General features: G+C 46.1%; 1 protein-coding gene and 3 pseudogenes across 1 annotated transcript; 1 reads left to right on the top strand and 3 right to left on the bottom strand.

Annotated features, from left to right (window-relative positions):
* Window positions 1-31,932: 31,932 nt before the first annotated feature.
* LOC134971216 (microsomal glutathione S-transferase 2-like) lies at window positions 31,933-143,725 on the bottom strand. Its single transcript, XM_063946494.1, has 7 exons — window positions 143,620-143,725; window positions 124,270-124,359; window positions 93,926-94,136; window positions 77,284-77,383; window positions 45,743-45,813; window positions 43,121-43,202; window positions 31,933-32,238 (listed from the first exon to the last, which is right to left on the bottom strand). Exons 1-7 carry the CDS (start codon window positions 143,689-143,691, stop codon window positions 32,106-32,108), a joined length of 759 nt encoding a protein of 252 aa, XP_063802564.1. The 5' UTR covers window positions 143,692-143,725; the 3' UTR covers window positions 31,933-32,105.
* LOC134946987 (5S ribosomal RNA) lies at window positions 50,516-50,634 on the bottom strand (annotated as a pseudogene).
* Window positions 53,728-53,846, top strand: LOC134948971 (5S ribosomal RNA; annotated as a pseudogene).
* Window positions 62,354-62,472, bottom strand: LOC134946410 (5S ribosomal RNA; annotated as a pseudogene).
* Window positions 143,726-144,179: the final 454 nt, after the last annotated feature.

The raw sequence follows: 144,179 nt of genomic DNA, 5'->3' as shown, positions 1-144,179 counted from the left end.
CAGATTAGTATTCTTTTTTATGATTTTTCTTATTTCTTTTGCATGACTATTATATTGAGTGATGAAATTGAGAGATCTGGGTTCATCCTTTTTAGCCACTCTCTTCTTTTTTGTAGTTAGTAATAAGTCCCTATCTATCTTATCTACTTCTATTAATGCTTGTTGTAATAGATCATGGGGATAACCTTGTTCCTCAAAGGAATTCAACATCTTATCCGCCTGTTGTCTGAACTTAACATTCGACGAGCAATTCCTTTTCAGCCTCACCAGTTGACTTTTGGGAATATTATTTTTCCACCCCTACGTTAAGCCAGTGGACCAAAATAGATACTTGCATTATGAGAGCTCACATTTAGAGGGGTGGAAAAATAATATTCCCAAAAGTCAACTGGTGAGGCTGAAAAGGAATTGCTCGTCGAATGTTAAGTTCAGACAACAGGCGGATAAGATGTTGAATTCCTTTGAGGAACAAGGTTATCCCCATGATCTATTACAACAAGCATTAATAGAAGTAGATAAGATAGATAGGGACTTATTACTAACTACAAAAAAGAAGAGAGTGGCTAAAAAGGATGAACCCAGATCTCTCAATTTCATCACTCAATATAATAGTCATGCAAAAGAAATAAGAAAAATCATAAAAAAGAATACTAATCTGCTATGCTTGGATGAGCTATTAAAAGAACAGGTGAACCCTTTGGGACAAGTTACCTTTAGAAAATCTGAGAACTTGAAATCAAAGTTAGTACATAGCCATTTCAATAACTCAGTAATATCCCATGGTTCGGCAGAAACATGGCTTCCGCCAAAACCAGCTGGGTTTCATAAATGTGGAAGAATCGCATGTACTACATGCATGTGCACTTCCAGAAAAAATGTTGAATTCAGCTCTTTCTCTACGAAGGAAACTTATCTAATAAAGAAATTTCTCAATTGCAATTCCACCTACGTGATCTATTTAATCACATGTGGTTGTGGAAAACAATACGTGGGACGCACAACGCGCACTCTCCACGTAAGATTCTCTGAACATAGGAGAAATATCCTAAAAGGTCTTAGGACACACCCCCTCTCACTCCATATATCCCATTGCCAAAAACAAGATCTAAAAAAGGTGTCAATAACAGCAATAGAACAAGTAGGAATAACTAAACGTGGAGGAGATAGATTTAATCTACTATGCAAAAGAGAAGCATATTGGATCTTTGTTCTAGGAACTCTAATACCGGGCGGCCTGAATGATACGGTTGAACTGAACAATATCTAATATAAATGAGACTATCCATCTATAGAATATATCCATCAGTTCATAAATAGGATCATTGGTATCAAAATAAATAAATTAAAATTACTATTACAATAGATATTTAAACAATTATGACTATAGTATTAATTATAAACTAAAATTATAAACAAAATAACAGTAGTATGAACAATAATAAAAAGAAATAATAACAAATAGGGGGGTACATGCATACGTGTGTATATGACGTCGCACGCATTGGCATGCTTGTATGTGTGTATATATATGTATGCATGTTCTGCATTATGCATAAGGTGCGGGTGATATGCGGTCCACCATATAAATTGATAACCTTTCGGGTGTATCAGTGTATGGAAATAGTTATCGTCACTTCTAGATGATGTGATTTCTCTCCATGATACATGGTCCCTTTGATCTGTCTAATACATTCTTTCCGATTATTTTCTAACCTTTCTCTATATATATCAATAGTTCTATATATTCGACTCAAGCTAATAACTCCCTATGTCTGTTAATAACTAGGACATTTATGTTATTGCCTTTGGGCAGTGCTAATTGGCTCATTATGCCGATAATTCCCTGTTGATTGCCATATATCCTCTCCCTCCAATACGATTATATACGTATCATTTTAGCACATTTGGATCCAACGGGCTAATGAATAATTATTCCTCTATGTGTGAAACATCTGAGCGGTGGATTTAATAAATAAATAAATAATGGTATATGTTTATTTTAATTAAATAACAAATATTCTTTTTATTTTATTAAGTTATCAAAATACTGACAAGTAGATGTCTGGTAATATTTATTTAGCGTGTGCACTAGTTATTTTTACTATGTTATTATTTAAAAATATATATATTTTTAAAATCTTTTTAATTTATTATACATATACATACGTTTATATGCTTATAAATATAACTTCTAACTCCGTATAAGCGAATTATGTTAGGTTTGAGGAGAAATCCAGCGAACTAGTATCTGTATCCCTTGGTAACTAAGTAGCAGATATTCGAAGCACTCTAATAGTATTAAAACTGTTTCCGTATTTGAGACGGGAGATACGGACAAATGATTAGTGATGCTCATTAACATATGTGAGCCTACTGACGTATGCGCTTCATCTATCTTTTCGGAAACGAGGTTTGGAATACACCTATAATGCGTATGACGTCCTTATGAGTGGGAGACTGTCCGCTATTTAAACGCTGCACGGAGAGACGGTGATATATTTCTCTGAGGAAGCCGCTGAACAAGTGACAGGCGGAGAAACGCGTAAGAGCCATTCACCTTACCCGGTACCGGTTATTAAGCCTGCTTAAGCCTACTTCACCTGCTCTAAATTGGACCCTTGTTTGGACACTCCGGATAAGACCCATATAAACGGCCATTTATGCACCAGGAGTCGGGAGATACCAATACATCGGATCACAAGGGTTAAATTCTAACCTCTAAGGCAGGTTGTATGCAGTAGCTGCACGGGCATTTTCATTGATTTCTGATCTCAATTTTATAAATATTAATCCATCACTGCTCATTTTGAACTACGGAATCCACTGCTAAATCTGTCTCAGTGGATATTGTTAAAACTACTAACAGCTGCTACTAATTGACTGACTAATACCAAGTTATCTTATTACTGCTGGAAGAGACTGTCAGGCTAGAGTGATTACACTCATGAGAGATGATGAACTATTTATGGTTTAAATTATCATTAATTCTCTTCTAGATTGCACAGTATTAATTATGCTGATTATTTTATACTTGCAGGATTAATCGGTACCTAGGATTATGGTATTTATATGTATAAATTGCTTTTAAACTGTTATAATAAAAGTACACATATGCTTTAGATTAGCGCTGTTATTTCTGTTTGTTTGGTTGTTCTAGTTAGAGGGTAGTGTACTTCCCCCTTTTTAACAGCTGCTATCTAAACCAAGAGTGTTCTTTTTCAGTAATTCATGCACACACTATCTATTTAGCAATTAGCGCCAAGCTGTTGTTTGGTTGTGGTTCTTCATTTTAAGTACTTTTTTGCTTTGGCTGCTTATTGCTAATATAGATTATGTCACCGCTCAGATGTCTTTCAGATAGACTAGAACGTAAGAACCAATACTTAAAAGGAAAAATTTGTATGGATATGGAGGAGAATGTAGAGGATACTACAGATATGCATAGAATATTTAATAAATTGGAAAATCTATGCATCGCTGAGACAAGACACTGGTGGGATCAGATTACCCTCCAGAAATATCTGGACGATGGTCTGATCCCTAGAGGATTAAGAATCTTAAAAACTTCAGCATTTAAGGACGATAAAAAGTTCACTGATGATTGGACTAATGCGCTTGACACCTGCTCAAGAAATTTGATGAAATTACTTATTATTTATAGAGGAGAACAGGTGTCTAAACTACAGGAGGAGATAGAGAAGACACATGCATTATTAAAAGGTTTTGAAGATAATGTGGAATATAAGGAGAGAGATGCTAAAGTTAATCTTAAGATCGAAGAATCAGAGCAAGAGATAATCTCACGTAAGGAACATAAATTGGACAGAGATCAAAGGGACTATGAGAGGGGAGAAATCTATAGCTATAACAGAACACGTACAAATAGTAATAGATTTAACAGCCCCAGAACACCATCTAATAGTGGGAATAAGAAAAATGTACGATTCCAAGATCAGGACCAAAGAAGTCCCAATAGGAGGGACTATATAAACAAATCCCCCTACTCAATGGATAAATATAGGAAAAGGACGGTTAATTATAACCATTACGGTCAAAGTTCAAATGGCTACCTACACCAAAATAAATATTCCACATTCAGAAAACAACAGTCACCTAATTATGAAAAAAATAGAGGTGGGAAAAGAGATAGAGCAACTAGATATCAATTAGAATCAGATGATCTTGAATCTCCAACTTCCAATCAATCTTTTTTAGATCAGCGCCGTACAAACAGGTGGCACAAGGATACCCCGAGGGGTCAACAACAAAAAAGAGGAAGAACAAGAGACGAAGAGGAGCCAGAGGAGGGAGGAGAGTTAAAAACAAAAAATCTTTGTATAAGATAGGTGATGGGAAAGGTATTTTTAATCTCTCTTCAAAACAACTTACAAATGATGAAATTAAACTGTTAGAGAAAGGCCTTAACTTCGCCCCAGTAAATAAACCAAACTTATTTAAACTGTTTGTTGATCTCAATCGCTATACACGAACTCTCTGTCGCAAGAGATACTTTGCGTTAAAAACCTTAAAACAAAAGAAAATCGAGGGACTAGCAGTTATCCTAGATAAAGATGATCAAAGTGCCATTGAGATGTTAGAATCTCTGGCAGATGAATCCGCTGATGGATTAAAAATAGATCCAATCCCGGTTAAAATCTATGATCAAAATAGATTCAGAAATAAATCCGATTTTTACCCTCTACAGTTTAAAGGACCCTACATAGAGAGTTTCTATAAAGTGACACTGAATAACTTCAAAACCATGTGCGATAAAGCAGATGGTAAATATCTCAGGGACAATCTGACTAGTAGAGAGAGGAAAGCGATTGGATGTCTCTATGCAGACAGGGAAATAGTGATCAAACAGGCGGATAAGGGCGGTGGAGTTGTCATTCTGGACACCGTGGACTACATAAAAGAGTCATTGAGACAGCTCAATGATGAAAAATTCTACAGGAGGATGGATGGCAACCCCACCGCCCTGTTCCAAAAGAAACTTAAACATCTGTTGGACGATGGAGTACAGTCAGAGGCTATCTCAAAGGAAACCATGCACTTTTTGTATTGTAGTCACCCGGTCACTCCCACTTTTTATTATTTACCGAAAATTCACAAATCACTTTCTGCACCACCTGGGAGACCTATTATTTCGGGAGTGGGTTCACTTACCAATAACCTTTCTTTTTTTGTTGATTATCACTTACAAGGATATGTGGAAAAGTTAAAATCACATATCAGTGACACTAAGAGTTTTCTGAATCTGGTGAACGACGTCGTATGGAAACCAGGATCATTCCTGGTCACATACGACGTAGAGTCACTTTATTCTAATATCCCTCACGCATTAGGTATTAAAGCCATTGAATATTATTTGGATAAGGACACACAAATAGAAAGAAATCTTATTGATTTTATTCTTGAATCGATTCGATTCATCCTCACCCACAATTATTTCACTTTTGATTCTATTTATTATTTACAGACACGGGGGACTGCCATGGGGACCAGGTTCGCCCCGAGTTTCGCAAACCTATACATGGGGCTCCTTGAGGAGCAACTTGTGTGGGGCAGCGAGCTCGGGGAGAACCTGGCTCTCTATGGTAGGTATATAGATGATTTATTTATGATTTGGACCGGGGATGTATCCACATTACACACTTTCACTGAAAATCTTAATAATAATTTATTTGGTCTTAGATTCACATGTTCATTTAGTCTAACCACTATTAATTTTTTAGACATCACTCTGACTGTGCAAAATAACAAACTAGCTACACATACGTACGTTAAGCCAGTGGACCAAAATAGATACTTGCATTATGAGAGCTCACATTTAGAGGGGTGGAAAAATAATATTCCCAAAAGTCAACTGGTGAGGCTGAAAAGGAATTGCTCGTCGAATGTTAAGTTCAGACAACAGGCGGATAAGATGTTGAATTCCTTTGAGGAACAAGGTTATCCCCATGATCTATTACAACAAGCATTAATAGAAGTAGATAAGATAGATAGGGACTTATTACTAACTACAAAAAAGAAGAGAGTGGCTAAAAAGGATGAACCCAGATCTCTCAATTTCATCACTCAATATAATAGTCATGCAAAAGAAATAAGAAAAATCATAAAAAAGAATACTAATCTGCTATGCTTGGATGAGCTATTAAAAGAACAGGTGAACCCTTTGGGACAAGTTACCTTTAGAAAATCTGAGAACTTGAAATCAAAGTTAGTACATAGCCATTTCAATAACTCAGTAATATCCCATGGTTCGGCAGAAACATGGCTTCCGCCAAAACCAGCTGGGTTTCATAAATGTGGAAGAATCGCATGTACTACATGCATGTGCACTTCCAGAAAAAATGTTGAATTCAGCTCTTTCTCTACGAAGGAAACTTATCTAATAAAGAAATTTCTCAATTGCAATTCCACCTACGTGATCTATTTAATCACATGTGGTTGTGGAAAACAATACGTGGGACGCACAACGCGCACTCTCCACGTAAGATTCTCTGAACATAGGAGAAATATCCTAAAAGGTCTTAGGACACACCCCCTCTCACTCCATATATCCCATTGCCAAAAACAAGATCTAAAAAAGGTGTCAATAACAGCAATAGAACAAGTAGGAATAACTAAACGTGGAGGAGATAGATTTAATCTACTATGCAAAAGAGAAGCATATTGGATCTTTGTTCTAGGAACTCTAATACCGGGCGGCCTGAATGATACGGTTGAACTGAACAATATCTAATATAAATGAGACTATCCATCTATAGAATATATCCATCAGTTCATAAATAGGATCATTGGTATCAAAATAAATAAATTAAAATTACTATTACAATAGATATTTAAACAATTATGACTATAGTATTAATTATAAACTAAAATTATAAACAAAATAACAGTAGTATGAACAATAATAAAAAGAAATAATAACAAATAGGGGGGTACATGCATACGTGTGTATATGACGTCGCACGCATTGGCATGCTTGTATGTGTGTATATATATGTATGCATGTTCTGCATTATGCATAAGGTGCGGGTGATATGCGGTCCACCATATAAATTGATAACCTTTCGGGTGTATCAGTGTATGGAAATAGTTATCGTCACTTCTAGATGATGTGATTTCTCTCCATGATACATGGTCCCTTTGATCTGTCTAATACATTCTTTCCGATTATTTTCTAACCTTTCTCTATATATATCAATAGTTCTATATATTCGACTCAAGCTAATAACTCCCTATGTCTGTTAATAACTAGGACATTTATGTTATTGCCTTTGGGCAGTGCTAATTGGCTCATTATGCCGATAATTCCCTGTTGATTGCCATATATCCTCTCCCTCCAATACGATTATATACGTATCATTTTAGCACATTTGGATCCAACGGGCTAATGAATAATTATTCCTCTATGTGTGAAACATCTGAGCGGTGGATTTAATAAATAAATAAATAATGGTATATGTTTATTTTAATTAAATAACAAATATTCTTTTTATTTTATTAAGTTATCAAAATACTGACAAGTAGATGTCTGGTAATATTTATTTAGCGTGTGCACTAGTTATTTTTACTATGTTATTATTTAAAAATATATATATTTTTAAAATCTTTTTAATTTATTATACATATACATACGTTTATATGCTTATAAATATAACTTCTAACTCCGTATAAGCGAATTATGTTAGGTTTGAGGAGAAATCCAGCGAACTAGTATCTGTATCCCTTGGTAACTAAGTAGCAGATATTCGAAGCACTCTAATAGTATTAAAACTGTTTCCGTATTTGAGACGGGAGATACGGACAAATGATTAGTGATGCTCATTAACATATGTGAGCCTACTGACGTATGCGCTTCATCTATCTTTTCGGAAACGAGGTTTGGAATACACCTATAATGCGTATGACGTCCTTATGAGTGGGAGACTGTCCGCTATTTAAACGCTGCACGGAGAGACGGTGATATATTTCTCTGAGGAAGCCGCTGAACAAGTGACAGGCGGAGAAACGCGTAAGAGCCATTCACCTTACCCGGTACCGGTTATTAAGCCTGCTTAAGCCTACTTAACCTGCTCTAAATTGGACCCTTGTTTGGACACTCCGGATAAGACCCATATAAACGGCCATTTATGCACCAGGAGTCGGGAGATACCAATACATCGGATCACAAGGGTTAAATTCTAACCTCTAAGGCAGGTTGTATGCAGTAGCTGCACGGGCATTTTCATTGATTTCTGATCTCAATTTTATAAATATTAATCCATCACTGCTCATTTTGAACTACGGAATCCACTGCTAAATCTGTCTCAGTGGATATTGTTAAAACTACTAACAGCTGCTACTAATTGACTGACTAATACCAAGTTATCTTATTACTGCTGGAAGAGACTGTCAGGCTAGAGTGATTACACTCATGAGAGATGATGAACTATTTATGGTTTAAATTATCATTAATTCTCTTCTAGATTGCACAGTATTAATTATGCTGATTATTTTATACTTGCAGGATTAATCGGTACCTAGGATTATGGTATTTATATGTATAAATTGCTTTTAAACTGTTATAATAAAAGTACACATATGCTTTAGATTAGCGCTGTTATTTCTGTTTGTTTGGTTGTTCTAGTTAGAGGGTAGTGTACTTCCCCCTTTTTAACAGCTGCTATCTAAACCAAGAGTGTTCTTTTTCAGTAATTCATGCACACACTATCTATTTAGCAATTAGCGCCAAGCTGTTGTTTGGTTGTGGTTTTTCAAAACCTGTGTTTCAGTCTCTTTATGAGCTATCCGAGATGAAATATGGGATATCATACCCCTAAGAGAATCCACCCATGTTCGTATTCAGAAGGCTGAGACAGTATATTACAGTCCTGAGTACAAGGAATAGACTCTTCTGGAGAAGATACACACTCTGCAGCACAGGATACAGAGTTCTTAGACATGTTTATGTGAGCTATACAAACACACACACACACACACACACACACACACACACACACACACACACACACACACACGCACACACACACAGGAAAATGTCAGACACAGTTTCCCCCAGAGTACCTACAGAGAGAGGAAAAAAAATGCAGGTGCACTATCTCAACCTGTAATAACCAGAGGCATTTGGCATAATCCTGGCCAGGGCTATGAGCTTACCCACCGCACCAAGGTAGCCTCTCATTGGGTAAGTCCCTCACACTAACTACAGGGGTTCAGGTCCGGGGAGCAGGACACCACAAAGCCACCCAGCCAGACAACCCCAGGGCACCGCAAGAGTGATACAAGTAAAGAATTAGATAGGTACAGGGGCGGATTGGGAACAAAAAGTGGCCCTGGAAAAATTTGTACTAGTGGCCCCACATGGGCAGCACCAGAGGTGTAAGGTCTAGCCATGGGCCATGGCAGCAGCACCCTCCCCCCAAGACTTTCCAGATAGTGGGCTTGTCCAGCATCAAGGGGGAAGTTAAAAAGAAATAAAATTAAATATTATGAGCACATTATATGATACATCTTCAGAATTTAGGAAACTATATCATTCTTTAGAAAGATATATTTTCTTGCTTATTACACCAACTGTATCCCAATCACTATTCACTCAATCTTATATGTCAGCCAAGCAGGCAGACAGAGCATACACTAGATCATCTGCAATCACAGGCTAACTGGCAAAGCCATTTTCATATATGCAAATTATTTAACATCTTATTCATTATGTCTATAAAAAGGACCACATGTCCTCAAACAAAACAGGCCCCACGGGTGCATCGGCCCACCGGGAATCTTCCCTGTGGACCCTATGGCCAATCCGCCTCTGGATAGGTATGAGCAGCTACTACTGCATGTGTGAATAATGTGAAGAGTGAAAAATAAGATTTTAAACCTACCGGTAAATCTTTTTCTCGTAGTCCGTAGAGGATGCTGGGGATTCCGTAAGGACCATGGGGATAGACGGGCTCCGCAGGAGACATGGGCACTTTAAGAAAGACTTTAGGTCTGGGTGTGCACTGGCTCCTCCCTCTATGCCCCTCCTCCAGACCTCAGTTAGAGAAACTGTGCCCAGAGGAGACGGACAGTACGAGGAAAGGATTTTTGTTAATCCAAGGGCAAGATTCGTACCAGCCACACCAATCACACCGTATAACTTGTGATATACTAACCAGTTAACAGTATGACAACAACATAGCATCAGTCCAAGACCGATGAAAACTATAACATAACCCATATGTAAGCAAAACTATATACAAGTCTTGCAGAATTAGCCCAGCATCCTTACGGACTACGAGAAAAAGATTTACCGGTAGGTTTAAAATCTTATTTTCTCTTTTGTCCTAGAGGATGCTGGGGACTCCGTAAGGACCATGGGGATTATACCAAAGCTCCCAAACGGGCGGGAGAGTGCGGATGACTCTGCAGCACCGATTGAGCAAACAGGAGGTCCTCCTCAACCAGGGTCTCAAACTTCTAGAACTTTGCAAAGATGTTTGAACCCGACCAAGTAGCAGCTCGGCACAGCTGTAGTGCAGAGACCACTCGGGCAGCCGCCCAAGACGACCCCACCTTCCAAGTGGAATGGGCCTTGATTTTGGTAACGGCAATCCTGCCGTAGAATGTGCCTGCTGAATCGTGTTACAGATCCAGCGAGCAATAGTCTGCTTTGAAGCAGGGCACCAACCTTGTTGGCTGCATACAGGACAAACAGTGCTTCTGTTTTTCTGACTCTAGCCGTTCTGGCCACGTAAATTTTCAAAGCCCTGACCACCGCAAGGGACTCGTAATCCTCCAAGTCACGTGTAGCCACAGGCACCACAATAGGTTGGTTCATATGAAAAGATGACCCCCACCTTAGGCAAGAATTGAGAACGAGTCCGCAATTCCGCCCTATCCATATGGAAAAACCAGATAGGGGCTTTTATGAGACAAAGCCGCCAATTCCGACACTCGCCTAGCCGAAGCCAAGGCTAATAACATGACCACCTTTCAAGTGAGATATTTTAACTCCACCGTTTTAAGTGGTTCAAACCAATGCGACTTAAGGAAACTCAACACCACGTTAAGGTCCCAAGGCTGAATATGCAGCACTCCCTTCACAAAAGCCTGTACTTCTTGGAGAGAAGCCAATTTTTTTTGAAAGAAAAATGGATAAGGCCGAAATCTGAACCTTAATGGAGCCTAATTTTAGGCCCAAATTCACTCCAGTTTGTAGGAAGTGAAGGAAACGGCCCAGATGGAATTCTTCCGTAGGAGCATTCCTGGCCTCCCAAGAAACATATTTTCGCCATATACGGTGATAATGTTTAGAAGTCACGTCCTTCCTAGCCTTTATCAGCGTAGGAATGACCTCATCCGAAATGCCTTCTCCGCTAGGATCCGGCGTTCGACCGCCATGCCGTCAAACGCATCCGCGGCAAGTCTTGGAACAGACAGGGCCCCTGTTGGAACAGGTCCTGTCCTAGAGGAAGAGGCCACGGATCTTCTGTGAGCATTTCCTGCAGATCCGGATACCAGGTCCTTCGTGGCCAATCTGGAACAATGAGAATTGTTCTCACTCCTCTCTTTCTTATTATTTTCAACACCTTGGGTATGAGAGGAAGAGGAGGAAATACATAGACCCACGGTGTCCCTAGGGCGTCTACAGCTACCGCCTGAGGCTCTTTTGATCTGGTGCAATACCTCTGTAGCTTTTTGTTGAGGCAGGATGCCCTCATGTCTATCTGGGGTAATCCCCACTGACTTGCAATCTGTGCGAAGACTTCCGGATGAAGTCCCCACTCTCCTGGATGCAGGTCGTGTCTGCTGAGGAAGTCTACTTCCCAGTTGTCCACTCCCGGAGAAGAATTCTGGTGGCTTCCGCCATTGCCACTCTGCTCCATGTGCCGCCTTGGCGGTTTACATGAGCCACTGCGGTGATGTTGTCTGACTGGATCAGAATTGGTTGGTCGCGCAGTAATGTCTCCGCTTGACGTAGGGCGCTCAGTTCCAGGATGTTGATGTGAAGACAAGTCTCTTGACTTGACCAAAGACCTTGGAAGTTTCTTCCCTGTGTTACTGCTCCCCAACCTCTGAGGCTCGCGTCCGTGGTCACCAGGATCCAGTCCTGAATGTCGAACCTGCAGCCTTCTAGAAGGTGAGCACCCTGCAGCCACCACAGGAGAGATACCCTGGCCCTGGGGAACAGGGAGATCAACTGATGAATCTGTAGATGTGACCCGGACCACTTGTCCAGCCGGTCCCACTGGAAAGTCCTCGCATTGAGTCTGCCGAAGGGAATGGCCTCGTATGATGCCACCATCTTTACCAAGACTCGAGTGCAGTGATGCACTGACACCTGTTTTGGTTTCAATAGGTTCCTGACTAGAGTCATGAGTTCCTGAGCTTTTTCTATCGGAAGATAAACTTTTTTCTGGTCTGTATCCAGAATCATGCCCAAGAAAGTCAGACGAGTCGTCGGAACCAACTGCGACTTTGGGATATTGAGAATCCAGCCGTGTCGCTGTAACACATTCAGTGAAAGTGATACGCTGCTCAGCAACTTCTCCCGTGATCTCGCTTTTATGAGGAGATCGTCCAAGTACGGGATAATTGTGACACCCTGCTTGCGCAGGAGCACCATCATTTCCGCCATTACCCTGGTGAAAATCCTCGGGGCCGTGGAAAGCCCAAACGGCAACGTCTGAAACTGGCAATGACAATCCTGTACCGCAAATCTCAGGTACGCCTGATGAGGAGGATATATGGGGACATGCAGGTATGCATCCTTTATGTCCAGAGATACCAAAAAATCTCCCCCTTCTAGGCTGGCGATGACCGCCCTGAGTGATTCCATCTTGAACTTGTACCGTTTTAAGTAAAGGTTCTGGGGTTTTAAATTTAAAATGGTCTGACCAAACCGTTCGGTTTCGGAACCACAAACAGAGTTGAGTAGTACCCCTGCCCTCTTTGAAGCAGGGGAACCCCTACCACCACTTGTTGCAGACACAATTTTTGAATCGCATGTAACACTATCTCCCTTTCCAGGGGTTGTTTAAAAATGTTAAAAAGTATACATAGAGGAGCTCCATTTAAATGCAATCCCAATAACTTTGTTTTTATGCATATATTTTCTCCTGTATAATTTATTCAATACTGCCTGATGCGGATCCTATACTCTGCAAAGTTGTAACATAGAAGTCTAAATGTAACAAGCTCATGTTGCATATTTAGCTGCTGCTAAATAAAGGCTTATCGTTCATTGAATAAGAGAAAGGGACAAAGTATAGTTGACTAAAGACCTAGCAGAGATATACAAATTATTGCTAAACGGAGGGACCCCTTTAGTATAAGGGATCTGAAGGGAAGCGGATGAACTTATTCTATATGGAGCTCCTCTATGTATACTTTTTAACATTTAATCAATTTGTGATAATAATGATGTGCTAAGTCAGGGCCGAAACTAGGGGGGGGCTAGGGGGGCAGGCGACCTGGGCGCCAGATTGGAGGGGGCGCCGAGACCCCCTAACACCCGCCGCGGCACTTACTTTTAAACCCCCTTCTCCCGAGTGCCCAGCTCGGGGGGCGGGGTTTCGCGGAATGACGCGATTGCGTCGTGACGTCACGGCGCAAACGCGTCATTCCACGAAACCCCGCCGGAGGAGGGAGAAGGGGGAGCCCGGAGCCGCGCAGACGAGGAGGGAGAGGCGGCTGAAGAGCGTCGAGAACCGCTTCAAATGTAAGTCAGCCCCTCTCCCTTCCTCTCTCTCTCCCTCCACCACCTGCCGCAATGTGTAAAATGGGGACCTGTGCCTGCCGCTATGTGTAAAATGGGGACCTGTGCCTGCCGCTATGTGTAAAATGGGGACCTGTGCCTGCCGCTATGTGTAAAATGGGGACACTTGCCAGCGTACTGTGTAAAATGGGGACCTGTGCCTGCCGCTATGTGTAAAATGGGGACACTTGCCAGCGTACTGTGTAAAATGGGGACCTGTGCCTGCCGCAATGTGTAAAATGGGGACACTTGCCAGCGTACTGTGTAAAATGGGGACCTGTGCCTGCCGCAATGTGTAAAATGGGGACACTTGCCAGCGTACTGTGTAAAATGGGGACCTGTGCCTGCCGCTATGTGTAAAATGGGGACACTTGCCAGCGTACTGTGTAAAATGGGGACCTGTGCCTGCCGCAATGTGTAAAATGGGGACCTGTGCCTGCCGCAATGTGTAAAATGGGGACACTTGCCAGCGTACTGTGTAAAATGGGGACCTGTGCCTGCCGCTATGTGTAAAATGGGGACACTTGCCAGCGTACTGTGTAAAATGGGGACCTGTGCCTGCCGCAATGTGTAAAATGGGGACACTTGCCAGCGTACTGTGTAAAATGGGGACCTGTGCCTGCCGCTATGTGTAAAATGGGGACACTTGCCAGCGTACTGTGTAAAATGGGGACCTGTGCCTGCCGCAATGTGTAAAATGGGGACCTGTGCCTGCCGCAATGTGTAAAATGGGGACACTTGCCAGCGTACTGTGTAAAATGGGGACCTGTGCCTGCCGCTATGTGTAAAATGGGGACACTTGCCAGCGTACTGTGTAAAATGGGGACCTGTGCCTGCCGCAATGTGTAAAATGGGGACACTTTTTCCTGCCGCAATGTGTAAAATGGGGACACTTTTTCCTGCCGCAACGTGTAAAATGGGGACACCTGTCTGCCGCAATGTGTAAAATGGGGAATGGGGACACTTGCCTGTCGTACTGTGTAAAATGGGGACACTTTTTCCTGGATATGAAATTTATGTTAGAAAAGGCAGTTTTTCAGGTAAAAAAGTTCTGAAAGAGATATATATATATATATATATATATATAATATTTTTATTCATTTATTTTTTATTTTTTTTATTTTATTTTATTATTTTTATTTATTTATTGTAAAATATTTTATTTATTTTTTGCGGGGGGGGGGGGGGGGGGGAGGGGGGGTGTCAAATGACTACCTTGCCCCGGGTGACAAAAATCCTAGTTTCGGCCCTGGCTAAGTACAATCACTTTTAGTCTTGGTCATTATCTTGCATGTATGTTGTTATTTTTCACACAGCTTATGCTGTTAATTGTTAACACAGGTGTTCTGGGGTTCTCCGTGACGCCGCGGCCGGCGCGTATCCGTGACGTCATCTCTGATAGACTGAGGGACGGCGGGCGCCATGGAGGACCTCAGACAGGTATAAAGATATGTGTTGTTAATGTCTTTTTTATGTCCTGAAGAAAATGTTCACCTGAATAACATTGAAACGTTAACCACACAACGCTTGTGTCTTCTTTCATTCCCTGACCGGGAGCCGTGAGTGCCGCTGACTAGGGATGTGCACTTGAAATTTTTCGGGTTTTGTGTTTTGGTTTTCCGCGGCCGTGTTTTGGGTTCGACCGCGTTTTGGCAAAACCTCACCGAATTTTTTTTGTCGGATTCGGGTGTGTTTTGAATTCGGGTGTTTTTTTCAAAAAACCCTAAAAAACATCTTAAATCATAGAATTTGGGGGTCATTTTGATCCCAAAGTATTATTAACCTCAAAAACCATAATTTCCACTCATTTTCAGTCTATTCTGAATACCTCACACCTCACAATATTATTTTTAGTCCTAAAATTTGCACCGAGGTCGCTGGATGACTAAGCTAAGCGACCCTAGTGGCCGACACAAACACCTGGCCCATCTAGGAGTGGCACTGCAGTGTCACGCAGGATGGCCCTTCCAAAAAACACTCCCCAAACAGCACATGACGCAAAGAAGAAAAAAAGAGGCGCAATGAGGTAGCTGTGTGAGTAAGCTAAGCGACCCTAGTGGCCGACACAAACACCTGGCCCATCTAGGAGTGGCACTGCAGTGTCACGCAGGATGGCCCTTCCAAAAAACACTCCCCAAACAGCACATGACGCAAAGAAGAAAAAAAGAGGCGCAATGAGGTAGCTGTGTGAGTAAGATAAGCGACCCTAGTGGCCGACACAAACACCTGGCCCATCTAGGAGTGGCACTGCAGTGTCACGCAGGATGGCCCTTCCAAAAAACACTCCCCAAACAGCACATGACGCAAAGAAGAAAAAAAGAGGCGCAATGAGGTAGCTGTGTGAGTAAGCTAAGCGACCCTAGTGGCCGACACAAACACCTGGCCCATCTAGGAGTGGCACTGCAGTGTCACGCAGGATGGCCCTTCCAAAAAACACTCCCCAAACAGCACATGACGCAAATAAAAATGAAAGAAAAAAGAGGTGCAAGATGGAATTGTCCTTGGGCCCTCCCACCCACCCTTATGTTGTATAAACAGGACATGCACACTTTAACCAACCCATCATTTCAGTGACAGGGTCTGCCACACGACTGTGACTGAAATGACGGGTTGGTTTGGACCCCCACCGAAAAAGAAGCAATTAATCTCTCCTTGCACAAACTGGCTCTACAGAGGCAAGATGTCCACCTCATCATCATCCTCCGATATATCACCGTGTACATCCCCCTCCTCACAGATTATCAATTCGTCCCCACTGGAATCCACCATCTCAGCTCCCTGTGTACTTTGTGGAGGCAATTGCTGCTGGTCAATGTCTCCACGGAGGAATTGATTATAATTCATTTTAATGAACATCATCTTCTCCACATTTTCTGGAAGTAACCTCGTACGCAGATTGCTGACAAGGTGAGCGGCGGCACTAAACACTCTTTCGGAGTACACACTTGTGGGAGGGCAACTTAGGTAGAATAAAGCCAGTTTGTGCAAGGGCCTCCAAATTGCCTCTTTTTCCTGCCAGTATAAGTACGGACTGTCTGACGTGCCTACTTGGATGCGGTCACTCATATAATCCTCCACCATTCTTTCAATGGTGAGAGAATCATATGCAGTGACAGTAGACGACATGTCCGTAATCGTTGTCAGGTCCTTCAGTCCGGACCAGATGTCAGCATCAGCAGTCGCTCCAGACTGCCCTGCATCACCGCCAGCGGGTGGGCTCGGAATTCTGAGCCTTTTCCTCGCACCCCCAGTTGCGGGAGAATGTGAAGGAGGAGATGTTGACAGGTCGCGTTCCGCTTGACTTGACAATTTTGTCACCAGCAGGTCTCTGAACCCCAGCAGACTTGTGTCTGCCGGAAAGAGAGATCCAAGGTAGGTTTTAAATCTAGGATCGAGCACGGTGGCCAAAATGTAGTGCTCTGATTTCAACAGATTGACCACCCGTGAATCCTTGTTAAGCGAATTAAGGGCTCCATCCACAAGTCCCACATGCCTAGCGGAATCGCTCCCTTTTAGCTCCTCCTTCAATGCCTCCAGCTTCTTCTGCAAAAGCCTGATGAGGGGAATGACCTGACTCAGGCTGGCAGTGTCTGAACTGACTTCACGTGTGGCAAGTTCAAAAGGTTGCAGAACCTTGCACAACGTTGAAATCATTCTCCACTGCGCTTGAGACAGGTACATTCCACCTCCTATATCGTGCTCAATTGTATAGGCTTGAATGGCCTTTTGCTGCTCCTCCAACCTCTGAAGCATATAGAGGGTTGAATTCCACCTCGTTACCACTTCTTGCTTCAGATGATGGCAGGGCAGGTTCAGGCGTTTTTGGTGGTGCTCCAGTCTTCTGTACGTGGTGCCTGTACGCCGAAAGTGTCCCGCAATTCTTCTGGCCACCGACAGCATCTCTTGCACGCCCCTGTCGTTTTTTAAAAAATTCTGCACCACCAAATTCAAGGTATGTGCAAAACATGGGACGTGCTGGAATTTGCCCATATTTAATGCACACACAATATTGCTGGCGTTGTCCGATGCCACAAATCCACAGGAGAGTCCAATTGGGGTAAGCCATTCCGCGATGATCTTCCTCAGTTGCCGTAAGAGGTTTTCAGCTGTGTGCGTATTCTGGAAACCGGTGATACAAAGCGTAGCCTGCCTAGGAAAGAGTTGGCGTTTGCGAGATGCTGCTACTGGTGCCGCCGCTGCTGTTCTTGCGGCGGGAGTCCATACATCTACCCAGTGGGCTGTCACAGTCATATAGTCCTGACCCTGCCCTGCTCCACTTGTCCACATGTCCGTGGTTAAGTGGACATTGGGTACAACTGCATTTTTTAGGACACTGGTGAGTCTTTTTCTGACGTCCGTGTACATTCTCGGTATCGCCTGCCTAGAGAAGTGGAACCTAGATGGTATTTGGTAACGGGGGCACACTGCCTCAAGAAATTGTCTAGTTCCCTGTGAACTAACGGCGGATACCGGACGCACGTCTAACACCAACATAGTTGTCAAGGCCTCAGTTATCCGCTTTGCAACAGGATGACTGCTGTGATATTTCATCTTCCTCGCAAAGGACTGTTGGACAGTCAATTGCTTGGTGGAAGTAGTAAAAGTGGGCTTATGACTTCCCCTCTGGGATGACCATCGACTCCCAGCAGCAACAGCAGCGCCAGCAGCAGTAGGCGTTACACACAAGGATGCATCGGAGGAATCCCAGGCAGGAGAGGACTCGTCAGAATTGCCAGTGACATGGCATGCAGGACTATTGGCATTCCTGGGGAAGGAGGAAATTGACACTGAGGGAGTTGGTGGGGTGGTTTGCGTGAGCTTGGTTACAAGAGGAAGGGATTTACTGGTCAGTGGACTGCTCCTGCTGTCGCCCAAAGTTTTTGAACTTGTCACTGACTTATTATGAATGCGCTGCAGGTGACGTATAAGGGAGGATGTTCCGAGGTGGTTAACGTCCTTACCCCTACTTATTACAGCTTGACAAAGGCAACACACGGCTTGACAAATGTTGTCCGCATTTCTGGTGAAATACTTCCACACCGAAGAGCTGATTTTTTTGGTATTTTCACCAGGCATGTCAACGGCCCTATTCCTCCCACGGACAACAGGTGTCTCCCCGGGTGCCTGACTTAAACAAACCACCTCACCATCAGAATCCTCCTTGTCAATTTCCTCCCCAGCGCCAGCAACACCCATATCCTCCTCATCCTGGTGTACTTCAACACTGACATCTTCAATCTGACTATCAGGAACTGGACTGCGGGTGCTCCTTCCAGCACTTGCAGGGGGCGTGCAAATGGTGGAAGGCGCATGCTCTTCACGTCCAGTGTTGGGAAGGTCAGGCATCGCAACCGACACAATTGGACTCTCCTTGTGGATTTGGGATTTCGAAGAACGCACAGTTCTTTGCGGTGCTTTTGCCAGCTTGAGTCTTTTCAGTTTTCTAGCGAGAGGCTGAGTGCTTCCATCCTCATGTGAAGCTGAACCACTAGCCATGAACATAGGCCAGGGCCTCAGCCGTTCCTTGCAACTCCGTGTGGTAAATGGCATATTGGCAAGTTTACGCTTCTCCGACGACAATTTTATTTTAGATTTTGGAGTCCTTTTTTTACTGATATTTGGTGTTTTGGATTTTACATGCTCTGTACTATGACACTGGGCATCGGCCTTGGCAGACGACGTTGCTGGCATTTCATCGTCTCGGCCATGACTAGTGGCAGCAGCTTCAGCACGAGGTGGAAGTGGATCTTGATCTTTCCCTAATTTTGGAACCTCAACATTTTTGTTCTCCATATTTTAATAGGCACAACTAAAAGGCACCTCAGGTAAACAATGGAGATGGATGGATACTAGTATACTTATGGATGGACGAGCGACTGCCGACACAGAGGTAGCTACAGCCGTGGACTACCGTACTGTGTCTGCTGCTAATATAGACTGGATGATAAGGAGATGAAATCAATATATATTATATCACACTAGTACTGCAGCCGGACAGGTAGATATATTTATTATGTAATGACTGATGACGGACCTGCTGGACACTGTCAGCTCAGCAGCACCGCAGACTGCTACAGTAAGCTACTATAGTAGTATGTATAAAGAAGAAAGAAAAAAAAAACCACGGGTAGGTGGTATACAATTATGGATGAACGAGCGACTGCCGACACAGAGGTAGCTACAGCCGTGGACTACCGTACTGTGTCTGCTGCTAATATAGACTGGATGATAATGAGATGAAATCAATATATATATAAATAATATCACTAGTACTGCAGCCGGACAGGTATATATATTTATTATGTAATGACTGATGACGGACCTGCTGGACACTGTCAGCTCAGCAGCACCGCAGACTGCTACAGTAAGCTACTATAGTAGTATGTATAAAGAAGAAAGAAAAAAAAAAAACCACGGGTAGGTGGTATACAATTATGGATGGACGAGCGACTGCCGACACAGAGGTAGCTACAGCCGTGGACTACCGTACTGTGTCTGCTGCTAATATAGACTGGATGATAATGAGATGAAATCAATATATATTATTTCTCTAACGTCCTAAGTGGATGCTGGGGACTCCGTAAGGACCATGGGGAATAGCGGCTCCGCAGGAGACTGGGCACATCTAAAGAAAGCTTTAGGACTATCTGGTGTGCACTGGCTCCTCCCCCTATGACCCTCCTCCAAGCCTCAGTTAGATCTCTGTGCCCGAACGAGAAGGGTGCACACTAGGGGCTCTCCTGAGCTTCTTAGTGAAAGTTTTAGATTAGGTTTTTTATTTTCAGTGAGACCTGCTGGCAACAGGCTCACTGCATCGAGGGACTAAGGGGAGAAGAAGCGAACTCACCTGCGTGCAGAGTGGATTGGGCTTCTTAGGCTACTGGACATTAGCTCCAGAGGGACGATCACAGGCCCAGCTTGGATGGGTCCCAGAGCCGCGCCGCCGGCCCCCTTACAGAGCCAGAAGGCAGAAGAGGTCCGGAAAATCGGCGGCAGAAGACGTCCTGTCTTCAACAAGGTAGCGCACAGCACTGCAGCTGTGCGCCATTGCTCTCAGCACACTTCACACTTCGGTCACTGAGGGTGCAGGGCGCTGGGGGGGGGGCGCCCTGAGACGCAATAAAAACACCTTGGATGGCAGAAAAAATGCATCACATATAGCTCCTGGGCTGTATGGATGCATTTAACCCCTGCCAGAATCCATAAAAAAGCAGGAGAAAAGTCCGCGAAAAAGGGGCGGAGCCTATCTCCTCAGCACACTGGCACCATTTTCCCTCACAGCTCCGTTGGAGGGAAGCTCCCTGTCTCTCCCCTGCAGTCACTACACTACAGAAAGGGTTAAAAAAAGAGAGGGGGGCACTAATTAGGCGCAGTATTAACTATACAGCAGCTATAAGGGGAAAAACACTTATATAGGGTTATCCCTGTATATATATAGTGCTCTGGTGTGTGCTGGCAAACTCTCCCTCTGTCTCCCCAAAGGGCTAGTGGGGTCCTGTCCTCTATCAGAGCATTCCCTGTGTGTGTGCTGTATGTCGGTACTTTTGTGTCGACATGTATGAGGAGAAAAATGATGTGGAGACGGAGCAGATTGCCTGTAATAGTGATGTCACCCCCTAGGGGGTCGACACCTGAGTGGATGAACTGTTGGAAGGAATTACGTGACAGTGTCAGCTCTGTATAAAAGACAGTGGTTGACATGAGACAGCCGGCTACTCAGCTTGTGCCTGTCCAGACGTCTCATAGGCCGTCAGGGGCTCTAAAGCGCCCGTTACCTCAGATGGCAGATATAGACGCCGACACGGATACTGACTCCATTGTCGACGGTGAAGAGACGAATGTGACTTCCAGTAGGGCCACACGTTACATGATTGAGGCAATGAAAAATGTTTTACACATTTCTGATAATACGAGTACCACCAAAAAAGGGGTATTATGTTCGTGAGGAAAAACTACCTGTAGTTTTCCTGAATCTGAGAAATTAAATGAGGTGTGTGATGATGCGTGGGTTTCCCCCGATAACAACGGATAATTTCTAAAATGTTATTGGCATTATATCCTTTCCCGCCAGAGGTTAGGGTGCGTTGGGAAACACCCCCTAGGGGGGATAAAGCGCTCACACGCTTGTAAGGGCTCTACCTTCGCCTGAGATGGCCGCCCTTAAGGATCCTGCTGATAGAAAGCAGGAGGGTATCCTAAAAGGTATTTACACACATACTGGTGTTATACTGCGACCAGCAATCGCCTCAGCCTGGATGTGCAGTGCTGGGTTGGCGTGGTCGGATTCCCTGACTGAAAATATTGATACCCTAGATAGGGACAGTATATTTTTGCCTATAGAGCATTTAAAAGATGCATTTTTATATATGCGTGATGCACAGCGGAATATTTGCCGACTGGCATCAAGTCTAAGCGCGTTGTCCATTTCTACCAGTAGAGGGTTATGGACACGTCAGTGGTCAGGTGATGCGTATTCCAAACGGCATTTGGAAGTATTGCTTTATTAAGGGAGGAGTTATTTGGGGTCGGTCTTTCAGACCTGGTGGCCACGGCAACAGCTGGGAATTCCACGTTTGTACCCCAGGTCACCTCTCAACATGAGAAGACGCCGTATTATCAGGCGCAGTCTTTTCGTGGACAAGCGGGCAAAAGGTTCCTCATTTCTGCCCCGTGACAGAGGGAGAGGAAAAAGGCTGCAGAAATCAGCCAGTTCCCAGGAACAGAAACCCTCTCCCGCCTCTGCCAAGCCCTCAGTATACGCTGGGGCTTTACAAGCAGAATCAGGCACGGTGGGGGGCCCGTCTCAATGAATTTCAGCGCGCAGTGGGCTCACTCGCAAGTAGACCCCTGGATCCTTCAGGTGATATCTCAGGGGTACAAATTAGAATTCGAGACGTCTCCCCCTCGCCGTTTCCTAAAGTCGGCTTTACCGATGTCTCCTTCTGACAGGGAGACAGTTTTGGAAGCCATTCACAAGCTGTATTCCCAGCAGGTGATAATCAAGATACCCCTCCTGCAACAGGGAACGGGGTATTATTCCACACTGTTGTGGTACCGAAGCCGGACGGCTCGGTGAGACCGATTCTAAATCTAAAATCTTTGAACACTTACGTACAGAGGTTCAAATTCAAGATTGAGTCACTCAGAGCAGTGATTGCGAACCTGGAAGAAGGGGACTACATGTTGTCTCGGGACATCAAGGATGCTTACCTTCATGTCAAAATTTACCCTTCTCACCAAGGGTACCTCAGGTTTATGGTACAGAACTGTCACTATCAGTTCAGACGCTGCCGTATGGAACACGGCACCCCGGGTCTTTACCAAGGTAATGGCCGAAATGATGATATTCCTTCGAAGGAAGTGAATTTTAGTTATCCCTTCCTTGGACAATTCCCTGATAAGGGTAAGATCCAGGGAACAGTTGGAGGTCGGTGTAGCACTATCTCAGGTAGTGTTGCGGCAGCACGATTGGATTCTCAATATTCCAAAATCGCACCTGGTTCCGACGACGTGTCTTCTGTTCCTAGGGATGATCCTGGACACAGTCCAGAAAAAGGTGTTTCTCCCGGAGGAGAAAGCCAGGGAGTTATCCGAGCTAGTCAGGAACCTCCTAAAACCGAGCCAAGTCTCAGTGCATCAATGCACAAGGGTTCTGGGTAAAATGGTGGCTTCCTACGAAGCAATCCCATTCGGCAGATTCCACGCAAGAACTTTCCAGTGGGACCTGCTGGACAAATGGTCCGGATCGCATCTTCAGATGCATCAGCGGATAACCCTGTCACCGAGGACAAGGGTGTCCCTCCTGTGGTGGTTGCAGAGTGCTCATCTTCTAGAGGGCCGCAGATTAGGCATTCAGGACTGGGTCCTGGTGACCACGGATGCCAGCCTGCGAGGCTGGGGAGCAGTCACACAGGGAAGGAATATCCAGGGCTTATGGTCAAGCCTGGAGACATCACTTCACATAAATATCCTGAAGCTAAGGGACATTTACAATGCTCTAAGCTTAGCAAGACCTCTGCTTCAAGGTCAGCCGGTGTTGATCCAGTCGGACAACATCACGGCAGTCACCCACGTAAACAGACAGGGTGGCACAAGAAGCAGGAGGGCAATGGCAGAAGCTGCAAGGATTCTTCGCTGGGCGGAAAATCATGTGATAGCACTGTCAGCAGTATTCATTCCGGGAGTGGACAACTGGGAAGCAGACTTCCTCAGCACGACCTCCACCCGGGAGAGTGGGGACTTCACCCAGAAGTCTTCCACATGATTAAAAACTCGACAGGTATTGCGCCAGGTCCAGGGACCCTCAGGCAATAAGCTGTAGACGCTCTGGTAACACCGTGGGTGTACCAGTCAGGGTATGTGTTCCCTCCTCTGCCTCTCATACCCAAGGTACTGAGATTGATAAGATGGAGAGGAGTAAGCACTATATTCGTGGTTCCGGATTGGCCAAGAAGGACTTGGTAACCGGAACTTCAAGAGATGCTCACGGAGGATCCGTGGCCTCTACCTCTAAGAAGGGACCTGCTCCAGCAAGGACCCTGTCTGTTCCAAGACTTACCGCGGCTGCGTTTGACGGCATGGCGGTTGAACGCCGGATCCTGAAGGAAAAAAGGCATTCCGGATGAAGTCATCCCTATCCTGATCAAAGCCAGGAAGGATGTAACCGCAAAAACATTATCACCGCAATTGGCGAAAATATGTTGCGTGGTGCGAGGCCAGTAAGGCCCGACGGAGGAAATTCAACTGGGTCGATTCCTACATTTCCTGCAAACAGGAGTGTCTATGGGCCTGAAATTGGGGTCCATTAAGGTTCAAATTTCGGCCCTGTCAATTTTCTTCCAAAAAGAACTAGCCTCAGTCCCTGAAGTTCAGACGTTTGTAAAAGGGGTACTGCATATACAGCCTCCTTTTGTGCCTCCAGTGGCACTTTGGGATCTCAATGTAGTTTTGGGTTCCAAAAGTCACATTGGTTTGAACCACTTAAATCTGTGGAGTTAAAATATCTCACATGGAAAGTGGTCATGCTGTTGGCCCTGGCCTGGGCCAGGCGTGTGTCAGAATTGGCGGCTTTATCCTGAAAAAGCCCTTATCTGATTTTCCATTCGGACAGGGCGGAATTGAGGACTCGTCCTCAGTTTCTCCCCAAGGTGGTTTCAGCGTCTCACCTGAACCAACCTATTGGTGGTGCCTGCGGCTACTAGGGACTTGGAGGCCTCCAAGTTGCTAGACGTTGTCAGTGCCCTAAAAATATATGTTTCCAGGACGGCTGGAGTCAGGAAATCTGACTCGCTGTTTATCCTGTGTGCACCCAACAAGCTGGGTGCTCCTGCTTCTAAGCAGACTATTGCTCGTTGGATTTGTAGTACAATTCAGCTTGCACATTCTGTGGCAGGCCTGCCACAGCCAAAAATCTGTAAATGCCCACTCCACAAGGAAGGTGGGCTCATCTTGGGCGGCTGCCCGAGGGGTCTCGGCTTTACAACTTTGCCGAGCAGCTACTTGGTCAGGAGCAAATACGTTTGTAAAATTCTACAAAATTGATATCCTGGCTGAGGAGGACCTGGAGTTCTCTCATTTGGTGCTGCAGAGTCATCCGCACTCTCCCGCCCGTTTGGGAGCTTTGGTATAATCCCCATGGTCCTTACGGAGTCCCCAGCATCCACTTAGGACGTTAGAGAAAATAAGAATTTACTTACCGATAATTCTATTTCTCATAGTCCGTAGTGGATGCCAAGTGCGGATGGTCTGCAATACTTGTACATAGTTATTGTTACAAAAATCGGGTTATTATTGTTGTGAGCCATCTTTCAGAGGCTCCTCTGTTATCATGCTGTTAACTGGGTTCAGATCACAGGTTATACGGTGTGATTGGTGTGGCTGGTATGAGTCTTACCCGGGATTCAAAATCCTTCCTTATTGTGTACGCTCGTCCGGGCACAGTATCCTAACTGAGGCTTGGAGGAGGGTCATAGTGCACACCAGATAGTCCTAAAGCTTTCTTTAGATGTGCCCAGTCTCCTGCGGAGCCGCTATTCCCCATGGTCCTTACGGAGTCCCCAGCATCCACTACGGACTATGAGAAATAGAATTATCGGTAAGTAAATTCTTATTATCACACTAGTACTGCAGCCGGACAGGTAGATATATTTATTATGTAATGACTGATGACGGACCTGCTGGACACTGTCAGCTCAGCAGCACCACAGACTGCTACAGTAAGCTACTATAGTAGTATGTATAAAGAAGAAAGAAAAAAAAAAAAAACACGGGTAGGTGGTATACAATTATGGATGGACGAGCGACTGCCGACACAGAGGTAGCTACAGCCGTGGACTACCGTACTGTGTCTGCTGCTAATATAGACTGGATGATAATGAGATGAAATCAATATATATATATATATATATAATATCACTAGTACTGCAGCCGGACAGGTATATATATTTATTATGTAATGACTGATGACGGACCTGCTGGACACTGTCAGCTCAGCAGCACCGCAGACTGCTACAGTAAGCTACTATAGTAATATGTATAAAGAAGAAAAAAAAAAACCACGGGTAGGTGGTATACAATTATGGATGGACGAGCGACTGCCGACACAGAGGTAGCTACAGCCGTGGACTACCGTACTGTGTCTGCTGCTAATATAGACTGGATGATAATGAGATGAAATCAATATATATTATATCACACTAGTACTGCAGCCGGACAGGTAGATATATTTATTATGTAATGACTGATGACGGACCTGCTGGACACTGTCAGCTCAGCAGCACCGCAGACTGCTACAGTAAGCTACTATAGTAGTATGTATAAAGAAGAAAGAAAAAAAAAAACCACGGGTAGGTGGTATACAATTATGGATGGACGAGCGACTGCCGACACAGAGGTAGCTACAGCCGTGGACTACTGTACTGTGTCTGCTGCTAATATAGACTGGATGATAAGGAGATGAAATCAATATATATATATATATAATATCACTAGTACTGCAGCCGGACAGGTATATATATTTATTATGTAATGACTGATGACGGACCTGCTGGACACTGTCAGCTCAGCAGCACCGCAGACTGCTATAGTAAGCTACTATAGTAGTATGTATAAAGAAGAAAGAAAAAAAAAACCACGGGTAGGTGGTATACAATTATGGATGGACGAGCGACTGCCGACACAGAGGTAGCTACAGCCGTGGACTACCGTACTGTGTCTGCTGCTAATATAGACTGGATGATAATGAGATGAAATCAATATATATTATATCACACTAGTACTGCAGCCGGACAGGTAGATATATTTATTATGTAATGACTGATGACGGACCTGCTGGACACTGTCAGCTCAGCAGCACCGCAGACTGCTACAGTAAGCTACTATAGTAGTATGTATAAAGAAGAAAAAAAAAAAACCACGGGTAGGTGGTATACAATTATGGATGGACGAGCGACTGCCGACACAGAGGTAGCTACAGCCGTGGACTACCGTACTGTGTCTGCTGCTAATATAGACTGGATGATAAGGAGATGAAATCAATATATATATATATATAATATCACTAGTACTGCAGCCGGACAGGTATATATATTTATTATGTAATGACTGATGACGGACCTGCTGGACACTGTCAGCTCAGCAGCACCGCAGACTGCTACAGTAAGCTACTATAGTAGTATGTATAAAGAAGAAAGAAAAAAAAAAAACACGGGTAGGTGGTATACAATTATGGATGGACGAGCGACTGCCGACACAGAGGTAGCTACAGCCGTGGACTACCGTACTGTGTCTGCTGCTAATATAGACTGGATGATAATGAGATGAAATCAATATATATTATATCACACTAGTACTGCAGCCGGACAGGTAGATATATTTATTATGTAATGACTGATGACGGACCTGCTGGACACTGTCAGCTCAGCAGCACCGCAGACTGCTACAGTAAGCTACTATAGTAGTATGTATAAAGAAGAAAGAAAAAAAAAACCACGGGTAGGTGGTATACAATTATGGATGGACGAGCGACTGCCGACACAGAGGTAGCTACAGCCGTGGACTACCGTACTGTGTCTGCTGCTAATATAAACTGGATGATAAGGAGATGAAATCAATATATATATATATATATATATATATATATATATATATAATATCACTAGTACTGCAGCCGGACAGGTATATATATTTATTATGTAATGACTGATGACGGACCTGCTGGACACTGTCAGCTCAGCAGCACCGCAGACTGCTACAGTAAGCTACTATAGTAGTATGTATAAAGAAGAAAGAAAAAAAAAACCACGGGTAGGTGGTATACAATTATGGATGGACGAGCGACTGCCGACACAGAGGTAGCTACAGCCGTGGACTACCGTACTGTGTCTGCTGCTAATATAGACTGGATGATAATGAGATGAAATCAATATATATATATATAATATCACTAGTACTGCAGCCGGACAGGTATATATATTTATTATGTAATGACTGATGACGGACCTGCTGGACACAGTCAGCTCAGCAGCACCGCAGACTGCTACAGTAAGCTACTATAGTAGTATGTATAAAGAAGAAAGAAAAGAAAAAAAACCACGGGTAGGTGGTATACAATATTATATATATATTATATACAATTATATATATATATATATATATATATTAAACTGGTGGTGACTGGTGGTCAGGTCACTGGTCACACTATCAGCAACTTGCAAGTAGTACTCCTAAGCAGACAATCACAATATATATTATACTGGTGGTCAGTGTGGTCACAATGGCAGTGTGGCACTCTGGCAGCAAAAGTGTGCACTGTACGTTATATGTACTCCTGAGTCCTGCTCTCAGACTCTAACTGCTCCCCACTGTCAGTGTCTCCCCCACAAGTCAGATAATATACAGTCACACTATCTATCACTTCAGCAAGTAACTAGTACTCCTCCTAATGCTCCCCAAAATTACTACTGTGTCTCTCTCTACTGTCTCACTCTCTTCTCTATAAACGGAGAGGACGCCAGCCACGTCCTCTCCCTATGAATCTCAATGCACGTGTGAAAATGGCGGCGACGCGCGGCTCCTTATATAGAATCCGAGTCTCGCGATAGAATCCGAGCCTCGCGAGAATCCGACAGCGGGATGATGACGTTCGGGCGCGCTCGGGTTAACCGAGCAAGGCGGGAAGATCCGAGTCGCTCGGTCCCGTGTAAAAAAACATGAAGTTCGGGCGGGTTCGGATTCCGAGGAACCGAACCCGCTCATCCCTACCGCTGACCACTATATATATTTATGGACATCCATTTCATGGATAGTACCGGGAAGGTATCAGCTTTGTTTATCTGTCTATGATTGAATGGAGTGCTGCTGATCTCTACATTGTATATATATTGTATACATTTGTATACATTTTGGATTTGGCTGTTACTTGTGTCTCTTTCCTGGTGGCTGCAGGTTCAAATTTAACAGACCCTGCATACAAACTGAAAAGAGTCTGCAATCAGGTTCATTAACTAGCTGAATACCCTTAAAGGTGTATGCGTTTATGCTTGGTTTTACCATCCTACAACCATTCTGGGTGAATTCTCCATCTCTATTAAAAGTTGGTCCTATATATATATGGACTATGGATGTTTTATATCCATGAAGGCCTTTGTTCCTTTTTTTGTGATACCATACAGAAACCCCTGATGAAGTCGTTCTGACAAAACGCGTTGGGTCGATTCATTTACGGTCTCTTATCTAGTTCATCAGTACACCCTACAGAATATACACCTATAAGGGTGAGGGTGTTCTTTAAAGGCTTGAACAGAAAACCTATTGACTGTATCTGGATGTATTTCTTTTAAGAATGTTTATATGAATGTATGGAACCTTTTATTTGTAAAAAAATGTTCATATGAATTTATGGAATTCTATATGTTTTAAAAAAAAAAAAACAAATTGGTATCATATCTAATTTAGGCCATTCTGGACGTCTTTTTTTGTTCGGGTGTGTTCTCTGGTGTGAGGGTATACTTGCAGGTGATACCAGTTATAAGAATCCACACCGTGGAAGAACAGCTACTGCAAATACTAAAATCTGAGTGTTTTAAAGTTATACCAAGCGCAATTGGTTATTGTTTTGTTTATATACTAGGGACAATAACATGGTATCCTTATCTAGGGTTTCAATCTCCGCTGATAAGATATCTGTCTACGCTGCTACAGCGCTATAAACCCATGCCGACACAATCGCCGGTCTGAGTAGTGTACCAGAATGTGTGTAAATGGACATCAAAGTACTTTTACTGAATGTTATCTGCAGGATCCCTGAGGATAGCTGTAAAGTCAGCGCTACCTTTTTGGGTAAACGTGTCAATGAATTGTACACCCTAGGGGAAGATTCCCATCGTATCCTGGCCCCATTAGGGAAAGAATACTCCCTGAGAATTCCTTTTTGGGAAGCTGCAGCTTCTTGTCTGGAGATTCCCGCTCTTTTTCTTCATGAGAGGAGGGAAATTTACCTCAGCTTTCTTCCCCTTAAACATGTGTACCCTCGTGTCAGGGACAGAGGAGTCATCAGTGATAAGCAAAACATCTTTTATTACAATAACCATATATTGAATACTTTTATGCCAGTTTGGCTGTACTTTGCATTATCGTAGTCGACACAGGAGTCAGACTCCGTGTCGATATCAGTGTCTATGATTTTGGATAGTGAGCGTTGTGAGACTCTGAAAATCTCTGACATAGGGACAGACATGGGTAGATTCCCTGTTTGTTCTCTAATCTTTTGTGTAACAATTCATCTTAGCCCTTAATTTCACATATCCAATCAGGCGTCGGCGTTGTCGACGGCAACACCACACACACACACACACACACACACATTTGCTCCATCTCCTCCATAGGAGAGCCTTTTACCTCAGACATGTCGACACACACGTACCGACACACCACACACTCAGGGAATGCTCTTCTGAAGACAGTTCCCCCACAAGGCCCTTTGGAGAGACAGAGAGAGAGTATGCCAGCACACACCCCAGCGCAATATGACCCAGGAAAAATACAGCAATTTAATGTTTACCCCGTAGCGCTGTTATTATTATCTGCGCCGAATTATGTGCCCCCCCTCTTCTTTAAAATCCTCTCTTCTACCGTGGTATAAGCAGGGGAGAATCCGGGGAGCATCCTCTCAGCGGTGCTGTGGAGAAAAACATGGCGCTGGTGAGTGCTGAGGGAGAAGCCCCGCCCCCTCGGCGGCGGGCTTCAGTCCCGCTAAAAGTGTAAAATTGGCGGGGGCTCATGCATATATACAGTGTCCAGCTGTATATATGCTCTCTTTTGCCAAATAAGAGGTTTATATTGCTGCCCAGGGCGCCCCCTTCCCTGCACCCTTACAGTGACCGGAGTATGTGAGGTGTATGGGAGCAATGGCGCACAGCTGCCGTGCTGTGCGTTACCTCAGTGAAGCTCACGAAGTCTTCTGCCGCCATTTGAAGCCTTCTTTCTTCTCATACTAATCCGGCTTCTTTCTTCTGGCTCTGTGAGGAGGACGGCAGCGCGGCTCTGGGACGAACGTCCAGGGCGAACCTGTGTTCCGACTCCCTCTGGAACTAATGGTGTCCAGTAGCCTAAGAAGCAGAGCCTATCATTTAAGTAGGTCTGCTTCTCTCCCCTCAGTCCCTCGATGCAGGGAGTCTGTTGCCAGCAGTGCTCAATGAAAATAAAAAACCTAACAAATACACTTTCTTAGCAGGAAACTCAGGAGAGCTCCCTGCAGTGCACCCATCTGCCTCTGGGCACAGTCTCAAACTGAGGTCTGGAGGAGGGGCATAGAGGGAGGAGCCAGAGCACACCCAGAGTCAAGTTCTTTCTTAAAGTGCCCATGTCTCCTGTGGAGCCCGTCTATTCTCCATGGTCCTTACGGAGTCCCAGCATCCTCTAGGACGTTAGAGAAAACTGCTTTATCACTTCTTCATCCCTTCTCCAGGCTTAATACATCTGCCCCATTGTACTTACACTATCAGCTGCACAAAAGAGAATCGTGCATGGAGATTGTATTTAAATAATTGAAATTATGGTTTTGTGATTCCATATTACATTTAAATAAAATCATCATTGATCGGACTGGCCACTGTTTCACCAGAATGCTCTGCCAGGCAAGTGATTAACAGGTCTGTAGTAAATGGAGGTCTGGGAACAGCTGTTATTTATTTATTTATTTATTTATTTATTTAATTACTTGATTTACTTAATGCAGAATAATTCAATGTATACAACATGTATATTTTAAGATACAGATTACAGATTCATTTTAGGACAAGTACAAAGCAAAGAGAAAAAAAAAAGATTCTACACGTAAAGTGATTGCCTGACTCTAGAACATGTGATCAACTTTTTTTAAAAAGTTCACATCCAGGTATCTCTTAAGAAGGGCGTTCGTAATCCCAACTGCTGTCAATCCGAGTAACAGGAACAATGAGACCAAACTGAGGTAAAATCCAGGGATCCTGAAGAGAAGAGAAAACGTGTACATTACAGGATGTATCTGATATAAGTGAATGAAACACAGCCTCATTTACCAGAACATTCCAGTTTTAACTGAAGTTCTTAACATAGAGGGACTGACAAGTGAGTATTGTGCCAGTTTGTGTAGTGTACTTTGTCGTACTGTGCATACTCAGAAAGTATATGTATGCAATATGCATATGTGTCTATGCGGATCCAGGAGTGTCACCAGCCTTGGTGATGCCCAGTGCGGCTAAAATACTCCATGCGCACGCCAAACCCACGGGGGCATGACTTAGCAAAAAGGGGTATGGCCTTACAGCAAAATCACCTTTTTCGTCACTCCGGAAGCTCTGGAGATGCTGGGCTGCTACCAGAGAATGTCTCGTCTGCATTGCTGGCCCCTAGACTGTGACAAGAGCTGAGTGCTGCACATAATTACAGTGCAGCACCCGGCTCCAGTCACTGAGGAGGAGCCAGCATATTGGTGTCACCCCCCAGCAGGTGACACACGGAAGCGGCCCGCACCCCCGTAGTGATCCCACTTTGTGGACTGCATAAATTTAGCATTTCTATAATCGGATAAGAAGAAGAGTTCTCACATAAACAAATGCGGCTCATGCATATATACAGTATGCTCGTGAGGAGGTGCATTGTTTGCACACTGATGATGATGACTTGTATTACTGTGTTCCAGACAAATACACTGGTGTATATACCAGACATGTACACTGGCATATACACCAGACTGACACATACACTTGTATATACACCAGACACATAGGGTGGTATTCAATTGTTTTGCGCGCCCGATCTCCTGTCTAGTGACGGGAGATCACGGGCGCAATTTCATGTTTTTTTTTCACACTGCTCACGCCCATCAAGGTCAGGTTTAGCTAAACCCGACCAAAGTGTTGGGTGCGATCACGAAAAGTGCCGTGTGGGCTCCCAAACGGGTCACTTTTCGCATATTTCAGCTCCCCACCCCCAGAGGGTGTGAGCTGAAATGCAGACACCGGCAGACACTGCACCCAAACAGAGCTTCATTTGAATAGCTCCGTTTGGGCGTCATCTAGTGGCTGCCAGCGTGATAACATTTTAATTCTGCCCATACACTGATAGATATATATATATATATATATATATATATATACACACACACACACTGAATATATAACAGACACATACACTGGTATACACACTGGACACATACACTGGTATACACACTGGACACATACACTGGGCATTCCAGGAAGTGACTAGGTGTAATGATTTTGGTATTAGTGCTCCATACCTCCCAACATCGGTACCCAGGGAAGAGGGACTCCCTGCCCAAAAAGGGTGCATGGCCTATAGAAAGGGGCACAGCTTCACGGGCATGCCGAGATCGCGAGCCGCGCCTCCCATTTTCATAACTGTGGGGGCATGGCCAGCGCTCTGTGAGCTGCTGGCATTCCCCCAGTCCCTGGCTCCTGTGAATAGATGCTGTGCATATGTGTCTGTACTAATCCTCTACCTCTGTGGTGGAATAAGGAGATGGCAGGAAATGAAACAGTGCACAGGAATTCCCTCCTAATCAGTATTGAATTAAAGTATGTGAAGAAAATAAGAATTTACTTACCGATAATTCTATTTCTCGTAGTCCCTAGTGGATGCTGGGGACTCCGTCAGGACCATGGGGAATAGCGGCTCCGCAGGAGACAGGGCACAAAAATAAAGCTTTAGGATTAGGTGGTGTGTACTGGCTCCTCCCCCTATGACCCTCCTCCAAGCCTCAGTTAGGATACTGTGCCCGGACGAGCGTACACAATAAGGAAGGATATTGAATCCCGGGTAAGACTCATACCAGCCACACCACTCACACCGTATAACTTGTGATCTGAACCCAGTTAACAGTATGACAAACGTAGGAGCCTCTGAACAGACGGCTCACAACAATAACAACCCGAATTTGTTTGTAACAATAACTATGTACAAGTATTGCAGACAATCCGCACTTGGGATGGGCGCCCAGCATCCACTACGGACTACGAGAAATAGAATTATCGGTAAGTAAATTCTTATTTTCTCTAACGTCCTAAGTGGATGCTGGGGACTCCGTCAGGACCATGGGGATTATACCAAAGCTCCCAAACGGGCGGGAGAGTGCGGATGACTCTGCAGCACCGAATGAGAGAACTCAAGGTCCTCCTCAGCCAGGGTATCAAATTTGTAGAATTTTGCAAACGTGTTTGCCCCTGACCAAGTAGCAGCTCGGCAGAGTTGTAATGCCGAGACCCCCCGGGCAGCCGCCCAGGATGAGCCCACTTTCCTTGTGGAATGGGCCTTGACAGATTTAGGTTGTGGCAAGCCTGCCACAGAATGTGCAAGTTGAATTGTGCTACAAATCCAACGAGCAATCGTCTGCTTAGAAGCAGGAGCACCCATCTTGTTGGGTGCATACAATATAAACAGTGAGTCAGACTTTCTGACTCCCGCCGTTCTTGAAATATATATTTTCAATGCCCGGACCACGTCCAACAACTTGGAATCCTCCAAATCGTTAGTAGCCGCAGGCACCACAATAGGCTGGTTCAGGTGAAACGCTGACACCACCTTAGGCAGAAAATGAGGACGCGTCCGCAGTTCTGCCCTGTCCGTATGGAAAATCAGATATGGGCTCTTATATGATAAAGCCGCCAATTCTGATACTCTCCTGGCTGAAGCCAGGGCCAGTAGCATGGTTACTTTCCATGTAAGATACTTCAACTCCACCGATTTGAGCGGCTCAAACCAATGGGATTTGAGAAAATCCAAGACTACATTAAGATCCCACGGTGCCACTGGGGGCACAACCGGGGGCTGTATATGTAGTACTCCTTTTACAAAAGTCTGGACTTCAGGAACTGAAGCCAATTCTTTCTGGAAGAAAATCGACAGGGCCGAAATTTGAACCTTAATGGACCCCAATTTGAGGCCCATAGACAATCCTGTTTGCAGAAAATGTAGGAATCGACCAAGTTGAAATTCCTCCGTGGGGGCCTTCCTGGCCTCACACCACGCAACATATTTCCTCCAAATGCGGTGATAATGTTGTGCAGTCACCTCCTTCCTGGCTTTTACCAGTGTAGGAATGACCTCTTCCGGAATGCCTTTTTCCCTTAGAATTCGGCGTTCAACCGTCATGCCGTCAAACGCAGCCGCGGTAAGTCTTGGAATAGACACGGTCCCTGCTGAAGCAGGTCCCGTCTTAGAGGTAGAGGCCACGGATCCTCCGTGAGCATCTCTTGAAGTTCCGGGAACCAAGTTCTTCTTGGCCAATCCGGAGCCACTAGTATCGTTCTTACTCCCTTTTGCCGTATAATTCTCAGTACTTTTGGTATGAGAGGCAGAGGAGGGAACACATACACTGACTGGAACACCCACGGTGTTACCAGAGCGTCCACAGCTATTGCCTGAGGGTCTCTTGACCTGGCGCAATACCTGTCCAGTTTTTTGTTGAGGCGGGACGCCATCATATCCACCATTGGTTTTTCCCAACGGTTCACAATCATGTGGAAGACTTCTGGATGAAGTCCCCACTCTCCCGGGTGTAGATCGTGTCTGCTGAGGAAGTCTGCTTCCCAGTTGTCCACTCCCGGAATTAATACTGCTGACAGTGCTATCACATGATCTTCCGCCCAGCGAAGAATCCTTGCAGCTTCTGCCATTGCTGTCCTGCTTCTTGTGCCGCCCTGTCTGTTTACGTGGGCGACTGCCGTGATGTTGTCCGACTGGATCAACACCGGCTGACCCTGAAGCAGGGGTTTTGCCAGACTTAGAGCATTGTAAATCGCTCTTAGCTCCAGTATATTTATGTGAAGAGACATCTCCAGGCTTGACCATACTCCCTGGAAGTTTCTTCCCTGTGTGACCGCTCCCCAGCCTCTCAGACTGGCATCCGTGGTCACCAGGACCCAGTCCTGTATGCCGAATCTGCGGCCCTCTAACAGATGAGCACTCTGCAACCACCACAGAAGAGACACCCTTGTCCGTGGCGATAAGGTTATCCGCTGATGCATCTGCAGATGTGATCCGGACCATTTGTCCAGCAGATCCCACTGAAAAGTTCGTGCGTGGAATCTGCCGAATGGAATCGCTTCGTAAGAAGCCACCATCTTTCCCAGGACTCTTGTGCATTGATGCACAGACACTTTCCCTGGTTTTAGGAGGTTCCTGACAAGTTCGGATAACTCCCTGGCTTTCTCCTCCGGAAGAAACACCTTTTTCTGAACCGTGTCCAGAATCATTCCCAGGAACAGCAGACGTGTCGTCGGGGTCAACTGAGATTTTGGAAAATTCAGAATCCACCCGTGTTGTTGCAGCACTAGTCGGGTTAGTGCTACTCCGTCCTCCAGCTGTTCTCTGGACCTTGCCCTTATCAGGAGATCGTCCAAGTAAGGGATAATTAATACGCCTCTTCTTCGCAGAAGAATCATCATTTCGGCCATTACCTTGGTAAAGACCCGAGGTGCCGTGGACAATCCAAACGGCAGCGTCTGAAACTGATAATGACAGTTTTGCACCACGAACCTGAGGTACCCTTGATGTGAAGGGCAAATTGGGACATGCAGGTAAGCATCCTTTATGTCCAGGGACACCATAAAGTCCCCTTCTTCCAGATTCGCTATCACTGCTCTGAGTGACTCCATCTTGAACTTGAATTTTTGTATGTACAGGTTCAAAGATTTCAGATTTAGAAAAGGTCTTACCGAGCCGTCCGGCTTCGGTACCACAATATAGCGTGGAGTAATACCCCTTTCCCTGTTGTAGGAGGGGTACCTTGACTATCACCTGCTGAGAAAACAGCTTGTGAATGGCTTCCAATACCGTCGCCCTGTCTGAGGGAGACGTTGGCAAAGCAGACTTTAGGAACCTGCGAGGGGGAGACTTCTCGAATTCCAACCTGTAACCCTGAGATACTACCTGCAGGATCCAGGGGTCCACCTGTGAGCAAGCCCACTGTGCGCTGAAATTCTTGAGTCGACCCCCCACCGCTCCTGAGTCCGCTTGTAAGGCCCCAGCGTCATGCTGAGGGCTTTGCAGAACCCTGAGAGGGCTTCTGTTCCTGGGCAGGGGCTGCTTGCTGCCCTCTCTTACCCCTTCCTCTGCCCCGAGGCAGATATGACTGTCCTTTTGTCCGCTTGTTCTTATAGGACCGAAAGGACTGCGGCTGAAAAGACGGTGTCTTTTTCTGTTGGGAGGGGGTCTGAGGTAAAAAGGTGGATTTTCCGGCAGTTGCCGTGGCCACCAGATCCGATAGACCGACGCCAAATAATTCCTCCCCTTTATACGGCAATACTTCCATATGTCGTTTGGAATCCGCATCACCTGACCACTGTCGCGTCCATAAACTCCTTCTGGCAGATATGGACATCGCATTTACTCTCGATGCCAGAGTGCAAATATCTCTCTGAGCATCTCGCATATAAAGGAAAGCATCCTTTAATTGCTCTATAGTCAATAAAATACTGTCCCTATCCAAGGTATCAATATTTTCAGTCAGGGAATCCAACCAGACGACCCCAGCACTGCACATCCAGGCTGAGGCGATGGCTGGTCGCAGTATAACACCAGTATGTGTGTATATACTTTTTAGGGTAGTTTCCAGTCTCCTATCAGCTGGATCCCTGAGGGCGGCCGTATCAGGAGACGGTAACGCCACTTGTTTTGATAAGCGTGTGAGCGCCTTATCCACCCTAGGGGGTGTTTCCCAGCGCGCCCTAACCTCTGGCGGGAAAGGGTATAATGCTAATAACTTTTTTGAAATTAGCACTTTTCTATCTGGGTTAACCCACGCTTCATCACATACATCATTTAATTCCTCTGATTCAGGAAAAACTACAGGTAGTTTTTTCACCCCCCACATAATACCCCTTTTTGTGGTACTTGCAGTATCAGAGATATGCAAAGCCTCCTTCATTGCCGTGATCATATAACGTGTGGCCCTACTTGAAAATACGTTTGTTTCATCACCGTCGACACTAGATTCAGTGTCTGTGTCTGGGTCTGTGTCGACCGACTGAGGTAAAGGGTGCTTTACAGCCCCTGACGGTGTCTGAGACGCCTGGGCAGGTACTAACTGGTTTGCCGGCCGTCTCATGTCGTCAACTGATTTTTGTAATGTGCTGACATTATCACGTAATTCCATAAACAAAGCCATCCATTCCGGTGTCGACTCCCTGGGGGGTGACATCACCATTATCGGCAATTGCTCTGCCTCCACACCAACATCGTCCTCATACATGTCGACACACACGTACCGACACACAGCAGACACACAGGGAATGCTCTTATCGAGGACAGGACCCCACTAGCCCTTTGGGGAGACAGAGGGAGAGTTTGCCAGCACACACCCAAGCGCTATAATATATATGGGAACAACCTTATATAAGTGTTGTTCCTTATAGCAGCTTAAATATATCAAAATATCGCCAAAAAATGCCCCCCCTCTCTGTTTTACCCTGTTTCTGTAGTGCAGTGCAGGGGAGAGTCCTGGGAGCCTTCCTCACAGCGGAGCTGAGCAGGAAAATGGCGCTGTGTGCTGAGGAGAATAAGCCCCGCCCCCTATTTCGGCGGGCTTTTCTCCCGGAGTTTTAGATATCTGGCATGGGTTAAATACATACATATAGCCTCAATGGCTATATGTGATGTATTCTTTTGCCATAAAGGTATTAAATATTGCTGCCCAGGGCGTCCCCAGCAGCGCCCTGCACCCTCCGTGACCGCTTGGTGTGAAGTGTGTGACAACAATGGCGCACAGCTGCAGTGCTGTGCGCTACCTTCATGAAGACTGAAGAGCCTTCTGCCGCCTGTTTCCGGACCTTCAATCTTCAGCATCTGTAAGGGGGGTCGGCGGCGCGGCTCCGGGACGAACCCCAGGGTGAGACCTGTGTTCCGACTCCCTCTGGAGCTAATGGTGTCCAGTAGCCTAAGAATCCAATCCATCCTGCACGCAAGTGAGTTGAAATTCTCTCCCCTAAGTCCCTCGATGCAGTGAGCCTGTTGCCAGCAGGACTCACTGAAAATAAAAAACCTAAAAACTTTTTCTAAGCAGCTCTTTAGGAGAGCCACCTAGATTGCACCCTGCTCGGACGAGCACAAAAACCTAACTGAGGCTTGGAGGAGGGTCATAGGGGGAGGAGCCAGTACACACCACCTAATCCTAAAGCTTTATTTTTGTGCCCTGTCTCCTGCGGAGCCGCTATTCCCCATGGTCCTGACGGAGTCCCCAGCATCCACTTAGGACGTTAGAGAAATTAGCTTATCAGTCCTACACACCACCTGTCGGGGTATCACAATTGCACTATAGTCCAATGAGACAAGAATGCAAGATCTTAATATAGCCGCACCTCCACAGCAAGTGTCCTTGTATATTGGGGGTCATCCTGAGTTGATCGTAGCTGTGCTAAATTTAACACAGCTACGATCATGAACTCAGACATGCGTGGGGACGCCCAGCACAGGGCTAGGCTGCCCCGCATGTCAGGCCCCCCCACCCTCACCTGCAGAAGTGCAAAGGCATCACACAGCGGCGATGCATTTGGCGTGCTGGCCGGGAGCTACTCATCGCTCCCCGGCCCGCAGCAGCTGCGTGTGACGTCACGCAGCTGCTGCGGGCCACTCCCCGCACGGTCCGGCCATGCCTGCGTTGGCCGGACCGCGCCCACGAAACGGCGGCCAAACGCCGCCGTTTCGCCCCTCCCGCCCATCAACCACCTCTGCCTGTCAATCAGGCAGAGGCGATCGTTGCGCAACGACGGGCGGCCATGCGCCGGCGCACTGCGACACCAGCGCATGCGCGGTTCTGACCCGATTGCTACGCTGCGAAAAACTGCAGCGTGCGATCGGGTCGGAATGACCCCCATTATTTCAAAATGTTATCTTAGAACAGGAGTCATAGATAGTATAGTGCAAAGGTTCTCAAACTCGGTCCTTGGGGGCCCACACAGTGCATGTTTTGCAGGTCTCCTCGCAGAATCGCAAGTGAAATAATTAGCTCCACCTGTGGACCTTTTAAAATGTGTCAGTGAGTAATTAATACACCTGTGCACCTGCTGGGTTACCTGCAAAACATGCACTGTGTGGGCTCCCGAGGACCGAGTTTGAGAACCTCTGGTATAGTGGAAGATGGAACAATTGCACAGCGTCTATACACCGTTGCTCAGTACTAAGCAGAGCAGCCAGTGAGTGACAGAAGCCTCCCAATTCCCCTTCCCCCACACACACCTCTGGGCACTGCTGTCCGTGTGTGGGTCAGCGGGACAGTCCCCCAAAAATGAGACTGTCCCGCGAAAATCGGGACAGTTGGGAGGTATGGTGCTATACCACATGTGTGTGGCTCAAACATACATTGACCAGAGTTGGGGAAACTGCTTGTACTTTCCCTAGTACTTTGGGGCCTCATAGTGAATCTTCCAGTCTCTTTTATGAAGCGAGCAAACATGAAGGCTAAGATTGGTTGTCTAAGTGACCCAGAAGCAAAAGTGGCGCAAGTGATTTTACAGATGTGTCCTCAAACATCTGTCCTCTTTTGCGCCATATGGCACCAGACACCTGATGTGACATAGACACTCTGCCGCAGGTAGCCATTCTCATCCTTTAGTATTTTTTCCAAAATCTTGCTTCACTGGCTGTTATCCAATTGCTGGCGGTAATTTACCGTACAGCAAAAACAGCCATTTTAGACCGATAGACAGTATTATCAGGCTTTCCGTACAAAGACCACTGTGTCTTTGTACGGATAGTCTGATAATACTATCGGACTAAAATGCAGCTATAGCGTACATCTCTGACCAGGCCCTTCATTCCCTAATAGTGTACTAAATATCTAGGATTACTATTTTTGTTGCATATGAATTGGTGGTAGTAAGTGGCAGTATAACATGCATATTGTAATAGAAAGTTGCATGGCCTGGCTAAGTCGCAAAGTCCCTGGCACTCCAAATAGGGTTATGTGTAACAATTTGAGGATAGGTGTATGTGGACAAATCTGTATCATTAGATAACTATAGGGATGATGTATAATGCAGTTAAAAGAGTGGCCTATAGTGGACCAGTGAAAAAGTTGCCCATATCAACAAACCAGCATCTGCCTATCATTTTTTACAATCATAAATCCTTCCTCAAAGCTGATTGGTTGCTACGGGTAACTTCTAACTGGTCCATTTTTCACTGTTAATACATCAACCAATTATATGCAATAAAATATGTGCTCAATATGAAATATGTTGTTTTCAACACTACAATGGGCTCCTGTAACTAGAATTATTGATTGGCGAGTAGATCCTATTTTGACATGACATCACATAACATGCTCAGGTTACAGCTGACATGGCACTGACATGACATCACATAACAAGCTCAGGTTACAGCTGACATGGCACTGACATGACATCACATAACATGCTCAGGTTACAGCTGACATGGCACTGACATGACATCACATAACATGCTCAGGTTACAGCTGACATGGCATTGACATCACATAACATGCTCAGGTTACAGCTGACATGGCACTGACATGACATCTCATAACAAGCTCAGGTTACAGCTGACATGGCATTGACATGACATCACATAACATGCTCAGGTTACAGCTGACATGGCATTGACATGACATCACATAACATGCTCAGGTTACAGCTGACATGGCATTGACATCACATAACATGCTCAGGTTATAGCTGACATGACATCACATAACAAGCTCAGGTTACAGCTGACATGGCACTGACATGACATGACATGACATCACATAACATGCTCAGGTTACAGCTGACATGGCATTGACATCACATAACATGCTCAGGTTACAGCTGACATGGCACTGACATGACATCTCATAACAAGCTCAGGTTACAGCTGACATGGCATTGACATCACATAACATGCTCAGGTTACAGCTGACATGGCACTGACATGACATCACATAACATGCTCAGGTTACAGCTGACATGGCACTGACATCACATAACATGCTCAGGTTATAGCTGACATGACATCACATAACAAGCTCAGGTTACAGCTGACATGGCACTGACATGACATGACATCACATAACATGCTCAGGTTACAGCTGACATGGCATTGACATCACATAACATGCTCAGGTTACAGCTGACATGGCACTGACATGACATCTCATAACAAGCTCAGGTTACAGCTGACATGGCATTGACATCACATAACATGCTCAGGTTACAGCTGACATGGCACTGACATGACATCACATAACATGCTCAGGTTACAGCTGACATGACATCACATAACAAGCTCAGGTTACAGCTGACATGGCACTGACATGACATCACATAACATGCTCAGGTTACAGCTGACATGGCATTGACATCACATAACATGCTCAGGTTACAGCTGACATGGCACTGACATGACATCACATAACATGCTCAGGTTACAGCTGACATGGCATTGACATCACATAACATGCTCAGGTTACAGCTGACATGGCACTGACATGACATCACATGACAAGCTCAGGTTACAGCTGACATGGCATTGACATCACATAACATGCTCAGGTTACAGCTGACATGGCACTGACATGACATCACATAACATGCTCCGGTTACAGCTGACATGGCACTGACATGACATCTCATAACATGCTCAGTTTACAGCTGACATGGCACTGACATGACATCACATAACATGCTCAGGTTACAGCTGACATGGCACTGACATGACATCACATAACATGCTCAGGTTATAGCTGACATGACATCACATAACATGCTCAGGTTACAGCTGACATGGCATTGACATGACATCACATAACATGCTCAGGTTACAGCTGACATGGCATTGCTGATATTTTTTCCATTTTAAACAAGGAGCAATACTTACCTGCCCTGAGCAGACTCCACATAGCCCTTAAAATAGATGTGACGTGCAAATATATATAGTAACCCAAAAGCAGCAGCCACTTCTGTAAAAAAAGAAGAAAAACAGAGATAAAAGAAGCCCTGTTTTATAATGAAACACCCTGTCCCCATGGGGTCTATTCATTACTAATCGCATACTCAATGCAATCTGGGCATTATATTAGCGCCCAAATTGCATTGCAGTATGCAATTACACTGCACAAATGTATTCCAGAGAACTGCTGGGACAGGGGCTCGAAAGAAGCACGTTACTGCGATTTGCTCGGAGTGGTCACGGGACTCATGCGCATGCTCTGACCTCGGCGGACATTAGCGGGAATGGTTCTGAGGAATCCTCTGTCAGCTAAATTTGCCATCTGTAGCCCATGGGCTACAGCGGACTAACACCATCTTCAGGTGACATTAGCTTTGGGGGCCAAGACTTTATAAATCTGACAGCATTGCATCCCCCATAGAAACCCACAGTGGTTGCGTCTGCTGTCATCAATATCGGAGATATCTGCTGCAGTCCTCTGTGCTACATGCTGGTGATACTAAATATTTTTGGTTTCCCCCCAAAAACTGATGTTTTCGGGTAATAAGCTGCAAAGATTTAACGATAAATGGGCCCCTATGTCTCCTATGTTTTTGTCTGTTGTCACAGAGGGTACATAATGGAGTCCATGCAGAATAGTGGGGCAGATGTATTAACCTGGAGAAGGTATAAGGAAGTGATAAACCAGTGATATGCGCAAGGTGATAAAGGCACCAGCCAATCAGCTCCAATATGCAAATGAACAGTTAGGATCTTATTGGCTGGTACTTTTATCATCTTGCACATATCACTGGTTTATCACTTCCTTATGCCTTCTCCAGGTTAATACATCTGCCCCGGTGTTTGTAGCCAGGTACATTGTAAGAGCAGGTCACTGGTACAGTGACAGACTCTAATTGTAAAGATGCAGAAATCACCTGTTTTAAAGAGATGACATTACTTCTTTTTAGTAACAAACAAGTGCAGAAAAACTACTTCATTATGGGGCACACAATTAAATACAGTTTAACATTTGAAACTTATTGTATGTAATAGTGTGACCCATAGTGAAGTGCCCTATAGTGAAGTACTCTTTCTGCCCTTTTTTCCTGCCCCGCAATTGGTCTGAACATGCCTCTGTTGTTCGCACCGTGCCACCCAAAGCCGCAACGCCACCCCCAAAATGCTGCAACACCGCCTCCTGCCGTGACTTAGATTGTGATCGTAATCTAAGTCCTCACGCATGTGCGCAGCATGGTGCACACATGCGCAGAAGTGCTGAAATTGACAAATAAAGATTTCCGCACTTCTACTTCCATGCTGAACTAGGCCCTTATATAAATGTGTCCACTTCCAGTGCTGGAACCATCTTCCCTCCTTTCTCTCGTCCTGTCAAAATGGAACCAGTTTGAACATATGGAGGAAACTACAGTTTAATTAAATGAGACTAATATTCATGTATTAACAGTTTCTTATATAGCGCAGCATATTCCGTTGTGCTTTACAAATGGAAACAATGATAAAACAAAACTGGGTAATAACAAACAGTGATAGAGGTAGGAATGCCCTGCGTGCAAGCTTACAATCTATTATGAAATAGGCATGGATACACAAGGATAGGTGCTATTTATTGCATATTTGTCCACCAGATTGCAGAGACTCTTGGTGGGCTGCATGATATGGTAACACAGCAATGTTGGTCTGGGGTCAGGAGGATGGGAAAGTGAAGAAAGAGAAAATATGTGGAGGATATGTGTGAACTGTACAGATGGGATGTAACTGGATAGGAAAGCTTATGAAGGTTGAGTGAGCAGTTCTGGAATGTGATAAGCTAGCCTGAAGAGGTGAGTATTCAGGGAACATTTGAAGGTATGGAGGCTAGAGGAGAGTCTTATTGTGCGTGGTAGGGAATTCCACAGAGTGGGTGCTGTCCGAAAACAGTCCTGCAATCGTGAATGGGAGCAAGTAATGAGTATGGATGAGAGATGTAGATCTTGTGAAGAGCGGAGAGGTCGGGATGGGAGATATTTTGAGATGAGGAAAGAGATGTACATTGTTGTAGTTTGGTTAATGGCCTTATGTGTGAGTAAAAGTATTTTATATTGAATGCGGTAGAATACAGGTAACCAATGGAGGGACTGACAGAGCAGATCTGCAGCCGATGAACGTCTAGCGAGAAAGATTAGCCTCGCAGCTGCATTCAGAATGGATTGTAGTGCAGCGAGTCTTTTTTTGGTAAGACCAGTAAGATATTCTACTCAACCATGTGTAAGGATCTCTGTACAAACACATCTATTGATGACCATAACCCTGATTATTTTAACCATTGTCTTGTTATTATTATTATTATTGACCTGCCAGTAATGCTGCCAATTCCAGATGGGCGCCACAGTAATATTTAATTATACACAGTTATGCAGACTTGTGATTTCAAAACTAGCAAATGTTTGGATATATACTGTAAGTGCGCTACGTCCCAGAAGCAGCACTTTCATTTGTTTGCAGACAAAATATCATAAATAAGTTAGAGATAATGGGAAGATTTATCCCCTGATAAAAATGTCACATTACCTTCATAAAAGAATAAGCCAGCCATCCACAGTACAACCAGGAATACTGGATAGAACTCTACACAGTTCTGTCTAGAAGGGCAGAGAGAAAAGTTGAGATTAGTTTAGATGTTTAGTCTGTGTAAATAATCTGAGTTATACAATGATAAACAACTTTTACTGAAACCATGATAGGAACTCATTCTGTCTTTTATATGAAATATCCTACTTTAAGACTTAGAGCTACTATCAGCGTTGGCCCCTACCTCAGTGTTCTGGGTGGGCTGAGGGGGCTCTGTTGGTCTGCAAATGCTCCCATGCGTGGGATGGCAATCCCACACATGCACACAAATTAATAAGCAGGCTTCTAGGGATTGCATCAGCTGCATTCCTTAAAAGCTAGTTAGGGTTGTTACCATTGGAAGTGCCCTCTCCGCTAATGCAGTCCGCACTGGCAGATGTTGTGGGAGAAAACACCTCCCCTTGGGGCAGCCTGTCCATCATGTGATCAGCAGGGAGCACTTCCAATGGGAAGCCATTGGCACAGGCTGTCACTGGGGTGGTGTACTTAACTTGTGCGGGTGGGGGAGGGGAAACCGTAAGTAAAGGGTTGGGGAGAACCCCTACATAAAATTCAGCACTGGGGCTACTACTGACAATGAAAATATACGAAAGAATAGAAATACAGTGCATCCGGAAAGTATTCACAGCGCTTCACTTTTTCCACATTTTGTTATGTTACAGCCTAATTCCAAAATGGAATAATTTAATTTGCTAATTTATTAAAAATAAAAAAAATAAGGAATCACATGTACATAAGTATTCACAGCCTTTGCCATGAAGCTCAAAATTGAGCTCAGTTGCATCCTGTTTCCACTGATCATCCTTGAGATGTTCCTACAGCTTAATTGGAGTCCACCTGTGGTAAATTCAGTTGATTGGACATGATTTGGAAAGGCACACACCTGTCTATATAAGGTCCCACACTTGACAGTGCATGTTTGAGCATGAACCAAGCATGAAGTCAAAAGAATTGTCTGTAGACCTCTGAGACAGGATTGTCTCGAGGCACAAATCTGGGGAAGGGTACAGAAAAATATCTGCTGCTTTGAATGTCCCAATGAGCACAGTGGCCTACTGTACATCATCCGTAAATGGAAGACGTTCAGAACAAACAGGACTCTTTCTAGAGCTGGCCATCCATCTAAACTGGACAATCAGGGGAGAAGGGCCCTAGTTAGGGAGGTGACCAAGAACTCGATGGTCACTCTGTCAGAGCTACAGCATTCCTCTGTGGAGAGAGTAGAACCGTCCAGAAGAACAACCATCTCTGCAGCAATCCACTAATCAGGCCTGTATGATAGAGTGACTAGACGCAGGGCCGGCGCCACCATTAGGCAGCTTTAGGCAGCTGCCTATGGGCGGCAACATTTGAAGGGCGGCGCTGAGTGCAGCAAAAAAAAAAAAGGAAGTGACTGCTCTGTGCTCGCCACCGCTCACCCAGTGTCAGATCTGGCGGATCAAAACCACGTATAGAGCTGTTCCCATCTTCCCCTCTTGTGTCGCTCACTCCCCCCACAACCTCCCGACCTGATTAGTATGTAGCAGATGATCTGCTCCCTCCGCCGGCGCCGGGTCCACAAACCAGGTAAGGAGGCAACAAAGCTGCCGGAGCCTGTGGAGGAGGCGGGGGGCGGGACCTTAACCCGATGTGGAGAGGGCTTCCCCAACCACTGGTGGATCCCCTTGCCATTTATGATACTTTTCTTTAACTGGCAGCACGGGTAAAGTGACTCTCGTGGTTGCTTCACCGGGAGCTCGGGCTGTGTGTCTCTCACTCTTCCCCCCCCCCCGCCTGTCCCCACCTCGCAACTCATCCTGCCGAGAGGTGAGTAGCAGCGTAGGAACGTGCAGGCGCCGCGCCATACATTGCTCCCTGGCAGCGTCCTGCATCTGCTCTCCCTGGCCTGCACCTGTTTGCTCCGTGCAGACGGGGTTGAGCCACCTCCTCCTACACAGTGACTGCCGTGTGGGACACTATCCCGACATTTTGCCCCTCCCACCGGTGCTGTGGACACGTATGGGGACTTCTATGTGGTTGGGGAGTGAGGTAGGGTTCTGTGCAACATTACAGAAGTGTGAGTTACAGCCCCAGTGTCACACAGCATCACACTACCCTGTGTTTTTATATATATATATATATATATATATATATACATAGAAACAGTCCACTGGTGTAGGATAACCAAATACTTCCCCCAGGCAGGAACCAGGCGGCACTCCACGGATTTTTGAAAATAGCAGCTTATTTATTTAAAGTGCAAAACAGTGCATCATAGTGAGCATAATTCCATCCCGACGTTTCAACGCCCGTAGGCGTTTTTTTCAAGGTGCTCAGAACAGGTGTAAAAACACAAAACGTGCCAATGGGAAGCCATTGGCACGTTTTGTGTTTTTACACCTGTTCTGAGCACCTTGAAAAAAACGCCTACGGGCGTTGAAACGTCGGGATGGAATTATGCTCACTATGATGCACTGTTTTGCACTTTAAATAAATAAGCTGCTATTTTCAAAAATCCGTGGAGTGCCGCCTGGTTCCTGCCTGGGGGAAGTATTTGGTTATCCTACACCAGTGGACTGTTTCTATGTATGCATTCATGGGATGGCACCCCGGTGGCTGATATATGAGTGAGTGCCTGCTACACCCTTCTTGTTATATATATATATATATATATATATATATATATATATATATATATATATTGCAATAGGGGAAGGCTTGTCGGCGCTTAACCGCGATACCGAATTATACTAGAATGTAGACCAGAGTGTTATGAATGATTGAAAAGTTCTCCTTATTCAGACACTCCCTTAGATATATTTGGGCGTCAGCTATACCTTAAAGAGAGAAGCGTTGGTAAAGTGCTTCATGGCCCTAATTCCGAGTTGTTCGCTCGCAAGGCGATTTTAGCAGAGTTACACATGCTAAGCCGCCGCCTACTGGGAGTGAATCTTAGCTTCTTAAAATTGCGAACGATGTATTCGCAATATTGCGATTACAAACTACTTAGCAGTTTCTGAGTAGCTTCAACCTTACTCGGCATCTGCGATCAGTTCAGTGCTTGTCGTTCCTGGTTTGACGTCACAAACACACCCAGCGTTCGCCCAGACACTCCTCCGTTTCTCCAGCCACTCCCGCGTTTTTTCCGGAAACGGTAGCGTTTTTATCCACACGCCCATAAAACGCCGTGTTTCCGCCCAGTAACACCCATTTCCTGTCAATCACACTACGATCGCCGGAGCGAAGAAAAAGCCGTGAGTAAAAATACTATCTTCATAGCAAAATTACTTGGCGCAGTCGCAGTGCGAACATTGCGCATGCGTACTAAGCAGAAAAACGCTGCGATGCGAAGAAAAATACCGAGCGAACGACTCGGAATGAGGGCCCATGTACAGTGTAAAAGTAAAAGGGAATAAGGTGATTTTCAGCGACCAATGGTGTCTTATAATTTGGAGGAGACTCAGTAAAAAATTTTTTTTATAAAAATAGTAAAAATTTAATAGACTGTAATTAGCACCAACATAAAAGTAAATAAAAATAAATAAAAGCAATGGCCCTAAGACAAGGAGCCAGCAATTAAATGAGAAATCAATGGAACTAATTAAAAGATGTAAAAAAATGCATACAATTAATAGTTCAAGCTAATAAAAGACAGGAGAATGAATTCCTAACAGTATAAAATTGGAAGTAAGATCAACATAAAAATAGTATGAAAAAGGTTCTTAGCTTTTTTGAGAGGATATATATCGTAACACCCAACGCGTTTCGTCCTCTCTGGACTTCACCAAGGGGTGGCATATGACTGGGACAGATCATCTATATATACCTAAGTAAATGAGGAAGTGATTGCTACATCACTTCCTGTCAATTAACAAATGTCAAATTAGTCAATGTGTTTATACACATCAAAAACGAAGCTGTAATAGCCTTGCAGCATGGTATCCCCATGCCGTGCAAAACCGCTTTTGAATGGAGTCATTATTGTGTTTAAAAAGTCAGTTTCAACACTTTTAGACTTATGATCCTGGACTTCCTGTCCGGATCGTGGGTGACGTCACGTCCGCCCCACTTCCGGCGTCCGGCAGTCCTCATTGCGCATGCGCCGACCGCGGGTTAGATGGTGTTGGTATCGTACGTCTGCCGTGCATATATTCTCCCATCAGAGGCAGGGAAGAGTTCGTACAGCGGCGGCCATGTTCTTGAAGCATGTTCATCTCAAGCAACTGTTTGTGTGATCATGTCATCGCGGCGGCCATCTTTGTTGTGACTTTTCATATTGAAATATGCTCATTAGACCGAGAAAAAAGAAAGAAATATGATTTTAAGACTACTGTGAATGCAAATATTAATATTACATTCCACTGGTGCCCCTGATTACAGGAGTGTTTGCATAGCATATATATATATAATGGATGTATATCCACTACTTGATATCACCGCATTGGGCACAGGGATAGTAAATAATTATAGTATTTATAATGGAGGAGATTGGGTTAAGAGACTTAAAGGTGTTAGTTTTTTGCAGTGTTGAAATCTGTATACAAAAACTGCATGGAAGCGGTGAGTGAAGACATTCATATACAGGAGTGAATCAGCGGCAGACAGATTTCTAGGTGTGTTAGAAAGACAATCAGGTGTTAGCCTGGTTGTTAGAATAGATCAGCTTCTTTTTTAGGTACCCACATTCCACGTAAGGAAGTTAGTACAATATCCTCATAGCCCTTGCACACAAAGTTATTACAGCACCCAGTATTCCATGATGGTTCCCCATCTATGTACTAACTGGGCCCAGCACTGCTTGGCTTCCAAGATCGAACGGAGTTGGGCATCTCCAGTGCGGTATGGCTGTATAATTGGCATGGTTTTTTGGAGGTATCATAATGTGATTACGTGGTTTGGGAGGTAGCCCAAATAGAAATAGAAGCAGAGAGAGGACAGGTTAATATAATAGGAACAGGATGTAGTCAGCTTACGTTACAGAAAGGGGGCTATTTCATAGCCCTCGTTGAAGCCATCAGGATGCAGGGTATTGAGTTTAAAAATCCAGTACATTTCCCTTTTTGATAAGAGGTTAGAGAGGTCTCCGCCTCTCTCGCCCAGTGAGACTAGTTCAATGCCCTTGAAGGTTAGATCGTCCGGGTCCGAGTTGTGACAAGCATGGAAATGTTTCGATACTGCGTGTGTCAGTACTTTGTTTTTAATGTTCCTTATATGTTCCTGAATGCGGATTTTCAAAGGTCTTTTCGTTTTACCTATGTACTTCATCCCACATGAGCACTCCAGCATGTATATCACTGACACCGTATTACAGTTAATGAACTGCTTGATCTTATAGTCTTTCTCTCCGTTTGTTTTCTTAAAAGTTTTTCTTATGGGGTGTACGTAGCGGCATACATTGCAGCGGCCGCATTTATAGCATCCGACGCATTTGGGCATGCTTGATCTTACTTCCGGGTTCCTTAACATGCTTGGTGCCACCAGATCTTTAAGGTTTTGCGATTTCCTAAATACCACAAGAGGGTCTTTTGGGAGATAGTCTTTCAAAATCGGATCCATCAGGAGAATGTTCCAGTGTTTTTTTAAGGTTTTCTTAATAATGTTCTCATGTCTACTAAACGTAGTGACAAACCTCACTGTATCATCTCTTTTTTCCTTGGATTTATATTTCAAAAGTTGTTTCCTCTCCAAATTCTTGGCCTTCAGGTTGGCTTCTTCCAAAAGGTGGTTCGGATATCCTTTTTCTTTGAATCTTTCGGTGTATACCTGCAGTTGTTGGTCTCGGTCCTCAGTATCCTTACAGTTCCGAGCAATTCTGTTGAACTGGGAGAAGGGGATATTATTCTTCCATTGTTGACTGTGATTGCTTCGGTAGTGTACGTAGCTGTTCATATCCACTTCCTTAATGTAGTTCTTGGTGATCACTTCATTACCTGTATGTGTCAGAACCAAGTCGAGGAATTCTATCTTCTCTGTGCTTTCCTTTGCAGTAAAATGAAGATTCATGGAATTATTGGATAAGTACGTGAAGAATTCTTTAAAACTTGCACCGTCACCATCCCACACAAGCAAAATGTCATCTATATAACGTTTATAAAATGCAATATTTTGTTGGAATGGATGATCCTTAAAAATGTACTCATTTTCCCAATTTCCCATAAAAAGATTAGCGAAATTGGGCGCAAAAATTGTGCCCGTGGCGGTGCCGCAGATTTGTAAAAAAATAGGTGTCTAAAAATTTAAAATAGTTACGTTTCAAAATAAAATTCATTAGTTCACATAAAAATATCCTGTGCTCCTCTGTGATCTCTGCATCTTTACTCAGGAATCCATTACAGGCCTCTACACCCTTGTCGTGTTCTATGCAGGTGTAGAGCAACTGAACGTCTATGGTGATCCATCTATAAGTGTCTTTCCATTCAAATGAGTCCATCAGGTTCAGGACGGATGTAGTGTCTTTTAAATAAGCTGGCAGGTTCAACACATGTTTCCTCAGAAATACATCCACGTATTCGGATAGGTGTGACGTCAGTGAATCTATCCCGGCCACAATGGGTCTTCCTGGGGGATTCGTCATAGATTTATGCACCTTGGGTAAGAAGTAAAAAAATAAGATTTTACTCACCGGTAAATCTATTTCTCGTAGTCCGTAGTGGATGCTGGGAACTCCGAAAGGACCATGGGGAATAGCGGCTCCGCAGGAGACTGGGCACAACTAAAAGAAAGCTTTTAGACTACCTGGTGTGCACTGGCTCCTCCCACTATGACCCTCCTCCAAGCCTCAGTTAGGATACTGTGCCCGGAAGAGCTGACACAATAAGGAAGGATTTTGAATCCTGGGTAAGACTCATACCAGCCACACCAATCACACCGTATAACTCGTGATACCATATCCAGTTAACAGTATGAAACATAACTGAGCCTCTCAACAGATGGCTCATAACAATAACCCTTTAGTTAACAATAACTATGTACAAGTATTGCAGACAATCCGCACTTGGGATGGGCGCCCAGCATCCACTACGGACTACGAGAAATAGATTTACCGGTGAGTAAAATCTTATTTTCTCTAACGTCCTAGTGGATGCTGGGAACTCCGAAAGGACCATGGGGATTATACCAAAGCTCCCAAACGGGTGGGAGAGTGCGGATGACTCTGCAGCACCGAATGAGAGAACTCAAGGTCCTCCTCAGCCAGGGTATCAAATTTGTAGAATTTAGCAAACGTGTTTGCCCCTGACCAAGTTGCAGCTCGGCAAAGTTGTAAAGCCGAGACCCCTCGGGCAGCCGCCCAAGATGAGCCCACTTTCCTCGTGGAATGGGCTTTTACTGATTTAGGATGCGGCAATCCAGCCGCAGAATGCTCCAGCTGAATTGTCCTACAAATTCAGCGAGCAATAGTCTGCTTAGAAGCAGGAGCACCTATTTTGTTGGGTGCCTACAGGATAAAAAGCGACATCTTTACTTTCTGGGCCTAACCTTCTCAGTGGCTGTTCATCACAATGCTAACAGCCCTACCGTGTGATTTAATTGGTGTTTTGCCTGCACATAGGAACACTTGATACAAGTGAGCACCTACCCCTGTCTGTTTACCTTAGCAAGTGATTTGTATTGAAGGTAGCCTGTCAGAATATTGAATTTTTACACACTCCAAGCAGAATATATATATATATATTTTTTCAGTCTAACACAGTATTCAAACTGCTAGAGTGTGCCGCTAATATATAATCAGATGACAGTGCCTGCATAAAGACTTGGGCATATATCTGTTTCAGTTCTACCTTTGATCCTGTGTAATCTATTTTTTCCTATATCTGCAGACTCTCATCTATGATCCACAGGTTAATCCTGTGCCTAACGTAGACAGCAGATCTGCCACTTGCCTCTTCCTCTCTTTAAATCTTTACTAGGTGCACTCTCATTGGTGAGTCGACCAATACGTGTCCAACAATTACTACCATACCCCACCGATAGAGCCCGATCTCGTCCGATCTTGGAAGCAAAACGGTGGTGGGCTGGGTCAGTATCTGCGAGGGGGACCCCCAGAGAATACCTGGTGTTGTAATTTGTGACTCATCTCGACCGTAAACCAACAGCAGGATCACCACATTCTTTCTTTACCCTTTTTTTCCAATTGGTCTTTCTCCCCCCTTTCCTTCCCCTTCTCTTATCCCTTTCCTCCCCTTCCTCCACCTTCCCCCGCAATTCAACCTTGTTTTCCGTGGCTAGATTTCCTCCATATCCAGGATATTCCTAAAGCCCGTTATATACAATCACAAAGCATTACACACAGACACCTCCCCATGCATATGTAACTTACTAAGATTCATATGTGTGATACCGGTCCGATCATTTTTGACCCATTGAGGTCCTATTAAAACAAGCTTTGCTTGTGCTGGTTGGAGAGGATTTGGGTGTAGAACCCTAGTGTCTACACCTCCCTACAAGTCTATAAGGATAGACTAACCAGAACATTTCCAATTTTAACAAAAAATTATTTTTTCATTGTATAACCCTATACCTACATTGGTATTCTTCTGTTTCAACAATTAACTGTGGTGGAACATGAGAGTGTGGATTTATCTTAAAATGATTACCTAATAAAAGTTAAGCTTTAATAATTAGCTATATAACTACATAAAAACAAGAGTGCACCCACACAAGAGTCTTCTGCAATTCCTTTTTTCTCCAGGATAAAAAGCGAGTCAGTTTTCCCGACTCCAGCCGTCCTGGAAATATAAATTTTTAAGGCCCTGACTACGTCCAGTAACTTGGAATCTTCCAAGTCCCTAGTAGCCGCAGGCACTACAATAGGTTGGTTCAAGTGAAAAGCTGATACCACCTTAGGGAGAAACTGGGGACGAGTCCTCAATTCTGCCCTATCCATATGGAAAATCAGATAAGGGCTTTTACATGACAAAGCCGCCCATTCTGACACACGCCTGGCCGAAGCCAAGGCCAATAACATGACCACTTTCCACGTGAGATATTTCAAATCCACAGTTTTAAGTGGCTCAAACCAATGTGATTTTAGGAAACTCAACACCACGTTGAGATCCCAAGGTGCCACAGGAGGCACAAAAGGGGGCTGAATATGTAGCACTCCCTTTACAAATGTCTGAACTCCAGGCAGTGAAGCCAGTTCTTTCTGGAAGAAAATCGACAGAGCCGAAATCTGGACCTTAATGGAACCCAAGTTTAGGCCCATAGTCACTCCTGACTGTAGGAAGTGCAGAAAACGACCCAGCTGAAATTCCTCTGTTGGGGCCTTCCTGGCCTCACACCACGCAACATATTTTCGCCAAATACGGTGATAATGGTTTGCGGTTACTTCTTTCCTGGCTTTTATCAGCGTAGGAATGACTTCCTCCGGAATGCCCTTTTCCTTTAGGATCCGGAATTCAACCGCCATGCCGTCAAACGCAGCCGCGGTAAGTCTTGGAACAGACAGGGCCCCTGCTGTAGCAGATCCTGTCTGAGCGGTAGAGGCCATGGGTCCTCTGATATCATTTCTTGAAGTTCTGGGTACCAAGCTCTTCTTGGCCCATCCGGAACCACGAGTATCGTTCTTACTCCTCGTTTTCTTATTATTCTCAGTACCTTTGGTATGAGAGGCAGAGGAGGGAATACATAAACCAACTGGTACACCCACGGTGTCACTAGAGCGTCCACAGCTATTGCCTGAGGGTTCCTTGACCTGGCGCAATATCTAGTTTTTGGTTTAGGCGGGACGCCATCATGTCCACCTGTGGCCTTTCCCAACGGTTTACCAACAGTTGGAAGACTTCTGGATGAAGTCCCCACTCTCCCGGGTGTAGGTCGTGTCTGCTGAGGAAGTCTGCTTCCCAGTTGTCCACTCCCGGAATGAACACTGCTGACAGTGCTAAGACGTGATTTTCCGCCCATCGGAGAATCCTTGTGGCTTCTGCCATCGCCATCCTGCTTCTTGTGCCGCCCTGTCGGTTTACATGGGCGACTGCCGTGATGTTGTCTGATTGGATCAGTACTGGCTGGTTTTGAAGCAGAGGCCTTGCCAGACTTAGGGCATTGTAAATGGCCCTCAGTTCCAGAATATTTATGTGTAGGGACGACTCCTGACTTGACCAAAGTCCTTGGAAATTTCTTCCCTGTGTGACTGCCCCCCAGCCTCGAAGGCTGGCATCCGTGGTTACCAGGACCCAGTCCTGTATGCCGAATCTGCGGCCCTCTTGAAGATGAGCACTCTGCAGCCACCACAGTAAAGATACCCTGGTCCTTGGAGACACGGTTATCAGCCGATGCATCTGAAGATGCGATCCCGACCACTTGTCCAAGAGGTCCCACTGAAAGGTTCTTGCATGGAACCTGCCGAATGTAATTTTGCTTCGTAAGAAGCTACCATTTTTCCCAGGACTCGTATGCAGTGATGCACCGATACCTGTTTTGGTTTCAGGAGGTCTCTGACTAGAGATGACAGCTCCTTGGCTTTCTCCTGCGGGAGAAACACTTTTTTCTGTTCTGTGTCCAGAACCATCCCCAGGAACAGTAGGCGTGTGGTAGGAACCAGCTGTGACTTTGGAATGTATAGAACCCATCCGTGCTGTTGTAGCACTTCCCGAGATAGTGCTACTCCGACCAACAACTGCTCCTTGGACCTCGCCTTTATAAGGAGATCGTCCAAGTACGGGATAATTAAAACTCCCTTTTTTCGAAGGAGTATCATCATTTCTGCTATTACCTTGGTAAAGACCCTCGGTGCCGTGGACAGTCCAAACGGCAGTGTTTGGAATTGGTAATGGAAATCCTGTACCACAAATCTGAGGTACTCCTGGTGAGGATGGTAAATGGGGACATGTAGGTAAGCATCCTTGATGTCCAGGGATACCATGTAATCCCCCTCCTCCAGGCTTGCAATAACCGCCCTGAGCGATTCCATCTTGAACTTGAATTTTTTTATGTATGTGTTCAAGGATTTCAAATTTAAAATGGGTCTCACCGAACCGTCCGGTTTCGGTACCACAAACAGTGTGGAATAGTAACCCCGTCCTTGTTGAATTAGGGGCACCTTGACTATCACCTGCTGGGAATACAGCTTGTGAATTGCCTCTAGCACAGCCTCCCTGCCTGAGGGAGTTGTCGGCAAGGCAGATTTGAGGAAACGGCGGGGGGGGGAGACGCCTCGAATTCCAGCTTGTACCCCTGAGATACTACTTGAAGGATCCAGGGATCCACCTGTGAGCGAGCCCACTGATCGCTGAAATTTTTGAGGCGGCCCCCCACCGTACCTGGCTACGCCTGTGGAGCCCCCGCATCATGCGGTGGACTCAGATGAAGCGGGGGAAGAATTTTGATTCTGGGAACTGGCTGACTGGTGCAGCTTTTTCCCTCTTCCCTCATCTCTGTGCAGAAAGGAAGCGCCTTTGACCCGCTTGCTTTTCTGAAGCCGAAAGGACTGTACCTGATAATACAGTGCTTTCTTAGGCTGTGAGGAAACCTGAGGTAAAAATTTTTCTTCCCAGCTGTTGCTGTGGATACGAGGTCCCAGAGACCATCCCCAAACAATTCCTCACCCTTATAAGGCTCTATGTGCCTTTTAAAGTCAGCATCACCTGTCCAGTGTCGGGTCTCTAATACCCTCCTGACAGAATGGACATTGCATTAATTCTGGATGCCAGCCGGCAAAATATCCCTCTGTGCATCCCTCATATATAAGACGACGTCTTTAATATGCTCTTATGTTCGCAAAATAGTATCCCTGTTTGACAGGGTCATAGACCACGCTGCAGCAGCCCTATCTGCAGGTCTCAGTCTAGTACCTGAGTGTGTAAATACAGACTTCAGGATAGCCTCCTGCTTTTTATCAGCAGGTACCTTCAAAGTGGCCGTATCCTAAGACGGCAGTGCCACCTTTTTTGACAAACGTGTGAGCGCCTTATCCACCCTAGGGGATATCTCCCAGCGTAACTTATCCTCTGGCGGGAATGGGTACGCCATCAGTAACTTTTTAGAAATTACCAGTTTCTTATCGGGGGAACCCACGCTTTTTCACACTTCATTCACTCATTTGATGGGGGAACCAAACACTGCCTGCTTTTTCTCCCCAAACATAAAACCCTTTTTTAGTGGTACTTGGGTTAATGTCAGAAATGTGTAACACATTTTTTATTGCCGGGATCATGTAACGGATGTTCCTAGTGGATTGTGTATATGTCTCAACCTCGTCGACACTGGAGTCAGACTCCGTGTCGACATCTGTGTCTGCCATCTGAGGGAGCGGGCGTTTTTGAGCCCCTGATGGCCTTTGAGACGCCTGGGCAGGCGCGGGCTGAGAAGCCGGCTGTCCCACAGCTGTTACGTCATCCAGCCTTTTATGTAAGGAGTTGACACTGTCGGTTTATACCTTCCACCTATCCATTCACTCTGGTGTCGGCCCCACAGGGGGCGACATCACATTTATCGGCATCTGCTCTGCCACCACATTAGCCTCATCAAACGTGTCGACACAACCGTACCGACACACCGCACACACACAGGGAATGCTCTGACTGAGGACAGGACCCCACACAGCCCTTTGGGGAGACAGAGAGAGAGTATGCCAGCACACACCAGAGCGCTATATAATTTAGGGATTAACACTATATTGAGTGAATTTTCCCCAATAGCTGCTTGTATATACAATATTGCGCCTAAATTTAGTGCCCCCCCTCTCTTTTTAACCCTTTGAGCCTGCAAACTACAGGGGAGAGCCTGGGGAGCTGTCTTCCAGCTGCACTGTGAAGAGAAAATGGCGCCAGTGTGCTGAGGGAGATAGCTCCGCCCCTTTTTCGCTGACTTTTCTCCCGCTTTTTTATGGATTCTGGCAGGGGTATTTATCACATATATAGCCTCTGGGGCTATATATTGTGATATATTTGCCAGCCAAGGTGTTTTTATTGCTGCTCAGGGCGCCCCCCCCCAGCGCCCTGCACCCTCAGTGACCGGAGTGTGAAGTGTGTATGAGGAGCAATGGCGCACAGCTGCAGTGCTGTGCGCTACCTTGGTGAAGACTGATGTCTTCTGCCGCCGATTTTCCGGACCTCTTCTTGCTTCTGGCTCTGTAAGGGGGACGGCGGCGCGGCTCCGGGAACGAACACCAAGGTCGGGTCCTGCGGTCGATCCCTCTGGAGCTAATGGTGTCCAGTAGCCTAAGAAGCCCAAGCTAGCTGCAAGCAGGTAGGTTCGCTTCTTCTCCCCTTAGTCCCTCGATGCAGTGAGCCTGTTGCCAGCAGGTCTCACTGTAAAATAAAAAACCTAAAATAAACTTTCTTTCTAGGAGCTCAGGAGAGCCCCTAGTGTGCATCCAGCTCGGCCGGGCACAGAAATCTAACTGAGGCTTGGAGGAGGGTCATAGTGGGAGGAGCCAGTGCACACCAGGTAGTCTAAAAGCTTTCTTTTAGTTGTGCCCAGTCTCCTGCGGAGCCGCTATTCCCCATGGTCCTTTCGGAGTTCCCAGCATCCACTAGGACATTAGAGAAATGGGGGTGATGGGGTTGGAGTTAAACAGGTACTGGTATTCTTCTTTAGTTAAAATCTCACACCTGAGTGCTTTTAAAAGTATGGTTCTCAGTTCCTCCACAAAACCATCTTTTGGATCTCCTGGGAGGGGGGTGTATGAAGTCCTATCCCCCAGCAGTCTGTTTGCTTCTGCGACGTATGCCTCCCGGTCCATAATGACCAACCCCCCCCCCCTTTATCAGCAGATTTTATAACAATGTTTTTGTTATCCTGAAGTTCCTTAATCGCCTTTATTTCTCTGTTCGCGAGATTCTTCTCTTTAATATCCTCCATTTCAGTTTCGCATAGATCCTTTTTAACCAGATCATAAAAAATGCCCACATTGTGGCCCTTTGATTCCAAGGGGTAAAATTTTGAAGTCGGTTTTAGTCCTGATTTGGATTTGTCATAATTGCGGATCACCGCATTTTCCTTTTTGAGAAAATGCCTTTTGAGTGTTAGCTTCCGTACGAATTTGTTCAGATCTATAAAGACGTCAAATTTGTTCATGCCTTTTGTAGGTGCGTAGGAGAGACCTTTATTCAGTAGTGAACTTTCATATTTTGATAGCGTGTGGCTTGATAAATTGAAGATACCCTTTGGTGTCGGATGTTCTAGTGGAGATGTCTTCTTTTGCTGTTGTAAACACTTGTTCCTCCTGCCCCCTCGACATCCTCTTCTTCTGCTAGTCTTCTTTTTAGAGGTGTCGTGTTCGTGACCTTCTCCTTCGGTATATTTCTTGCCATGGTTTTGAATCGTGCGCTTTTGCCTGGTGATAAAAAATCCTCCTCAGTTGCCGAATTCAATCTTTGTAGTGTAGAAAATCTATTGGTGGTCTGTATATTCTGTCTTTTCTGTGGATAGTTCCTTCCGTTATCTATGCCTCTTCTTGGTACAGATTGCCAATATTCCCTCTTTGTTCTAGGTTCAATCTTGTCATTTCCATTAAATGTGCTCCAATTCTTGACTTTGTTGTTCTCATAATCTTGCTTGTCCCGTACAAATTTCTTTCCTTTATTCCTTATAACCTCATCTTCAACTTGCTCCAGTTTCCTTTTCAATACTTTTTCGTTGATCTTAAAATCCTCTTTGTCCTTGAATATTTCTAACTTCGTTTCAGTCTCTTTGATTTCTGTTTCCAGGGTGGAGATGATTCGTTTTTTCTCCGTCACCAGGATTTTCATTAGTTTTATTGAACAGCTGTGGAGTGTGTTGTCCCATTCTTTCATGAATTCGGGGTTTTCTGTTCCAAATGTGGGCTGTTTGTTTATTCAGAGGCCCCTGGGTATTCGATCCACGCTGATGCAGTGCTCGAACCCTTTGACGTCCCACCATGCCTTTACTTCTTTAATTAGTAGTCTTTCCATACTCCAGAATATCTCATCAAGTGAGTCCGTACTGGGTACGCTCTCAGTGGTATTGGTTTCATTAAAGATCTTATGGCATACATTATTTCTTTTGTTGGTGCGTTCCCCGGTTCTGAACATACTGTATGAGCGGTATCGGCTTATGGAAGGCAGCCGTGGGCAAAAATTACCATGGAAATTGCAATAGGGGAAGGCTTGTCGGCGCTTAACCGCGATACCGAATTATACTAGAATGTAGACCAGAGAGTTATGAATGATTGAAAAGTTCTCCTTATTCAGACACTCCCTTAGATATATTTGGGCGCCAGCTATACCTTAAAGAGAGAAGCGTTGGTAAAGTGCTTCATGTACAGTGTAAAAGTAAAAGGGAATAAGGTGATTTTCAGCGACCAATGGTGTCTTATAATTTGGAGGAGACTCAGTAAAAAAAATTTTATTATAAAAATAGTAAAAATTTAATAGACTGTAATTAGCACCAACATAAAAGTAAATAAAAATAAATAAAAGCAATGGCCCTAAGACAAGGAGCCAGCAATTAAATGAGAAATCAATGGAACTAATTAAAAGATGTAAAAAAATGCATACAATTAATAGTTCAAGCTAATAAAAGACAGGAGAATGAATTCCTAACAGTATAAAATTGGAAGTAAGATCAACATAAAAATAGTATGAAAAAGGTTCTTAGCTTTTTTGAGAGGATATATATCTTAACACCCAACGCGTTTCGTCCTCTCTGGACTTCATCAAGGGGTGGCATATGACTGGGACAGATCATCTATATATACGTAAGTAAATGAGGAAGTGATTGCTACATCACTTCCTGTCAATTAACAAATGTCAAATTAGTCAATGTGTTTATACACATCAAAAACGAAGCTGTAATAGCCTTGCAGCATGGTATCCCCATGCTGTGCAAAACCGCTTTTGAATGGAGTCATTATTGTGTTTAAAAATTCAGTTTCAACACTTTTAGACTTATGATCCAGGACTTGCTGTCCGGATCGTGGGTGACGTCACGTCCGCCCCACTTCCGGCGTCCGGCAGTACTCATTGCGCATGCGCCGACCGCGGGTTAGATGGTGTTGGTATCGTACGTCTGCCGTGCATATATTCTCCCATCAGAGGCAGGGAAGAGTTCGTACAGCGGCGGCCATGTTCTTGAAGCATGTTCATCTCAAGCAACTGTTTGTGTGATCATGTGATCGCGGTGGCCATCTTTGTTGTGACTTTTCATATTGAAATATGCTCATTCGACCGAGAAAAAAGAAAGAAATATGATTTTAAGACTACTGTGAATGCACATATTAATATTAAATTCCACTGGTGCCCCTGATTACAGGAGTGTTTGCATAGCATATATATATATATATAATGGATGTATATCCACTACTTGATATCACCGCATTGGGCACAGGGATAGTAAATAATTATAGTATTTATAATGGAGGAGATTGGGTTAAGAGACTTAAAGGTGTTAGTTTTTTGCAGTGTTGAAATCTGTATAAAAAACTGCATGGAAGCGGTGAGTGAAGACATTCATATACAGGAGTGAATCAGCGGCAGACAGATTTCTAGGTGTGTTAGAAAGACAATCAGGTGTTAGCCTGGTTGTTAGAATAGATCAGCTTCTTTTTTAGGTACCCACATTCCACGTAAGGAAGTTAGTACAATATCCTCATAGCCCTTGCACACAAAGTTATTACAGCACCCAGTATTCCATGATGGTTCCCCATCTATGTACTAACTGGGCCCAGCACTGCTTGGCTTCCAAGATCGAACGGAGTTGGGCATCTCCAGTGTGGTATGGCTGTATAATTGGCATGGTTTTTTGGAGGTATCATAATGTGATTACGTGGTTTGGGAGGTAGCCCAAATAGAAATAGAAGCAGAGAGAGGACAGGTTAATATAATAGGAACAGGATGTAGTCAGCTTACGTTACAGAAAGGGGGCTATTTCATAGCCCTCGTTGAAGCCATCAGGATGCAGGGTATTGAGTTCAAAAATCCAGTACATTTCTTCACTCACCGCTTCCATGCAGTTTTTGTATACAGATTTCAACACTGCAAAAAACTAACACCTTTAAGTCTCTTAACCCAATCTCCTCCATTATAAATACTATAATTATTTACTATCCCTGTGCCCAATGCGGTGATATCAAGTAGTGGATATACATCCATTATATATATATATATATGCTATGCAAACACTCCTGTAATCAGGGGCACCAGTGGAATTTAATATTAATATTTGCATTCACAGTAGTCTTAAAATCATATTTCTTTCTTTTTTCTCGGTCGAATGAGCTTATTTCAATATGAAAAGTCACAACAAAGATGGCCGCCGCGTTCACATGATCACACAAACAGTTGCTTGAGATGAACATGCTTCAAGAACATGGCCGCCGCTGTACGAACTCTTCCCTGCCTCTGATGGGAGAATATATGCACGGCAGACGTACGATACCAACACCATCTAACCCGCGGTCGGCGCATACGCAATGAGGACTGCCGGACGCCAGAAGTGGGGCGGACGTGACGTCACCCACGACCCGGACAGGAAGTCCAGGATCATAAGTCTAAAAGTGTTGAAACTGACTTTTTAAACACAATAATGACTCCATTCAAAAGCGGTTTTGCACAGCATGGGGATACCATGCTGCAAGGCTATTACAGCTTCGTTTTTGATGTGTATAAACACATTGACTAATTTGACATTTGTTAATTGACAGGAAGTGATGTAGCAATCACTTCCTCATTTACTTAGGTATATATAGATGATCTGTCCCAGTCATATGCCACCCCTTGATGAAGTCCAGAGAGGACAAAACGTGTTGGGTGTTACGATATATATCCTCTCAAAAAAGCTAAGAACCTTTTTCATACTATTTTTATGTTGATCTTACTTCCAATTTTATACTGTTAGGAATTCATTCTCCTGTCTTTTATTAGCTTGAACTATTAATTGTATGCATTTTTTTACATCTTTTAATTAGTTCCATTGATTTCTCATTTAATTGCTGGCTCCTTGTCTTAGGGCCATTGCTTTTATTTATTTTTATTTACTTTTATGTTGGTGCTAATTACAGTCTATTAAATTTTTACTATTTTTATAAAAAAAATTTTTTACTGAGTCTCCTCCAAATTATAAGACACCATTGGTCGCTGAAAATCACCTTATTCCCTTTTACAATATATATATATATATATGTGTGTATGTATGTATTTGTGCATATAGTTAGGATGGGTCTAAGTTGCTAATGCATAAAATCTATATGAGATGCAGTCAGGATCCCTGTGTTCAGAATCCGGACACTTCTCGGAATACCTACGCCGGAGTCCAAACTTGAATCTAGAATCGAAATGCCGGAGCCGCTATCCTGAATGCTGGGATCCTGAACTGCCACGACCCTAGAGAAGTAAGCCGCAGGGGGTGGGGGGTGGGTGGGACTGGGGAGGGAGGGGAGAGGTTAGGTGTAGGCTTGGGGGGGAGGATTAGGGTTAAGCTGCGGGTAGAGGGAGGGTCAGGGTTAGGCACACCTGGCGAGGGTTAGGCTGGGGGAGAAGGAGGGATAGGTTTAGGCTGCGGGAAGGGGGTGGTTAGGGTTAGGTACCACCGGGGAGGGTTAGGCTTAAGATGGGGGGGCAGTTAGGGTCAGGCTGCGGAAAGGTGTGTTAGGGTTGGGGGGGGGGGGGGGTTAGGGGTCAGGGTGAGCTTACTTAATTAGAAAGTGTTGAGATTTTAATCTCTGGGATACCGCTGTCAGTATTTTGGCATCCTAAGCGCCAAGATATCATATGTATTTCATATATATTTTTATATATATATTACCATCAGCCCGGCACTCCGTTTTGGATGTTGATTGGCCCGGTGCCCTCAGTGCGGAGGATAGTATATAGAATTGATACTGCGGCACTCGGAGTCATTTAAAAAGAGCAAAGTGTAGTCAAAAAAATTTACATCAAATAATTCAAAGTTTCGGGGTGCCTAACCCCTTTGTCAAGGTGTGACAATGGGGTTAGGCACCCCGAAATGTTGGACTATGTGATGTAAATTTTTTTGACTACACTTTGCTCTTTTTAAACGACTGTGAGTGCCGCAGTATCAATTATATATATATATATATAGTACAAGAAAGTAGAGGGGATGCAATCCTTAGCGCTATATTATAATACTTTAAGTGTACATAGATCAACAAATGCACAATACGTCCCTTTTAGTAGATCCTCCAAATTTTTCTTCTTTTCTATTCTTCTTATAGTCATCCGATATTGTATTCCAGTGATGTGAATAATATATAAAAGACAAAAATGGTATATGTGTAGAACAGTCTATATTTCCATACACCACACTGTGTAACAAGTCCTTTAAATGGATGATCAAAGATGTAGTCTAGGCGTACCCCAACTCACACTATGCAGCGTAAAATTGTATATATAAAGGTATCTTTATCTTTCATTCCTTCACCAGATCACCAATTTAACTGTGTTTCTGAATTAGCGTACCCCACTCACTAGGTTAATAGAATGAGGAAAGCACATAAAGGTATCTTTGTCTTCAGATGCGTACCCTACTTACAGGGTTTAAAGATGACCACAAGCGTATCAAGGTTTCTTTTCCCCTTTTGGTTTTCCACTGGTAGTAGCCTTATGCTTCTCCACAGTCTCTCTCGTGTCAGGTATATGGGAGAAAAATTTAAAAGGACCAATGTGTAGACTGAACCAGTGAATTAGTGCAAAAAATATGTGCAAAAGGTTTTGATTAAAAGATACCTGTATATAAAGGTATCTATCTATATATATATATGTGTGTCTTAAAATATGATGATCCTTATACAAAAAGTACTCATTCCAGTGTATTTAATTTTTTTTTTTTTTTAATAAAATACACCCTAGTGATATAAAGTGATGTAAATTTATAGTGAACGTACCCCACTTACACAAAGTGGGGGAAGTGATATATATAGAACGGTTTCTTTGTATAGAAGAAGAAAGAGATTCTAGCGGGCGTACCCCACTCACAGTCTAGCTGATTCTTGTCATACACATCAGGGTTTCTTTTATATCCTCTCTTATACAGCTCTTCTGGAAATCTTCCAGCCAAATGCATGCAATTCCATAAATGTAAGAATCCACGTGAAGATAAAAAAAATTCTTATATTTTATTCCACACCACTCGCCACATGCGGGTAGGTAAAAACAACAATGTCCAATCTCCCCGATGGGGATTTACTGGCTAAGATCCTCCCTTTGCGCCCTTTCCTCTATGTGTTTCTTACTCTGGCAAAGAAAGTCATTTTGACGCAATGGATCCACAGATCCCCCCCCAGGCTAGAACAACTTCTGAGTATGGTAAAGTCGACCTTATATTATGATAGACAATCTGCCATGTATGATGTAGACAAGCATGCTCACCTATTCTATAAGAAGTGGGGACCATTTATAGAAGTTCTAGACCCCATGTTAAGATCACATATCTTAAAATTTTTCGACTCGCTGGAAAGAACGACCCTGAGAGAGATATGCACCCCCCACCACCTTATCCCTGTGCGTCTTGCCACTCCAAAAACCCCATCACAAATCCAAATCGATGGAGCAAATGTTTAGAATGTGACATGTCATGAAGCCGCCCTGGCGGGTAACATGTAGCCTGATTCAATATGTGCCCCCACCTTCTTAACCCAATGTCTTTGTCTTGTTGTTTGATTGTTTAGTGTATTAAATATTGGACATGTATATTGTACTATTTCTCCATTGCTAGAAATACCATGCGGCCGCAATTGGTAGTGCCTTGGAGATGATGCCTTGTCAAACTGTTTGTCTATACTTGGAAAATTTGAATAAATACATTTAAAAAAAAAAAAAACAACAATGTCCAGAACAATACAGTACATACAAAGGTATGGAGGCAGAAAAAAGGTGGAAATTTTCTTCTACATCGAAAACCATGAAAAAATGTAAAAATTAAAAAAAATAAAAACAATTCTTTACCTTACTGAGTCTTTAAAGGTAAAACTGGTAAAAATGGCTGTCCACACTCCTCCTATCTTCAGTGCCTGAAGTGGGCTGGTGTACAACAGTACGCTATACCGGCACTTCTTCGAGTACTGTCCCTTCCTGTCCGCCGCCACATCAAGCTGACCGCGGCGCTACTATTTCAAATCTGCTGCGACTCCTGCATGCGGCATGATTATGCCAAGGCTCCGGCTCCCGCCCCCCTGACAGCTCGGCTGTCCAGCTCCGGCTTTCTCCTGATGACAACTTGGGTGGCCAGCTCCCGCTCCACAGCACAGCTGCCCAGCTCCGGCTCCCGTATGCTGATACCCCGGCTACCTGGCAACTGGTGAGCAGAGGGGAACTGATGGAGGAGAGTGTCAGGGTGGGGACAGTGTGTGTGTGTAAATGTGGTTGTGTGTGTGTGTGTGTGTGTGTGTGTGTGTGTGTGTGTATATATATATATATAATATGTATGTGGCTGTGTGTGTGTGTGTGTGTATACTGTATGTGGCTGTGAGTATGTAGATATGTGGCTGTGTGTGTGGCATAATGTGAATTTTGGCTCATTCCATGTGCTCTAATGTGAATTTCGGATCATACCGTGTGCTCTAATGTGAATTTCGGCTCATACCGTGTGCTATAATGTGAATTTCGGCTCATACAGTGTGCTCTAATGTGAATTCCGGCTCATACCGTGTGCTATAATGTGATTTTCGGCTCATACCGTGTGCTATAATGTGATTTTCGGCTCATACCGTGTGCTATAATGTGATTTTTGGCTCATACAGTGTGCTATAATGTGATTTTCAGCTCATACTGTGTGGTATAATGTGATTTTCGTCTCATACCATGTGCTATAATGTGATTTTTGGCTCATAGTGTGTGCTATAATGTGATTTTCAGCTCATACTGTGTGGTATAATGTGAAAGGGGCACCAGTACTAGAAAATATAAGGGTCCTACTATTGTGGTGCAAAATGTGTATAAGGGGTGGTAAACTACACTGAAGGGCACGCCCCCTTTTAAGTGGCCACGCACCCTTTTTCGGAGCAGCGTGCGCATAATTACAACCTTCACTTTTCCATACCCCCACTTCAAAATTTCCACTTCAACCACTGTGTGTGTGTGTGTGTGTGTGTGTGTGTGTGTGTGTGTGTATATATATATACACACACACACACACACACACACACACACACACACACACACACACACACACACACCTCCCTAATAATAGCCCCTAATCTGGACACCTTAACCCAAACTGCTAAAACAGTCCTAATATCTTATCCCTAAATTTTACCTGAGGGCTCTGTATTTTGGCAGGGGCGGCCGCTGACTATTTGCCTAGGGTGCTGAGAAACCTTGCACCGGCCCTGACTAGACGGAAGCCACTCCTTAGTAAAAAGAACATGGCAGCCCGCCTGGAGTTTGCCAAAATACACCTGAAGGACTCACAGACCATGAGAAACAAAATTCTGTGGTCTGATGAGACAAAGATTGAACTCTTTGGCGTGAATATATAGAAATACAGCGCAGAACAAGATTCAAATTCACTAACTGGATAAGTTTAATACACAATTTTAAAAACAAAAATTAATAGACATAAATTAAAATATATGAACAAATCAGTTGATATTAAACCAAATGCTGGACCTATAATAGGCTCCACAGATGGGAACACTCCCTTTAAGCACTAGTGTAACAGTTCACATTCGTGAATGGGGACCACCAATCACTAAGCAGTTCAGTGAAATTTATCAATTAGTGTGGCACTTTACTAATCCTGTGTTCCAAAGTTGGGATCCAAATGGAGGGTCATCCGTGTGGCAACGGCAGTTGGTAAACAGATCCTGGTTCACAGTGGACAGAATGATGGCAAATAGACTGTCCTGCGTATCTGTGTTCCAAATGGAAGAATCCTAATGAATGGTGACCCATGCAGCAATGGGAAACAATGAGAAATGGATCTTGGTTCACAGAGAGCAACTTGAAGCAATGGTGCTGCTTTTGGTAAAGTCTTGGAATGGATTTGGTTGTGCTATGTGGATTGGTCCAGCAACCTGGTAATTCCAGTCACTGATGCGTTTCGCTGCTCCAGACAGCTTTATCAAAGGTATTAGGCTATTCAACTGACTCCCCTTTTTATAGGGGAAATTATGTAATCAATTGGAATCCACTGGTGGCTAATTAATAAACAATAATCACTACATACAATAATTTTGTAATAAAATCGAAATGGAAACAGTAGTTACACTAATATAAATATGGAGACAGTAAAGAAACAATAAAATTAATGTCAGAATAGATAGATAACCTAGGTCGAAGACAAACACTGGTTATTGTTTACCTTAATAAGTTCCGGTCACATGATCGGAGTAGACGTCACGTGACCTTGTATTTGCATGTTGCGGCCAGGTCATAAACAAGGCTACCGCCTGCCTGTTCTAGATGCTGGTCGCAGCCACGATCACGTGACGGGTAGCTGCGATCTTGTGACTGATGGGAGGAGTAAGGAGTGGGCCTTGCGAGATTAATGTGCCCATTAAGTCCATGCACGTGACTGGGTTCGCGATCACGTGACACGGGAAATGCTGTGCAATGATAGGCTGAGATCACTGAATGTCAGATACGCCATATGACGGAATGTAAACAAAGGACATGTACCATTTATTTATTGCTTTATCTTGAAACATGACCAGAAGGCTGAATTTCAGCATAACATGATAAATTCTACATGGTTTCACATAAAAAGTATCAATACTCATCATATAAGGAATAGGATTGTATTATACAAACAATGGCACTACACATTATGGGGGTAATTCCAAGTTGATCGCGGCAGGATTTTTTTTTAGCAGTTGGGCAAAACCATGTGCACTGCAGGGGGGACAGATATAACATGTGCAGAAAGAGTTAGATTTGGGTGGGTTATTTTGTTTCTGTGCAGGGTAATACTGGCTGCTTTATTTTTACACTGCCGTTTAGATTGCAGATTGAATACACCACACCCAAATCTAACTCTCTCTGCACATGTTAAATCTGCCTCCCCTGCAGTGCACATGGTTTTGCCCAACTGCTAACACAAATCCTGCTGTGATCAACTTGGAATTACCCCCTATATAAGGATTTCTCCAAATAATACAGCAGATGAATGATCCAGTTTGTATGTGGACACTTTATAGGATGATTCATTTGATGTAGATTTTGAATACAAATAAAGGAAGGAGAAAAAAAGAAGGAAGGGGAATATCTGATATGGACATGGAATGGGATAGGGACACTGAAGATGATATATACATGCTATAACACTATGTTGAGTTCTAGGGCCTCATTTAGACCCTGAAGATGTAAAGAGTCCAAATAAAAGGTCCAGTATATTTCCTGCCTACAAAGTTTAGCAAATCTATCCCCTACTCGTTTGGTTAATGGAATATGTTCCAAACCAATAATTTTTATAGATTCAGGGTCCCCGTTATGGTATTTGCAGAAATGTCTTGAGACACTCTGTTTTGAGACCTTATTAATAATGTTCCTCCGATGCTTCATAAAGCGAGATTTTAGAGGTCTGGTCGCCCTACCTACATACTTCATGTTACATCCACAAATAAGCAGATAGACTATCCAACTGGAATCACAGTTGATGAAACTCATAATGACATATTCTTTCTCTGTTATAGCTCAAGGTAATTTCAATGTTTTATTCACTACATGGTGGCATGTGGTACATTTAGTTTTACCGCATTTGTAGAAATCTTTTTGCTTCGGGGGTAACCATGATGGTATTCTGGTATTCTCATTTTTTAAATGTCATTATGGGTTTCAGGAAACTTAGAGCTAGGAGGGATTTTAATGATCTGTTTTTCTTAAAAATAAATTTCGAATCTGGGAGGTATACAGTCTCTCAATATGGTGTCATATCTAAGTACATTGTAATTTTTCTTTATTATTCGTTTGATTTCACCCGATTGATTATTAAATGTGTATATGAAGGACGTGTCACTATCAATTGAGAATGATTCCGGTTTGGATTATGGCACTAGTAACCCGGCTCAATCCATTGCTAGGAAATCCTTAAATGCACTGGTAAGTAATTGTTTAGGATAGCCTCTTGTTTCAAAAGCCTTCAACATGTCCATTGCCTGTTTTTTTAAACACATCATCAGAAGAACAATTACGTCTGATCCGCATGAGTTGCCCTTTCGGAATGTTGGTTTTCCAGGGCATGTAGTGGGCACTTTTATAATGTAAATATGCACCACTACCAACATCCTTGACGTGATTCGAAGTTTGGATGTGTTCATCCAGTATTTTCAGAGTCACATCCAGAAAGGTAATTTCGGTAGGGTGATAGATGTGAGTAAAATTCAAATTAAAAGTGTTGGTGTTGAGAAAAGAAACAAAATCCAAAGCTGTGTTAAGATCCCCAACCCAAATGAAAAGTAGATCATCAATGTAGTGGCCATAGAGTGGTGTGAATGCCAGGCGTCATGTTTGGAGAAAACCAGGCACCGCTCATCACCAGCCTACAGTGAAGCATGGTGGTTGCAGCATCAATCTGTGGGGATGTTTTTCAGTGGCAGGAACTGGGAGACTAGTCAGGATAGAGGGAAAGATGAATGCAGCTATGTACAGAGACATCCTGGATGAAAACCTGCACCAGAGCGCTCATGACCTCAGATTGGGGCGACGGTTAACATTTCAGCAGGACAACGACCCTACGCACACAGCCAAGATATCAAATGAGTGGCTTCAGGACAACTCTGTGAATGTCTTTGAGTGGCCCAGCCAGAGCCCAGACTTGAATCCGATGGAACATCTCTGGAGAGATCTGAAAATGGCTGTGCACCGACGCTTCCCATCCAACCTGATGGAGCTTGAGAGGTGCTGCAAAAAACAATGGGCGAAACCGCCCAAAGATAGGTGTGCCAAGCTTGTGGCATCATATTCAAAAAGACTTGAGGCTGTAATTGCTGCCAATGGTGCATCAACAAAGTATTGAGCAAAGGTTGTGAATACTTACTGTATGTACATGTGATTTCTTAGTTTTTTATTTTTAATAGATTGACAAAAATCTAAAAAAAAAAACAACAATTTTTTTCACATTGTTATTATGGGGTATTGTGTGTAGAATTTTGAGGGAAAAAATGAATTTATTCCATTTTGGAGTAAGGCTGTAACGTGACAAAATGTGAAAAAAGTAAAGCGCTGTGAATACTTTTCACATGCACTGTAACTTTTATTCTGTTGGAAACTGCAAGCTGTTTATGTATTTTCCTCCAGTAGGTGAATTCCAAAATACGTTGTTTGTTTTAAAAAAAAAAAAAAAAAGAGAAAGAGAAAGTTCAAATTTAAACAGATTGCATTAAGGCCCCATGAATCTTCAGCCCCATTTTCGCGATACACCGGCACCACCGCTGGGAAATTAAACATGTGAGGAGACATGGTGCACTAATTTGGGTTCCACGTCACTTTACGGAGAAAACTACACCAAAAACAGTCAAAAACCTCATGTCGACCTTTTGACCTGTCGACCTAAGTTGTGTCGACCTGACGACCGTAACCCCTTGTGAGTGAAATGATGAGACTACTGCATTGCATACAAAGAGAAAATAAATTCAGAAAATTGAATTTCAAGTGTTACAATTGTCACATGATAGGTCACAGAGAATTTGACTCCAAGCAAAAGAATATGAATCCTATGCAAAGCTAGAAGTACAACAGCAGAGATGAGGCAGCCCTGAGTGTTGCAGATAGACACAGAAAAGATTACTGGTACATTGATTCATGTGCAACAAGGCTTTTCAGCAGAAAATGAGGAGTGGTTCACCAAGTTAACCAAATGTGACCCTATCACTATTAAAGGGATTGGAAACCAAATGCTTACAGCTTCAAAAAAATGTTTGGACAATTAAACAAAACTCACAGAGATACAAGAAGCACTTTATGTACCAGAAATGGGAACAAATCTTATTGCCATTAGTGTCCTAGAACAGGGAGGCCGGAGTTCATTTTGCTAAAGGAAAGTGCATTGTGCAAAACATACAAAGCACTGTTATGCAGTGATGACAACGGAGTCACAGTCACTGAAAATCTGGCATAGAAGATTTGGTCACCTTGGAAATCACAGTGTTCAGAAGTTACAAAATGGAATGGTCACAGGCAGTGGCAGCTCCCAGCCGGCAATGTTTGGCAGTGTTTGGGATGGCAGTTGGTATATCTCCCCTATTAGAGTTTTGGACTGCTCTGGAGCCAGGGGTGTATTTAGGGGTCCGAGTGCCCCTGGCAAAGTAAAGGACTGGTGCCCCCCCCCCCCCATATTGGAAATAGGGAAGGCACGTGTGCCAAAAAAAGGGGCGTGGCCACTCAATAGTACCCCAATTCAAATTACACCACAGTAGTGTGCTTTACTCACATAGTAATGTACATTATTTACGTTCTGCTACACAGTAGTAACCCTTAAACACATTATGCCACACAGTAGTGCCTATATATATATATATATATATATATAGGAAGGCGAGCACGGTCCTGGGATAGTGGGCGTGGCTTCACAATTTTATATAATGACATCAAACTATAAATATATAATCACACCCCCTACACATGCACACACACACACAATTAGCAGCCTTACACGCAATACCCACAGTAGTTCTCCTTACACATAATGTCCCCAGTATAGTGTCAGATGCACATAATTTCCGCCAGTATAGTGCCAATTACACATATGCCCCCACAGTGCCAGATACACATATGCCCCCACCGAGCCAGACACTCGTATGCCCCTACAGTGCCAGACACTCGTATGCCCCTACAGTGCCACACACTTGTATGCCCCCACAGTGCTGCGCACGCATATGCACCCACAATGCCAGACACTCAAATGCCCCCACAGTGCCAGATACACGTATGCCCCCACAGTGTCAGATACACATATGCCCCCACAGTGCCAGACACACATATTCCCCATGTTGATTTTACTATTAAAGGCAGCACTTTTAGGTAGATTCACTTTTAGAGGCGACAGCTATCCCCCCACCCCCGTGTAGTTCCTCAACAGCAGGGATGCCCATTAATGATCAAAGAATGCAGCAGCAGCAGCCACTGTAATTGGCCCCGGGGTCCAGCACCGCACCACAATACAGGCAAGAAACTCTACATAAACTACACCCCCCAGCAGCCACTGCTGCATACTGTGAACATTACTGGGCATCCCTGCTGATGAGGAACTACATGGGGGTGGGGGTATAGCTGCTGCCTCTAAAAGTGAATCTACCTACTGCTCGCGGGTGGCACCTCTGGACGTCATCGTCGTAAATATGCACTGGTAACTGAACAATGATTACTAAAGTAATGAGGTGGGTTAAGTAACTGATGGGAAGCATGCAAGTGCTGGGTATGTGCCGATTGAAAACAGAGAGCTGGCAGCTTGAACCTTGTAGGAGAGAGACTTGATAGAGGAATAGTGACTAGGCTGCAGTTTGTAATAACACACAGTGGCTAATATGTAGCTAGAGTTCAGAGTCAGGTGTGCTGGGAATGCTGCAGTGAATAAACTTTGACTGGTGGTAACCACGGACACACAAGCTGGAAGCACACAGAACCAGGGCTAGCAGGATATATTCACAGAGACTTGGCAGGAGCTTGGCTTTGGATCAGGACCATACATGAGAATAACTGGAGGGCCATGGCAAGACTAGGACACTGAGCAGGAACGAACACAGGATAGCAGGTACATGGCAAGATCCAGCAGGGCACGGGTGCAGGACTAGCAGGGACAACACACAGAGGACTAAGGCAGGATGCAGGAATGTAGGTGCACTGAGGCAAGGAACCAGGACTCAGGAACAGACAGACTGGGAACTGTCCCAGGTACAGCGACCATGTGACGAGCTCATTAGATGCAGGAACTAGGGAATATCACTAGCAACAGGAACTGGCTTTAATCCGTAATGAAAGGGAGAAAGACCAATCACAGGAGTCATCAGGCTTGAGTCAGGTAACAAAGCATGTACCAGCCAGCATCCTAGTTACTAGGAGACAGCAAAATTGCTAACAGGAATGAACAGCAGCAGCGACTCATAACATGGAGAGAGCAAGATGTATGCTAATGGACACATGCCTGGATAAGCAGTTTAGGGTGGAAACAGTGTCCACTGTAATTTTTGTCCTACAATTGCCCTAAAAGGACATAACACCTATTGAAGTATGGTCAAAGAGAAATGCAAGCATAAGACATCTCAGAACCTTTGGAAGTACTGCTTCAAAGTCAGTAAAATGTATCATGCTTGGCTACTGCCATGAAAGTAAAGGCTACAGATAATGGAATCCGAATACCAGAAAGATATTCAAGTTAAGCGATATCTTCCAACAAACAACAAAAGTTGAAGAAAAGATGGAAGCTGATATGGAGAGCAAATATGTGTCACTGGACATACCAGCAGTTGAAGATTTATCTGAAACAGAGACTATAAGTGTGGAAGTTCAACCAGAGAGAAGATCTTCTGAAAGATCAAATATCTGCAAGCCACCTGAGAGGTATGATAAGAATTTCGCAAACATACATTCACTGAGCCTTGGGACATCTATAAGCTAAAGTCGAGGTCAGATTGGTGTGAACGGAAGTCCATGAAAGGAAAACGGACTTTGCAACATTTAAAATTCACAAGTGTGAAATTTGTGAGTCATGAGACGGTTACCATGGTATATGCTCTCAGTGAAGATACTCTTGCTAATATGCTTACCATGAGGAACAGACCAGATTCGCGTGATATGTTGATGTTTTATTATGTGTTTCACATTACCTTTCCTACAGGTCACTAAGCGAAAACTGAAATGAAATGCTTGTGTAACATAGAGACATTTATAGGGAGGAAGGGTGCCAAACTGTATAGAACCCCACTTCACTCAGGCTCTGCCATCGCCAATATGTATGGCTGTACTTGTTGTACTTTAATAACCCAACACCACTGGTAAAGTAACTGGGTAGTTGAATCAAATCTTGCATAGCAAAGAATCAGTGGCAGAACAAGCAAGCGGTGGGCCCAGGTGCAACAAAATGCTTTGGCCCCCCCCCATCCCATCCAAGTCCACCCCATGGGCAGTGCGCGCCGTAGGCGCGCGCAAAAATACATAGTGGCGTGGCTTCGTGGGGAAGGGGTGTGTCCACAAAATAATACCAATTCATAAAACGGTGCACAGTAGTCTCCATTCTTCAAATTACGCCGCACAGTAGCACCACTACACCAGGTAGAGACCCTTTTACTCCTTACAGCGAACAGATTCCCCTTTTTACACATAACGGCAGACAGCGTGCACTTTTTACACATAACGGCAGACAGCGTGCCCTCGTTACACATAGCGGCAGACAGCATACACTTTTTACACAATGGCAGACAGCGTGCCCTTGTTACACATAGCGGCAGACAGCGTGCCCTCGTTACACATAGCGGCAGACAGCGTGCACTTTTTACACATTACGGCAGACAGCGTCCCCATTTTACACATTACGGCAGACAGCGTCCCCATTTTACACATTACGGCAGACAGCGTCCCCATTTTACACATTACGGCAGACACCATACACTTTTACACATAACGGCAGATAGCGTGCCCTTTTTACACATTACGGCAGGCAGATTCTACCTTTTTACACATAGCGGCAGGCAGATTCCCCATTTTTATACATAGCGGCAGGCAGATTCCCCCTTTTTACACATTGCGGCAGGCAGATTCCCCATTTTTACACATTGCGGCAGGCAGATTCCCCATTTTTACACATTGCGGCAGGCAGATTCCCCATTTTTACACATTGCGGCAGGCAGATTCCCCATTTTTACATTGCGGCAGGCAGATTCCCCATTTTTATACATAGCGGCAGGCAGTCCCCCCTTTTTACACATTGCGGCAGGCAGTCCCAACAAATAAAAAATGAAAGAGACAGAAAGAAAGAGACAGAAAGAAAGAAAGAAAGAAAGAAAGAAAGAAAGAAAGAAAGAAAGAAAGAAAGAAAGAAAGAAAGAAGAATTATACTTACCCTCTCTGTTGGCTCAGGCTCCTCGGTGCAGCTTCCCGGGCAGTAGAGAAGAAGGAGGAGGGAGGTGAAGGAGGGAGCCGCAGCAGCGCTGTGTTACTGGTGGAGGCGCTGCTGCTGCTGCCCCTCTGCTTCCCTATAGGCTGTTCTCAGAGACAGCCTATAGTGAAGCAGAGGAGCAGCAGCAGCAGCGCCTCCACCAGTAACAAAGCGCTGCTGCGGCTCTCTCCTTCACTCACTGAGAGACTGTGACCTGTTTGTATATGAGGGAGGGAGGGACGGACCCTCCTCCCTCCTTCGTGTGCGGGTGGCCAGAATCGTTCCTTATGACGGGCGGGTCACATGAGCGCTGGTGTGCGGCTGCGGCATGACATACAATGAGTCATTGTGACTCATTCATGTAATGCCGGCCGGCGGCTGTGGGCCCTTGAGTGCGGCGGGGCCCCAGTGCAATGCACTGCCTGCCCCGCCAGTAGTTCCGCCCCTGCAAAGAATGATTACCCGTCCTAATCAAAACTGCACCCAGGCCTGCTCTGGTTGCTATGGGAAAATATTCAGGATCAAGTGTAACTACGAACTTTGTACTAGAAACTTACTGTGCACGAAATGTTCTCTCGAATTCTGGAGGTCCAGTAACTCCCGGTGGCATTACTTTGTGTTTCATTCTGGATCTCCCTACTAGCCTGGCATAGTATCCTGTCAGGACGAAAGAAAACTCATTAAATGCAAACACATAAAGAAAGAATAATATTTGAAAATGTATGTTACTTAAAACTTAGGGGGTAATTCAGACCTGATCGCTCGCTAGCATTTTTTGCAGCGCTGCGATCAGGTCAGAACTGCGCATGTATATGCACCGCAATGCGCAGACGCGTCGCATGGGTACAAAGCGGATTGTTGTTGTGCGATGGGTTTTACGAAGAATCCATTCGCACAGCCGATCGCAAGGAGATTGACAGGAAGAAGGCGTTTGTGGGTGGCAACTGACCGTTTTCTGGGAGTGGTTGGAAAAACGCAGGCGTGTCCAGGCGTTTGCAGGGCAGGTGTCTGACGCCAATTTCGGCCTCGGACAGGCTGAAGTGATCGCAGCGGCTGAGTAAGTTCTGAGCAACTCAGAAACTGCACACAGTTTAGCTGTACCGCTCGGCTGCACATGCGTTCGCACACTTGCACAGCTAAAATACGGTCCCCTATAGGCGGCGACTATCTGATCGCAGTGCTGAAAAAAACTGTTAGCGAGCGATCAGGTCTGAACTACCCCCAATGTGCACTGCAGGGGGGGCAGATATAACATTTGCAGAGAGAGTTAGATTTGGGTTATTTTGTTTCTGTGCAGAGTAAATACTGTCCGCTTTATTTTTGCAATGCAATTTAGATTGCAGATTGAACACACCCCACCCAAATCTAACTCTCTCTGCACATGTTATATCTGCCCACCCTGCAGTGCACATGGTTTTGCCCAACTGCTAACAAATTTGCTGCTACGATCAGGTCTGAATTACCCCTAAATTGCATACATCCCCAATACCTATACACAAATAGAGATGGGCAAAATTTTCTAAACTGTTCTGTAAATTATTCACTTTATTCCATATCTGGCCAAGACACACCGATGATCAAGTGGACCGGGCAGGGCTCAAATCAGAAATTGTGGTGCATATGACTGCCAGAATAGGCAGTGTCCCCTCCACCCGATCTTTCGCTCCTTCTGCATCCCCCACAGCTTACTATTCTGGGCGACAGTTGCCAGTCCTGGGACAAGTCCGCTGGATATGAGGTGCCACCCCTAGGCCCTGACTGCAGCGTGCCAGGACCGCAGCACAGAGCAGGAGTCCAGAGCAGGTAGCCACGAAGAGACACAGCCGGTGGCATTTAAAATTTTGAGCCAGATGTGAGCCAATCGGAGTGCGCAGACCAATCAGCAGTTTCCAATGTGACAGCTCCTGAATGGATGCCAATCTGTGAGACAACTGGAGCTCGCAGACTGGTAGCCAATCAGGAGCGGCCTTATTGAAAACTCCTGATTGGCTGTCAGTCTGCGAGCTCCAATTGGCTTGCGTCCAGCACCAAATTCAAAATAACGCAGGTGCTGTCCCTCTATGGTTGCCTGCAGTGAGTATCAATCTACACTGCTGCCATCTGGGCCCCCTCGCTGCTCGAGACAGGGACTCCAGTCGCGGCAGTCCCCACACTGATAGCAGCCCTGGTAGCTGTTATAAACTACATGGTTCTCTCTAGAATCCTAGGCATGCTGGAGAGGCTTTTCCTAACAGCAGGCCAGGGGGTTTGCACCGCTCCCCCCCCCCCCCCCCCCCCACCCCGATACAGGAACTCATCAGAGCTCTCTGTGGGCCTGACCTGCATTTTTTATATACAATTTGACTGTTGCAAGTCTTAAATCATCCGATCCCGAAAGTTAAGGGGGGTACACACATAGCAATGTGTGCTTAAATTCTAAGCAATCTGACTAGATTGCTTAGAAATGAAGCACGGATCTCTCCGTGTGTATGCCCCATAGCAATAGGGCTGCGCATCGCTATTGGCGGTTCCAGATTGTCCTGCATGTAAGCACAATCTAGTTAGATCGCTCACTTCACCGCTGGGTGAAGTGAGCGTCCCCTCCCCCTCGCTCAGCACACATCGCGCTGTGTGCTGAGCGGGGGGAGAGATGTGTGCTGAGCGTTCTGTGCTAGATCGCTCAGCACACATAGGTACATGTGTATCCCCTCATTACAGCCACAAATATTTTCTCACACTGGCTGTCACTGGGACTATCAGCTTTCATTTATTTTTGTGCACCCAACTTCAACAAATAGAGAAAAGTATACTGCAACATCTTATTTTGACTATTTGGACGGTGAAAATTATTTTGGGTATCCTTTACTGCAGGGATTCTCAACTCCAATACTCAAGTACCCAACAACAGGTATATAGTCAGTAATGATTCCCAGGGCTGTATCTAGGGTGGTGCGACATGTGGTTTGGGTGGCACAGAGGCTGCTGTGTGAATATTGTGTGTGTGTGTGTGTGTGTGTGTGTGTGTGTGTGTGTGTGTGTGTGTGTGTGTGTGTGTGTGTGTGTATCTCAGAGACGTGCATTGAAGTAAATGGCTCAGGAGGCACGGGCTAGTACCAGAGCCAGATTTACACACAATATACTGTATGAGCCCAAGGGTTCATGTGGGCATTTTACACTGGTGCAGCAGTATTTTGAGAATTTTGATCAGAGATGTGCGGAAGAGGTAGGCAGGGGAGACACTGCCTCACTTTTCATAGACTTTTTACTCCAGAGTTTTGACTGCAAAAATGATTACAATAATACAAAGAATATATTTATAATATATGCTTTGTATTTTTCATATACTTTATATAGTCAGAACTAATGATGAGCGGGTTCGGTTCCTCGGAAACCGAACCCCCCCGAACTTCACCCATTTTACACGGGTCCGAGGCATACTAGGATTCTCCCGTATGGCTCGGTTAATCCGAGCACGCCCGAACGTCATCATCCCGCTGTCGGATTCTCGCGAGATTCGGATTCTATATAAGGAGCCGCGCGTCGCCGCCATTTTCACTCATGCATTGGAAATGTTAGGGAGAGTACGTGGCTGGCGTTCTCTCCGTTTATTAATGTTGCTGCAAATATTTGAGCTTATTGCTTAATTGTGGGGACTGGGGAGCAGCTGTATTATATAGGAGTACAGTGCAGAGTTTTGCTGATCAGTGACCACCAGTTTTATCCGTTCTCTGCCTGAAAAACGCTCCATATCTGTGCTCAGTGTGCTGCATATATCTGTGCTCACACTGCTTTATTGTGGGTACTGGGGAACAGCAGTATTATATAGGAGGAGTACAGTGCAGAGTTTTGCTGACCAGTGACCACCAGTATTATACGTTGTCTGCCTGAAAAACACTCCATATCTGTGCTCAGTGTGCAGCATATATCTGTGCTCACACTGCTTTATTGTGGGTACTGGGGAACAGCAGTATTATATAGGAGGAGTACAGTGCAGAGTTTTGCTGACCAGTGACCAACAGTATTATACGTTGTCTGCCTGAAAAACGCTCCATATCTGTGCTCAGTGTGCTGCATATATCTGTGCATACACTGCTTTATTGTGGGGACTGGGGACCAGCAGTATTATATAGGAGGAGTACAGTGCAGAGTTTTGCTGACAGTGACCACAGTATATATAGCAGTACGGTATGGAAGGCCACTGCTCTACCTACCTCTGTGTCGTCAAGTATACTATCCATCTAGATTCTATACCTGTGGTGCATTTTAGTTTTGCAGTTTGCTGACAGTGACCACCAGTATATATAGCAGTACGGTACGGAAGGCCACTGCTCTACCTACCTCTGTGTCGTCAAGTATACTATCCATCTAGATTCTATACCTGTGGTGCATATTAGTTTTGCAGTTTGCTGACAGTGACCACCAGTATATATAGCAGTACGGTACGGAAGGCCACTGCTCTACCTACCTCTGTGTCGTCAAGTATACTATCCATCTAGATTCTATACCTGTGGTGCATTTTAGTTTTGCAGTTTGCTGACAGTGACCACCAGTATATATAGCAGTACGGTACGGAAGGCCACTGCTCTACCTACCTCTGTGTCGTCAAGTATACTATTCATCTAGATTCTATACCTGTGGTGCATTTTAGTTTTGCAGTTTGCTGACAGTGACCACCAGTATATATAGCAGTACGGTACGGAAGGCCACTGCTCTACCTACCTCTGTGTCGTCAAGTATACTATCCATCTAGATTCTATACCTGTGGTGCATTTTAGTTTTGCAGTTTGCGGACAGTGACCACCAGTACGGTACGGAAGGCCACTGCTCTACCTACCTCTGTGTCGTCAAGTATACTATCCATCTAGATTCTATACCTGTGGTGCATTTTAGTTTTGCAGTTTGCTGACAGTGACCACCAGTATATATAGCAGTACGGTACGGAAGGCCACTGCTCTACCTACCTCTGTGTCGTCAAGTATACTATCCATCCATACCTGTGGTGCATTTCAGTTGTGCGCAGTATATATAGTAGTAGGCCATTGCTATTGATACTGGCATATAATTCCACACATTAAAAATGGAGAACAAAAATGTGGAGGTTAAAATAGGGAAAGATCAAGATCCACTTCCACCTCGTGCTGAAGCTGCTGCCACTAGTCATGGCCGAGACGATGAAATGCCATCAACGTCGTCTGCCAAGGCCGATGCCCAATGTCATAGTAGAGAGCATGTAAAATCCAAAAAACAAAAGTTCAGTAAAATGACCCAAAAATCAAAATTGAAAGCGTCTGATGAGAAGCGTAAACTTGCCAATATGCCATTTACGACACGGAGTGGCAAGGAACGGCTGATGCCCTGGCCTATGTTCATGGCTAGTGGTTCAGCTTCACATGAGGATGGAAGCACTCATCCTCTCGCTAGAAAACTGCAGTGCCACTCCTAGATGGGCCAGGTGTTTGTGTCGGCCACTTGGGTCGCTTAGCTTAGTCACACAGCTACCTCATTGCGCCTCTTTTTTTCTTTGCATCATGTGCTGTGTGGGGACTATTTTTTTTAAGTGCCATCTTGTCTGACACTGCAGTGCCACTCCTAGATGGGCCAGGTGTTTGTGTCGGCCACTTGGGTCGCTTAGCTTAGTCACACAGCTACCTCATTGCGCCTCTTTTTTTCTCTGCATCATGTGCTGTTTGGCGACTATTTTTTTGAAGTGCCATCCTGTCTGACACTGCAGTGCCACTCCTAGATGGGCCAAGTGTTTGTGTCGGCCACTTGTGTCGCTTAGCTTAGCCATCCAGCGACCTCGGTGCAAATTTTAGGACTAAAAATAATATTGTGAGGTGTTTAGAATAGACTGAAAATGAGTGTAAATTATGGTTATTGAGGTTAACAATACTATGGGATCAAAATGACCCCCAAATTCTATGATTTAAGCTGTTTCTGAGGGTTTTTTGTAAAAAAACACCCGGATCCAAAACACACCCGAATCCGACAAAAAATTTTCAGGGAGGTTTTGGCAAAAATGCGTCCGAATCCAAAACACGGCCGCGGAACCGAATCCAAAACAAAACAAAAAAATTTCCGGTGCAGATCTCTAGTCAGAACTCTGTCTTAGACTGGAGTATGACAGGAAAGGCCCTGCCTCACTTCACCGCCGTATGCAAAGTACTGTGAAAATTAACGTTTTAGGTAGGTGTGGAAAAAATGCAGCAAAGTAAGAATGCTTTTAAAATGTGTTAATAGTTTATTTTTATAATTAACAAAATGCAAAGTGAATGAACAGAAGAGAAATCGAAATCAAATCAATATTTGGTGTGACCACCCTTTGACTTCAAAACAGCATCGATTCTTCTAGGTACATTTGCATAGTTTTTGAAGGAAATTGGCAGGGAGGTTGTTACAAACATCTTGGAGAACCACAGTTCTTCTGTGGATGTAGGCTTGATCAATTCCTTCTGTCTCTTCATGTAATCCCAAACAGACTCAATAATGTGAGATCGGAGCTTTGTGGGGGCCATATCATCACTTCCAGGACTCCTTATTCTTCTTTACGCTGAATACAGTTCTTAATGACATTGGCTATATGTTTGGTGTCATTGTCCTGCTGCAGAATAAATTGGAAGCCAATCAGATGCCTCCCTGATGGTACTGCATAAAGTACCTGCCTGTATTTCTATATATATATATATATATATATATTCACCAAACATATATAAATTTACCAAAAACAACAAGCGTAAGTCATGCGTCCAATTTATTCTTCATTACACAAGTGACACCATCTCCAATTCATGGATGCATGTATATACTGTATGTGTGTATAGGTGCTCTTTCCAATGACATGTGCTTAATCAGTACACCAATCATGCTCATACATTTCTATGTCTCTGCATCCTTTTTTAATTTGGTTTTGTGTCATTTTACACATTAAAGGGCACTGAAGTATAGGAGAATGAATGTTGTAGTAGTGAGTACTATGCTTATAGGGGGTCATTCCGAGTTGATCGCATGTAGCAACAATTTGCTGCCCATGTGATCAACTAGACGCCGCCTATGGGGGAGTGTATATTAGCATAGCAGGGCTGCGAACGCTTGTGCATCCCTGCTATACAAAAAAAAGACCAGGGTCAGACTTACTTACTCTGAGGTTAATTCTGAGTTGATCGCAGGAGGAACTTTGTTAGCAGTTGGGCAAAACCATGTGCACTGCAGGGGAGGCAGATATAACATGTGCAGAGAGAATTAGATTTGGGTGGGTTATTTTGTTTCTGTGCAGGGTAAATACTGGCTGCTTTATTTTTACACTGCAATTTAGATTGCAGATTGAACACACCCCACCCAAATCTAACTCTCTCTGCACATGTTATATCTGCCTCCCCTGCAGTGCACATGGTTTTGCCCAACTGCTAACAAAATTCCTGCTGCGATCAACTCAGAATTACCCCCTCTGTGCGATCGATCCAGCGTTGCAGGTCTCGGAATTGACGTCAGACATCCGCCCTCCAAACTCCTGGACACGCCTGCATTAGACTCACCACTCCCTGAAAACGGTGAGTGGCTGCCCGGTTACGCCTTCCTTCTGTCAATCTTCTTGCGGTCACCGCTGCGACCGCTTTCTTCATTTGCAGCATTGCTGCCTGGCGACGGCCATTGCCGGGCAACAACGCACCTGCACAATGCGGCCGCCGCGCATGCGCAGTTCTGATCCGAACGCATGGCTGCGACGAAGTGCAGTGTGCGATCGGGTTGGAATGACCCCCATAATACACTATTTCGATATTTTAAAAAAAGGGTATTACATTTCTGCGGTACTTTACAATTTGTATACATTGAAATTAAACACACAATTAAACATTGACAACTAAACAACCCAAAAACAACATAAAACATTATAAGATTCTTTAATAACAATCAAACAATTTAAAAATATTTCTTTACATAAAACATTACAATTTCCTGTGGACATTCATTATGTTGTCATGGTAAAGTTTTTAGTTCACAATGGGGGTCATTTCGAGTTGATCGCTCGCTAGCTATTTTTTACAGCGCCCTGCGACCAGATAGTCGCCGCCTATGGGGGAGTGTATTTTCGCTTTGCAAGTGTGCGAACGCTTGTGCAGCCGAGCGGTACATAAAAGTTTTGTGCAGTTTCTGAGTAGGTCTGAACTTACTTAGCCGCTGCGATCACTTCAGCCTGTCTGGTCCCGGAATTGTCGTCAGACACCTGCCCTGCAAACGCTTGGACACGCCTGCGTTTTTCCAACCACTCCCTGAAAACGGTCAGTTGACACCCATAAACGCCTTCTTCCTGTCAATCTTCTTGTGATCGGCTGTGCGAATGCATTCTTCGTTAAATCCATCGCCCAACAACGATCCGCTTTGTACCCGTTCGACGCGCCTGTGCATTGCGGTGCATAAGCATGCGCAGTTTTGCAGAGTTTTGACCTGATCGCAGCGCTGCAAAAAAATAAGAATTTACTTACCGATAATTCTATTTCTCGTAGTCCGTAGTGGATGCTGGGGACTCCGTCAGGACCATGGGGAATAGCGGCTCCGCAGGAGACAGGGCACAAAAGCAAGCTTTTAGGATCACATGGTGTGTACTGGCTCCTCCCCCTATGACCCTCCTCCAAGCCTCAGTTAGGTACTGTGCCCGGACGAGCGTACACAATAAGGAAGGATCTTGAATCCCGGGTAAGACTCATACCAGCCACACCAATCACACCGTACAACTTGTGATCTGAACCCAGTTAACAGTATGATAACAAAGAAGTAGCCTCTTAAAAAAGATGGCTCACAACAATAATAACCCGATTTTTGTAACAATAACTATGTACAAGTAATGCAGACAATCCGCACTTGGGATGGGCGCCCAGCATCCACTACGGACTACGAGAAATAGAATTATCGGTAAGTAAATTCTTATTTTCTCTAACGTCCTAGTGGATGCTGGGGACTCCGTCAGGACCATGGGGATTATACCAAAGCTCCCAAACGGGCGGGAGAGTGCGGATGACTCTGCAGCACCGAATGAGAGAACTCCAAGTCCTCTTTAGCCAGAGTATCAAATTTGTAAAATTTTACAAACGTGTTCTCCCCTGACCACGTAGCTGCTCGGCAAAGTTGTAATGCCGAGACCCCTCGGGCAGCCGCCCAAGATGAGCTCACCTTCCTTGTGGAGTGGGCTTTTACAGTTTTAGGCTGTGGCAGGCCTGCCACAGAATGTGCAAGTTGAATTGTGCTACAGATCCAACGAGCAATCGTCTGCTTAGACGCAGGAGCACCCATCTTGTTGGGTGCATACAAGATAAACAACGAGTCAGATTTTCTGACTCCAGCTGTCCTTGAAATATATATTTTCAATGCTCTGACAACGTCCAGTAACCTGGAGTCCTCCAAGTCGCTAGTAGCCGCAGGCACCACAATAGGCTGGTTCAAGTGAAAAGCCGAAACCACCTTAGGGAGAAAATGAGGACGTGTCCGCAGTTCTGCCCTGTCCGAATGGAAAATCAGATATGGGCTTTTGTACGATAAAGCCGCCAACTCTGAAACTCTCCTGGCTGAAGCCAGGGCCAATAGCATGGTTACTTTCCATGTAAGATACTTCAAATCTACCGATTTGAGAGGCTCAAACCAATGAGATTTGAGAAATTCCAAAACTACGTTTAGATCCCACGGTGCCACTGGAGGCACAATTGGGGGTTGTATATGTAGTACACCCTTGACAAAAGTTTGTACTTCAGGCACTGAAGCCAATTCTTTCTGGAAGAAGATTGATAAGGCCGAAATTTGAACTTTAATAGACCCCAATTTGAGGCCCATAGACAATCCTGCCTGCAGGAAATGTAGGAATCGACCCAATTGAAATTCTTCCGTTGGGGCCTTCTTGGCCTCACACCACGCAACATATTTTCTCCAAATGCGGTGATAATGTTGTGCGGTCACTTCCTTCCTAGCTTTAATCAAGGTAGGAATAACTTCCTCTGGAATGCCCTTTTCTTTTAGAATCCGGCGTTCAACCGCCATGCCGTCAAACGCAGTCGCGGTAAGTCTTGGAACATACAAGGTCCCTGCTGAAGCAGATCCCTTCTTAGAGGTAGAGGCCACGGATCTTCCGTGAGCATCTCTTGAAGTTCCGGATACCAAGTTCTTCTTGGCCAATCCGGAGCCACTAGTATTGTTCTTACTCCCCTTTTCCGTATAATTCTCAGTACCTTTGGTATGAGAGGCAGAGGAGGAAACACATACACTGACTGGTACACCCACGGTGTTACCAGAGCGTCCACAGCTATTGCCTGAGGGTCTCTTGACCTGGCGCAATATCTGTCCAGTTTTTTGTTGAGGCGAGACGCCATCATGTCCACCTTTGGTTTTTCCCAATGGTTCACAATCATGTGGAAAACTTCCGGATGAAGTCCCCACTCTCCCGGGTGAAGGTCGTGTCTGCTGAGGAAGTCTGCTTCCCAGTTGTCCACTCCCGGGATGAACACTGCTGACAGTGCTATGACATGATTTTCCGCCCAGCGAAGAATCCTTGCAGCTTCTGTCATTGCTCTTCTGCTTCTCGTGCCGCCTTGTCTGTTTACGTGGGCGACTGCCGTGATGTTGTCCGACTGGATCAACACCGGCTGACCCTGAAGCAGCGGTTTCGCCAAGCTTAGAGCATTGTAGATCGCTCTTAGCTCTAGTATATTTATGTGAAGAGACGTCTCCAGGTTTGACCATACACCCTGGAAGTTTCTTCCCTGTGTGACTGCTCCCCAGCCCCGTAGGCTGGCATCCGTAGTCACCAGGACCCAGTCCTGTATGCCGAACCTGCGGCCCTCTAACAGATGGGCACTCTGCAACCACCACAGGAGAGACAACCTTGTCCTTGGTGACAGTGTTATCCGCTGATGCATGTGCAGATGCGATCCGGACCATTTGTCCAGCAGATCCCACTGAAATATTCGTGCATGGAATCTGCCGAATGGAATTGCTTCGTAAGAAGCCACCATCTTTCCCAGGACTCTTGTGCATTGATGTACTGACACATTTCCTGGTTTTAGGAGGTTCCTGACAAGTTCGGATAACTCCCTTGCTTTCTCCTCCGGGAGAAACACCTTTTTCTGAACCGTGTCCAGAATCATTCCCAGGAACAGCAGACGTGTTGTCGGGGACAATTGAGATTTTGGAAGATTCAGAATCCACCCGTGTTGTTGAAGCACTACTTGGGTTAGTGCTACACCGACTTCCAGCTGTTCTCTGGACTTTGCCCTTATCAGGAGATCGTCCAAGAAAGGGATAATTAATACGCCTTTTCTTCGTAGAAGAACCATCATTTCGGTCATTACCTTGGTAAAGACCCGAGGTGCCGTGGACAAACCAAACGGCAGCGTTTGAAACTGATAATGACAGTCTTGTATCACGAACCTGAGATACCCTTGGTGTGAGGGGTAAATTGGGACATGCAGATAAGCATCTTTTATGTCCAGGGACACCATGAAGTCCCCTTCTTCCAGATTCGCTATCACTGCTCTTAGTGACTCCATCTTGAACTTGAATTTCTGTATGTACAGGTTCAAGGATTTCAGATTTAGAATAGGTCTTACCGAACCGTCCGGCTTCGGTACCACAAATAGTGTGGAATAATACCCCTTTCCCTGTTGTAGGAGGGGTACCTTGACTATCACCTGCTGAGAATACAGCTTGTGAATGGCTTCCAATACCGTCGCCCTTTCTGAGGGAGACGTTGGTAAAGCAGACTTTAGGAAACGGCGAGGGGGAGATCTTTCGAATTCCAACATGTAACCCTGAGATACTATCTGCAGGATCCACGGGTCCACCTGTGAGCGAGCCCACTGATTGCTGAAAATCTTTAGTCGACCCCCCACCGCTCCTGAGTCCGCTTGTAAAGCCCCAGCGTCATGCTGATGGCTTTGTAGAACCCGGGGCGGGCTTCTGGTCCTGGGCAGGGGCTGCTTGCTGCCCTCTCTTACCCTTTCCTCTGCCTCGTGGCAGATAAGACTGTCCTTTTGCCCGCTTGTTTTTATAGGAGCGAAAGGACTGCGGCTGAAAAGACGGTGTCTTTTTCTGTTGGGAGGGGGTCTGAGGTAAAAAAGTGGATTTGCCGGCAGTTGCCGTGGCCACCAGATCCGATAGACCAACCCCAAATAATTCCTCTCCTTTATATGGCAATACTTCCATATGCCTTTTGGAATCCGCATCACCTGACCACTGTCGCGTCCATAAACTTCTTCTGGCAGATATGGACATCGCACTTACTCTCGATGCCAGAGTGCAAACATCCCTCTGAGCATCTCGCATATAAAGAAACGCATCCTTTAATTGCTCTAGAGTCAATAAAATACTGTCCCTATCCAGGGTATCAATATTTTCAGTCAGGGAATCCAACCACACTACCCCAGCACTGCACATCCAGGCTGAGGCTATTGCTGGTCGGAGTATAACACCAGTATGCGTGTATATACTCTTCAGGGTAGTTTCCAGCCTCCTATCTGCTGGATCCTTGAGGGCGGCCGTATCTGGAGACGGCAACGCCACTTGTTTTGATAAACGTGTGAGCGCTTTATCCACCCTAGGGGGTGTTTCCCAGCGCGCCCTAACCTCTGGTGGGAAAGGGTATAATGCCAATAACTTCTTAGAAATTAGCAGTTTTCTATCTGGGTTAACCCACGCTTCATCACACACGTCATTCAATTCCTCTGATTCTGGAAAAGCTACAGGTAGTTTTTTCACCCCCCACATAATACCCCTTTTTGAGGTACCTGCAGTATCAGAGATCTGCAAAGCCTCCTTCATTGCCGTGATCATATAACGTGTGGCCCTATTGGAAAATACGTTTGTTTCTTCACCGTCGACACTAGATTCATCTGTGTCGGTACCTGTGTCGACTGACTGAGGTAAGGGACGTTTTACAGCCCCTGACGGTGTCTGAGACGCCTGAGCAGGTACTAACTGGTTTTCCGGCCGTCTCATTTCGTCAACTGACTTTTGTAATGTACTAACATTATCACGTAATTCCATAATTAAAGCCATCCATTCCGGTGTCGACTCCCTAGGGGGTGACATCACCATTACCGGCAATTGCTCCGCCTCCACACCAACATCGTCCTCATACATGTCGACACACACGTACCGACACACAGCAGACACACAGGGAATGCTCTTATCGAAGACAGGACCCCACTAGCCCTTTGGGGAGACAGAGGGAGAGTTTGCCAGCACACACCAAAAGCGCTATAAAATGTATATAAACAACCCTAAAAAGGTGTTGTTTTTGTTATATGCGCTTTAAATATATAAATATCGCCAACATATGCCCCCCTTCTCTTTGTTACCCTGTTTCTGTAGTGCAGTGCAGGGGAGAGTCCTGGGAGCCTTCCTCACAGCGGAGCTGAGCAGGAAAATGGCGCTGTGTGCTGAGGAGAATAAGCCCCGCCCCCTATCCGGCGGGCTTTTCTCCCGGGTTTTGAGATATCTGGCCTGGGTTAAATACATACATATAGCCTCAATGGCTATATGTGATGTATTCTTTGCCATCAAAGGTATTAAATATTGCTGCCCAGGGCGCCCCCAGCAGCGCCCTGCACCCTCCGTGACCGTTCAGTGTGAAGTGTGTAGCAACAATGGCGCACAGCTGCAGTGCTGTGCGCTACCTTCATGAAGGCTGAAGAGCCTTCTGCCGCCTGTTTCCGGACCCTCGATCTTCAGCATCTGTAAGGGGGATCGGCGGCGCGGCTCCGGGACGAACCCCAGGGTGACCTGTGTTCCGACTCCCTCTGAAGCTATGTCCAGTAGCCTAAGACTCCAATCCATCCTGCACGCAGGTGAGTTGAAAATCTCTCCCCTAAGTCCCTCGATGCAGTGAGCCTGTTGCCAGCAGGACTCACTGAAAATAATAAACCTAAAAACTTTTTCTAAGCAGCTCTTTAGGAGAGCCACCTAGATTGCACCCTGCTCGGACGGGCACAAAAACCTAACTGAGGCTTGGAGGAGGGTCATAGGGGGAGGAGCCAGTACACACCATGTGATCCTAAAAGCTTGCTTTTGTGCCCTGTCTCCTGCGGAGCCGCTATTCCCCATGGTCCTGACGGAGTCCCCAGCATCCACTAGGACGTTAGAGAAATAGTGTGCGATCAGGTCGGAATGACCCCCAATATTCTAAAAAAGTTGTCTGTGTGGATAACCTTTCTGGAACTTGGCAGGGAAAAGTAATGCTTGTGGAGAGTAAAGTGCAAAGACTGCTCCAATAAAGTCAAGGAAAATGCCGCCATTGAAAATCTGGTGGCAATTAGTAAACATCATTACAGTTGTGCTGAAGCAGACTGGGTCTGAAAAAAAGATACAGAATTTCACAAATATGTGAAGACATCCAGGTGATTGGGAGCAGGAGTGGACAACATACACATACCAACCCTGTGGTACTACGATCTCCTGACCTTCACTCAGACCTTCTATAATAAAGGACAAATAAAGCGTCCGACTTCCTGTGACGAGAAGTTCTCTTCACATAAATTTTCAAAGCCCTCACCACATCCAAGGACTTTGAGGTAATTGAGAAGTCAGTAGAAACTGGCACCACAATAGGTTGGTTGATATGAAAAGCTGACAAAACCTTAGGAATAAACTGCTGACGCGTTCTGAGCTCAGCCCTATCTTCATGGAAAATCAAATAGGGGCTCTTGCAAGACAAAGCCCCCAATTCAGACACACATCTAGCAGATGCCAATGCCAACAGTGTGACCGCTTTCCAAGTAAGAAACTTGATGTCCACCTCCTGCAAAGATTCGAACCAATCCGATTGAAGGAACTGCAGTACCACATTAAGATCCCAAGGTGCTGTAGGAGGCACAAAGGGAGGTTGGATGTGCAGAACCCCTTTCAAGAAAGTCTGAACCTCAGGGAGAGCAGCCAATTGTTTCCGGAAGAAACTGTACAAGGGCGAAATCTGGACTTTTATGGAGCCCAAGCGTAGGCCCACATCCACACCAGCCTGCAGAAAGAGGAGAAACCATCCTAGTTGTAACTCCACTGTTGGATACTTCTTGTATTCACACCAAGACACATACTTTTTCCAAATTCGATGGTAATGTTTAGACGTAACTCCTTTCCTAGCCTGAATTAGGGTAGGAATGACCTTTTTCGGAATGCCCTTCCGAGCGAAGATCTGGCGTTCAACGTCCATGCTGTCAAATGTAGCCACGGTAAGTCTTGACAAGCGAACGGCCCCTGTTGAAGAAGGTCCTCGCGAAGAGGAAGAGTCCTCGGATCTTCCAGGAGTAACTCCAGAAGATCCGCGTACCAAGCCCTCCTTGGCCAGTCGGGGCAATAAGGATCGCCTGAACTCTTGTTCTTTTTAGTAGCTTGAGAATTCTTGGGATGAGTGGAAGTGGAGGGAAAACATACACTGACTGGAACACCCACGGAGTTACCAGTGCGTCCACCGCCACTGCCTGTGGGTCTCTCGACCTGGAGCAGTACCTGCGAAGCTTCATGTTGAGGCGAGAGGCCATTATGTCTACCTGAGGTACGCCCCATTGGCTTGTCACCTCTGCGAACACCTCTGGGTGGAGGCCCCATTCTCCTGGATGGAGATCATGTCTGCTGAGGAAGTCCGCTTTCCAGTTATCCACTCCCAGGATGAAGACTGCTTTTCTTCCCAGAGGAGGATACTTGTTACTTCTGTCATAGCCGCTCTGCTCTTCATTCCGCCCTGACGGTTTATGTAGAAGACTGCCGTCACATTGTCCAACTGAACCTTAATGGCCTGATCTTGCAGAAGATGTGCCGCTTGTAGGAGACTGTTGTATATGGCCCTTAGGTCCGGAATGTTTATCGTAAGGAAAGTTTCCCCTTGGGTGACTGCTCCCCAACCTCTGAGACTTGTATCCGTGGTTAGAAGGATCCAATTCTGAATCCCGAACCTGCGGCCCTCAAGTAGGTGAGAAGTTTGCAGCCACCCGAGGAGTGAAATTCTGCTTTCTGCGACAGGCGTATCCGCTGGTGCATGGGAAGATGTGATCCCAGCCACTTGTCTAGGAGATCCAGTTGGAAGGACCTCGCATCGAATCTTCCATACTGAAGAGCCTCGTAGGAGGCTACCATCTTCCCCAGAAGGCAAATGCACTGATGAACCGATACCCATGCTGGCTTCAGGACATCCCGTACCATTGATTGGATCACAGAGCCTTTCTCTACCGGTAGAAACACTCTCTGCACTTCCGTGTCGAGTATCATCCCCAGGAAGGGCAGTCTCCTTGTCAGTTCCAAATGTGACTTTGGGAGGTTCCGGATCCACCCATGATTCTGGAGTAGTCGAGCTGAGAGAGTAATACTCTGCAACAACCTCTCCCTGGAAGATGCTTTTATCAGGAGATCGTCCAGATATGGAATTATGTTCACTCCTTGCCTGTGGAGGAGTAGCATCATCTCTGCCATGACCTTGGTAAACACTCTCGGTGCTGTGGAGAGGCCAAACGGCAGCGCTTGGAACGGACAGTGACAATTCAGCGGTGCAAATCTGAGCTAAGCCTGGTGAGGCAGCCAGATCGGAATGTGAAGGTACGCATCCTTGATATCCAGGAATACTAGGAATTCCCCTTCCTCCAGACCTGAGATCACCACTCTCAGAGATTCCATCTTGAATTTGAATTCCCTTAAGTAGGGGTTCAATGACTTTAGGTTTAAAATCGTCCTTACCGAACCATCCGGTTTCGGCACCACAAACAGGTTGGAATAATAACACCTGTGGCATAGGTGAGGTGGAACTGGGACAATAACATCTGTTTTGACCAATTTTTGAATGGCTTCCTATAGGATAGCACTTTCTGCCAACGAAACTGGTAAGCCTGATTTGAAGAATCTGTGAGGTGGGAGTTCCTGAAACTCTAGTCTGTAGCCCTGGGTAACAGTGTCTGTCACCCAGGGGTCTAGGCCTGATGATGCCCAGATGTGACTGAAATTTTTTAGTCTCGCTCCCAGCTGCCCGATCACCAGGCTGGGAGGTCCACCGTCATGCTGAAGATTTTGAGGAAGCAGAACCTGGTTTCTGTTACTGAGAACCTATTGGTGCAGGTTTTTTGGATTTTCCCTGACCACCCCTAAAGAAGGTGGAAGGGAATTTGGATTTTTTACATTTTGCGGTCCGAAAGGACTGCAGTGTGGACGTAGGATAAGACTTTCTAGTCGGTGGAGCTGCTGAGGGAAGGAAGGTTGACTTACCCGCAGTTGCCATGGAAATCCATGCATCCAATGCGTCCCCAAACAGAGCCTGACCTGTGAAGGGTAGGTTCTCCACACTTTTCTTAGATTCTGCAGCCGCAGTCCATTGGCGTAGCCAGAGTCGTCTGCGTGCCGAGACCGCCATGGAAGTAGCCCTTGCATTCAGCATTCCAAGGTCTTTCATAGCCTCTACCATGAACCCAGCAGAATCCTGTATGTGACGCAAAAACAAATCAATGTCACTCCTATCCATAATATCTAAAACCTCTAGTAATGTGCCTGACCACTTTACTATGGCTTTAGAAATCCACGCACAAGCAATAGTGGGCCTTAAAGCCACCCCTGTAGCAGTGTATAAAGATTTGAGCATAGTCTCAATCTTGCGGTCAGCCCGCTCTTTTAGTGCGGTTGAACCAGGGACAGGTAAAGCCACCTTTTTAACAACCTAGATACAGAGGCGTCTACTATAGGCGGGTTTTCTCATTTCTTTCTATCCTCTTCAGGGAAAGGAAAAGCAATGAGTATTCTTTTAGGGATCTGGAATTTTTTCTCTGGGTTTCCCCAGGATTTTTCAAATAAAGCCTTTAGGATTTCTTATTTTCCGTAAAATAAGATTCCTGTTCCGGCTCAGGTACCTTCTCAGTAATATGCAAAACATCCCTAATGGCTTCAATCATTAATTGCACCTCCTTAGCAAGGGAGGCATCCCCCCATGCATATCCCCATCACCGTCCCCTGTATCAGAGTCGGTATCCGTGTCAACTAGAGATGTGCACTTGAAATTTTTCGGGTTTTGTGTTTTGGTTTTGGGTTCGGTTCCGCGGCCGTGTTTTGGGTTCGACCGCGTTTTGGCAAAACCTCACCAAATTTTTTTTGTCGGATTCGGGTGTGTTTTGGATTCGGGTGTTTTTTTCAAAAAACACTAAAAAACAGCTTAAATCATAGAATTTGGGGGTCATTTTGATCCCAAAGTATTATTAACCTCAAAAACCATAATTTCCACTCATTTTCAGTCTATTCTGAACACCTCACACCTCACAATATTATTTTTAGTCCTAAAATTTGCACCGAGGTCGCTGGATGACTAAGCTAAGCGACCCTAGTGGCCGACACAAACACCTGGCCCATCTAGGAGTGGCACTGCAGTGTCACGCAGGATGGCCCTTCCAAAAAAACACTCCCCAAACAGCACATGACGCAAAGAAAAAAAGAGGCGCAATGAGGTAGCTGTGTGAGTAAGCTAAGCGACCCTAGTGGCCGACACAAACACCTGGCCCATCTAGGAGTGGCACTGCAGTGTCACACAGGATGTCCCTTCCAAAAAACACTCCCCAAAGAGCACATGACGCAAAGAAAAAAAGAGGCGCAATGAGGTAGCTGTGTGAGTAAGATAAGCGACCCTAGTGGCCGACACAAACACCTGGCCCATCTAGGAGTGGCACTGCAGTGTCACGCAGGATGGCCCTTCCAAAAAATACTCCCCAAACAGCACATGACGCAAAGAAAAATGAAAGAAAAAAGAGGTGCAAGATGGAATTGTCCTTGGGCCCTCCCACCCACCCTTATGTTGTATAAACAGGACATGCACACTTTAACCAACCCATCATTTCAGTGACAGGGTCTGCCACACGACTGTGACTGAAATGACGGGTTGGTTTGGACCCCCACCAAAAAAGAAGCAATTAATCTCTCCTTGCACACACTGGCTCTACAGAGGCAAGATGTCCACCTCATCATCATCCTCCGATATATCACCGTGTACATCCCCCTCCTCACAGATTATCAATTCGTCCCCACTGGAATCCACCATCTCAGCTCCCTGTGTACTTTGTGGAGGCAATTGCTGCTGGTCAATGTCTCCACGGAGGAATTGATTATAATTCATTTTAATGAACATCAACTTCTCCACATTTTCTGGAAGTAACCTCGTACGCCGATTGCTGACAAGGTGAGCGGCGGCACTAAACACTCTTTCGGAGTACACACTTGTGGGAGGGCAACTTAGGTAGAATAAAGCCAGTTTGTGCAAGGGCCTCCAAATTGCCTCTTTTTCCTGCCAGTATAAGTACGGACTGTCTGACGTGCCTACTTGGATGCGGTCACTCATATAATCCTCCACCATTCTTTCAATGGGGAGAGAATCATATGCAGTGCCAGTAGACGACATGTCCGTAATCGTTGGCAGGTCCTTCAGTCCGGACCAGATGTCAGCATCAGCAGTTGCTCCAGACTGCCCTGCATCACCGCCAGCGGGTGGGCTCGGAATTCTGAGCCTTTTCCTCGCACCCCCAGTTGCGGGAGAATGTGAAGGAGGAGATGTTGACAGGTCGCGTTCCGCTTGACTTGACAATTTTCTCACCAGCAGGTCTTTGAACCCCAGCAGACTTGTGTGTGCCGGAAAGAGAGATCCAAGGTAGGTTTTAAATCTAGGATCGAGCACGGTGGCCAAAATGTAGTGCTCTGATTTCAACAGATTGACCACCCGTGAATCCTTGTTAAGCGAATTAAGGGCTCCATCCACAAGTCCCACATGCCTAGCGGAATCGCTCTGTGTTAGCTCCTCCTTCAATGTCTCCAGCTTCTTCTGCAAAAGCCTGATGAGGGGAATGACCTGACTCAGGCTGGCAGTGTCTGAACTGACTTCACGTGTGGCAAGTTCAAAGGGCAGCAGAACCTTGCACAACGTTGAAATCATTCTCCACTGCGCTTGAGACAGGTGCATTCCACCTCCTATATCATGCTCAATTGTATAGGCTTGAATGGCCTTTTGCTGCTCCTCCAACCTCTGAAGCATATATAGGGTTGAATTCCACCTCGTTACCACTTCTTGCTTCAGATGATGGCAGGGCAGGTTCAGGCGTTTTTGGTGGTGCTCCAGTCTTCTGTACGTGGTGCCTGTACGCCGAAAGTGTCCCGCAATTCTTCTGGCCACCGACAGCATCTCTTGCACGCCCCTCTCGTTTTTTAAATAATTCTGCACCACCAAATTCAAGGTATGTGCAAAACATGGGACGTGCTGGAATTTGCCCATATTTAATGCACACACAATATTGCTGGCGTTGTCCGATGCCACAAATCCACAGGAGAGTCCAATTGGGGTAAGCCATTCCGCGATGATCTTCCTCAGTTGCCGTAAGAGGTTTTCAGCTGTGTGCGTATTCTGGAAACCGGTGATACAAAGCGTAGCCTGCCTAGGAAAGAGTTGGCGTTTGCGAGATGCTGCTACTGGTGCCGCCGCTGCTGTTCTTGCGGCGGGAGTCCATACATCTACCCAGTGGGCTGTCACAGTCATATAGTCCTGACCCTGCCCTGCTCCACTTGTCCACATGTCCGTGGTTAAGTGGACATTGGGTACAACTGCATTTTTTAGGACACTGGTGAGTCTTTTTCTGACGTCCGTGTACATTCTCGGTATCGCCTGCCTAGAGAAGTGGAACCTAGATGGTATTTGGTAACGGGGGCACACTACCTCAAGAAATTGTCTAGTTCCCTGTGAACTAACGGCGGATACCGGACGCACGTCTAACACCAACATAGTTGTCAAGGCCTCAGTTATCCGCTTTGCAACAGGATGACTGCTGTGATATTTCATCTTCCTCGCAAAGGACTGTTGGACAGTCAATTGCTTGGTGGAAGTAGTAAAAGTGGGCTTAACGACTTCCCCTCTGGGATGACCATCGACTCCCAGCAGCAACAACAGCAGCGCCAGCAGCAGTAGGCGTTACACGCAAGGATGCATCGGAGGAATCCCAGGCAGGAGAGGACTCGTCAGAATTGCCAGTGACATGGCCTGCAGGACTATTGGCATTCCTGGGGAAGGAGGAAATTGACACTGAGGGAGTTGGTGGGGTGGTTTGCGTGAGCTTGGTTACAAGAGGAAGGGATTTACTGGTCAGTGGACTGCTTCCGCTGTCGCCCAAAGTTTTTGAACTTGTCACTGACTTATTTTGAATGCGCTGCAGGTGACGTATAAGGGAGGATGTTCCGAGGTGGTTAACGTCCTTACTCCTACTTATTACAGCTTGACAAAGGCAACACACGGCTTGACAAATGTTGTCCGCATTTCTGTTGAAATACTTCCACACCGAAGAGCTGATTTTTTTGGTATTTTCACCAGGCATGTCAATGGCCATATTCCTCCCACGGACAACAGGTGTCTCCCCGGGTGCCTGACTTAAACAAACCACCTCACCATCAGAATCCTCCTTGTCAATTTCCTCCCCAGCGCCAGCAACACCCATATCCTCCTCATCCTGGTGTACTTCAACACTGACATCTTCAATCTGACTATCAGGAACTGGACTGCGGGTGCTCCTTCCAGCACTTGCAGGGGGCGTGCAAATGGTGGAAGGCGCATGCTCTTCACGTCCAGTGTTGGGAAGGTCAGGCATCGCAACTGACACAATTGGACTCTCCTTGTGGATTTGGGATTTCGAAGAACGCACAGTTCTTTGCTGTGCTTTTGCCAGCTTGAGTCTTTTCATTTTTCTAGCGAGAGGCTGAGTGCTTCCATCCTCATGTGAAGCTGAACCACTAGCCATGAACATAGGCCAGGGCCTCAGCCGTTCCTTGCCACTCCGTGTGGTAAATGGCATATTGGCAAGTTTACGCTTCTCCTCCGACAATTTTATTTTAGATTTTTGAGTCCTTTTTTTACTGATATTTGGTGTTTTGGATTTTACATGCTCTGTACTATGACATTGGGCATCGGCCTTGGCAGACGACGTTGCTGGCATTTCATCGTCTCGGCCATGACTAGTGGCAGCAGCTTCAGCACGAGGTGGAAGTCGATCTTGATCTTTCCCTATTTTTGGAACCTCAACATTTTTGTTCTCCATATTTTAATAGGCACAACTAAAAGGCACCTCAGGTAAACAATGGAGATGGATGGATACTAGTATACTTATGGATGACGAGCGACTGCCGACACAGAGGTAGCTACAGCCGTGGACTACCGTACTGTGTCTGCTGCTAATATAGACTGGATGATAATGAGATAAAATTAAAATATATATATATATCACACTAGTACTGCAGCCGGACAGGTATATATTATGTAATGACGGACCTGCTGGACACTGTCTGTCAGACTCAGCACTGCAGACTCCTAAAGTAAGCTACTAGTATAAAGAAGATAGAAAAAAAAAAAAACCACGGGTAGGTGGTATACAATTATGAATGGACGAGCGACTGCCGACACAGAGGTAGCTACAACCGTGGACTACCGTACTGTGTCTGCTGCTAATATAGACTGGATGATAATGAGATAAAATTAAAATATATATATATATATATCACACTAGTACTGCAGCCGGACAGGTATATATTATGTAATGACGGACCTGCTGGACACTGTCTGTCAGCACTGCAGACTCCTAAAGTAAGCTACTAGTATCAAGAAGATAGAAAAAAAAAAAAACCACGGGTAGGTGGTATACAATTATGGATTGACGAGCGACTGCCGACACAGAGGTAGCTACAGCCGTGGACTACCGTACTGTGTCTGCTGCTAATATAGACTGGATGATAATGAGATAAAATTAAAATATATATATATATCACACTAGTACTGCAGCCGGACAGGTATATATATTATGTAATGACGGACCTGCTGGACACTGTCTGTCAGACTCAGCACTGCAGACTCCTAAAGTAAGCTACTAGTATCAAGAAGATAGAAAAAAAAAAAAAACACGGGTAGGTGGTATACAATTATGGATGGACGAGCGACTGCCGACACAGAGGTAGCTACAGCCGTGGACTACCGTACTGTGTCTGCTGCTAATATAGACTGGATGATAATGAGATAAAATTAAAATATATATATATCACACTAGTACTGCAGCCGGACAGGTATATATTATGTAATGACGGACCTGCTGGACACTGTCTGCAGAATGCGTTTATAAAAACACCACACGACGAGTGTTTAACTTTTTCAGGCAGACAATCACAATATACTGGTGGTCAGCAGACAATCACAATACTGGTGGTCAGTGGTCACTGGTCAGTCACACTGGCAGTGGCACTCTGGCAGCAAAAGTGTGCACTGTACTTAAAATATGTACTCCTGCTATAACTGCTCCCCAGTCTCCCCCACAATTAAGCTGTGTGAGCAGTGAGCACTCAGCACAGTCAGATAATGATATACAGTATTACATATGATGCAGCACACTGGGCTGAGCACAGATATGGTATGTGACTGTGTCACACTGTGTATCGTTTTTTTTCAGGCAGAGAACGGATTAATTTAAACTGGTGGTCACTGGTCACACTATCAGCAGCAAGTAGTACTCCTCCTAATAATATGCTCCCCAAAATTTGTGTCTCTCTCTAGTACTCTAGTCTAAACGGAGAGGACGCCAGCCACGTCCTCTCCCTATCAATCTCAATGCACGTGTGAAAATGGCGGCGACGCGCGGCTCCTTATATAGAATCCGAGTCTCGCGATAGAATACGAGCCTCGCGAGAATCCGACAGCGGGATGATGACGTTCGGGCGTGCTCGGGTTAACCGAGCAAGGCGGGAAGATCCGAGTCGCTCGGCCCCGTGTAAAAAAACCTGAAGTTCGGGCGGGTTCGGATTCCGAGGAACCGAACCCGCTCATCTCTAGTGTCAACTTGCATTATTAGGGCAAGTGCACGTTTTTTAGGATAGAAGATACACACTCTGCAGCACATGATACAGAGCCCTTAGACATGGTAATGTGGATATATACACATACACACACACACAGGAAAATGTCAGACACAGCTTCCCCAGAGTACCTTCAGAGAGTCACAGAGTCTAAGGAGCCAGCCACACAGCGCCCCAGTGAGTAGTTATTATGAGAACAGCCCGGTGCCGACTAAATAACCTTAATAAGCTAAATAGTACAGATTACAGCCCCCCCCCCCCCTCCCCTGTCTATAACACCCTGGTAGCACAGTATCTGGAGGGTCAGAGCTCCCTGTCAGCGTGTCTCTGCGGTCTGCAGGGAGAAAATGGCGCTGGTGAGTGCTGGATCTGCTCTGAGAAGCCCCGCTCCTTAAAATGGCGCGTGGCTTCCCGCACATTATATTTATACTGGCCTGAGGTTTTAATGCTAACAGAGGGACTAGCCCCTGTTAGCTACATTACCAGTGTCAGGGTGATCGCGCTGGCCCAGGACGCCTCTCAGCCGCGACTACAGTAAACTGTTGCTGAGCCTTCCTGGAGTGCGGCCTGACAGAGCTGCGCTCCCACCTTTATGCCGCCATTCCCGCCAGCGACCCGCTAACCGGGCAGTCGGCGTTGAACTCACCACTCTTCTTTCTTCTGGCTCTGTTAGGGGGTGGCGGCATGCTGCGGGAGTGAGCAGTCGCCTTGTGGGCTTGCGATCAGCACCCTCAGGAGCTCAGTGTCCTGTCAGCGGAGATAGAGAACCATTAACTTCAAGAGTTGGTTCCTACTCCCCCCTAAGTCCCACGAAGCAGGAAAGCTGTTGCCAGCAGCCAGCCTGTACCTAACAACTCTTAGAAAACAACAAAACTAGGAAAACTCCTAGGTGCTCCCCTAGCTGTGACCGGCTCCTCCAGGCACATTTTCTAAACTGAGCCTGGTAGGAGGAGCATAGAGGGAGGGGCCAGCCCACACTATTAAACTCTTAAAGTGCCAGTGGCTCCTAGTGGACCCATATACACCCCATGGTACTAAATGGACCCCAGCATCCTCTAGGACATAAGAGAAATGACAGTTGGGAACGGATTGGCTGGAGCACCATATATCATAAGCCACAAGTTGTAAAGATTTATTGTGTATGAATAAACTAGTTGATAAATCAGCCTCAAAGTTTTTATAATTTCATATGTGAGAAATGTTGCTATGCGTATAAAAAAACATACATTATTAAAAAAAAACACTTTTTGTAATGTTTATATTATCCAGTTTATGCTATGTTAAAAAATAAAAAAAAAGAAAATGAATACAAAAAAACCTTTTTGTATTATATAATTAATATTTATTATATGTTGCCATGATTTTAATATGGTATTAAATTTCATTGTACTTTTAATTAAAAAAAAATTTTGGTTCACAAGTAATGACAGAATAGCATTTTTCTTACCTTTAAGTACTGCTGTTTCAGTACAGAAATGATGGCTTTGCAGGTCTCTGGAATGATGAGTCATAAAGCCTGAGTTGAGATGAGGGAACCAAATTACAGGTCAGTCTCAGCGGAGATGGATCTCCACAACTTGGTATTCTGCCTTCGGATATAGCGAGTCACCAGAAGCAGTAACTCCTGGAAGGTGTCATCGTCCATACACAGGAAATTATGATAATCGTTGGGATTATGCGAACGAATCTCCTGAAGCAAGGGCATGTTAGAGAAGTGATCTTTCTGTAGCAGCCACTCCTTTGTCCAACAGGACCTCTGCACTCCTCTCCTCTTTAGTGCCCTCTCTAGCAGCTTCCACCATACCCACAGTGTACAATGCCCAAACTTGATAGTGAAAAGTATCCATCAGAAGAAGCACTTTGTTAAGGCAAGCAAAACAAAGCAGAGCATTAAAGCAATGTACAGCCTCACTAGTCACAGAGCAGAACTGCAATGACCTAAAATGGCATCTTTGTTTTTCTTCCCTAGAAAGTACAGCCCATTATTTACATTTTTCAGAAATGTTTAAGATGGTCGTGTGGAGTTTTAAAAGCAAATAGAGATGAGTGGTTCAGACTCCAAGTAATCCGGACCGCTCCGTACATCAGGGATCCGAGTCCATCGGGTGTTCCCGCCAGACCCGGATCCCACGTAGAGTCCGAACGTCATCCTCCCGGTGTCGGATTCTCATGGGATTTAGATTCTATACAAGGCGATTCTATACAAGGCATCACAGCCGGGATTTGACACCATTTCACACTAAACTACGCTGCCGTTTGCTGGACTTTACTCTGCTGCATTAGATGTGCTGTGTCCTCAAGACGCTGTGCTCTATAAAGACTGTATATAGGGGCACACTGCATGCTGCTGTATGCTGCACTGTACTCAGCTGTAAATTGTATTGTTTGGTGCGCTTTACCCTAGTGCGCTTTGTTCACGTGCATCTATAAGCCCTGTGATCCATGCTGTTTAAAAGGGGCTGCAAGTTAAAAACCAGAAAAAATAAATAAAAATTATATATATATATATATATATATATTTCTATTGCTTGTACCGTGTGGTGCACTTTACCCTAGTGTGCTTTGTTCACGTGCATCTATAAGACCTGTGATCCACGCAGTCTGAACTGAGCTGCAAGTTAAAAATAACAAACACACATTATATATATATATATATGTATATATATATATATATTAGAGATGAGCGGGTTCGGTTCCTCGGAATCCGAACCCGCCCGAACTTCAGGTTTTTTTACACGGGTCCGAGCGACTCGGATCTTCCCGCCTTGCTCGGTTAACCCGAGCACGCCCGAACGTCATCATCCCGCTGTCGGATTCTCGCGAGGCTCGGATTCTATTGCGAGACTCGGATTCTATATAAGGAGCCGCGCGTCGCCGCCATTTTCACACGTGCATTGAGATTGATAGGGAGAGGACGTGGCTGGCGTCCTCTCCGTTTATAGAGAAGAGAGTGAGACTAGAGTAGAGAGAGACACAGTATTTACTTTAGTAATTTTGGGGAGCATTAGGAGGAGTACCACTACTTGCTGAAGTGATAGTGTGACTGTATATCTGACTTGTGGGGGAGACAGTGGGGAGCAGTTAGAGTCTGAGAGCAGGAGTACATATTTTAACGTACAGTGCACACTTTTGCTGCCAGAGTGCCACACTGCCATTGTGACCACACTGACCACCAGTATATATTGTGATTGTCTGCTTAGGAGTACTACTTGCAAGTTGCTGATAGTGTGACCAGTGACCTGACCACCAGTTTAATTAATCACCACCAGTTTAATATATATATATATATATATATATATATAATTGTATATAATATATACCACCTACCCGTGTTTTTTTTTTTTTTCCTTTCTTCTTGATACATACTACTATAGTAGCTTACTGTAGCAGTCTGCGGTGCTGCTGAGCTGACAGTGTCCAGCAGATCCGTCATCAGTCATTACATAATAAATATATATACCTGTCCGGCTGCAGTACTAGTGATATTATATATATATATATTAATTTCATCTCATTATCATCCAGTCTATATTAGCAGCAGACACAGTACGGTAGTCCACGGCTGTAGCTACCTCTGTGTCGGCAGTCGCTGGTCCATCCATAATTGTATACCACCTACCCGTGTTTTGTTTTTTTTTCTTTCTTCTTGATACATACTACTATAGTAGCTTACTGTAGCAGTCTGCGGTGCTGCTGAGCTGACAGTGTCCAGCAGGTCCGTCATCAGTCATTACATAATAAATATATATACCTGTCCGGCTGCAGTACTAGTGATATTATATATATATATATATATATATTAATTTCATCTCATTATCATCCAGTCTATATTAGCAGCAGACACAGTACGGTAGTCCACGGCTGTAGCTACCTCTGTGTCGGCAGTCGCTGGTCCATCCATAATTGTATACCACCTACCCGTGTTTTTTTTTTTTTCTTTCTTCTTGATACATACTACTATAGTAGCTTACTGTAGCAGTCTGCGGTGCTGCTGAGCTGACAGTGTCCAGCAGGTCCGTCAACAGTCATTACATAATAAATATATATACCTGTCCGGCTGCAGTACTAGTGATATTATATATATATATATATTAATTTCATCTCATTATCATCCAGTCTATATTAGCAGCAGACACAGTACGGTAGTCCACGGCTGTAGCTACCTCTGTGTCGGCAGTCGCTGGTCCATCCATAAGTATACTAGTATCCATCCATCTCCATTGTTTACCTGAGGTGCCTTTTAGTTGTGCCTATTAAAATATGGAGGAGAACAAAAATGTTGAGGTTCCAAAATTAGGGAAAGATCAAGATCCACTTCCACCTCGTGCTGAAGCTGCTGCCACTAGTCATGGCCGAGACGATGAAATGCCAGCAACGTCGTCTGCCAAGGCCGATGCCCAATGTCATAGTACAGAGCATGTAAAATCCAAAACACCAAATATCAGTAAAAAAAGGACTCCAAAATCTAAAATAAAATTGTCGGAGGAGAAGCGTAAACTTGCCAATATGCCATTTACCACACGGAGTGGCAAGGAACGGCTGAGGCCCTGGCCTATGTTCATGGCTAGTGGTTCAGCTTCACATGAGGATGGAAGCACTCAGCCTCTCGCTAGAAAAATGAAAAGACTCAAGCTGGCAAAAGCACCGCAAAGAACTGTGCGTTCTTCGAAATCCCAAATCCACAAGGAGAGTCCAATTGTGTCGGTTGCGATGCCTGACCTTCCCAACACTGGACGTGAAGAGCATGCGCCTTCCACCATTTGCACGCCCCCTGCAAGTGCTGGAAGGAGCACCCGCAGTCCAGTTCCTGATAGTCAGATTGAAGATGTCAGTGTTGAAGTACACCAGGATGAGGAGGATATGGGTGTTGCTGGCGCTGGGGAGGAAATTGACAAGGAGGATTCTGATGGTGAGGTGGTTTGTTTAAGTCAGGCACCCGGGGAGACACCTGTTGTCCGTTGGAGGAATAGGGCCGTTGACATGCCTGGTGAAAATACCAAAAAAATCAGCTCTTCGGTGTGGAAGTATTTCAACAGAAATGCGGACAACATTTGTCAAGCCGTGTGTTGCCTTTGTCAAGCTGTAATAAGTAGGGGTAAGGACGTTAACCACCTCGGAACATCCTCCCTTATACGTCACCTGCAGCGCATTCATAATAAGTCAGTGACAAGTTCAAAAACTTTGGGCGACAGCGGAAGCAGTCCACTGACCAGTAAATCCCTTCCTCTTGTAACCAAGCTCACGCAAACCACCCCACCAACTCCCTCAGTGTCAATTTCCTCCTTCCCCAGGAATGCCAATAGTCCTGCAGGCCATGTCACTGGCAATTCTGACGAGTCCTCTCCTGCCTGGGATTCCTCCGATGCATCCTTGCGTGTAACGCCTACTGCTGCTGGCGCTGCTGTTGTTGCTGCTGGGAGTCGATGGTCATCCCAGAGGGGAAGTCGTAAGCCCACTTTTACTACTTCCACCAAGCAATTGACTGTCCAACAGTCCTTTGCGAGGAAGATGAAATATCACAGCAGTCATCCTGTTGCAAAGCGGATAACTGAGGCCTTGACAACTATGTTGGTGTTAGACGTGCGTCCGGTATCCGCCGTTAGTTCACAGGGAACTAGACAATTTCTTGAGGTAGTGTGCCCCCGTTACCAAATACCATCTAGGTTACACTTCTCTAGGCAGGCGATGCCGAGAATGTACACGGACGTCAGAAAAAGACTCACCAGTGTCCTAAAAAATGCAGTTGTACCCAATGTCCACTTAACCACGGACAAGTGGAGCAGGGCAGGGTCAGGACTATATGACTGTGACAGCCCACTGGGTAGATGTATGGACTCCCGCAGCAAGAACAGCAGCGGCGGCACCAGTAGCAGCATCTCGCAAACGCCAACTCTTTCCTAGGCAGGCTACGCTTTGTATCACCGGTTTCCAGAATACGCACACAGCTGAAAACCTCTTACGGCAACTGAGGAAGATCATCGCGGAATAGCTTACCCCAATTGGACTCTCCTGTGGATTTGTGGCATCGGACAACGCCAGCAATATTGTGTGTGCATTAAATATGGGCAAATTCCAGCACGTCCCATGTTTTGCACATACCTTGAATTTGGTGGTGCAGAATTTTTAAAAAAACGAGAGGGGCGTGCAAGGGATGCTGTCGGTGGCCAGAAGAATTGCGGGACACTTTCGGCGTACAGGCACCACGTACAGAAGACTGGAGCAACACCAAAAACGCCTGAACCTGCCCTGCCATCATCTGAAGCAAGAAGTGGTAACGAGGTGGAATTCAACCCTATATATGCTTCAGAGGTTGGAGGAGCAGCAAAAGGCCATTCAAGCCTATACAATTGAGCACGATATAGGAGGTGGAATGTACCTGTCTCAAGCGCAGTGGAGAATGATTTCAACGTTGTGCAAGGTTCTGCAACCTTTTGAACTTGCCACACGTGAAGTCAGTTCAGACACTGCCAGCCTGAGTCAGGTCATTCCCCTCATCAGGCTTTTGCAGAAGAAGCTGGAGGCATTGAAGGAGGAGCTAAAAGGGAGCGATTCCGCTAGGCATGTGGGACTTGTGGATGGAGCCCTTAATTCGCTTAACAAGGATTCACGGGTGGTCAATCTGTTGAAATCAGAGCACTACATTTTGGCCACCGTGCTCGATCCTAGATTTAAAACCTACCTTGGATCTCTCTTTCCGGCAGACACAAGTCTGCTGGGGTTCAAAGACCTGCTGGTGACAAAATTGTCAAGTCAAGCGGAACGCGACCTGTCAACATTTCCTCCTTCACATTCTCCCGCAACTGGGGGTGCGAGGAAAAGGCTCAGAATTCCGAGCCCACCCGCTGGCGGTGATGCAGGGCAGTCTGGAGCGACTGCTGATGCTGACATCTGGTCCGGACTGAAGGACCTGACAACGATTACGGACATGTCGTCTACTGTCACTGCATATGATTCTCTCACCATTGAAAGAATGGTGGAGGATTATATGAGTGACCGCATCCAAGTAGGCACGTCACACAGTCCGTACTTATACTGGCAGGAAAAAGAGGCAATTTGGAGGCCCTTGCACAAACTGGCTTTATTCTACCTAAGTTGCCCTCCCACAAGTGTGTACTCCGAAAGAGTGTTTAGTGCCGCCGCTCACCTTGTCAGCAATCGGCGTACGAGGTTACTTCCAGAAAATGTGGAGAAGATGATGTTCATTAAAATGAATTATAATCAATTCCTCCGTGGAGACATTGACCAGCAGCAATTGCCTCCACAAAGTACACAGGGAGCTGAGATGGTGGATTCCAGTGGGGACGAATTGATAATCTGTGAGGAGCGGGATGTACACGGTGATATATCGGAGGATGATGATGAGGTGGACATCTTGCCTCTGTAGAGCCAGTTTGTGCAAGGAGAGATTAATTGCTTCTTTTTCGGTGGGGGTCCAAACCAACCCGTCATTTCAGTCACAGTCGTGTGGCAGACCCTGTCACTGAAATGATGGGTTGGTTAAAGTGTGCATGTCCTGTTTATACAACATAAGGGTGGGTGGGAGGGCCCAAGGACAATTCCATCTTGCACCTCTTTTTTCTTTCATTTTTATTTGCGTCATGTGCTGTTTGGGGAGTGTTTTTTGGAAGGGCCATCCTGCGTGACACTGCAGTGCCACTCCTAGATGGGCCAGGTGTTTGTGTCGGCCACTAGGGTTGCTTAGCTTACTCACACAGCTACCTCATTGCGCCTCTTTTTTTCTTCTTTGCGTCATGTGCTGTTTGGGGAGTGTTTTTTGGAAGGGCCATCCTGCGTGACACTGCAGTGCCACTCCTAGATGGGCCAGGTGTTTGTGTCGGCCACTAGGGTCGCTTAGCTTACTCACACAGCTACCTCATTGCGCCTCTTTTTTTCTTCTTTGCGTCATGTGCTGTTTGGGGAGTGTTTTTTGGAAGGGCCATCCTGCGTGACACTGCAGTGCCACTCCTAGATGGGCCAGGTGTTTGTGTCGGCCACTAGGGTCGCTTAGCTTACTCACACAGCTACCTCATTGCGCCTCTTTTTTTCTTCTTTGCGTCATGTGCTGTTTGGGGAGTGTTTTTTGGAAGGGCCATCCTGCGTGACACTGCAGTGCCACTCCTAGATGGGCCAGGTGTTTGTGTCGGCCACTAGGGTCGCTTAGCTTACTCACACAGCTACCTCATTGCGCCTCTTTTTTTCTTTGCGTCATGTGCTGTTTGGGGAGTGTTTTTTGGAAGGGCCATCCTGCGTGACACTGCAGTGCCACTCCTAGATGGGCCAGGTGTTTGTGTCGGCCACTAGGGTCGCTTATCTTACTCACACAGCTACCTCATTGCGCCTCTTTTTTTCTTTGCGTCATGTGCTGTTTGGGGAGTGTTTTTTGGAAGGGCCATCCTGCGTGACACTGCAGTGCCACTCCTAGATGGGCCAGGTGTTTGTGTCGGCCACTAGGGTCGCTTAGCTTAGTCATCCAGCGACCTCGGTGCAAATTTTAGGACTAAAAATAATATTGTGAGGTGTGAGGTATTCAGAATAGACTGAAAATGAGTGGAAATTATGGTTTTTGAGGTTAATAATACTTTGGGATCAAAATGACCCCCAAATTCTATGATTTAAGCTGTTTTTTAGTGTTTTTTGAAAAAAACACCCGAATCCAAAACACACCCGAATCCGACAAAAAAAATTCGGTGAGGTTTTGCCAAAACGCGGTCGAACCCAAAACACGGCCGCGGAACCGAACCCAAAACCAAAACCCGAAAAATTTCAAGTGCACATCTCTAATATATATATATATATATATATATATATACACACACAGTTTGTACTGTTCTGTGTACTGTACCCCAGTATGCTGTGGCAATGTTTCATAGATGTGCAAAAAACTGTCGTGTGTTTGTGCTGCTACTTTGTTGCTTAGTAACCAGCCAGCTCGCCTAAGCTAATATTGGTGAAAACAATTTTGAGGTGGTCAAAAATGACTGGAAATTACTGGAAATTAATATTATTGATGTGAATAATTCTCTGGGAACAAAAAAAAGGTTCAAATTATGTGATTTCTGCTGTTTTTGTCAATTTTTTTGGGGGGGGAAATCCAAATCTAAAACCAGTCATAATGGTTTGTCAAATCCCAATCCAAACCCGAATGACAAATCAGAGCCAAACTGAAATTCAGCAAAAATGGTTAGTCGCACAGCTCTAAAAGCAAACACTAAATTGTTAAAGACCAAACGAGCTAACTACACACGATATATGTTTCGCTTATTTGGAACATTGCACAGTGTGTATGCACTATGGGGCTGATTTATCAATGAGTTTTATCATACACAGCAAGTTTTAAAACTGGTTGTGTATGATAAATGGTGCTCCAGCTAATCAGCTTCTAACTGCCATGTTTTTGAAAAATGACAGTTGGGAGTTGATTGGCTGGAGCAACATTTATCAAACGAAATTAGTTTTTAAACTTGTTGCGGATGATAATACTCATTGATAAATCAGCCCCTAGATCATTTGGAGTTCAAGGGAAATTGGGAAGACCATCGTGTTGTTTGCACTTTGGGGGTCATTCCGAGTTGATCGCTAGCTGCCATTGTTCGCAGCGCAGCGATCAGTGGAAAAAACGGCTAATCTGTGCATGCGTATGCACCGTAATGTGCACGCGTGTCGTATGGTTACAAAGTCCTTTGTGGTTTTGCACAGGTTCTAGCGAAGCTTTCAGTCACACGGTTGAATGCAGGAAGATTGACATTAAGTGGGCGTTTCTGGGTGTCAACCGACCGTTTTCAGGGAGTGCTTAGAAAAACACAGGCGTGTCGGGGAAAACGCAGGCGTGGCTGCTGCACAAGCGTTTGCACTTCTGCAAAGCGAAAATACACTCCGGTGGGCGGCGACAATGCGTTTGCACGGCTGCTAAAGTAGCTAGCGAGCGATCAACTCGGAGTGACCCCCATTGTGTAGTGTGAACCAAGCTTTATATGTGCAACCCCCAGGATATTTATAGAACTGGGTTATTTATTCACATCTCAAATTACTGACCCCAAAGATGAAACCGGTGATGCAAATAACTTGGGGCCTAATTCAGCTTTGTTTGCTCGCTCGCTAGCATTTTTCGCTGCGCAGCAACTACTACGCATGCACCGCAATGCGCAGGTGCGCCGTACGGTTACAAAGGGGATCGTTGTTGTGCACTGGTCCTAGCAAAGAAACCATTCGCACAGCCGTTCGCAAGGAGATTGACAGGAAGAGGGCGTTTGTGGGTGGCAACTGACTGTTTTCTGGGAGTGGTTGGAAAAACACAGGAGTGTCAAAGCGTTTGCAGGGCGGGTGTCTGACGTCAATTCCGGGCTCAAATAGGCTGAAGTGATCGCAGTGGCTGAGTAAGGTCAGAGCTACTCAGAAACTGCACAAGCTGTTTTTGTACAGGGCGGCTGCACACACGTTCGCAACACTTGCAAAGCTAAAATACACTCCCCTGTAGGCGGCATCTATCTGTTCGCAGCGCTGCAAAAAATAGCTAGCGAGTGAACAGATCTGAATTAGGCCGTTGGTGTCTAATGGTGTACAAATGAAGTTACTTGACTGGTGCTAAACTTAACTGCCCAAAATAAGTATGACTACAGCTAGCAGGATTACATGTTCAGTAATTCATGTACTTATGGACGGCCAGGGGTCAAAGTGGGGGGGGGGGGGGGGGGGAGAGTTCCACCCCCTCTAATTTTAGGTGGAACTAGTTCCACCTCTACCAAGGCCTTGCACAGTAATTCCATAATGTGTATAAGTGGTACCACTGTGCAGGGCCGGCGCTACCATTAGGCAGCTTTAGACAGCTGCCTAGAGCGCCGGCCGCTGGAGGGCGGCCACTACGGTCTCACTACAACCCACAGGACCATTATTTTAATTATATATATATATATATTTTTTTTTTTTGCGTGGTACGGAGGGCAGGGGGGATTGGAGATGCAGAAGCCGCCCGCCCCCTCACCAGCAGCAGCCGCCCGCCCCCTCACCAACAGCAGCACCAATCACGCGGTTATGGAGCTGGGGGCAGTAGTAGTGCCTCCCCACCAGTAGGAACAGTGCTTACCCAGCGGTTGGCAGTGGCCTAACTACCACAGGTGCAGGGGATGCAGCTGCTATGTGGCCCCGGCTAACTCCATGGCCCGCAGCTCCCCTGCACCCAGTCACACAGAGAACAAGAGACAGGCTGAGGCTGCTCAGGCACACTGTCCGCGGCAGTACTAGCAGAGAAGGGAAGAGCCGTAGGGAGGGGGCGTGGCCATATGCAAAGCATTGCCTATTCACTGGCCAGATACTGTACCTGATGCTCCTCTGTAGTAGCCGCCGAAGCCCCGCCCACCCGCGGCTCCTGGTGCCCCGCCCCCATTTTGGCTGAAGTCCTCCCATTCACCCTCCAGTAACTGTTGGGAACCCTGGGCACTGAAATTATGAGAAAAGGGCAGCTGCAGGGGCTGAGCTGCCTACAGGAGTACCAGAAATACCAGGAAGAAAAATGCATGGACACAGGGCAGCTGTCACCATCTGTGAGGTGAACTCTGCATGCATCCTACAGGTCAGTGCAACGCCTGGAGCTGCCTCACACACACACGCTTCACCATAGCCTGACACACAAATGCTGCCCCATAGGCTCACACACACACACACACACACACACACACACACACACACACACACACACACACACACACACACACACACACACACACACGCTGCCCCATAACCTGACACTCACACGCTGCCCCATAGCCTGTGACACACACACACACTGCCCCATAGCCTGACACACACACACACTGCCCCATAGCCTGACACACACACGCTGCCCCATAGCCTGTGACACACACACACACACACACACACTGCCCCATAGCCTGTGACACACACACACGCTTCACCATAGCCTGACACACATACACTGCCCCATAGCCTGACACACACACACACTGCCCCATAGCCTGACACACACACACACTGCCCCATAGCCTGACACACACACGCTGCCCCATAGCCTGTGACACACACACACGCTGCCCCATAGCCTGACACACACACACTGCCCCATAGCCTGACACACACACACACTGCCCCATAGCCTGACACACAAACACTGCCATAGCCTGACACACACACACTGCCCCATAGCCTGACACACACACGCTGCCCCATAGCCTGACACACACACACGCTGCCCCATAGCCTGACACACACACACTGCCCCATAGCCTGACACACACACACACACACACTGCCCCATAGCCTGACACACACACGCTGCCCCATAGCCTGTGACACACACACACGCTGCCCCATAGCCTGACACACACACACACACACACACACACACACACACACACACACACACACACTGCCCCATAGCCTGACACACACACACACACACACACACACACACACACACACACACACACTGCCCCATAGCCTGACACACACACACTGCCCCATAGCCTGACACACACACACACTGCCCCATAGCCTGACACACACACACGCTGCCCCATAGCCTGACACACACACACACACTGCCCCATAGCCTGACACACAAACACTGCCATAGCCTGACACACACACACACTGCCCCATAGCCTGACACACACACGCTGCCCCATAGCCTGACACACACACACGCTGCCCCATAGCCTGACACACACACGCTGCCCCATAGCCTGACACACACACACACTGCCCCATAGCCTGACACACACACACACACACACACACACTGCCCCATAGCCTGACACACACACGCTGTCCCATAGCCTGACACACACACACGCTGCCCCATAGCCTGACACACACACACTGTCCCAAAGCCTGACACACACACGCTGCCCCATAGCCTGACACTAACATGCTGCCCCATAGCCTGACACACACACGCTTCCCCATAGCCTGACTCACACACGCTGCCCCATAGCCTGACACACACACGCTGCCCCATAGCCTGACACACACGCTGCCCCATAGCCTGACACACACACACACGCTGCCCCATAGCCTGACACACACACACGCTGACCCTACCTGACACACACGCTGCCCCATAGCCTGTGACACACACACACGCTGCCCCATAGCCTGACACTAACACGCTGCCCCATAGCCTGACACACACACACGCTTCCCCATAGCCTCACACACACACGCTGCCCCATAGCCTGACACACACACACACTGCCCCATAGCCTGAGACACACACACGCTGCCCCAAAGCCTGACACACACACGCTTCCCCATAGCCTGACACACACACGCTGCCCCATAGCGTGACACACACACACGCTGCCCCATAGCCTGACACACACGCACGCTGCCCCATAGCCTGACACACACACACACGCTGCCCCATAGCCTGACACACACACACACGCTGCCCCATAGCCTGACACACACACGCTTCCCCATAGCCTGACACACACACGCTGCCCCATAGCGTGACACACACACACGCTGCCCCATAGCCTGACACACACGCACGCTGCCCCATAGCCTGACACACACACACACGCTGCCCCATAGCCTGACACACACACACACGCTGCCCCATAGCCTGACACACACACGCTTCCCCATAGCCTGACACACACACGCTGCCCCATAGCCTGACACACACACACGCTGCCCCATAGCCTGACACACACACACACACGCTGCCCCATAGCCTGACACACACACACGCAGCCCCATAGCCTGACACTCACACGCAGCCCCATAGCCTGACACACACACGCTGCCCCATAGCCTGACACACACACACACACACACACACGCTGCCCCTACCTGAGTAACCTGACACACACGCTGCCCCATAGCCTGTGACACACACGCACGCTGCCCCATAGCCTGACACACACACGCTGCCCCATAGCCTGACACACACACACGCTGCCCCATAGTCTTAAACTCACACGCTGCCCCATAGCCTGACACACACACACGCTGCCCCATAGCCTGACACACAGACGTTGCCCCATAGCCTGACACACACACACGCTGCCCCAAAGCCTGACACACACACACACGCTGCCCCATAGCCTGACACACACACGCTGCCCCATAGCCTGACACACACACACGCTGCCCCATAGTCTGACACACACACACGCTGCCACATAGCCTGACACACACACACTGCCCCATAGCCTGACACACACACACACTGCCCCATAGCCTGACACACACACGCTGCCCCATAGCCTGTGACACACACACACGCTGCCCCATAGCCTGACACACACACACACACTGCCCCATAGCCTGACACACATACACACACACACACACACTGCCCCATAGCCTGACACACACACACTGCCCCATAGCCTGACACACACACACACTGCCCCATAGCCTGACACACACACGCTGCCCCATAGCCTGACACACAAACACGCTGCCCCATAGCCTGACACACACGCTGCCCCATAGCCTGACACACACACACACTGCCCCATAGCCTGACACACACACACACACACACTGCCCCATAGCCTGACACACACACGCTGCCCCATAGCCTGACACACACACACGCTGCCCCATAGCCTGACACACACACACGCTGCCCCATAGCCTGACACACACACACTGTCCCAAAGCCTGACACACACACGCTGCCCCATAGCCTGACACTAACATGCTGCCCCATAGCCTGACACACACACGCTTCCCCATAGCCTGACTCACACACGTTGCCCCATAGCCTGACACACACACGCTGCCCCATAGTCTGACACACACACGCTGCCCCATAGCCTGACACACACACGCTGCCCCATAGCCTGACACACACACACGCTGCCCCATAGCCTGACACACACACACGCTGCCCCTACCTGACACACACGCTGCCCCATAGCCTGTGACACACACACACGCTGCCCCATAGCCTGACACTAACACGCTGCCCCATAGCCTGACACACACACGCTTCCCCATAGCCTCACACACACACGCTGCCCCATAGCCTGACACACACACACTGCCCCATAGCCTGACACACACACACGCTGCCCCAAAGCCTGACACACACACGCTTCCCCATAGCCTGACACACACACGCTGCCCCATAGCGTGACACACACACACGCTGCCCCATAGCCTGACACACACGCACGCTGCCCCATAGCCTGACACACACGCACACGCTGCCCCATAGCCTGACACACACACACGCAGCCCCATAGCCTGACACACACACACACACACGCTGCCCCATAGCCTGACACACACGCACGCTGCCCCATAGCCTGACACACACGCACACGCTGCCCCATAGCCTGACACACACACACGCAGCCCCATAGCCTGACACACACACACACACACGCTGCCCCATAGCCTGACACACACACGCTTCCCCATAGCCTGACACACACACGCTGCCCTATAGCCTGACACACACATGCTGCCCCATAGCCTGACACACACACACGCTGCCCCATAGCCTGACACACACACACACGCTGCCCCATAGCCTGACACACACACACGCAGCCCCATAGCCTGACACTCACACGCAGCCCCATAGCCTGACACACACACGCTGCCCCATAGCCTGACACACACACACGCTGCCCCTACCTGAGTAACCTGACACACACGCTGCCCCATAGCCTGTGACACACACGCACGCTGCCCCATAGCCTGACACACACACGCTGCCCCATAGCCTGACACACACACACGCTGCCCCATAGTCTTAAACTCACACGCTGCCCCATAGCCTGACACACACACACACTGCCCCATAGCCTGACACACACACACGCTGCCCCATAGCCTGACACACACACACGCTGCCCCAAAGCCTGACACACACACACGCTGCCCCAAAGCCTGACACACACACACACGCTGCCCCATAGCCTGACACACACACACGCTGCCCCAAAGCCTGACACACACACACGCTGCCCCATAGCCTGACACACACGCTTCCCCATAGCCTCACACACACACGCTGCCCCATAGCCTGATACACACACACTGCCCCAAAGCCTGACACACACACGCTGCCCCATAGCCTGACACTAACATGCAGCCCCATAGCCTGACACACACACGCTTCCCCATAGCCTGACTCACACACATTGCCCCATAGCCTGACACACACACGCTGCCCCATAGCCTGACACACACACGCTTCTCCATAGCCTCATGTGATAGGTGTGGTCAGATTGTCAGGAGGTGTACAGTATTCAAACCAACAGGATATGGGTCAAAATAACTGAGGTACTAATTGTGAGGGTGATTTAGAGCTGATCGTAGATGTGATAAATTTAGCACATCTACGATCAGATTCTCAGACATGTGGGGGGACGCCCAGCACAGAGCTAGTCCGCCCCGCATGTCTGGCCCTATCCCCCCACAAGGGTGCAAAAGCATTGCACAGCGGCGATGCTTTTGTACCTGCTGAGTAGCTCCCTGCCAGCTGTGCTGGCAGGCAGTTACCCGCCACGTCCCGGGTCACAGCGGCTGCGTGTGACGTATGGATGGAGGCAGTGTATGGATGGAGGCAGTGTATGTATGTATGTATGTATGTATGTATAGAAGCAGTGTGTGGACGTATATATGTATATATGAATGCGGCAGTGTATGGATGTATGAATGAGGCAGTGTATATGTATGTATGATAGAGGCAGTGTGTGTGTGTATGTATGTATGTATGTATGTATGTATGTATGTATGATAGAGGCAGTGTATGTATGTATGTATGTATGTATGATAGAGGCAGTGTATGTATGTATGTATGTATGTATAGAAGCAGTGTGTGGACGTATATATGTATGTATAAATGCGGCAGTGTATGGATGTATGAATGAGGCAGTGTATCTATGTATATATGTATATGTATGTATGATAGTAGAGGCAGTGTGTGTATGTATGTATGTATGTATGTATGATAGAGGCAGTGTATGTATGTATGTATGTATGTATGTATGTTTGATAGACGGGGTGTAGTATGAGTGACCGGCGGCCGGGATCCCGACCGCCGGCATACTGACAGCTGGGTGAGCGCTAATGAGCCCCTTGCGGGCTCGCTGCACTCCCCACGCTGCGGGCACGGTGGTGCGCTATGCAATTTATTCTCCCTCCTGGGCGGTCGTAGACCCCCAAGAGGGAGAATATGTGTCGGCATGCCGGCGGTTGGGATCCTGGCTGGCAGCATACTGAAGACCACCCGATAGAGGCAGTGTATGGATGTATGGATGTATTTAGAGAGACAGTGGATGCATGTAAGTATGAGAGAGGCAGTGTATGGATGACGTATATATGTATGTATGAGAGAGAGAATGAAACAGAAAGAAATAGGTAGCTGGGTAGGGTGCCAGAATCTGGTAAGGGGGTGCCACTGAGTGTACCTGTCAAATAATTAAGGATGTCTTTGAGAGATACATCCTTGTCGAACTCATTGCAGTCAGACAGCTGGGAGATGTATAAGACACCGCCGTACATTGTCTCAAAGCTTCACTTCCTGAGCCAGAAACTAGTACAGTGTTTGTAGTCACCAACTACTGTACCAAGGGTCACAGTGCCAGTAGCTTCCAAATATCCAGAGGCAGAAATGAGCACAGCACGGTACCCGTAATCACCATCCACCCAGCGCCAAGAACGAACATAGTGCCTGTAATCATCAACTACCCAGAATTAGGAACTAACTCAGTACCAGAGCCAGGAGGACCTACACATCCACAACCTGTAGCCATGACGTAGCACAGTCACCAGCTACCAAACATCAGGCACTAGCACATAGAGCCTGACTCAGAGGCACATGCAATACACCGCCTCTGCATTTTCACCTTACTGACTGGGGAAGTGGGTAATTAATGGTGTTGGGGGGCAGTAGGCAGACGTTTTGCCTAGGGTACCAAGTAACCTTGCACCGGCCCTGCCACTGTGTAGCATAACATGAATAAAGGGCATTACTGAATGACGTAATGTGAATAAGGGACACTACTATGTGACACACTAAAGTTAATCGGGCACATGCGATGCAATGGGAATAAGATTGTGCTACTGCGTGGTGTCATATGAATTGAGGACACTATTGTTTAACCACGTGCCTTCCTTGTGAGACCACTGTCCCTTTATAAAGAACTGGAGGTACTACACAAATGTATAGTTTGCAGGCGGACTGCGAACACCCTAGCACTAGCCCTGCCTAATGGAAGGTGTGTGTGTGCGGGGAGGGGGGGTGTAGGTGGCGGGGAAAATTAGTTCCACCATTTCTCCAGGACCACTTTAAGGTCTGTGGACGGCCATCATTAGAGGTTGAGAGGGGCAGTGACAGCAGTGCAGTTTTACAAGTTAATCTACATATAAGAAATTACACATTGTTACACAACAGAATTGCTGAAAACACAGAACTAGTTCCTTTCCCCTAAGTTCGTTGCAAATGAGGCTTTTGTGTGTAGCCTGTACAATATGTACAGTCATGTTCATATTAATGCCTTTCACACCATATGAATGCCTTTCTGTTTCCTCTTGGATGTTCCCTCAGGTACTCCGGTTTCCTCACACAATCCAAAAATACAGGTAGGTTAATTGGCTCCCAACAAAATTAACCCTAACGTGAATGTGTGTGCGTGCAGTAGCGGATCTTGCCACGGGCAAGCAGGACTTTTGTCCGGGGCACCGCCTTCCAGAGGGCGCCGGCGCCATCCGGAGGGCGCCGCACCATGGCAAGATCCGCTGCTGCTGTGCCCCTTGCTGCCGCTGCCCGCTGTCCCGCTGCCCGCTACGCGTCTAGTTTCCCTTCGTCGGCTGCCCGCTGTGAAGGGAAACTAGACGCTACGCGTCTAGTTTCCCTTCGTGGAGAGGACCTTTACTGTAATGATGTGCGGTGCGCGTTGACGTCATCGCGCACCGCACAGCAAAGGTCCTCTCCACGAAGGGAACTAGACGCTTAGCTTAGTGGAGAGGACCTTTGCTGTGCGGTGCGCGATGACGTCAACGCGCACCGCACATCCTTTCAGCGGCGCTACTACAGTTCAGGGGGCGTAACTGACCACGCCCCCTGTATGAAGCCACGCCCCCTATTGCCACCCGGGCGCAAAAAGCCCCTGAACTGGCCCTGTGTGCGTGTACATGTGGTAGTGAATAGATTGTAAGCTCCACTGGGGCAGCGACTGATGTGAATGACCAAATATTCTCTGTAAAGCGCTGTGGAATATATGTGTGCTATATAAATAACTGGTAATAATAATAATGATGATGTCATCTTGCCACCTCAAACTTAATATTTCCAAAACAGAAATCATTATATATTCACCGACCAACAGTAGTTACCAACCTGATGTTTCTATTACTGTTGAGAAATCAAAAATCAATCGTACCACACAAACTCGCTGCCTCGGTGTCATCCCTGACTCTGACCTTTACTTTGTTCCCCACATTCAAATTGTCTCAAAATCTTGCTACATGCATCTAAAAAACATATCCAAAATGTGACAATACCTTATACAAGACACTGCAAAAACTCTAATCCGTGCTCTCATTATCTCCCCTGTACTGGGCTACTACTGATGTTTAATTAGGCCCAAAATCCATTGATATGCCAAGGCTTATACACACACACACATATACAGTAGCATGCATACACACAGGGCTGTTTCTAGCCAACTTGGCTCCCAGTGCGAAATTTAAAAATGCCCCCCCCCCCCTTGACACAACAAAAAAATGCGCGCCCCCATAGAAGGGGGCGTGACCTAGCTAAAATGGGCGTGGTGTCATCTGAAAAGACTACCTTACAACCCAGTTTTTGACCTTGCACAGACAGATCACGGCGAGCACAGGAAAAAAAAGAAAAAATATATATTACGCCATACACCGCAATGCCCTTGATACATTAAATCCCCATTTTACACGTTACGGCAGGCAAGAGTCCCCATTTTCCACATTACGGCAGGCAAGAGTCCCCATTTTCCACAATACGGCAGGCAAGTGTCCCCATTTTCCACATTACGGCAGGCAAGAGCCCCCATTTTACACAATACGGCAGGCAAGAGCCCCCATTTTACACAATACGGCAGGCACGTGTCCCCGTTTTACACAATACGGCAGGCACGTGTCCCCATTTTACAAAGTACGGCAGGCAAGAGTCCCCATTTTACACAGTATGGCAGGCACGTGTCCCCATTTTACACACTACGGCAGGCACGTGTCCCCATTTTACAAAGTACGGCAGGCAAGAGTCCCCATTTTACACAGTATGGCAGGCACGTGTCCCCATTTTACATACTACGGCAGGCACGTGTCCCCAATTTACACAGTACGGCAGGCACGTGTCCCCAATTTACACAGTACGGCAGGCAGGTTGTCCCCATTTTACACAGTACGGCAGGCAGGTGTCCCCATTTTACACAGTACGGCAGGCAGGTGTCCCCATTTTACACAGTACGGCAGGCAGGTGTCCCCATTTTACACAGTACGGCAGGCAGGTGTCCCCATTTTACACAGTACGGCAGGCAGGTGTACCAATTTTACACATTATGGCAGGCAGGTGTCCCCATTTAACACATTATGGCAGGCAAGTGTCCCCTTTTTATACATGATGGCAGGTGGCGGGGGGGGGGGGTAGAGAGAGAGGGAGAGGCTGACTTACAGTTGAAGCGTTTTTCCCGCTCTTCGCCGCCTCTATCTCCTCTTTGCGGCGCCGCCGGCTTGGCTCCCCCCTCCTCCTGAGTACCCAGCTCGGAGGAGCGTAGTTTAGCGGAATGAAGCGATTGCGTCATGACGCACCGTGTCATTCCGCGAAACTCCGCCCCCCGAGCTGGGTACTCGGGAGTATTTTAAAGTGTTCAAGAAGTGCCGCGGCGGGTGCCCCGTGCGGTTGCACGGCTCGACCGCCGCAAGAAACGGCACTGCATACACACCATAGTTGCCTACCCTCCCGCATTCTGCAGGAGACTCCCTGAAATAGTAGTAATCTCCCTGACTTCCTGAATAGTCCAGAAATCTCCCTGATTACACTGTACCCCCAGTATGTAGCTGTTACATCCTTGAGGGGAAAAAATAAATCATTCAAATGGTATCATCAGTGCCATTCTCCTGCATTGGTTATAATAATCCCTACATGCCGTTTAAATAACATTTCTCATGGCCACTTACAGTATATGGAACCACTTGTAAAACACCATACACAAACAAATCCTGAAAAATATCAGTGTCTTTTCTTAAACAAGTACAGTAGATCTTACTAACTTTGAGGCTCATTTACATTTGGATGTAAGTCATGTTTATGACACGCCTCTCAGATGTGGCAGTACACTTCCGCATTGATAGGTGTTACTTTCACATCTCCCCGACATGCTTTTTAAAAAGTAGGCAAGTATGCTACACACATCATTTATTAAAAGTACATAAATTAGTTCCACCTTACCAGCCCATGATTGAGGAGCTGTGCACTGGAGCTCCCCCTCTATTCAGCCAGCAGCATCTCTGCACCATGTTAGGTACAGCTGCCTGCGCTCCGCTTGGACAGATACACCGATGGATCGAGGGCCAGGGAGGAGGGGGTGCTCTGCGCTCGTCACCCAATGCCTCTGCCGCAAATACATCTCCCTACCCCCTTCTCCTAGCAGCACCTCACATCTTCTTCTGTGGGTACACTTGCACTTCTCCGCTCCTCTCCCTGTGCAGCACATGGAGAGGACGCAGCACAAAACTGAGCCTGGCCTCCGCTCCAGCGCCGTCAAAACAGAAGCTACACCGCGCTTGGCCGCATGGGAGCTGAAAAACGGAAAGTGGAGCTCAGGAGTGAGCTCCACCCTCGGAAGCGAGCAACTCTAGATCCCCTTCGTGGAGAGGACACCCAGTCTCCGGCTGCAGTGCACGCGTGTGTCAGGGGACCAGACATTAGTGAGTGCCTGCTATATTGGGGGTGCGTGTGAGTGCACGGCTCATTTTGAAGGGTGACACCCGGGTGCAGGCCGCACCACCCGCACCCACCTCATGACGCCACTGTTTCCAATTGTTTTGTTTTATTTTATTACTTGTTTCCAATTGTTAAGCACAACGGAATTTGCTACGCTATATAAGAAACTGTTAATAAATAATAAAAATTACTCTTAAGTCTTAACCCTATCAATATAGATAACCTTACACACATGAGATGATCTTACATACTGATAAGGTCACCTGCCAATGCCCAGAATAGTCTAGCTCATAGATTCTCAAACTCCGTCCTCAGGACCCCAAACAGCGTTTGGTGCACAGGTGTGTTCATTACTTACTGACACATTTTAAAAGGTGCACAGGTGGAGCTAATTATTTCACATGTGATTCTGTGAGGAGACCTGCAAAACATGCACTGTGTGGGGTCCTGAGGGCCGAGTTTGAGAACCTGTTGTCTAGCTCTTATCAGTGCGATCCAGGTCTAAACACTCGGGTCAAACCGTTCAAACTACAGGTGACCCGGGTCAGTCCTGGGAAGAATAAAAACACATTTCAAATGTAGTGAAATTTATTTTGCTACACGCTAAAGTGATACCATAGTGCAGTTAAAAGTAGTAGTATTTACTTTTGCACGCACTCTAGCACACTTTTCAACATGACCCCTCCTCCAGGAACAAAATGCTCTGCTCCTGGACTTGCCTCAATGTTTATGATTACAGTTAGTGTAGGACTGGGGCATGTTGGGCCCACCGGGGGAATGCAGTGGTAGCGGCCCATGTTTAGGGATGTGACCAGTCTGCAGAGGGGGTGTGGCCTGCCACCTTATTGATTTCACTAACCATTAGAGAGTGCAACGTCTGTGCCCCTTCATAAATATATACAGTAAATTCAGCTGCTGCATGCATGATAATGTACCAGATTAATAACAGCAATGCACTGTAGAAAATACACCATAGTCTTGTATAAGATAACATATGTATAATGTATAATTCAAATGCACAGTCTAGAACCTGATCCTAAAGGCCCATATAGACGGGGCGATGCGGGAGAGATGTGTTCTGAGCGAACCGCTCAGCACACATCTCTACCGCCGCTCAAAACAGCGCGATCTGTGCTGAGCGTGCGGGAGGAGACGGGGGGCCTCTCATTTCACCCAGCGGGTGAAGTGAGCGACCCGCTAGATTGGCCTGCATGCAGGCCAATCTAGCACCAGCGATAGCGATGCGCAGGGCTGTGCATCGCTATCGTTGTAGGGGGTACACGCGGAGTGATAATGCTCAAATTCTATGCAATCTAGTCAGATTGCTTAGAATATCGCTCCGTGAGTACCCCCCTTTAGAGCAGGAGGTGGGCCCCCAGGCAGTGGGGCCCAGCGGTGGTTTCCCCTGTGTCCCTGTGGGCCAGTCCAAGCCTGATTGCAGTCATCTGTGTTGTAACAACCTTCTCAGCAAACTAACTAAACTGCAATCATAAAGTAGAAAGTCCAAGAACAGATTGATATTTTTTACCTGGTGGACGGGGTCATGTTGCACAGTATGCTGTAGACTGGTTACTAAAGCGTGTACTGTATATATGATATGTAATTTCCTACTTATCTACTCATTTACAACCTGAGATTACATAGGGTGCACCTGATTTTGTGTCTGTGTGTGTGCATTCCAGAGAAGTCTTTAGCAACATAGTACAGGAAACACATAATGAAGCCTGACATAGGAAGGGGGAGGGTTCTCTATAGGAAGATATCCCCCCAGTTGTGGAGTCATGCTCATATTGTGTCTTACCTTGTTGACAAGCAGAAAGAAATGACACAGTGGCAAGTAGCGCAATATCAGATTCGATGCCCATATTATCTTGGCTGTTCCAGGTTCTGACTGTGAGTGAGAAAGAGGAGTTATACAAGCTGATAAGGCTCGCCTCACCCTAGACACTCCCACAATGCTAACACCCAGTTTACAATGCCTCAAGCAACCTCACAAAGCTAACAATGACATGTTGTTTCCACAGACATTATAGAACTACAAATCCCAGCAGTCCTTGCAATGTACATTTGTGTTCAGAATAACTGTTACGTTTTTGTCAGCATTAACCCATCTATCCTTTTCGTAGAATGAACGTTTCATTACCTGCACCTGGTTTTGTCTGGTTTCCTCTGTATCAATCCCGTTATAATTATCATTTAATGCACAGATTCACTAATTTACTTATTTACAAATAAAACAAACATTATCAGTTCAGGGTGCATCTGGCATTGTTCTAGAGGTTACATAATCATTGCTAAACTTGACTTTCAATGTTAATAAAATACAAAATATATCACGAAGCATCAGAGCCGTAACCAGGGCTGCCAACATAAATTGTGGGGCCCAGGACTGACAAAATAGGCAGCCCCCCCTAAAATAAATACATATATAAATAAAATAAAAATTATATACATAAATTTGTGTGCACATACTCCGAGAAACACTATATTATGTCCTACAAAGTTAAGCCGATAGTGCCATTAACACCACAGTAATGCCTCTGTCACCATATTATGGCCCACACAGTAATGACACTGATACCATATTATGCCCAAATAGTAAAAATCCTCTATGCCATAGTACCTGCTCTAAGGGGTTTGCTTGTTGTCAGGGGAACCCCCCAACCGTCGCCACCATCGGTCTGTGGTCACTGCCTCCTTCAACCTTTTTAAAATGTACCTCCCAAAATGGCAACTGCCTCCCCATGCTTTTAAAATAACTGTCTCCTCTGAGGCGGTGGCCATTTTGGGAGGGACATTTTCAATACTTTATGCAGGGACCCTCTAAGTAGCTGGTGGCAGTGGGTGGCATGCAGCCCAGGCCCTCCACGCTGTGTCAGAGCGGCCAGGTCTGGGGCAGTTGTGCCCCCAGCACCCCCCTGATGCCAGTTCTGACCGTAACAAGACTTTTTGGTGCCATAAAGAGCATCCCCCCCCCCATTTTACAAACAGGGACTTAAAGCCCATTGCTGAAAAAAGGTTGTAGCACGTTCTTCGTTGCCCCTTCCCACATGATTATATATATATATACACATACACACATATTTATAGAACACCTATATTTTCAGAACACTCCAAAAATAATGACTTTAGACACCAATTCACTTATATCACATTCATGCACTAGTAGTCGTACCAAGGGCCTCTCACATTGGCAGGCAGGAAGACTCCTGCAAGTACAAGAACATACGTGCACCTACAGTCACATCTTCCTTTATTCATGGCAAACATTTCAAAATACTGTTATACCCTGGACTCAGACCGATCACCTCTTACATTGTAGTCAGACACCTTACTCATGGAGGTATTTTCTCCTGCATAGGAAACACACAAATACTAACTATATGAAGTGTGTAGCATGCAGCCACACACCCAATTCCCTGCAGCCTCACACTGCTGCAATGCTAATTATTAGATTTTTTTAACAAAAGCATATTGCGTCTCTGACAAATTCAAGTAGCTTCATATCATTAGAATTTGCAAGTGTCCTTTGCAGGAGCAAGTAGCTCCATGTGTAAGGCGTCTGACTGCAATGTATCAAATAATGGATTAGAGTCCCGGGTATGAAAGTATTTTGAAATGTGTGCTATAAATAAAGGAGAATATGACTGAAGGTGCTTAGTGGTGGAAGGGGATAGGAAGACAGACCAGGAGGAGAGAGGGGTGGCCAAGAGAGGCTGGGGATTAAAGAGAAGGAAGCTACAAATGAGAATTATTAAAACAGAAAATCGTGACTGAACAGTGCTCTGGCACGTCTCGCCACCGGACCACCCTAGTTACTGCCCTGTAAAATATTGTTAGTTACAGTACTCACATTTTAAAATAGATGAGAGTGTAAAACTTTTAAAGATGTTAAAATAATAAACGTGTTTTAATGCAGACTCTTTCTGAGATACTGGCCTGGGTGTGGTATAACCTGTCGACAGTCATAATATCTTCCTGGATGATAGGTTGACATGATGAACGGTCCACAAAATGCCCCTGTTGGCTTCTTACCTTTCCCAGCAGCACCGGTGGCTCCAGTTTATTCTTCCTTGCCCCAACAGTGCTGTCAGAATCACTTACGGTGTGGACCTCTGATGCTGCAGCATTCTGGTGAGCGTTTATCCCCCTATCCCTTACCCTAAAACTCTACCTGGTGCCTAACCCCCCCTCCGCCTCACAGCCTTACCAAAGCCTTCCGCCACAGCCAAACTCTAACTTTCCCAATGGCACTTAACCATAACCGTCCACATCTTGAAACTATTGACATTTCACATGGTGACATTTCATTTGCCGACATTTTGAACCTGTCGACAGTTTGAATGCCCTTGCGAGGAATGGGCATGACAAAATTTGGACAAAATCCTCTTTATGCCACATTCATGCACTTAACTTGAGAGCTCGTTGTTATTCAGTTACAATACCCTTTATTAAATAACACATTTCAATATACTGCCATACCCAGGATTCAAACCCTACTCATTCAGCTATTTGATCTTGCATAAAAACTATGAGATTTCTAACTATATGAAGCTACTTGCAATGCTGATCTTTTTATTTATTTTTTTACAAAGTGCAACTGAGCAGATCTATGTAGTGTGCAGCCACACATCCAATCCCTTGCAGCCACACACTACACAAATCAGCTCAGCTGCAATGCTGATAATTTTTTTCACAAAGTACAAGGTAAGCTTCAAATAGTTAGAATTATCTAACTTTCAATGTAAGGGCGGATAAGGTAGCTCAATAAATAGTGTCTGACTGCAATGCCACAGGCAATGGGTTTGAATCCCGAGTATGTCAGAATCATGAAATGTAATAAAGGACCGTGTGACTGAATAACAAAGAGCTCTCAAGTTAAGTTCATGAATGTTGTATAGGTACAGTGTTATGCAACGGAAGGGGTGGGGGTAGGATACTGGAGATGCAGGGCTTCAAAAAGGGGAGAAGCTACAAGTGAAAGTAATTAAAAAGATGATAATCATCATCATCATCATCATCTTTTATTTATATGGCACAAGGGATCCGCAGCACCCATTACAGAGTACATATACAAATGTGCAAAACAAGAAGAAAGCACTTAAGTTTGAGACAATATAGGACAAGTACAGGGTATGTACAGAAAACCAGGGGTTAGGTACCATCAAAGGGATTACTGAGAAAAAGATGGTGTAAGTAAGACAAGGAAATGTACATGAGGGGAGAAGGCGCTGCTCTTGCGAGCATACAATCTAAAATTGAACATTGCTTTTAACAGCGTCCCCTACCCTGCAGCACTACTGTATGTGCATTGACACACGCTGCACATACCTGGTGCAGGGAAGACTTGTTTTCAAGAAGTCGTCCCTGTACATCGGCCCGCTGTTGTGGCGCAGCCTGGTGCAACTCTCCAGGTATCTGTGGTACAACCTTTTCTTTCTGTACAGATATCTGATCTGCAGTGCACACGGGCCACTGGGTCCAGGAGGGAGGTACACCGCACACATTGCACCCGTATTTGAATACTCACCTCTCCAGAGTCCAACACAGGGCACTGCAGCCGCAACCATCACGGCAAAAAAAAAAAAGTCCAAAATGGCTGCTGCGCATGCACAGTACGACTTTTGTCTTCGGAACATGGTGGGTGCCATGTTTCCTGAGACCTGCGCCTACGGCGCCGTGGAGAGGAGGGGGCCCACCCGGAGTCTGCACACAGGACCCCTCCTCTCTTAAGACGCCCCTGGATCAAAGGTATACTGGAAAATATTAACAGCATTCCTAAACCAGGGTCTCCTCCTGCACCATCTGCTTCTCTCCAAAAAGTTCCAATAAAAAAGTGTTATGGTCCTAATTCATATTTGGATAGACTTGCTCAGCTGCAAGGAAGCTGCTGTGCAATTCCGGCTTATTCAAATTCAAATGCAGCAGGAGGCCTCTGTAGGAGATAGACGCCTCCTGTTAGCCTTTTAGAGCTATGGGCTGCATCCGAAGATGCAGCTTTGGATTACCATTGACCATCAGTCGCAATTCTAAATGTTTTCAGGCAAAGGCTAGTCTGCGTAAACTGAAGCTTACTCGGGCTAGCCATAAGATTTGGACACCCGGGTTGAGGAAGTCTGTGTCTGGTGATGCAGACCCTGTACCCGTCATGCCTTCAAAATGGGGCAATACACTCATGCGCCGCCCCCAAATGCTGTAGCATTCCAAACATGCTGCGGCTGACAGGGCAGCGATCGATATGGCAGGACCCACTCTGCACATGCGCGGAATGGGTCTTGCACCTGTGCAGACCATCTTTGTGCGTAAACCATTTGGTTGTACGTAGAAACACGAATTAGGCCTTACAGTATGTGTGCAGACACAATTCCTTGTAAAGTCTTCAGACAATAAGGATTATGCTCTGGCTCCAAGGCTATCTCCCCTTCTGTGTAATAGGGGAGGTCTCCCCACCTCTGATGGCAACACTGCCTGTATCTATGTGCCTATGTAGGTTTCTGTGCCCTGTGTATGTGTGCCGTTATTTTCTTGTGGAGCTCTCTGTCCATGTTTCTTTCTCTCTGGATAGCAATGACAAAACAGATATGAAGAATTGCTGTTTTGTTTGAATTCAGCATTTTTTGCAATGGTCAATATTTATTTTCTTACATAATTTAATATCTTTATTGTATCTTTAACTATTTTATTCTTACCACATGGAACTGAAAGTTTGCACATGAGCAATGCATACAGTAGTGGTAGAGGCGCAGTGAGATTTAATGCTTCCCATTCTGGGTCGGTATCACTGACGCAGCTGAGTGTCCCGCAGTTATAAGGGCAACGTTTTCTTGCTAAATTACAGCAATGAGATTTTAATTGTAAAAAACGTTATTAATTCAATTATTGCTATTGCCAATCAAACTGTCCCTGTAAATTAGGGATAATTACAAAATTAGCACTGCAAGTATTTGCCACTGTCTTCACCAAAATCCCCAATGTCCCTAATTTCTGTGTAGAAAGAATTGTATTTGTAGACGAAGTTGCTCACTGATTATCCCACCCCCTCTCCAGCTGCTCCTCTCTTACACCTTCAGTAAGGGAGGGGGGGGGGGGGGGGGTCAGTAGCGGGGTGCTGGACTGCAAGGCAACGTAAGTCGTAAGGAAGGTTCACTAATGGGATCTGCTTCTTAGCCTGGCATCCACTCTGATAGGCAGCTCTGCTCACAGGGACATGGACCTCCTCCAGTAGCCTCAATGCAGTGTACACCCTCGGTTCCCAGCAGCAGGGTTCAGCCGCAAAACAACACAGCCTTACAGCTATTTCACACTGCCTGGTTTCCACCGGCCAGCAAAATCCCAGACGGGAAATAAATGAAAATTTGTGTCCTTTCACACGGCATGGACCCGGCCTGGTCGCCATGTTGCAGCCGGGAATATCCAATGAATAGGACGGTTGCCGTCTGGCTGCTGTGGGATCCGGTCTGAAGATCGACAGTGTCTAGGTCGACAATGTTTAGGTCGACCACTATAGGTCGACAGTCACTAGGTCGACATGGATGGAAGGTCGACAGGGTTTCTAGGTCGACATGTGCTAGGTCGACAGGTCTAAAGGTCGACATGAGTTTTTCACATTTTTTTTCTTTTTTTACATTTTTTCATACTTAACGATCCACGTGGACTACGATTGGAACGGTAAAGTGTGCCGAGCGAAGCGGTAGCGGAGCGAAGGCACCATGCCCGAAGCATGGCGCACTAATTTGGGATCCCGGTCACTCTACGAAGAAAACGACACAAAAAAATTTAAAAATCCTCATGTCGACCTTTAGACCTGTCGACCTAGCACATGTCGACCTAGAAACCCTGTCGACCTTCCATCCATGTCGACCTAGTGACTGTCGACCTATAGTGGTCGACCTAAACATTGTCGACCTAGACACTGTCGATTTGATGAACCACACCCGGCTGCTGTTACTGCCGCAGAAACTGCGGCTGCTGCGCATGCCCAGATCCTTCAACATGGCACAAAGCCGCACCGCGTGAAAGGATCTGAATCATGGGCAAAAACCGGCGTGTGTGAAATGACACTTATTCTCACCGGGAACCTCATAACAACCGCGTCCACATGCCCATGCTAGCATGTGCTCCAACTCCCAAGCTGCTGGTCACTGAAACGCTGCCGGTCTGCCCTGACAGACAATACACTCCCAGCACAACTCCAGCTCCTCAAAAGTCTCTCCTTTTATATCCTCTTGGCCGTTTACAGCCTCCTCTTTCCCACCAGCTGCGCAAGGAGCATTAGATGCTAAACTTAATTTCTCTTACGTCCTAGGGGATTCTGGGGTCCGCATTAGTATCATGGGGTATAGACGGGTCCACTAGGAGCCATGGGCACTTTAATAAATTGATAATGTGGGCTGGCTCCTCCCTCTATGCCCCTCCTACCAGATACAGTTTAGAAAATGTGCCCGGAGGGACCGGTCACGCTTGGGTAGCTCTTGAAGAGTTTTCTGCATTTATTTTCTTTTTTTTATTGTTTTTAGGCAGGTCTGGCTGGCACCAGACTGCCTGCTTTATGGGACTTAGGGGGGTGGAGTGGGGACGGCCCAACCTCCCTAGGGTAATGGTCCCATTCCCCGCTGACAGGACACTGAGCTCCAGAGGGTCCTATTCGCAAGCACCACCACGGCGAGCATACAGACCCGCAGCATGCCGCCTCCCCTAACAGAGCCAGAAGTAAGGAGAGTGGTGAGTAGGTGTCCGGCGTCCCGGTTAGCGTGTCGCCGGCTGTAATGGCGGCAAAAGGGGTAGGAGCTCAGTGCTGACAAGCAGGCTGCGGCTACAGGCTTCAGAGGCATACAGGGTACTGTGTGTTCCGCTGTGAGGGGTGAGCTGAAGCCACAACAAACATATACCCACACTGGCAGCACTTCTACAGGGGTTTTAACTAGAGATGAGCGGGTTCGGTTCCTCGAGATCCGAACCCCCCCGAACTTCACCTATTTTACACGGTTCCGAGGCAGCCTCGGATCTTCCCGCCTTGCTCGGTTAACCCGAGCGTGCCCGAACGTCATCATCCGACTGTCGTATTCTCGCGAGATTCATATTCTATATAAGGAGCCGCGCGTCGCCGCCATTTTCACTTGTGCTTTGGAGATGATAGCGAGAGGACGTGGCTGCGTTCTCTCAGTTTCTGTGTTCACTGTTCAGTGTGCTGCAAATATCTGTGCTCAGTGTGCTGCAACTATCTGTGCTCAGTGTGCTGCAAATATCTACGTTCTCTGCCTGAAAACGCTCCATATCTGTGCTGCATTGTAGGACAGTGCAGAATTTTGCTGACCACCACTATATATATATATATAGCAGTACGGTACAGTAGGCCATTGCTCTACCTCTGTGTCATCAAGTATACTATCCATATCTGTGATGCATTGTAGTTGTGCGCAGTATATGTAGGAGGACAGTGCAGAATTTTGCTGACCACCAGTATATATATATAGCAGTACGGTAGAGTAGTCCATTGCTCTACCTCTGTGTGGTCAAGTATACTATCCATATCTGTGCTGCATTGTAGTTGTGCGCAGTATATAGTAGGAGGACAGTGCAGAATTTTGCTGACCACCAGTATATATATATATAGCAGTACGGTACAGTAGTCCATTGCTCTACCTCTGTGTGGTCAAGTATACTATCCATATCTGTGCTGCATTGTAGTTGTGCGCAGTATATAGTAGGAGGACAGTGCAGAATTTTGCTGACCACCGGTATATATATATATATATATATATATATATATATATAGCAGTACGGTACAGTAGTCCATTGCTCTACCTCTGTGTCCTCAAGTATACTATCCATATCTGTGCTGCATTGTAGTTGTGCGCAGTATATAGTAGGAGGACAGTGCAGAATTTTGCTGACTACCAGTATATATATATATATATATATATATATATAGCAGTACAGTACAGTAGGCCATTGCTCTACCTCTGTGTCCTCAAGTATACTATCCATATCTGTGCTGCATTGTAGTTGTGCGCAGTATATAGTAGGAGGACAGTGCAGAATTTTGCTGACCACCAGTATATATATATATATATATATATATATATATATAGCAGTACGGTACAGTAGGCCATTGCTATTGATATATTACTGGCATATAATTCCACACATTAAAAGATGGAGAACAAAAATGTGGAGGGAGGCCGGCCACTTGGGTCGCTTAGCTTAGCCATCCAGCGACCTTGGTGCACCTCTTTTTTTCTTTGCGTCATGTGCTGTTTGTGGACAATTTTTTTAAGTACCATCCTGTCTGACACTGCAGTGCCACTCCTGGATGGGCCAGGTGTTTGTGCCGGCCACTTGGGTCGCCTAGCTTAGCCATCCAGCGACCTTGGTGCACCTCTTTTTTTCTTTGCATCATGTGCTGTTTGGGGACAATTTTTTTAAGTGCCATCCTGTCTGACACTGCAGTGCCACTCCTAGATGGGCCAGGTGTTTGTGTCGGACACTTGGGTCGCTTAGCTTAGCCATCCAGCGACCTTGGTGCACCTCTTTTTTTCTTTGCATCATGTGCTGTTTGGGGAATATTTTTTTAAGTGCCATCCTGTCTGACACTGCAGTGCCACTCCTAGATGGGCCAGGTGTTTGTGCCGGCCACTTGGGTCGCTTAGCTTAGTTATCCAGCGACCTCGGTGCAAATTTTAGGACTAAAAATAATATTGTGAGGTGTGAGGTGTTCAGAATAGACTGGAAATTAATGGAAATTATGGTTATTGAGGTTAATAATACTATGGGATCAAAATGACCCCCAAATTCTATTATTTAAGCTGTTTTTGAGGGGTTTTTGAAAAAAAACACCCGAATCCAAAACACACCCGAATCCGCCAAAAAATTTTCAGGGAGGTTTTGCCAAAACGCGTCCGAATCCAAAACACGGCCGCGGAACCGAATCGAAAACCAAAACCCGAAAAATTTCCGGTGCACATCTCTAGTTTTAACCCACTATAGAACAGAAATTACCACAGCCAGTATAAAAAAAACGGGAAGACTGCGCGAAGGGGGCGGGGCTTCAGTATGAGCGGATCCAGCAGCTCACCAGCGCCATTTTCCCTCTGTAGCTATACACAGGCAGACTGGCAGGGAAGCGCAGCTCCTCCACAAGGACTCCAGTGCACCTCAGCAGTACCAGGGGGTCATAGCAAGGGGGGGAGCAATATTTGGTGTACTAAACCCTATTAAGGGTACTTTGTTTGCGACCCAGCTAAACTTGCACTTTAGCTATAGAGGCGCCTTGTGGCTGGCTTCATTATACTCTGTGTCTCCCTAGAGGGCTCTGTGTGGGTTAACTGTGTTTTACCCTATTTTCCTGTGTGTGTGTGTGTGTGTGTGTGTGTGTGTGTGTGTGTGTGTGTGTGTATGTGTGTGTGTATTCTTTCACATTTACTATGTCAAAGGAGTGTGTTTCATGCATAGCAGAGTGTTTTTCTCAATCTGGGGGATCACTGCCGTATACTCAGGATAGTACACTTTCTCAGGCTAGTGGATCTGAACCAGTATGGTTAGATTCATTAAAAGGGATGATTCCAATATTTCAAATAAATTATCCCAAAATGAGAAGGAGACGCAATACTTAAGGCAATCTGTTGATGACCTGATGAATAGAGATTCAGTTGTCATTCCAGTGTCTCAGACCCCTACCATTTGTCCACAGAAACGTACTCTGGCCCAAATCATGCAGGCTGATATCGATGATGATGATGATGATGATGTATCAGACCCAGAGGAGGGTGAGGTGGACTCGGGAGGGGGGAATGCAGCTTTGTCACAGGGAATACAGGCCCTGATAGAAGCTATTAGAGATGTCCTGCACATCCCTGATTAAGGTATCAGAGGACGAGGAGGAATCTTATTTTAATGTAAAAAAGAAATCCTCATCTACTTTCCCTGCATCTAAGAAATTCAATTCCCTATTTGAAGCAACTTGGGTAAATCCTGACAAGAAGTTTCAGGTCCCAAGACGGTTACTCACATCCTTCCCCTTTCCTCAGGATGACAGGAAAATATGGGAAAACCCACTGATAGTTGACGCATCGGTTTTTAGGCTGTCACATAAGATAGTTTTACCTGTTCCTGGGGCAGCTTCCTTGAAGAATGCTGCAGACCGCAAGATTGAGACCACTCTCAAATCTCTGTACACAGCTGCTGGGGTGGCCCAGAGACTCACTTTTCTTGTACATGGATCTCTAGGGCCATTGCAAAATGGCCAAGTGATCTAATTGACGGGTTAGATTCCTTATCCAGGAGGGAGATAATTTTACTCGTACAGCCAGGGCCGGATTACGACCATGGGGGGCCCGGGGCACGTAACACAGTGTGGCCCCTATAAGAGAGAGAGAGGTGTGTGTGCGTTACTTACCAGCCGCTACAGACTCTGCCGCGATCAACCCTCCTGCACGTCTGTCCTCGGCAGCTAGGCAACGACTCGGCAATCAGCAATCGATGAACCAGCCTGCGCGCACCCTGAAGACCCACCACATGAAAAACAGCTGAGCGCAGCTGACCAGAACACCTCTGCTGCAATGACGGCCACAGCTCAGAAACACAGATCGCATCAGAACACAGATCCGATCTGTGGGATAGCGGCGGGGGGGCCCTTTTGGAAAGGGGGGCCCGGGGTACGTATCCCCGGGGCACCCCCTTAATCCGTCTCTGCGTACAGCATATACAGGATTCTGCTAACTTTATGGTGGAGGCCATAAAGGAAATTGGTTTACTCAATGCACGCACAACTGCCATGGCAGTGTCAGCACGCAGGGGCTTGTGGCTACGCCAGTGGACTGCAGATGTGGATTCCAGGAAAGGTGTGGAAAGCCTACTTTAAACAGGTGAAGCCCTTTTTGGAGATTAACTGGATACGTGGATATCCAAGGCTACGGCGGGTAATTCTATATACCTTCCTTCCGCAGCTGCCGCGGCTAGAAAATCCTACACTGCTCTAACTCTGCAGTCTTTTCAGACAGCGAAGTTTAAAAACAAAACCAAAGGTTCTTCTACAGCCTTCAAAGGCAATAGAGGTAAACCCAGAAAACCGGCAACTGCAGGTTCACAGGAACAGAACCCCGGTTCTACTTCCTCTAAGCCTTCAGCATGACAGTGGACCGCACTGCCTGGAAGACAGGCAGGTGGGAGCCCGTTTCAGATTCTTTAGTCACATATGGGCAACGTCATGCCAGGATCCCTGGGTCAAAGATCTTATAGCCAAAGGTTACAGACAGGAGTTTCAGGAACTCCCGCCTCACAGATTCTTCAAATCAGGCTTACCAGCTTCTCAAGAAGCAAATATGACTTCACAAGAAGCAATTCAAAAACTGGTACAGACTCAGGTCATTGTTCCAGTTCCACTTCAGCTGCAAAACCAGGGTTATTAGTCCAACCTGTTTGTAGTTCCGAAACCGAACGGTTCGGTAAGACCCATTTTAAATCTCAAGTCGTTGAACCCGTACTTACGGGTATTCAAGTACAAGATGGAGTCTCTGAGAGTGGTGATCTCAGGTCTGGAAGAGAGGGAATTCTTGGTGTCTCTGGATATCAAGTATGCGTACCTTCATATTTCGATTTGGCCACCTCATCAGACTTATCTAAGGTTTGCCTTACAGGACTGTCACTACCAGTTCCAGGCCCTGCCATTTGGCCTCTCAATGGCACCGAGGGTGTTCACCAAGGTAATGGCAGAGATGATGTTTCTCCTCCGCAAACAGGGAGTGAACATAATACCGTACCAGGACGATCTGCTGATAAAAGCACCATCCAGGATCACGGGTGGATTCTGAACCTACCAAAATCTCATCTGGAACCAATGCAGAGGCTTCCGTTCCTGGGGATGATACTGGATACGGAGGCACAGAAGGTATTCCTTCCGTTGGAAAAGGCATTGGTGATCCAGTCGATGGTGCAGGATGTTCTAAGACAAACCCAGATATCGGTGCATCTATGCATTCGCCTTCTGGGAAAGATGGTAGCCGCTTATGAGGCGCTGCAGTACAGAAGGTTTCACGCAAGGCCCTTTCAGCTGGACCTGTTGGACAAATTGTCCGGATAGCATCTTCACATGCACGGATCGTCTGTCGCCAAAAGACAGGATGTCTCTTCTGTGGTGGCTTCAGACTTCTCACTTGACCGAGGGCCGAAGGTTCGGGATTCAAAACTGGATTCTGCTAACCACAGATGCAAGCCTCAGAGGTTGTGGAGCAGTCACCCAGGGGGAACAGTTCCAAGGAAATTGGTCAAGTCAGGAAGCCGTTCTTCTGATCAACATTCTGGAACTAAGGGCCATATACAACGCCCTTCTGCTGGCCTCATCTCCTTCAGGATCGGGCCATTTAGGTTCAGTCGGACAATGTGACGGCAGTAACTTACATAAACCGACAAGGCGGAACGAAGAGCAGAGCAGCAATGTCAGAGGGGATAAGGATTCTCCTCTGGGCAGAAAGACATGCTGTGGTGTTGTCCGTGATCTTAATTCCAGAAGTAGACAACTGGGAAGCAGACTTCCTCAGCAGACACGACCTCCACCCAGGATAGTGGGGCCTTCACCCGGAGGTGTTCGGGTGCGTAACATGTTGGTGGGGAATGCCACAAATCGACATGATGGCCTCTCGTCTCAACAAGAAGCTCAAGTGGTATTGTTCCAGGTCGAGGGACCCACAAGCAGTGGCGGTGGACGCTCTGGTGACTCCATGAGTCTACTAGATGGTGTACGTGTTTCCACCACTCCCCTTGAACCCAAAAATTCTCAAAAGAACAAAAAGGGAAAAGGTTCAAGCAGTTCTCATTGCTCCGGACTGGCCAAGAAGGGCCTGGTATGCGGATCTACTGGAAATGCTCCTAGAGGACCCGTGGCCTCTACTCCTTCGCGAGGACCTTCTCAAACAGGGGCCGTTCGTCTATCAAGACTTACCACGGCTATGTTTGACGCAATGGAGGTTGAGCATCAAATTCTAGCCCGGAAAGGGATATCGGATACGGTTATTCCAGCCCTGATCCAAGCCAGAAAGGGGGTAACGTCTAAACATTACCACTGTATTTGGAAAAAATACGTCTCTTGGAGTGAGAACAGGAAAGTTCCTGCTGTGGAATTTCAACTAGGACGTTTTCTCCTTTTTCTACAGTCAGGTGTGGATGTGGGCCTACGTTTGGGCTCCATAAAAGTCCAGATTTCGGCCTTATCCATTTTCTTCCAGAAACAATTGGCTTTTCTCCCTGAGGTTCAGACATTTTGAAGGGGGTTCTGCACATCCAACCGCCCTTTGTGCCTCCTACGGCACCTTGGGATCTCAATGTGGTATTGCAGTTCCTGCAATCGGAATGGTTTGAGCCTTTACAGGACGTTGACGTCAAGTTTCTTATGTGGAAGGCCATCACGCTGTTGGCCTTGGCTTCTGTGAGGTGTGTGTCAGAGCTGGGGGCGTTGTCTCACAAAAGCCCCTATTTGATTTTTCATGAAGATAGGGCTGATCTCAGAACTCGTCAGCAATTTCTTCCAAAGGTGGTGTCTGCATTTCATATCAACCAACCTATTGTGGTACCGGTGGTTACCGACACCTCTGCTACTTCAAAGTCCTTGGATGCTGTGAGGGCTCTCAAGATCTATGTGCAGCGGACAGCTTGTCACAGAAAGTCTGACTCGCTGTTTGTTCTCTATGATCCCAATAAAGTTGGGTGTCATGCTTCAAAGCAGACAATTGCACGCTGGATCAGGCTTACTATCTAGCATGCTTATTCCATGGCAGGTTTGTCGTGTCCAAGATCTGTACAGGCCCACTCTACTAGGTCGGTGGGTTCTTCCTGGGCCCGGGGTGTCTCGGCTTTACAGCTCTGCTGAGCAGCTACTTGGTCCGGTTCGAACACGTTTGCTAAGTTCTACAAGTTCGATACTTTGACCAAACTGAAGGTCCTCAGAGACCAATCAGTTCTGCAGGAACCTCAGCACTCTTCCACCCGGTTTAGGAGCTTTGGTACATCCCCATGGTACTAATGTGGACCCCAGTATCCCCCCGCTGATAGATGTTCTGACTGCTGGATTCTATCATTGCCCTTTATCAGGAGATCGTCCAAGTATGGGATAATTGTGACTCCCTGCCTGCGCAGGAGCACCATCATCTCCGCCATCACCTTGGTGAAAATCCTTGGGGCCGTGGAAAGCCCAAACGGCAACGTCTGAAACTGGTAATGACAGTCCTGCACAGCGAATCTCAGGTACTCCTGATGAGGGGGGTATATGGGACATGAAGGTATGCATCCTTTATGTCTAGTGACACCATAAAATCCCTCCCTTCCAGGCTGGATATTACAGCTCGGAGCGATTCCATCTTGAATTTGAACTTTTTCAAGTACAGGTTTAGAGATTTTAGATTTAAAATGGGTCTGACCGAACCATCCGGCTTCGGGACCACAAAAAGGGTTGAATAATACCCTTTTCTCTGTTGGACCAGGGGAACCTTGACCACCACTTGCTGTTGACACAGCTTTTGAAATTGCAGCTAACACTATTTCCCTCTCCGGGGATGAAGCTGGCAAGGCCGACTTGAAAAATCGGCGAGGGGGCACCTCTTCGAATTCCAGCTTGTAGCCTTGGGAAATAATTTCCATCGCCCAAGGATCCACGTCTGAAAGAACTCAGATCCGGCTGAAAAGTCGAAGGCGTGCCCCCACTGGTGCGGACGCCCATAGGGGAGCCCCAGCGTCATGCGGTGGATTTTGTAGAAGCCGGGGAGGACTTCTGCTCCTGGGAACTAGCCGAAGCAGGCAGAGGCAGAACTCTGGGAGGCAACGGAGTCATCTGCCGCCGGGCTCCTGCTCTGAAGGGGGGCACCTCTACTCCCATTCTGTGACACCATTGAATTAAGTTAATTGATAGCTGCCGCTGTCTTTTCAGTGGCCGACTTCTCCTCACTGGTCCAAATCACACCCACTTTATTATACTGAATATACACATTTTACAAGTGTCATACCCAGGATTAGAAACCACAACCTATTACACTGGATGCTGCACCTTACTGATGAAGCTGTTTGCTCCTGTATAGGAAATATGAGAATTCTAACTATATGAAGCTACTTCTCTGACAATTACACGTGACTTCATATAGTTAGAATTCTCATGCTTCCTCTACAGGAGCAAATAACTCCATCAGTAAAGTGTCTGCTGTTAGTGTAACAGGTCATGGGTTCTAATCCTGGGTATGACTGCTCAGAAATGTGTAATTTTAAAATAAAAGACAATTAAATGTATAAATACAGTATATAATTTCTTTTTCAGAACACTCCATACACACACACACACACACACACACACACACACACACACACACACACACACACACACGCACACATACATACATATATTTATCTTAATATAGGAAATAGGGGGGCACCAATATTTATCTTGCCTCCGGGCGACACTGACGAATTTACGCCACTGGAAGCAGGTGTTCTCTTTCCTCTACCCTTACCTCTGGCAAGGAAGGAGGAGCCCCGACCTCTTCTGGACTTATGCAACCGAAAGGACTGCATCTGATACTGTGAAGTTTTCTTTTGCTGTTGGGGAACAAAAGGTAAAAGGTAGATTTACCCGCGGTAGCTGTGGCAACCAGGTCCGCGAGCCCCTCCCCAAACACCTCACCCTTGTAAGGTAAAACCTCCATATGCTTCTTTGAGTCTGCATCACCCGCCCATTGGCGGGTCCATAGAGCACGTCTCGCAGAAATAGCCATGGCATTGGCTCTGGAACCCAGCAGCCCAACGTCTCTTTGAGCGTCCCTCATATATAAGACTGCGTCTTTAATGTGGGCTAAGGTTAATAAAATGGTATCCCTGTCTAGAGTATCAAGGTCAGCTGACAAGGTATCTGTCCATGCTGCAACTGCGCTACATACCCATGCCGATGCTATTGCCGGTCTGAGCAAAGCACCTGTATGCGCATAAATAGACTTTAAAGTAGTCTCCTGTCTGCGTTCAGCAGGATCCTTGAGGGCTGCCGTGTCCGGAGACGGTAGCACCACCTTCTTGGACAGGCGTGTTAAAACCTTGTCCACCCTGGGAGAGGATTCCCAACGTACCCTGTCCTGTGCAGGGAAAGGATACGCCATAAGAACCCTTTTGGGAATCTGCAGTTTTTTATCTGGAGTTTCCCAAGCTTTTTCAAATAACTCCTTAAGCTCATGAGATGGGGGAAAGGTTACCTCAGGTTTCTTTTCCTTATACATGCGCACCCTCATGTCAGGGACAGAGGGGTCATCTGTGATATGCAAAACATCTTTTATTGCATTAATCACACACTGAATACTTTTTGCTACCCTTGGGTGTAATTTTGCATTATTGTAGTCGACACTGGAGTCAGAATCCGTGTCGGTACCAGTGTCTACTATTTAAGATAGGGGACGTTTTTGAGACCCAGTCCAATCCGTGGATTGACTCCCTGCTTTCTCCCTGGACTCTGCTTTGTCCAGTCTCTTATGTAATGAGGCCACACTTGCATTTAACATATGCCACATGTCCATCCAATCATGAGTCGGCGTTGCCGACGGAGACACACCACTCATCTGCTCCATCTCCTCCTTGGACGAGCCTTCCGCTTCAGACATGCTGACACGCACGTACCGACACCCACACACACACAGGGATATATCTATAAGGGGATAATTCCCCAACAAGGCCCTTTGGAGAGACAGAGAGAGAGTATGCCAGCACACACACAGCGCCAACTGACACTGGAATAAAACCCAGATAGCGCTTTTTATATATAATCAATGTGTATACACTCACTGCGCCTTAAAAATGCCCCCCCCCCCTCTTTTCAGACCTCTGTCACCGAGTTCAGCAGGGGAGAGTTCGGGGAGGCAGCTTCTCTGCAGTGTTCTGTGGAGAAAATGGCGCTGTTAGTGCTGAGGGATCAAGCTCCGCCCCCTCCAGCGGCGGGCTTCGGTCCCGCTTCAATATACAAAAATGGCGGGGGATCTCTGCATTTACTGCCTCCGCAGCCTAATGTACCCTTATATGCCAGTCCAGAGGTTTATTGCTGCCCAGGGTGCCCCCCCCTGCGCCCTGCACCCATCAGTGCCTGTTCCGTGTGTGTAGTGTGTGGGAGCAATGGCGTGCAGCGTTACCATTGCGCGCTTACCTCAGTGAAGATCTGAAGTCTTCTGCCGCCTTGAAGTCTTCTTTTCTTCTTATACTCACCCAGTTTCTATCTTCCGGCTCTGCGAGGAGGACGGCGGCGCGGCTCTGGGACGAACGGCGGGGTGAGACCTGCGTTCCGACTCCCTCTGGAGCTAATGGTGTCCAGTAGCCTAAGAAGCAGAGCCTATCATTTAAGTAGGTCTGCTTCTCTCTCCTCAGTCCCACGATGCAGGGAGCCTGTTGCCAGCAGTGCTCCCTGAAAATATAAAACCTAACAAAATTCTTTTTCAGAGAAACTCTGGAGAGCTCCTCTGTAATGCACCCTATCTCCTCTGGGCACAAAATCTAACTGAGGTCTGGAGGAGGGGCATAGAGGGAGGAGCCAGTGCAGACCCATAATAAAAGTTCTTTATAGTGCCCATGTCTCCTGCGGAGCCCGTCTATACCCCATGGTCCTTACGGAGTCCCCAGCATCCTCCAGGACGTAAGAGAAATGTAAGTGATCCAGGGTCGCCTAGCTGCGGGAGGCAAAGAGAGGTCCGACTGCTTCCGAATGCTCTGAGTTATAACATTTAACCTCCCTGCCTGTTTGCTGAACAGCAGGGGCTAGCAGAAAATGGCTGTCACCACAGCAGGCATTAAGAAAATGTCCACCGCTGACAAATGGGGAGCCAGGTGCCCTTTCCCAGGACCCTATGGGCTGGAAAGTGGATAAAGGGGTTGGGGCTTATTGGAGGAGTTGAGCTGCTCTTCCTTCTGCTGGAGTATGTACAGGGAGGGGGTGGCAGAGGCCATTACAGTTAGGAGCAGTCTAGAATGGTGCTTTGTGAACTCCCTGCATAAAGAGTAAACTTCTGGGCCAGTTTCACCTCTGGAGAGATTGTATTGGGAGTCAGCAGCTGTCTGAAAACTAAAGCAGATAAAAACTAGTACACTGGTATTGTACTGTATAGCTCCACCTCTGCCCCCACCTTGTAGACACTGCCACGATAAAGCTCTACCCCAAGATACACTAACACTATGCAGTCCCACCTGTTCCCCCACTTTGTATACTCTGTAATTGTGCAGCCCCCCTCTGATTCCACCCTGTGTACACTGGTACTATGCAGTCCCACCTGTGCCCACTGACACCGTGCATCCCCCCTGTGCCCCTACCCTGTGTACACTGGTACTATGCAGCATACTTGCCTACCCTCCCGCATCCCGCGGGAGGCTCCCGGTTATACGCAGAGTCTCCCGCTGCCCCGGGAAGTTACAGAAACCTCCCAGATTCCCCACTGCCCCGGAACTAATGTGGAGTCAACAGGTCACAAGGGGTGTTATGGGTAGCAGTGGCTATGGCCGGAAGCCATACCAAGCACTGATTACACCAGCCTCTCGTCCTCCTCCCAGCAGCTGTGCTGCAGCAACAGCGAGAGGAGGTGACCAGATGGATCAGCAGCAGCTGCTCATTGGGTTGATGGTGCTGCTGGGGGTGGCAGTGGGAGTTGTGCACGGGAGATCTGGCACAGCAGCAATAGAGCCCAGCTGTGACAGGGAGAAGCATAGAAACCGAGTCAGGAAGGAGAAGTTAAGAGATGTGTGTGGTGTAGTGCTCCTGGGTGTGTGATTAGAAAAGTTACCTCATACTTGCCTACCTGACCCTCTCCATGAGGGAGAAAATGCTCTGTTCCTGGACTTTCCTGGTAATGTATGATTGCCATCACCTGTGGTGAAACGCCTTTCTTATCAATTACCCAGCTCACCACAGGTGATGGCAATCATACATTACCAGAAAAGTCCAGGAACAGAGCATTTTCTCCCTCATGGAGAGGGTCAGGTAGGCAAGTATGAGTTACCTGGTTATTTATGGGGACACATGGGAGTGCAGGGACCTTGGGGGGCTCAGCAGAGCTGCGGACTTCCCTCCTTCCCTCCTCCTCTCATACCTCACGCTGCTGTTTTGCTGTCAGCCAGCCTGTCTCTGTCTGAGACTGATACCCCTTTTCCACCTACGTACCGTGTCCGATCCGGGATGTTTAACACGGCTACAACCCGTGTCGGCCACCCCGTTTCCACTACACTTCGACATGGGTTATTCCCGTGTCTGATCTGTTTCCACCTAACCCGGGTAAGCTCTGTAAAAGCCTATTGCTGTCATTACAAATGGACTTTTTACTGTCTCATCAAGATGATGTCATCAAAAGGACCAAAAGGGAGGGGTGGGGCCTGCTCACAGCATTGCAGCAATGGACGCCGGTGCAGTAGCTGTGTCTAGCATGGAGTCGCAGACTGTTTGCAGTTTACTGCTGCTTTCTGCTACAGACAGCTTGATGCAGCTTTTCACCTTGTGCTACCTACTGCAGAGCTGGAGAAGGAGAGCTCAATTCTTTGCAGAGAGGGCTACCTATCAACGCAAATATTTGAAAAGGAGGAGAGCGCGTATATCATCCACTGTTGTTATTTCTCTCATAACAATGAACTCTACACCAAGCCGAAGAATGTGGATGAGAGATCGCAGACATGGAGAAGCATTCATGCAGACCATTCTAGCATATCGGGAGGAGCAGTGGATGGCAA

Source organism: Pseudophryne corroboree, chromosome 1 (assembly GCF_028390025.1).
Source record: "Pseudophryne corroboree isolate aPseCor3 chromosome 1, aPseCor3.hap2, whole genome shotgun sequence".
In the NCBI taxonomy this organism is placed as follows: domain Eukaryota; kingdom Metazoa; phylum Chordata; class Amphibia; order Anura; family Myobatrachidae; genus Pseudophryne; species Pseudophryne corroboree.
Note: the sequence above shows the minus strand (reverse complement) of the source record. Positions and strands in the feature narration are given on the sequence as shown.

What these genes read in the sequence shown, in the direction of transcription:
- LOC134971216 (XM_063946494.1), bottom strand. Translation starts at nt 143,691, where the DNA reads ATGTCGAAGTGTAGTGGAAACGGGGTGGCCGACACGGGTTGTAGCCGT. An exon ending in GATTTCCATGGCAACTGCGG is followed by an intron (nt 77,384 to 93,925) that starts GTAAGTCAACCT and finishes TCGTCCTGACAG; the next exon opens with GATACTATGCCAGGCTAGTA. An exon ending in GTGGAGTCTGCTCAGGGCAG is followed by an intron (nt 32,239 to 43,120) that starts GTAAGTATTGCT and finishes TCTTCTCTTCAG; the next exon opens with GATCCCTGGATTTTACCTCA.